A 144,179-nucleotide genomic window follows, 5' to 3' on the forward strand; every position below is an offset into this window, starting at 1 on the left:
TATCAACGGGAAAAAGGAAAAAACACCACCATTTAGCTTAGAAATAGTATTATTATTTATTGACAAAATATTAAAAAGAATGTCATCTAGGTGAGATTGGATTAGGTTAACAATATAATTGTAGTAAAGTTTGTTTCCTTTTCAAATGGTGCTTATAAAGTTAGCTGTGTTGTCGTCTGCAGCAGCTCGTCCTTTCGACACCAGTGCGAAGCAAGGAAACATGTGTCAGCCGTGCAGAACGTTGGTCGGCTTTAATTACTCATAGTTTTGCGCCCATAGAATAAGTAGCCTCTAAATCTAACTTAAAGTCGGGGACAATCGCCTTTAATAATAAATGGTTCAGAATTGCAATGTATTGTTACACACGAGCGATGATTGGAGGTTTTACTTCTCACATGACCTAATTGACCGATTCAAGTTTATAAAATTGTTGGGCCCACGGCAAGGTGTACATTTGGTGTATTTAAGTTTGGGTTTCAGTGATGATACGGGAGAAACTCCATTCAAATAACCTCTTTCTGACGGTCAGATAAGAGTCATTAGAAGGCGCGATTTCATTTTTGTTTTGCAACTGAAGCGTCGACAGTAATCTTCTCCATGGTAGTTTGACTTTGTCAATGTTAATATTCAACTGATTTTATTTTATAGTTAGATTATCTTATGTCAAGGTCGATAGCAATTCAATTATACCAGTAGGGAAGCTTACTCGTAGACTTGGTTCAAGTCGGTGAATTTCTAAAAAATCTTTTGTAATAGTTATTTTGACTTTGGCAGTCCATGTCAAGTTTCCTTGCGATTACTAAACGCGATACCTTTGAGTCTGCGGAGTAGTGAGCTAGTTTCTGCCGGATGTGATTCCGGGAGAAACTCCCCGTTCACCTACCCCGCTCATTGCGTTCACCCCACTCACGCGTTTCACATGAAAACAGAACATAAATCATCGCGTCCACCCCACTCAAACATTCACAAATCACAGACTTGAACCAAGTCTAGGAAAGCTCGCAATCTCTGCAGACGGTCGATCCATAAAACTTTAATGGTAGAACTTGTTTACGCGACCATCTATAAACCGGAACCGTTCATTTTGGTGTCAGGACAAAACTAAACCCTGTCTTCGATTTATGTTGAAGTGTTTAATTTATTTGTTTTGTTTCGAACTTAGATTAAATGAATATTTATGTCGTTTTTCTGAGAAAATAAGAAGGAATGTCGGTTTTACATTAGACGATTAGACAAGGAAACGTATGTTCAAAAATTATTTTGTGAAACGAATCAATTTAAACATTTACATCTCGCACCTCTACAGGAAATGTTAATTACCTACAACTTTAATGACGTGAGCACCAGCGATCTACCTTGCCTGTGATTATGTTTTCCGCCGATGATGCTAGATGTATTTGAGGGCGCACTATCGTGATGACGTTTTACTTCCTCATCTGAGTTGACTCCATTCGACAGTGCAGCGTTGAACGTATCGGGATTATCACATGCCAGATAATACTAAAATGATAAGAATTGCCACTGGAAAAGATTCTTCAAATTATCTTTCCTATCCCATGGATGGAACCATTCTCGTTATGACACACAAAACTTTGCAATGCGTTGATACCACCTGCCCAATCAGGTTGCACAGTTAGTCCCGGACCCACTGGTATCTCTCAGATTTGGTGTACCACTGATAGTTCCCTATCACAATATTATCTGCTCTCATAAACTATATATTGTGGGCGAACCCTTTCAACATTTACATCACATTATCACACATAAAACGGAAGGAACTTGCCTTCATTTTAATAGATACTTGTTTCCGAGCAGAATGGACATAAAGGGGAATTAATACTTCCTTTTAAGTTGCAATTGCTTTTCGTCATTTTTGATAAAAACTGCTAGTTTTCACACCAAAATTGCCAGAAATATCTCGATAAGTGTGGCTATGTGACAACACGCCAACCAGACTCTTTCGAAAATAATTTACGCCGATCAAGTAGAGGGATATTCTATCATATGAATGCTAACTTAGAGAAAGACTGGCATTCAAAAAAGTTATTAAAATCATGATAGGCAAAATTAAAATGACTCTTTAAAATGTAAGGTGTTTATTGCAAAACAAAATTGTCGGTTTCTTATAGAGTATTTAAAGAATATTATGTTATAAAATTTGAAATGCTGAACAAGGATAAAAAAGAAGACAGGAAATCAGATGATTTGCATACATGTGCATAAAGTAACATTTCCTTGTTCACTCATTTTGGGACTGCCTGTTTCACTAAAGGGTGTACTGAACCAATGTTTCAATCGAGTGGTAACAAATTAATGAACCTGAATGATTTTTTTCCAAACACGTGATTATCAGCAAAATACGCTGCGTTGTGTTCAACACCATCTTAAAGTTCAATAGATGTAATAGATAACAATACTTGTAAAATTTCAACTTGATCCAGTGCTCAGATCTGAGAAGAAATGTTTTACTCAAATAGCAAAAGTGATAAAATTCATTGATCAAAGTAGGGCTTATGGTCATTGTGTTTTATGGTTGTCATTTTGCGTCAAAATATAAATCACCCTTAGAAACCTGTCAATAACCTATGAAAAATTACATAGTACAATCAATAAGATTTTTGTGAAATTAACCAGTCCATGGTACTAAAAATCATTGAAATATAATTGAAAGTGATATATTTTGACTTTTATCACTAATACTGATAAAGTCTTATGCAAATTTCAGCGTCAATTGCACAAAACAGAAAGCGGTCAGACCTAGAAAGCTGTGAACTAAATTTCGCAAAAAAATTATGTTTTGACCAAAAGAATGACAAAATTGTCCTAAAAAATACACATGCCCATTTCATACGAATTTTCACCAATCAATATGTAATTAAAATTTTGTTAGAATGTGGACATTTGATAATCAGGTCATTCTAAAAAACTTTAAAAACTCAAAATTCAAATGCTTATGTGAACAAATATCACAAATATTGTCCCTACAAACTTGTGCACCAAATATCAGAGTTATCTTGCTATCTTTTATCAATTGAAAGTTTGACTTCTCGAAAAATCATAACAATATATTGTTTTCTTAATTCTACCTGACACAATTAGATTCCAATCAGCAGAACTTTTGATAATGAACACCAGGGATGAAAATAAAATACTTTAAAACACTTGGAATTAGCACCATGCCTTTATAGCATATTCAGATTTTCTTTGTAATCAGTAGTTTTTTAATTTAGCGAAAAAGGCATCCTAATCATTGTAAATATAGGGAAAGTCTGAATTATCGGCATCTTAAATTAGCCCATTCAGAGTATAGGAGGCCGGCTGAAATGTACTACTGTAACAGTAATTAAGTGCACAGGCACCCAGGATGATTGAGTTTCATCAATTTGATCAGTTTTTTGTCTTCTCTGATTAGTATTTGAGACGTTCATCCTGCCGTACTGTTTCTGTGTTCACAAGTATGTCATTTTCAGACACATATTAAATTTACTTGATTTTTCCATAATCAGTAGATATCACGGACTGAAATGCACAACACTGAACCCATGTTAACATTTTGACCATACACCAGATACATGGTAAGATGTTAATTAACACACATATACAGTTCACCATATCAAATGCCCATTAATATGATGCTAATGTACTAAAAATCCGTGCGTAATATGACCAATGATAAGAAAATCTTATAAAAAAATTAATTAAGCTTATTTCAACATAATCTGAAAAAACAGTAGCACTACCATTCCAAGGAACGTTCATGCCAAATTTCAAAGGTGGAGAGGAAGTGATTCTTGTAAAGAGATAATTTTTACAAAAAAATCAGTGACAAAGTCTTAAAATCTTAAAATTTTTACTATCTTCATGGCATCATGATTTGAATATATATGTATGAGAATGGTTCTAAGAAAATATTTTTCTTCTAAAACTTGAATACTGAAGAAAAATATTCAGACAAAACACAAACTTTAAGATATTCCTAAGAAAGAATTAAATTTACATAACCCTACCTCAGGTAGCTACGAATAAAAACTCAGGTTTGGCCAATACTTTCTGAGTTCTTAGTTTTTTACCACTTTTAACGTTTTTTACTTTATTTGCACATTTTGACACGAACAAAGTCACACCTCTACCTTAGGATGCATCTGCACACGAAGTACTGAGACTGCGGTTCTGAAGTATTTTATTTGGCCGGACACACATACATAAATACACACCACACATACATACATACACACATACATACATACATACATACATACATACATACATACATACATACATACATACATACATACATACATACATACATACATACATACATACATACACACACAACACACACACACACCACACCACACACACACACACACACATACATACATACATACATACATACATACATACATACATACATACATACATACATACATACATACATACATACATACATACATACATACATACATACATACATACATACATACATACATACATACATACATACATACATACATACATACATACATACAGGAGATAGAGATAGACATTTTTCTAGCCTACAAAACTTGTTTCCATAGCCATATATTCTTATGGCATTATGGAAGCTAAAACGATAGGTCAACGTGCAATCTGATTAAAATCAGATGTAGGGTATAGAGACATCTGTACTACGCTGTATTCTCTTGCTGTCGCCTCTCAACAGCAAGAGAATACCGCGTAAGTATAGACGTCGTCGTACTCTACATCTGATTTTAATCAAATTGGTCAACGTGTAGATACATTGAACTCGATACATTTTTGGCGCCCCATACAGTTTCCTTGGTTACTGATACGATAAGAAGTTTTGCCAACTTTGCGTTACTTCGCCCGAACAAACGGATTTCGCCATCTTGATGGAAGTACTTGAAGCTAGCCATATTACCTTGTGCGCTGACAACAGGTCAAATCTTTCGCAATTTTATATCTCGCATGTAAAGATAAGGAAGGTTTCTTCTCTAATAAATCACTCTTAAATTCCGTGACGTGATATATCGATTTTCACATACGACATCGTGGAGTGTTTTTCTAACTTTTAAGCTTTTAATTATGGTATAACCCCGTTGAGGTCAATTCGGGTTCCAAACTCAATCCATTGATTATCTGAATCAGCGTTATGCCGGTATGATGTGTCATGACTGTGACACTTAGCTGAGCTGAGCAGATATGAGCATAGTCAATGGGGATGATAGGAAGCAGAGATGAGTTGTCGTAATGACCAACTCTGACAAAACCAAAGCTTCGGCAATAATAATACGAACTTGGAGGTCATCTAATTCCCAGGCAGGCTTGTCAGGAAGTCAAATACCAATTTCCAAAACTAGTAAAAATGCTTCGAGCGATATATGAAAGTCTTATAAAGTTACATCTTAGGATTGCTGCATGGATCGATTGTAATTACAGAAAGGGAAAGAGGATATGCTATTACAACGCTGCCTGCGGTGAAAAAAATTAATCGCAGCAGATCCTACAGATCCTTTTCACAGTAAAAAGTACAGTCAGTCACCTTTATCTCAGCAATGACCAATCACTATTGTCCAATGGGAAACTACGCAACAATATGCGCCACCAAGACTGAATAACTGTAATCATGTTCAATACGTAAAGAAGTCACTCACGCACCCCTTTTCCGTATACATACATGTATGCATGCAATTTCGATGACAAAGTAAATTATATTTCAAAGGAAATCGATCGCAATCGATTTGGAGAACATGCGTTCGATGGTCAATCAAACTGTAGAAATCGATTCACTTTGCTGTTTTAACTGTAACTGACAATTTGAAAGGTTCCAAACTAAAGTATTCAGTCGCAAAAAAAGTAATTTTCATGGTTCACAAAAAATCCGTGTCGTTTCCTGGAAACACACAATGTGGAACAAAATCATGGACTAACACCAAGCAAATGTAGATAATCGTTATCAAAGCAAACCAGACAAGAAATAATATGAAGAAAAATCTATCCAGCACGAGAGAAATTTCGTGCCACTGTCGAACAACTTTCGGATCTTCCTCATAAATTTCTCTTGAAGGCATCTCACGTCGACTTCCTCCCAACCTGGTGCCAGTCATAGTTTTCAATTCCCGCCCACTATTGTTATTGCCAGTCGAGGCCGCACCTGAGTAGGTACCACTAGCACAGTAATCGGTAGACCTATGGCTGTCGAGAAGTTCTGTACAAAAATGAACTTCCGGATCGCTGTCAGTCATTGCACCTCGAATCGTCGACATTTCGTCCCGATTCTCCTCTTTCATGTTTCGTTGGTCTTTCGTTTTGCAGCAGTTGTTGACATACGAAACGTACATTTTTTTCATCTTATTCAGCCAACCAGGCACAGTTCTTCTGGAACCCATGTGATGGACATTAAGGGTTATGATCGTTGCGATAGAACTCAACACCATTACCATGATGTTTAGTGAAATATAAAGAGCTGAAACGGAAAAACGTTTATGTTGCTTGTTAAAATTGATGACTATGGGTATACAGCTGGTCACTGAGATTATTTCACCGAGTATGAATATTAAATCACCCAAGGTAATTGAAAAAAAACAAGGCGCCGTAAGGCTGTGAGCTGCATCGTACCATGAAACAAAATGAGGTGTGTATATGGTTGAGGTGTACTATTCTTCGACCTTGGTAATAAATCCTTGATATATAGAATGTCATGATTTGAAGTTTTCAATTGAAAGTTATTGATTGAAATTGAAAAATGCGCAGATTTGACTTGTCTACTGAACCGATTGAAATTACCATATTAACTATCAAGAAGAATAAAAGTCTTATTTACCAAAGTTGGGTAGATCTGCTGTCGGTGGTATTTCTTCGTTCACCAACTGGTAGAAAACGAACATCGTCAGCAGGGTTGTTATTGAGAGACCAATGCGTTCACCAGCTACTGGAGGAAGGAAAAACCCTGCAATCGCCATCACACAGATGCATACGCTCGGGATTACAAAGCACAATACATAGGGTTCGCTCCGACGGTGTAAGTGAACCATAAACAGTAAAGATGGATAAGGTACTCCTGGACAACATTCATAATAGTGTACGTAATACTTGACCGGGACAGACTCAACGTCCCAGACATCTTTAGTCTCCAAGTTTCTCAGAGCGGCGCCTGAATCGAGTTCAGCTTGTATATCAACGTCCCTGCCGTCCCACATCCACGGACCGACTTTGATCGGGCAGCATTGGCGATCGAAGGGGAAGTTTTTGACGTCCATTTTGCAGTTAGTGGTTATGATAGTTGGATAGTGCCATTTAATCAGCCCATCGTATCTCAACCGGACATGTGTGCTTGCTGGGTCAGTGGCTCTCTCGTCACCGACACTGTGGGAGGAAAACGACATGTTGACTATTATGAAAGATATGCTCATCTCTTATTACTGTTAACAATACCTGACGTCACTTCTAGCTCAAATTTTCTTCACTGGGGCTTTAATATTTACTATTCGGTCGTGAAAGAGCTAGCACTGTAGCCGAAGCTATTTATGTAGCTTTTAATTTACCTGGTTTGGCAAATGGTTTTGACTTCTCATGATGTAAAATCTTTCAATTACAGACACCGAACGACGGCAAAATCAAAATTTAATTTCAAATTTACATTTTTCACGAAAACCATCACCTTTACTATCTTCTATGCCAGTAAAAACAAGTGACCTTGCTTACCCATTGTAGATTTCCATCTCAGGTCGCCATACGTCATCGGCCGGTAGTACAATTTCTTCAATTCCATCAAACTCTTCAATGTTCCAGGTCAGACGCTCATCGAACCAACGCTATGAAATAGGGAGCAAAGATTAGTTACAGTCATAAAATGTCAATTTATCCAAAGCAGTAGTCTGAGCGATCAATGGAAAGCGCCATCATCATCATCTTAAATTGCGAAGACAACTCTAACAACAATATCTAGTAGATAACATGACGATGGTTATGATGGTAACAGCGACCATGATGATGATGGTGATGATGATGGCAGCGGCGGCGACGATGACAGGATGATGATGATGATCATCATCATCATCATCATCATCATCACTGGGATTGTGCATCATGCCTTGCAATCGTTTCGCCTTATTTTACCGACTTTCCACTTTTGTTCTTCGACATATGGGCAGACGTGAGACCCTGGGATCATGTTTATTGCTTCCATTCGTGCGGGAATAAGTCAGTTAATAAATAAAATCGCGTCGGCCGATATGTCAAATATCATACACGGGGCGATCCTAGTAATGTATCAGCATCCTAAACCCATATGGGCATATAAATATTTCAACGAGTTCGACACGAGTGGACACCACTCTGATTCCTACAAACAATTGGTCCCTGTGGTCTCATGACCCTTGACACGTTAGGTTAATTTTAGACTACTATTCCCAATAATTGTTCCGTCAATTCTTAAAGAGACAACAGCTTTTTACTTTTGATAATATCTTCAATGTTTTTCTAATCCCAAAAGTAAATTCAATCGGTTATTATTGGGCTTTTCAACATCATACATTGAGTGCAATATACAATGGTCTTGACGACGAATGAACTCTAGTCCGGACTGAAATCCACGTTGTAAAATAACAGTGGACAGTACAGAGGCCAAGCTGTGACGACAATTTGAGCAATTTTGTTCTTTCTTGAAAAGGTAATGGTTTATGGTTACCTTACGGCAAGTTTGAGCCTAAGTTTAAGTCTTTCATTTTCGAGGCGCGTACTACATTAATGAACAGCTATATACCACTTCCAAAGATCAGTATTGAAAATTTAGTTACATTTATGCCGCATCGCCAGAATATCCACTACATGTCCACGCTATCAAATACAAACGCACATAAGCAAGAATAATGATTCATGTGAGTCTTTTCATACCATACCTGTCGTAACCATATAGAGTAAGTCACCATCTGACTCTTCTCAGCCTGTAGGTAGATGAAATAAAGAGTTTAAGCTTAATCGCTAATGAAACTCTGTATGTTTGAATTAGACATGACAAAATATTATTGTTTTTCAAAATGTATTTGCAAATCAATAGAGGCGATGGTGATTTGATTATAAATATATATATAATATATATATATATATATATATATATATATATATATATATATATATGATCGCTACAGAGAGCACATATAGCTGAAACTCTGAGTAACGCCAAAGTCTTGTGTTCTATTTGTTATCATTTTTTACCGTGTTGTATGTATGTATATATTATATATATATATATATATATATATATATTATATATATATATATATATAACTTATCTCTATGCCAATTCAATCATATAGCTATTATGTGATAACCGGATGGCATATTGTATATATTATGTATATATATATATATATATATAATATATATATATATATATATATATATATATATATATATATATATATATATATATATATATATATATATATATATATATATATATATATATATATATATATATATATATATATATATATATTATATATATATATATATATATATATTATATATATATATATATATATATATATATATATATATATATATATATATATATATATATATGTATAGGATAAAGCCCATGGTTACGAGGGCTCTTCTGGTATATAAAGTCCAACCCAACGATAAAATGTCGAGGCCGCAGGCCGAGACATTTTATCGTAGGGTTGGACTTTATATACCAGAAGAGCCCGAGTACGAGGGTTTTATCTGACTTAAAAACTATCGCCCCTAACTGATATATTTTCGTTTTCAATGTGTTTACGTCAACCGTCCCTTTGTCAATGTAACATTTTTAGGATATGAATTAAAACTTTTATTTGTGAAATAGCCTTCCAATGTAATGGAACATCCTATAAATGCCCTAGGCACATTATATAATGCCCTTGGGCACAGCAGATTTTGTGTTGCAGCTGGTTTTCGCTGTGTTACCAAATTTGAATATTAATGTCTACAGAATATGACATGTTCACTTTGATTGGACAGAACTTTACTACGGCGCTGTCATTCGTTTCTGGAATTTGGTGACCAGGCTTTATGAGTAAATAAAACACCTGAATTGAGCACTCTGATTGGTCAATCAACAGTAGATAGTTTTTAAATATATATATATATATATATATATATATATATATATATATATATATATATATATATATATATATATATATATATATATATATATATATATATCACCGGAGAAAAACGAACAATGAAGTGTTTTCTATAAGAATTTACTAAGTTTGCAATGAAACAAGAAAACAGTTTCTGATGATAGGTTTGATTCACGGAGATAGGTAACTGCTGCTATTTGTAATTATCTTTATCTTTTGTTCCGTATCTGGTTCAATGTTTTACTCCCTCAACCCATTCATCAGAATCATCGCTATAGTTTGAATCCACCCCATCGTTTCCTGTGGTTGAGTTCGACCTTTACAGATGACAATGGGATGAAATGTCAAGCTTTTAAAATTGCCGTAGTATTAAGCTTGTTAACACTCTCTCTCCATACATTTGTTTTGATGTTGATGACTGGACGTAGATTGAAATATCAAAAATAGATAATGCACATTAAATATACATGTTTATTGAATGAACGTTTTGAAGTTTTGCCTTTGTGTCTGGGATAACTGCAACGTATTTGATGAATGTTGCCATTTGTGCTGATCATAACGAGACCAGGATATATTGTAAGACAATATAACATTTTCGTTTCAGTAAGTCAATATTTCTAGATTCAACGAACCGTAACAGAGCCGATCGCAAAATTGTGAAATCATAGTATTTAACGTAAGGCTTTATATCCTAAGCTTTCTCATCATAGTTGACAGATGTATGAATTGACTGCTTTCCTGCCGACATACAGACAAATACAATACAGATATATTCCTTCAGGAGTATTATTAGTTCAAATCTGTTTTATTTATTTATTTATTTATTTATTTATTTATTTATTTATTTATTAACAGGCTCTTGCCGAATAACAAGATGCGGAGCTCATTACCCAGTAATGAAGCTATGAGGAGTGCAGTTGTAAAAGTCCTGCGCTAAAAGGCACATCACCAAGCCTGATTCCTCGTACTCGTCATCATCCGATCGTAAATCCCGCACCCTATCTACAGCCACGATGCTTCCTTATAGCCACAAATAGGGTTTGCCAACTTAACGACATCAGATTTGATGACTGTATATTGAAATTACGTTATGAAATAATAGCTCTGAAGTCAATCTGATTACTACTGATCATCCATTCCTAAAGCCTGTCAGACGATCATTTATGTTGAAATCTATCCACCTTGAATAAAAATTGATTGTAATTTAAAAACACTAAGCTGACAGTATTCTACCTTTTCCCGGCGTTATACGCCACGCTGATTGACATAGATAAAACCGGCGACCGCGGTCTTAATTTGGACCAAGTACGAAAAACTTACTTTTCCAACTACTTTCGGCCGAAATCAACTCAATTCCGATTTATGCCTACCGAATAACTCAACTGCTCACAGACTGCAAAAATATTTGCTCTCGTGACGTCCTAAACCTATTAGTTTTCCAGCGATGCACGGTCAAGGGCCCAGTGGCCAGGCATATCTTGCACAAACGTATCTAACGAAAAGCGTTACATCCTTAACTTTGACAATTTGAATTTATGATATTTTGATCCCAATTCTCAGTTTGGTGACTTCATTGGTTTTGAATCATAATGGGACCTGTGCAACAAGTAATGGAATAAAATTGAAAGTGGCAGCTGAATGCTTTTTTATTTTATACTTGCGATATTTTCACTGAATACGTGGCAGTTGATTCTCTCAGTTATTTCAAGGTTGTTGTGTCTGTGTCTGCATTCAAACTTAGAAAGAATTTGAGAATTAAAAGCCCCAATGGTTGCAGCAAATTTGTAATAAACCGATCTCAAAATATCCCCCGTTTTCTCGAGTTTTCTTCGAATGAGACCCATTAAAGACTGAAAAAGTGTATAACACTGTCATAATTGTCGAAAGTGGCATAAAATTCAAACGCTTGAATATCATTTTAGATTCCCCGCCATTATAAAAAAACTAATCATGTGACAGAGACAATAAAGATTACAACAACAAAATGTTGGCCGTCGTGTGTTGTGCATTCAAGTAAATGGCATCATGCTTGTTTCTTTTATGATCTCGATGTGTATGTGCAGGAAATACTTCATTTTTTGAACGTTTGCCTTTTCCCGGGGCACCATTCATTTATTATTTTAAAAAAAGCGTAGGCATGGTCCGAATCAGCGAGCAGTGATATTTCTATACATGTCCTTCAGTTAGCAAATTTACACGAACCAACTTTGGTTTGAAAATAATAGTCATGAAAATAGTGCATAAAATTCGCAGCTGCTGGGGCTTGTATATGAACTCAATGACAGAAATATTAGTCGTGTATTTTTCATTTATTTGCTTGAATTGTATTTGTCATCGTTATTTCTTAGAAGAGCATGTTCCACGTAACGCGTGTAACTTGTGTTACTCATTCGCGATGTTACGCTACAAGTGCTAAGACTATATGAACTCCATTGGTAGAGAATTGCATTATTAAAGCCAATTTCTTAACTACACACGGAGTGCCCATAGTGTAATAACCAAAGGTCCCATGCTTCGTAGGGTTTAGATGATACAGTTTCTGTGGAAATAAAATTTTAGGCACGCTGTCATCGTCACGTCCCTCACAGTTTCAACAGTCGCCATCGGTAAAAGTGAACGACGAGAGAGCTCGCTCTGGCAACAATCATAACAGCATGCAAACTCCTTCAAAAGATTTAATGATTTTTTTACAAACAAACGAAGCTTTGCTGATAATGTAAATATATTTTCTACGAACAGAGTATTAGTTTTGGTAAAGCTAAAATAGTTTCAAAATATACTCAAAAGCGCATAAATCTACCTGATTTTAATTTGAAGACAAACTGAGTCGTCTCTTGTGGTATTCAGGTCAAACAGTGCAGTGACGTCATCAGCAAACTTTATTACACCATACTTTGGCACAAGAAAGTCATAATATTACTTTTCAAGTTTCGCCACTTACAATATAGTTCTATGGAAAATCCTAAGAAGATTGAAGGCCGAGTGAATACCTATGTTTGCAGAGTGATCTCGCTATCAGTTCAGCTGTTACCCCAACACTAGGTCGGAACCATTCGAAAGCGACGTTCGCTCTCTTAGTCTCTGATCGACACTAATTCATAACTCTGCGGCGATGGCAGGCATCATAATAAGGTCATGACCCGGACTGCTTTGGCAGCGCCAACGGACAAGTAGCTCTGTGCTGTGATACATGCAGCTGTGTACAATCATATCACATAGATAAACTCGGGAGGCAACGCTAAACTCATCGCCAGTGCAATAAAGAAATACCAAGTATTCTGGAAGCTTCCAAAGAAGGTTCTCAGCGGGAGCCTTGAATACATAAATTCGGAATGAGGTAGATCATTTTATAAAGCCGACAAAAGTGCCGTACTCGTTACTGTTTGTAAATTGGTAGTCAGTGCAATGCTGTCTGAGATAACTTTCGGGGCACGTTACCCCATATAAGGCTGTACACTGGAAAAAAGGAAGCCACAAAAACTATACCATGTAAAATTGAGTAGAAGGTGACCTTTTCGGCCAAACTCTTTGCTTATTTCGATTTTCCCGAAGGAATTGAAAACTATAAAAACTCAAAGAAATAAAATCAGGATGCTATCACGTCGATAATATCATATCGATTGAATAAATTAAATATGATACCGAAAAGCGAGATAATTCTGACCCCGCACGACTAAAAAACGCAAAGTTTGCGACAAAGTCACAAAAGGCACGTTTTTGAAAAGTATATATATGTTAAACAATATTTCATTGCGACATTCAATTCGTCAATTATTTATTAATAACGAGGACAAATTAGTCATGCTCACCACATCAATGACCTGGTTTAATGAGAACCCGAACGACACATTGACGACACTTTTTCGTCTCAGAACCGGAAGTACTTGAGTCTTGTATTCCTGGAAGAGGTGACTGTGAAGGAAGAATCTGTAGTCTACAGTGTCATTGGCAGCAGTGATATCCGAAGTGGAGTTTGCCAAGCTGCAATCTGTAACAAACCATTGGCCAAAATATGTAAAAATCAATCGAACCGACACACACAGTGTACTCGTCTCTTTAATCTTATAAAGTTCATATCTGACTGTTTCTGATAGTTCAGAACCCAAGTGGCGCCGTTTCTATGCTATCTTTCCTTTCACAGGATATTCCATTTAACTGTTCTCTCACAGTCCCCTTAATTGAAATATTTTTAATTGGCACAGTAAGCTTTGTCGGTAATGACTGTCCTGTCGATGTAAAAACCAGTTCACCAAATCAAATTCTAACTGCAATATAAAGTGTCATCCTTATCATTACACACCAGAGCTAAATAAACAAATATCTTTAAAAAGCTTGTAAATTGTTTTATATAACGATAAATCTTGCTGCAATTACTGTTGATTGAATACAAAATGGTCAATTTATCGTATTAATTCGCAAAACCTTTGCATAAATATGGTGCACAGCTTTTCACATGAAGCCTGACCCTGGTCGCCGTAATATATAGAGCGCATCCGAAAATATCATTTCTACACTTAAATTTACTCATACATTTCATTTCAACGTGCAGTAACATGCAAACTCACATGCATTACTGAGTAAAACATTGCCAACAGGATAGTGAAAATAGTGTGCAACATGTCTGTTGCTAAGTCTCCACTCAGGGCTTCTATTTCTTAAATTGATAACCCTGACAACATTGATTGCACGCTGAATACAAATGTGTTGTGGTAACCACAAGCGGGGGAGCTTATGTTACGAGCCACTAGGTCACTGTGGGTCACTGTTTATGTCGGTATTGCTATTTTTAGTCTAGCAGAAGCAAACTGCAGAGACGCATCGATGAGATCTGAGTTACTTTCGTAAATTGAAATTTGAGCGATGGAGAATAAGAAAGCCTTTGTAAGAATCAGAAACTTAAATTGACACTGATGACCTGCCTCCCCGTAATTTACAATGCTATGAGATTTACACGCCTGTTACGTTCCGATGAATGATTCCTATGTTCGACGAATTATTCCCTCCCCCCGTCAGAACCTCTCTATGCCAAAGGTAGACGGGCTCTGGTTCGCGGAGAGGCCTCTGACGCAGCGTCAAAAGTGCGTGGGATAGTTCGATGTGTAATGTCAGTAAAACATGGAATGAAATTTTCATGGCTTAAGTGAGATGATTTATATGAAGATGAAAAGAGAAAGTATTCGTGGAAAGACGAAGAAGTGTCATATACCCCCAGTTAATATGTAGGGATACTCAAAACATGGTTAAAGACAAAATAACTGAAATTTTTACGACAATTTCAATATTTCTGCTCTACAAAACAACTGTATTTTTTTGTGTTTCTGCATATGCATGCACGGCGAACATACATGCATGGCGAACATACATGCATGCATACATACATACATACATACATACATACATACATACATACATACATACATACATACATACATACATACAGTACATACATACATACATACATACATACATACATACATACATACATACATACATACATACCATACATACATACATACTACATACATACATACATACATACATACATACATACATACATACATACATACATACATACATACATACATACATACATACATATACGTACATAGAAATACATAGATACATAAGGTGTAGAATGAATAAACTATTTCTCTACCGTTTATAATATACAATTTTCCCAAGGTAAATTTCGCGTCTGTTGTCCAATTGTTTGCACTTGATTAGATACAATTGTCTTATTACACACCACCGACGCTTTTCGTCGATCTGGTATTGCAGTGTTAGCGATTTCATGAAGGCTTCTTACGTTTCAGTGCTTTAGGAGATAGACTGGACGATGTTTACTTTGCATGCACAATATCATCTGTAAATCTCAGCCACCCCGGCGATATTTGCTGTCTGCCTTCTCCACCTAACACGCTTCGTCGTCTCATTGCATATTAAACTTATAAATGAAAGTTTATTACTTCATTAAATAGAATGCAGTCATACTTGCACAAAATTCAGAAAAAAAATTTTACGGCCATTAAGGGAGCCGTCATTATTGACGGCCTTGGATCGGAAGCATGTAATGGGGTCACCACAAGGGGGTTGCTCAAAATTTGGAGAGAAAGAAGGGGGTTACTGAATTTTTTGTCAAAGTGAATCGAAATCCCTCTTCGATTGCACCATTTTACACATCAATTTCTCAAAATTTTCGATGCGACAGAGGAGGACACCCCCATTCCGCGCTCTCCCCTTGGGATACCAATTTTTCACACAAGAGAGAGTACAACCTCGTCTAAAACTTTCCCCCTAAGCCTCCCACGTGTTCTCCCTGCTGTTCTTTCAAATTCTGCCTTGACAGATATTTTAGTGAAAACCTTGTCATGATACCATCAAAATTAAACAATGCTATATGATTAGATACTGGTTATAGCGTGAGTTTTTATATCTACATTTTATTGTGACTTTGAATTAATTTTGTTGGTTTCATCATTTTCAACGGTCATGAGATAACCTATAATAATCTAGCAGGGTACACCATGATGTGAAAGGTCTTTTTCAAATTTCACGAATACTTGTCTCGATATTTCGATATCTCGATATCTCGGTCAGTCAAAATTTTTGTGTTAGAGAGGGGTTACTCGAATTCATCAGGGTTAGCAGGGGGATTACTCGAAATTTCAGAGTTTCTGATGAAATTCCTCCGACCCCCCCCCAGGCCGTAAATATCGACGGCTCCCTAAACAGAATTAATCCTTTTCTTTGCCAAGGGAGGCACAATTCTGGATATATCTCTCCGAAAGTAGATATTTGGTGTTTTGCTTGTCCGTTTATTTGTTCACTTCATTCAACGACTTTCGAGCGCAAGTCTCTCCCTAGAGTCCATTGAAAAACGAGACTTTGTTGTCAACTTGAAATAAGTGATTGTTCCCTGTAAGATCACACCAACAAATGTGGTGCGGTCACGCGGTTTGTTTTTGTTTTTGTTTTTGTTTTTATCTTTCGTTAGCTCACAAGGTCCAATAGTGCTACTGAGCTGGTGCTAAAATAACACAAACAGGAACGTTTGGCATGCAGTTCTGACAAACAGCTGGATGATGACGATAAGCTTCCGGTTCAAAACTTTATAGTGTATATATGTTTATCGTATTTTACTTTTTTTGCTAGGGAAATTGGGAAAACATGGCGACACGGCTAGTCTACATCAATGCATAGGGTGAGAAAACCCGTATTTTTGCCGTAAGGCCGAATTTAAAGACATACAGACTTATGGTGAAGATATTTTGGATATTTTGACGGGAACATAGAGCATAACGTCCCATTAAATGTGTGTTTACTGTTGCATTGAATCATTAGCTCTTTGTACGGTCTATTGCATGACCATTGATCTCGCGCTAGGGTCAATGGAGTAAAACATGAAACTACCATGTCGGGAAATTCGGAGAATTCTGTTTCTGAAGACTTGCCAATAGAAGACATCTTACGCTCTTGCAATGAATCAAACGACACACAAACAATAAATCATTTTGTTGTATGTTTTTTTTTTTCTTTTGTGGAAATGAAACTGTAGCGAAACAAGTTTTTGTTTTCCTGTCATTGACACATTGTTTAGACTCGGAATCAGCCAGCAACATGTTATTTAAAGCCCGAATTTCCCGTTCTGTATGGGCGCTACACCTCATCAACGAAATGACCCGAACGGATTCTGAAGTTTCACATCCATCAAACCAAAAGCAAAGTTGTCTACAAAACATTTGACATACAGTGCAATGCCAGATAAATAAAACACCACAATAGGAAACGAGCAGCATTGCATGCCCCATCGGACACCTAAAAGCATAGTTTATATGTCAACTTGAACACACACAGCTGTTTTCTTTTAAGCTTTGAGATCGTCGCTAAAATATTGTAGATTTATTAGGCGGAATAGATAGGCTAAACTTAAATTTGACGTTATGATATTGCATTCATTCCATCAGAATTTTTACACTGTGATTTCATGAAAACTTTAAAGTATATACATATTTAAAGCTATTTATTCACATTTGCTATTGCTCAAGCACATTATCTCTGACGACACGTGTGCACGATTATTAAAGCGGACAAACTCTTGAACGACCTTACTGCTTAGAAAGGTCAAGGGAAGTGAAAGTTTTGGCTCCTTCTTCTGTGTATCTCTCTCCTTCCCTTTAACTAAAGGTAGATGGTAGTACTCGTGGGAAATCAATGTCCTAGTTTTACAATCTGTCACCCTTACGAGAGGACATTGTGCTCCGGTCCGCGTCTGAGAGAAATAAATAATAGCTGGCTATCGAGCAGAAAATGCAATGAATAGGAAAAGATTGGCGACAGTGCAGCAGCTTACAGATGTGGCAGCTAACGCACAGTTAAGTCGTACAGAATCTACTAACGAAACTTACCGACCAGATCGGTGACCAAAATCTGAAAATGAAGAAGGGTCAGGCATAGCAATTTACTTCTTCGACTCCACTCTCCAAAAACATACATATTCCTCAGTGGGTCCAAACGTATCCCCGGCGATGTTACCAAAAACTCTGAGGACAACGAGTTTGAATTCTTCAGGCAGGAAGTCACATACTAACGAGTCACATCTGATAATAGTTGCGAGGCTGAAATGCGCTCCCGTGTTCAGGGAGCCCTTACACAGTCAGTGTGAAGATAAAACATTTTTCCACGAACCAAGTTGAAATATTAGGTGTATTTACCATCAATATGCAATGAGTTGGACTCCATGGTTTTGATGGTGCGGAGAAATTTCGTCTATATGTTATAAATTGTCTGATTGTAAATGTGCACTAAACTTTCAATTGTGTTAATAGTGCTTTAAAGCTATCCAAATAGCGCGAAAGTACAGTTCAGAACAGCTGCAACGAAATCGACGTTACTGTATAACCCAATTGTGCATAAATTGTACAGTCAGGTATAGCATGGGAAACACACAAAATGTAACCACATGCACACCTTTATGACACACTGTCTTGACCTTCATTGTTGTCCTCACCAGCGATTTTCCCACCACTTGGTTGAGAGGGCTCTATTTACAGGTCGCAGCACGTGTCACATACTGTCCATGTTTCCTGTCTTGATGTTAAAGAGAGACAGTCGTCAGAAATGCTCTCAGAGGTCGTAGTACCCATACGACCAATGTAAACACTGTATCAAAGGTACGGTGGTGATTGATGAAAGTTAAAAAATGTTGTCATCATTTACATTGTAAAATATTTGCAAATGTTGCAGATATGATGATGAGGTGAATCTAGATAGCGTGCACCAATACATTGTTTGTACACATTTCCGACGACGCTTTCCATTTGAAGGCAATTTCACAACTCTAAAGAATATATAGCGTCATTTCTAATTTCAAGCGAGGCTACAAACTATATTTATTGTGGCAGCCCTTACCGGAATCACAGTCAACTTATTGCTCGAGGGTACTCGATGCTTGACAGGGAGAAAGACACGTAGCTTTTTCTGGACACGGGAGCGGTTGAGCCCCTTCTACTGTAAAGAGTTCTGTAGCTCTTTCAGATGTCCAGACAATATACAACGTATACACTTCCGATCTTTCGACTCAGCACTGAGACTGCTTGTATTTATGGGATCTCGACGTCAAACCAGGCCTTTTGACTCAACTACGAGACTGCCTTTTTGTATCTCAACGTCAGACAATACACTGCGTAAATAGTTCAGACCTTTTGACGCAGCTGTCATGTTTCTATAATTTGCACCGGTTACTGTAAATCTTCATTCTAGTAATTCGCCAAATTTCAACATTTCGCCACTTGGGCTTGAATTCCCACGATTTACCGGAGGTGTAATTCTTCAAAATTGGCGGCAAATTTACATTTTCAAGTCTCTTCTGTTTAAATTCAATGGCAACGCCATTCCAGGCACCCGCATGTCTCGTGAATTCCTATGATTATGCATTAAATGTCTCACGCAAGGTTGGACAATAGAAAGACAATGTAGTCGAACTTTTATCAGAACTGTAGCTGTTAAGTATCGCTTTTCATATTTTCACAGCTTGGATTTAAAACAATGGTGTTGTGACATGTCTCATGTATACTATGTATTAGGCCTAATCATTGTGAAACAAGCGTTGGCAAGTTTTCTTGTCGACAAAGTATTGTAAATTTGGGAGTCGGACTTTGGGGGCCTTGGAGTGAGCATATCTCCAGGCTCTCGGAGCTAAGAGTTGCCCCAGGCAGCCATCAGGCTGACCTGGGGAAATAAAGTTTCGAGCGCAACGTTAATTCCTGTGTCGCCTGATCTATATATTTACTCCATCTACGCGTACTGTGGTCTGAAGTTCCCCTTTATCCGGACTCAGAACAGGATGGACACTTCTTTACAATTTGATACAGCACTGAGACTGCTCTTATGTATCTCAACCTAGACTGAATTGAGCATTGGGTCGCTGACCTCCAAATACGAGTAGCGCATGCCAAAAGATGAAACTAAATGGAGACGATACGTCTAGCGAATCCACAAACTCCTTAAAGCGGACGCTCTATTTCGACCATGGTGTAAAATTTCAAAAACGAAAGTTCGAAAAAATGTTACCTCTCTTTACAAAATAGTGATTAATAATTCCATTTATCGCGGAAGTTTAGAGTTCGGTCTCAAGCTGTGATTTTAAGTGTTACTTCTTACAGTATGGGTACAAAGTCTGTTACGTGATAATTTTGTTTTATCTGAAGTGAGTGTACTGGGAAAATATTGAATAATACGCTTCATCTTTTCCGAGTTTAAATCTACATAAAGAATTCTCCATATAATACATTTCCGTTATTTAAGTTAAACATAAGTAAATTTACGGTTGAAATTGCAAAATGCACGTGTTTCTCCTGGTGTAACCCGTATGTACAATTTATAGTCCTTAGCCGCTTCAAGTCGGGAGACGTAAGATCTCGATGCGCCCTCTACGTTTGATGTTTATATTCACTGCAGATATCCAGACTGAAACGTCTCCTTTTCCTGTGACGAACAAAAATGTGTCTTTATTGCTAATATGCGTGCTATGCCTACATTTATAGCCTTGTGGCACGGGGGAGACTGCAGCTTCGTATACGTTGTATCTTTATATTCATTTTAGATATAGCCAGACTCAAACATTTCCATTTCCCGCGACAAATAAAAAGAATCTTCATTACTCTTATACGTTTACAGGCCCCGACTTTTTCTCGCGACAAGAAAACAAAATATAAACAAGACAGATTGAAACTATTCAAACAAGTTTGGTTCTTTCATCAGCATGTTTTTTATTATTTTTATCTTTGGTCTCTTTGTGGCCGGTGTTATTTGATAATCTGCTATGAAATTACAACATAACTCAGCAACATAAGTCATCTGAACATTTCGACATTAATTTTTGCATCTTTATCAACTAACTAAGCCATAGGTTCATCATCATAACAATAACCAACATATCAGTGTCCGTAAAATCATAGAACCTAGACAGGGGACAATAGCTGTAACATTGTTTTTAGTCAAGTACATTTTTCTTCTAATCCTCCCTAGAGTTGGTTATTGGCCATGCTACTACCAGGCTTTGCGATCAATATGGAGTGTTATTAGCCTTGCTACTACCAGGCGTTGAGTGAAATATGCGATGTTACAGCACTACCCATAGTCAGTCTCTTTGTTCTCTTGTGTTATTATCTGTGCGATAGTATCAGTCTGTTCTGAATATTGTATCGTGCGTAGTCGATATTGCACCGGTGCGGTGCAATAGTTAGATATTGCACCACACCAGTCCAATATCTGAATATTGCACTGCACTGGTGCAATATCTGATTTTGCATAACCACACCAAACGAGTCCAACATTGAGAACATAAGCTTACAGGCGGTGATTTCGCGTCGTATGATGCAACTAGAGAAAAAAGAACGACAAATGACATCAGAAGACACTTTAATACACCAATATTCACCGTATTCAATTTATATTACACCTTTTTATCAAATTCAAAGATATATTTGCTCCCTTTGGAAGATCGGTTTACAGGTGAATGTAACTGAGACTGCGGTGGGATTCCTGTTAGTAATTTAGAGATTCGAACACTCTACTAGCCGGCCCGACGATTCTTCACCACACTACTGTTTGATTGTCTTATATTTTCCGGATATCTTCAGTTTTTTAGGTGAACTTTCTTGCAAAACTTGGCTCGTTTCAATCTGCTGCTGGATACTTGTTCACTGCAACGACAATATAGAACGCTCCTGCGATCAGATTAGTATTTTACCATAGTTTGATTATACACCCATGGACAATACAATACACGTACTGGTCGTGTCGTGCACATCATGGAAAATTAAAAACCAGTCTATTTTTTCATGAGAGTATGAAAGTATAAAATGAAGCCTGTGTGGCGACTGCAACGTCATGACCTGTAGTTGCAAATTTGAGCGTTATTACTAATCCAAACCATGCATTCGGTAGCACTATCAGCATTGTAATGTCCATGTACTTACACATTTTTCGCATGGTAGTAAAATTTAGTAAATGTTTTCATGATGTACCTTGATAAGAACAGATAATGGACATACTTATCAAACGGTGATTAACTGTACTCAATAATCCAACAACAATAATATATTGTACGATCTGACAGCAAAACTTCGATGTCGTATTTTTCAGCAATTCTTCAATTGTTCGTCCACATCATCGACAAATAAGCGAGTTTCTGCAGGGGCCCTTAAGCTGTGGTTTGTGTTAGTAGCCAGTTATTGCGGCACTATCACACACTCTGCTCACCGTTTTCATAAGTGCATTTCTTCCAACGGGTCTAGTGATACACCAAGCCCAATTGTAGATGGTAAACATCTTGAGGGCGATATTGAGGACTAAATAGATACGCCAGTGTTACTTTACTAAAAAATGTACTCGTAAAAGAGACATAGCATCGATTATTGTCGGCGCAATATATACTGAATACCTATTCAAATAAGCACTGGAGACGGCACACTAATTACTGCTCAATCTAAAGCTGAATACTTACCAAAGTCTGTTTTATGTATCATACAACAAAGGCACGCTACATCTGTCCTTGCAGTCTGTACTTTCAAACGCGGTAGTAACTTTACGCTGCACTTTTCTTGATGCCATGCCTCCACTGTTTGTTTTTGACACGTCTTTGGGATAATCTGGATAATATTTACCAACAGACTCGCAATATTTTTTGCAAATTTTGCCAGGGCGTAAATTTTCATATTCTTGCCCAACCCCCTCTTAAAGCGAATGAATGTCAAGCAGAGTCAATTGCATATAATCGCCAATGTATTTCTGCCTCCAAAATTTATTCTCGTGAGTTAAACTCAACACTTCGGCCTGTCTCTTCCCAGTACCAATTCCTTTTGCACAAAATCCAAAGTATCTTTTAGCTGTTTAAGGCTTGTGTCGTTCAGAAACTGATAGCCCTCACCCATGACAGACGAATGATTTTGCAAGCTCATCACTAATTTATACAAGGTCTCTCCTTTACAGTCATTTCCATCTTCTTTATTCGGAAACGAAGTGTGCAACGCAAAATTTAATTTATGTTTCCACATTTCCTTAAGGTTGTGATGTATTACTCTAATATTTAACGAATAGTCTGAGGCCAAATTATTTATCTCTTTTTGCTAAAATCTATTGGTGTTCACGGCCCAACTGTTTTTATTCACGGCGTTTTTTGGAATCCCTTCAAAATGCCATTTTCATTGTCTTTCTCGCTTCTAATGTACAAACGTGGAGGGTTCGTAGGTACGTACGTACGTACATACATACATACAAACATACCCCAAAGTAAGGAATACTCAAAACATGGTGGTTAAAGACAAAATAACTGAAATTTTGAACGACAGTTTCAATATTTCTGCTCTACAAAACAACTGGGCATGGCGAACATACATACATACATACATACAGACAGACAGACAGACAGACAGACAGACGTGCATGGATGCATGAAAGCTGTCAGACTAAGGTTGGACTACATAATGCATGAAAGCAGTGACTGTAATCATATAATTCGATAATTGTTCGAAAAAGTTTGTACTGGTTTTTGAATTTGATATTTGATTACTTAATTCTGTGGTGATTTAAAAAAATGATTTCCAGATCATTTAACACTCCTGGCTCTCTTTGATCGTGTAGCCATTTTATGAAGCCGCAAAGTTTGATAAATGACATTTAATAGATAGTCTTCTAAAGTTACATCTCAACGAAAATCTTAAAAGATTCTATATTTACGCTGTGAAGAAGTATAGTCAGTCACCCTATTCTATGATGACCAATTGGTATTTTTCACTGAGAAGCTACTCACAATATACGCCACAAAAATGATAGCTGTACTCACGTTCGATACGTAAAAGACCCAAAACATACCTCTTTTCCATGTACGCCCACATGCAATTTTGATGACGTAAATTATATTTTAAAGGAATATTTAAGTAATCGCAATTTGTTTACCCTGTCATCTTACTCAGAGCAGAACGCGATAAATGGTAAGAACCATTGAAACCAACCTGTATAAATCGCTTCATTATGCTGTTTAACAATTACTTTTAACATCGCAAAAAGTAGTTTCCATTGTTCACAAAACTTCATTTCCTGGAAACTCACAATATGGAACGAAGTCATGAAACAGAACTAAGCAGATGTAAACAATCGTTATCAAAGCAAACCAAACAAAAAATAATATAAAGAAAAATCTATCCAAAATCACGGAAATTTCATGCCACTGTCAAACAACTTTCGGATCTTCCTCATCCTGTTTCAAAGAATAAATCTCTCTGGAAGGCATCTTACGTTGACGTCCTTTGAACCTGTCGTCAGCCATAATTTTCGATTCCCGCTCACTATTGTTATCGCCAGTCGAGGCCGCGCATGCGTTGATACTACTAGCACAGCGATTGGTTGACGTAGGACTGTCGAGAGTTTCTTTATCAAAATTTACTTCCAAGTTGCCCTCAGTCATTTCACGTCGACCTTTCGAAATTTCGTCTCGACTCTTCTTTCCCATTATTCGTCGACCTTTTCTTTTTGCAGCAGTTCTTGACAAATGAAACGTAGAATTTTTTCAACTTGTTTAGCCATCCAGGTACAGATCTTCTTGAACCCATGTGATGGACATTTAGGGTTATGATCGTTGCGATAGAACTCAGCACCATGCACCATTACCATGATGTTTAGTGAAATATAAAGAGCTGAAACGGAAAAACGTTTTAATTGCATGTATCAAAACTGATGAGTATTGGCATATAGCTGGTCACTGAGATTATGTCAACGCCCATGCAAACTAAAATTAATGATGGTCGTCATGAGACACATTGTATCTCACCATGAAACAAAAAAGACGGGTAAGGTTGAGCTGTATCGTATCATGAAACAAAATGAGGCGTTTTTGGTTGAAGCGTACTATTCTCCGGCCTTCCTAATAAATCCTTGATAGAACAGAATATCATGATGGGAAGTTTCAACTGAAAGTTATTGATTAAAATTGAAAATAGATTTGTAAAATGTCCGGTTTTGTCTTCTAAATGGACTGAAATTACCATATTAGCTGATAAGAAGAATAAAGGTCTTATTTTACCAAAGTTGGGTAGATCTGCTGTCGGTGGTATTTCTTCGTTCACCAACTGGTAGAAAACGAACATCGTCAGCAGGGTTGTTATTGAGAGACCAATGCGTTCACCAGCTACTGGAGGAAGGAAAAACCCTGCAATCGCCATCACACAGATGCATACGCTCGGGATTACAAAACACAATACGTAGGGTTCGCTCCGACGGTGTAAGTGAACCATAAACAGTAAAGATGGATAAGGTACTCCTGGACAACATTCATAATAGTGTACGTAATACTTGACCGGGACAGACTCAACGTCCCAGACATCTTTGGTCTCCAAGTTTCTAAGAGCGGCGCCTGAATCGAGTTCAGCGTGTATATCAACGTCTCTGCCGTCCCACATCCACGGACCGACTTTGATCGGGCAGCATTGGCGATCGAAGGGGAAGTTTTTGACGTCCATTTTGCAGTTAGTGGTTATGATAGTTGGATAGTGCCATTTGATCAGGCCATCCCATCTCAACTGAACGTGTGTGCTTGTTGGATCAGTGGCTCTCTCTCGTCACCGACACTGGGGAAAAAAACGACATGCTAATTATGAAATTACCCTCACTCGTATTACAATACCTGACGCCACTCCCTGGTCAAATTTCCCTCCATAGAAGTTTAATAAGTTTCATGGAATCAATTGAGTTGAAGCAATATTAAAGGGGTTTGAAAGGGTTAGTACCGTAACCGAATCCATATGTTGGCTTATACGTTGTCTGATTTTGCAAATATTTTTGGCTGCTCGTGATGTAGTATCTTTAGACAACCCGGACAACGACATAAATCAAAATTTAAATTCAAATTGATATTTTCACGAAAACCATCACTTTCTTTCTTATCCTGTATGTCAGAAACCAAGCGACCTTGTTTACCCGTGGTAGATTGCCATCTCAGGTCGCCATACGTCATCGGCCGGTAGTACAATTTCTTCAATTCCATCAAACTCATCAACGTCCCAGGTCAGTCGCTCATCGAACCAACTCTTTGGAATTAGGAGCAAAGATTAGTTAAAGTAAATAAAGGTCCATAAAATTGCATCCAAACCTGTAGTCTTAGTATGCAATCGAAGGTCCATCATCATCATCATCATCATCATCATCATCATCATCATGTTTGAGTATCATGCTGTGCAATCGTTTCACCGATTTGCCGACTCTCTACTTTTGTTCTTCGACATGTGGGCAGCTGAGAGACCCCGATATTATATATGTTGTGTCCATTCATTCGGGAATAAGTGAGCTAATTAATAAAATCTCGAACACCAAGTTATCTAAGATCGCATACTCAACCCCAGAAGTGTATCAGCATCCTAAAACCATGGGCATACAAGTACTTCAACGACCTCGATTGGACCACTCTGATTCCTACAAACAATTGGTCCCTGTGGTCTAATGACCCTTGACAGTTTAATAACTTAATTTTAGATCTGTTTTTCCTGCTATTTTGTTCTATCAATTCAAAAAAGAGGCAACGTATTACTAAACACTTTTACATTTTGATAATGTTTTCATGTTTTTCCTGACCCCAAAACTATATTAAATTGTAGACTATTAGCCTTCTCAACATAATATATTGTGTACAATATACAATATTCTTCTTGACATTCAAATGAATTCTAATACGCACTGAAATTCAGTTTTAAAGTAACATCGGATATCAAAGAGGTCAAACTGTAATGACAATTTGAGCATTAGACGTTTTGAGATGTTTTTGAGATTAGGAAAAGCTGAACTTTCAAAACTAATCGACTTAACAAATTCGCCAAAAATCTTTATGCTTCATCTTTATATAAACACGTTACAAGATATGTACTGGATTACCAAATTCACCTTCCCTGGTCAATTCATGCTATGTTTATTCGGCCAATGAAACTTTGGTTGGTTTAGAGTGTGGTAGGCCGACCTGGCCAGGCAAAGCCAATTTCTTTCGATGTACAGCAGGAAGAGTTCTTGCTATTGCAAAGTTGGAATGTAAATATTCTATCACTGTAGAATGTGCCTCGGGGCAGATATTTTGACTCACAAGCTCTTGAAATACTTGTTTGCCACTTGTGAGGGCTCGTTTTGAAGCTCATAAATCCAGGAATAAATAAAGTTTCTACTGGTTGTTTTTTGAAAATTTTATTTTGTCTCTTACAGAGAACACGGTCATTTTGAACTTCAAACGTTGGTTAATGTTAAGTAATTTGTTTCTCCAGTACCAAAATTTTCGCGTTGACCATTATTTTTATTTCGATGAAATTCCAAAATCCAATTTCTGGCGAACACATCCATTTGTTACCACACTAGTCTAATCAAGTACATTAATATTAATAATCAAGAGTACATAAATACACAAATTTACCTATATTTGTATTGGAAAAAAATATTCATAGTTTCAACGTATAGTGGATGAACATTTTCAGTGAAATTCAAAAATCAGATTTCTTGTACACATAATATGCACCTTTAACCATCATATTCTAATCAAGTACAATTATGTTAATTATTCAACGTCTGAATATGCATAAGTATAGCAAGCTTTTCATTGGAAAAAAATTATTCACAACTTTATCATAGACTCCCATATATACTGGATGAACATTTTTGGTGAAATTCTAAAGTCAAATTTTGTGTCCACATACCAGTTGTAACAACCCTATTCCAATTAAAACACGATTGGTACATTTATGTCAATTATCAAATATCTATAAATGCATAGATTTCTCATAAACTACCATGTATAGTGCATCAACATTATCAACAGCTGATTATCAATTAAATCCAAATATCAAAATTTTGTACACACACGCTTGCACAAAAATATTGCGATCCACCTGTAATTTCTGTCCAATCCCTTTGAGGGGTAATTTCAAAATTACAGCAAGTCAGAAGGGGAAATTTGAACATTAACAACTTGTAAGTTTGTAAGGAGGGTCATTTGAAAAATCTGAGAATCTTTTTTTTCATTATATCGCCCCCCCCCCCCCGAGGTGTTTGTGTGTGCAGCTTTACTCAAGCAATGTGGGGGGGTACGGCGCGCCAAATGTTTCAAAAATATTTTTCGATTCAGTGCAAAAATAAACTGTCTTTCTCAATTGAAATAAAAATTCGGTCTCATTAGGAAGGAAATAAGTAAGAAAAGTATAATTAAAAAACAAAAGACAGAAATGTCATTTAATACTTCATTTTAACTTGAGAAAAAATCTTTTAAGCGTAATTAGGAAATAAACAATTTTCAACGATTTGAAAAAGTCATACATCCATACTTATCGACTACATACACGTATAATAGTATAATGATTTTACAAAAAAAATATGTTATACAGTGGTACGTCCACAAAATTCACAAGAAAATCACTAAAAATCACTACTACCACTCGGAAAAAATAGTACAAAAAATAAAAATGTGAACCACATACAGAAAATCATTATAAACGAATCAGACAAAAAAGGCCATGCATACATAAAATTATTTATGTACTTAAGAAAATTAAAAAGCACTACGTCTCATAATAAACGTATTATAGATAATCAAAAATATAATATGAACCACCAGCCGCTTTGACAGTAAAGAGAGAAAATCGGAGAAAAAATTCGGCAGTGATGGCTCTAGACAAAAGTGGATCTCATCTACAAAAAAAATAAAATAAAATAAAACGAAAAAAATAAAAAATGCCATGAACAGAGATACAAAAAAAACGCGTGGGCCTGTGGGGAAAAAAAAAACAAATGAGGACTCGCCACAGCAAAAAAAAAAGAAAAAAAAAAAAAGAAAAAAAAGAAAAAAAAAACGAGCACTCGCCACAGAAAAAAAAACAAGCCCGAAATTACAATTATTTTATTAAAAAAACTCATGGTTCACGTTTCCTTCGATCGATGAATCCCCAGCAGCCGGGAATCCGATCACCACATACTCCAATGTTTGACTAAATACTAATTGAGCATTTAAGTGATAATGTGACATCTTGAAACTAGCTTGGCTAGTTTGGCTGGGCCTGCTCTACTTGAAACCATACTTGATGAAATGAAGTGGGCAATATCACCTAAAGAACGTCCAAGTTAACAGTGAATAGTTCCAGAGAGTCAAGTTAACTGAGCAGTCCACAGGTCAGATCACGAGCGAGACGTACAACCCATGTAGCAACACTGCGAACATATCGATGCCTTAGGCGTGGTATGGCAGGGAGCCCACTGCAGGCCTTCCACCGAGCCGCACTGTCATCGCCGTTTGGCCTATATGATTTCTACACAGTTTTATACGTCTGTTCGATACACCGGGTTCAAATACCATGATAATATACCACCTCGTTATTTGGTAATTCCTCGTCTATCCTCAAAGATCACCCAAATTCGAATCATGATAAAATGAATAGTTTTGAAGAAATCTGCCGCGTGTTGAGAGAACGTCCATCGTTTTCCGTGTTCGACAAGACGAGCGACGCAACTGTACAAGCATGAAGCCTTACGACTACGAGTATATGGCGAGAGTGTCCGGCCTTCGCAACGCCAGATACTCTCACTATACTCGCAGGGCTAGACCGGCACATACACGACATGTCGATATCCATTGCAGAAATCTTTATATCCACACAGTCCAATATATGGAGCTACGATATTTGTGCAGTAGCCTATACATAGCTCTGGGTGGCAGGTCTGTGAGTTACCGGCGTTATACGGCCTGGCCGGCCGTGTATAACGCTGGTACCTCACACCCGGGACCTCACAGCGTTCTACATGTACTAGTGAAAACGTTGCCTCGAATTTAAACGGGGTGTTTCAGCCCGAGTATTTTTGCCTTTGCCACACTCCGTTTAGAGGCTAAACCCACGGGATACGTGTGTGGTTCGATACATAGCGGCCGCTGCTAGCTCTGCATGGATTGGCAGGGCTGTGTGTTACCGGCGTTATATACGGGAGGCCGTGTCACGCCGGTAACACACAGCCCTGCAATGCAGAACTGGGCCGCTGTGCGCTGCATGGTATGCAATTTTGCTATGCATACCCACACGGCGGCCGCTGTGTATCGAACCTCACGTAACCGTGGGCTAGCGGCTAGCCATTGTTTTGTTCGGGTTTGGGCACAGACTGTCTATGGTTTGGGAGAGGCGGCCCTACACTTTACAGCGAGGGGATCGCTGGTTGCCGGCGTGTAGGCCTACTGTACTAGCGACGGGACCGCCGGCCGCTGGCTTACCACCTCGAGTGTACATTGGAGCGAGGGGACCGCTGGCAGCCGACGAACCACCACGAGTGTTTTGTCCGCTTTTAACCAAAACTGGTAACTGTTTAATATAGAATGGGACGTGTCGGTAACTTGGGCGTCCATGAGATGATATTGAAGACTAGAAGCTGAGAGTTATTGCTGAAATACCCCAAATATCTTGTACAACATCCGAGTGTGATGATCCGAAACCCTCTGGCATTAAACTGTAACAATCAATTATTCAATTTTCATGTTGGGCTTTTTCTGCGGGGTGTCCCACTCTGTTTTCTTTTCTCGAACGGGCCTCATTTTTTTCTACTGAGTTTTTTTTTTTTTTTTTTTTTTTTTTACTTTTTTTTTTTTTTTTTTTTTTGTACCGTAAAAACCCGATCAATTCGACCAGAAAAAAATAATTACGATTTCAAAATCGTCGATTTATTAGGAAATTAAAACTGCCGAAATAATTTAGTGGTCGAATTAAATGGAACGACGAGGATGAAATTTACGCGAGACATGTTTGCCATGTTGAGACTGCTTCAAAGCATGGACTGTGGAATTTTTTGAGGTCGACAAATTAGGTAACAAAAAACCTCAAACGCACCTGGGTGTCACATCAAAATCAAAGTGGCCGCGATTACAGACGGAGCGATCTGTGACACTGCCACCGGCCGCTCGACGGACGACGCGTAAGTTGACATCGTGTGCCAGCCCTTGAAAATATATAGTAACTCCCTGACAGGCAGATGAGATAGTCTAATGGCGTTTGATGCATTGAAAGTTTGTAAAAATAATAAAAAATGACATCACCGATCATAAGAAACGTGGTGTTGAAGATAATAGTTTTTAGAGAAGACTATGATGACCATATTTCTGTAAGTATTGTCTAACTTTGGAAAACCAACATCTGAAGATTTACTTCAACCAACACTTTTATATTTATTCTACTCTTATTATAAGATAAGTCCACGGTCCCTCCACAAAAGGAGGGACCGTGATAAGTCGAATTTCTGGAAAGTAGGTGCACATTTTCGATGTCTGTGTATCGTCTATACCGAAGTCATATCCGAAACAGTATAATCAAATCGCGACAGCGTAAACCTCTCTCTCTCCCTCTCCGGTATTTCGATATTTTATATTGTCGACATTTATATATAAGTCTGAAGTTTCAGGTCACTGCTCAATGCAAGTAGTTGATGTCAATTTTCCGTATCGGGCATGGTCTCTATCGTCTCTCAAATCGTTAGTTTTTTCCTGTTATATTCGATATCAGACTCAAAACACAACGTGAACAATGCTGATAATATATTGCATATTTCGTATCGAAAACCGGTAAAGTTCGTAACTGGTGACATGTCACGGCCTGGAGAAAGTGTATCACCATCGATCGAATGTCCGTGACGCTTTTGCTGCCAAATTGACATAAGACATATTGCACAGGGAACTTCGCGGTATGGCAATTATATGAATTTTGCCGTGAAGAAAAATCTGTGACTTTAAACTGGCCGTACAACTAACAGTAAACATGGCGGAGCAATGATACCGACTTCAGAGACTTCGATTTTTTTTTCATTGCGACCGCTGGTGAGAGCGAGTCGTCCGGTGGAATTTTTTCCCACTGGCTATTTGGCTTTGAATTTTCAATTGCCCTCATGTGCTAAAAACAAGACGGGCGTTCGCTGTGAATCAATATCTTTTGAATATGAAAAAATCGGACATCTGAACCTCAACTCGCAGCTTGAAAGTTGTTCTCCGAATCAGGACAGGGACATCGGTGAGGCCGGATTTCACGTAGCTATTGAAACCGACGGCTCGTTCGTTGTAAGAAAGCATGCGATGTACGTCACATGCTCTCTTGGGCCTTGGAATTTCGCCGTATCGCCTCTACAGACTACACCGTCTATTACCTAACCATGCTAACAAACACACGATAGTTCAGTAACATATTAATCTACCGATCATCGACCGTCGAACACTTCAAAAACAATGGTCGTGGTCACGGATTCAAGGACGTTCACATGAAGACACGATCAATAAGTGGCGCGCAGAAATATTTTACTGGTTTTGAGAACTTCTAAAATAACTTGTAATCTGTATATCTTCGCACATCGAACCGATATTGTATACCTATCACCGTCGAAGTTTATGTCTTTCACTGTCGAGTTCTTTTTATCCAAAACACATATCCAGAAGAGTCCCACAGAGCAGTCAATGAAAGGATAATTGCTTCAAACAAATGAAATTGCACGAAAGAATGAAAATCAACAGCACATCCTGGACGTGATTTAAAACAATAGCGCTTGTGAATAGGACTATTCTATTTGAGTAACGGGGATGGAAAGCACAGAACTGTAAAAGTACTGGAAAAACGTGCCATTTTTCTCGCAATTTTAACAACTGTAACGACCCTTTATTCTTTACTAATACCTTTCCATAATTGAATTAAACTAGGTTTAGGGCTTATACACAAAGTGTTCACTGATGTACAGAACTTTAAAAAAGTACTCTGCTGGGAACGAGCAGGGGTTTACACGCTAATGGGCGCAGTAAAACAATGGGCACGTCCATAGGTTCAAGGACGTTCACGGCGTAAAATTGCTTAGACTTGTTTTAATATCTGGTCAGCATCGGTGTACTACTACCTGTGAATCGAAACGACAAGTGTAGGCCTATAGCTTTGAAATTTTATGGGAGAGAGACACCACGACTGAGACCGGCAGTAGCACAACAAACTATTCCGAATTGTGCGTCCGTGTTTAATACAGACATCTCTCGTAGGTGATTCTGGTTTCTCAATCGAATCAAAAGTCCAACATTTACAACATTGACATAAAATATGTCTGAAAACTTTTGTTTTATTCAACCAACTGATTCATCTCCTTTGATATTCCCTAAGCTACATGTAAACAGTCCGGAAAGACTGACATCGATGTCTCCCGGGCCCCCATGCATACAGTATGGCCGTACGTGTTCAAATATTTCAGTGTTATACATTTTCTTGTCCTTCTCTTTCTTTCTGAGCCAGTGTCATTATTGTGAACACGGCTAATAAATAAATAATATTTCTTCACCGTTTTGCAAAATATCTCGTCAACCGGGCGCATGGGCAACGTCTTTGTACGTTGGTCAAAACTAATGACACTGTAGGTCAGGATATCACATCGGTCAAAGTAAGATTGGAAGACGAAAATGCTTTCATCGATTGACAAAAATGAGAAGGAACGAGTCAGTAAATATCGAACCATAAAGGGGAGATCGAGACTGCCATCCCCATGATTAATCAACTGGAGAACAAAATATATATTCGATCGACAGACTTACACAGTACAACCAGAGAGACAGCACTTTATTCAGCTTTAAAATAAGTCACCGCCTTTCCTATAATAACACCCCGTTTGCGTTTCGATCTACTCTGCTCTGTCCCCAATCGGTATGGCCGTCCGGGTTTCGCCTGCCGTCGGCGTACTGACTGACACATGGTTATTTCTTCAGGGATCTTTTCATCGTTTGGCATAAAATAGAGCATCTCTTTTGGTGCACAAGGCAAATCAACGTTTAGAAGGAAAGTCACAGGAGGTTAGGATATTATATAGGTGAAATTAGAATGGAATATTGAAGATGAAAAGACTTATCGGTCGACAAAAATTGCCAGAAACCGAGAATTGAGACTGTCTATGATTTATTAATTGGGTACAAAAATATTCGATTGAGTCATTAAAACAGCCAGAAAGAGCAATTTCTTCAGCTTGAAAAAATAAGTCGTCGTCTTACTCTTTCCTTGACACTGTCCCCATTTGCGTTTGAAAATATTACTCTGTTCCCGGGCTCTGTTCCCAGTCGGTAAGAACGCACGGCGCGGCGGCGGCGGCCGTACTTACTGACATGTAACATCGATTTTTCCTCAGCAATTTTTTCAGCGTTCGCAAAAGATTTCGCAAACTCGTCTTTTTAGTGCACGGGGCAAATCTGTCTATGTGTTTTAGGAACAAGCAACATGTGGTTTAGAACATAATATCTGTCCAATTAGGAAGGGATATTGATTCACACACAGAAAGAGTCTGTAAATTTCAATCGACACGGGATGGTAAGAATTCGGAAAAGACAATAAGAAAGGGAGAAAGTTGGTAATTTATTCTTACTTTCTTCGATATTAAGGTGAGAAAATAGTGACAAAACCAGAGACTAGAGGGTTGGTACTTCACACACGCTGAAACTTCACGCAGATTTCGGAAGAGGGCGACTGAGATCCAGCTCACTATAAATCACTGAGGTTTCATACTCAGCGAAAATAATCATGTGACCCAATGAAAACCAATCTGAAAGCCGTTTACAAAGCCCTTTGTTGTTCTCATTTCTGCCTTTTTGTCTGACCCGTGGTTCATCGTATTCGTAACGGTGGTTTTCGATGTCTTGAAATATCGTTCATTCACCAACTGAAGGAAGTTTTTGAAGGGTATGTAATTCGGTCGAATTAATAGAGATCGAGAAAGTCCAAATTTTAGTCGGTGGTCGATTTGAAAGGGCCCAAATAAAATTATGTTTTGAAAAAAAATAGGGTGGTCGAATTAATAGGGTGGTCGAATTGATCGGGTTTTTACGGTAACCTCTTTTTTTTTTGTAACCTCGCTTTGGTTTTTTTCCCAAGCTGACCTCGTTTTGGTTTCTGTACAGCCTCAACGCCGGTGCGATCTAGGTCGACTTTTCAATTGTGATTCTCTTTCTTTTTTTAGTCAGATCTGATGGTGATTCATTTTGTGTTTTGGTAGTAGTGCAAGTACTATTTGTGGTTTTGTTTTTAATCATTTCAATATTTTGAGTGTGTGTGCTTCATTTTTTTTTCTTTTTCCCTTTTAATCAGCATTCATTGCACCTTTATATCAAATACATGTGTATGACTACGGCGCGCCAAATGTTTCAAAAATATTTATCGTCATAGAGTAAAAATAAACTGTCAAATTTTCTTTCTAAAAAAAAGTCTTAAACGTGTATGAATAATAAAGAAAAAAGTTCTTTCGTCCATATCATTGCATTAATTAATGTACCTTTTCATAAAAATAGATTCATTTGAAAATACGTGTCATTTATTTGAATGTGTCTGTGCAGATAAAGATGACGTGCAACCGTCTTTCTTGATTGAAATAAAAATTCGATGGAATTACGGAAGAAAATAAACGAGAAAAGTATTATTGCAAAAAAGGGCAGAATATTATGTAATGCTTAATTGTAAAATATTCTTTAAACCGTAATGAGAAGATAAACTTTTCAAAAATTTGGAAATACCACACTCCCATACTTATTGACGTACACGTGTATTTGAAATAACGGTGCAATGAATGCTGATTACAAGGGAAAAAAAGAAAAAAAATCAAGCACACACACAAAAAATATTGAAATGATTAAAAACAAAACCACAAATAGCACTTACACAACTACCAAAAAACAAAACGATCAACCATCAGGTCTGACTAAAAAAAGAAAGAGAATCACAACTGAAAAGTCGACCGAGATCGCGCCGGCGTTGAGGCTGTAAAGAAACCAAAACGAGGTCAGCTTGGAAAAAAAACCAAAGCGAGGTTACCAAAAAAAAAAAAAGAGGTTACCAAAAAAAAAAAAAAAAAAAAAAAAACCTCAGTAGAAAAAAAAAGAGGCCCGTTCGAGAAAAGAAAACAGAGTGGGACACCCCGCAGAAAAAGCCCAACATGAAAATTGAATAATTGTCAACGTCATGATTGTTACAGTTTAATGCCAGAGGGTTTTGGATTATCACACTCGGATGTTGGACAAGATATTTGGGGTATTTCAGCGATAACTCTCATCTTCTAGTCTTCAATATCATCTCATGGACGTCCAAGTTACCAACACGTCCCATTCTATATTAAACAGTTACCAGTTTTGGTTAAAAGTGGACAAAACACTGGTGGTGGTTCGTCAGCTGCCAGCGGTCCCCTCCCTCCAATGTACACTCGAGATGGTAAGCCAGCGGCCGGCGGTCCCGTCGCTAGTACAGTAGGCCAGCACGCAGGCAACCAGCGATCCCCTCACTGTAAAGTGTAGGGCCGCCTCTCCCAAACCATAGACAGTCTGTGCCCAAACCCCAACAAAACGATGGCTAGCCGCTAGCCCACGGTTACGTGTGGTTCGATACACAGCGGCCGCCGTGTGGGTATGCATTGTAAAATTGTATACCAAGCAGCGCGCAGCGGCCTAGTTCTGCATGGCAGGGATTTGTGTTACCGGCGTGACACGGCCTCCCGTATAACGCCAGGTAACACACAGCCCTGCCATGCAGAGCTAGCAGCGGCCGCTATATATCGAACCACACACGTATCCCGTGGGTTTAGCCTCTAAACGGAGTGTGGCAAAGGCAAAAATACTCGGGCTGAAACACTCCGTTTAAATTCGAGGCAACGTTTTCACTAGTACATGTAGAACGCGAACGCGCCCGACTTGACAAACACTGATCAAGCAGCCGCTATTTCTCTGTATACTGTAGCTCTGGGTGGCAGGAGTAGGCGCTACCGGCGTTACAAGGCCAGGCCGTATAACGCCGGTAACTCACAGCTCTGCCACCCAGAGCTATGTATAGGCTACTGCACAAATATTGTAGCTCCACATATTGGACTGTGTGGATATAAAGATTTCTGCAATGGGGATCGACATGTCGTGTATGTGCCGGTCTAGCCCTGCGAGTATAGTGAGTGTCTGGCGTTGCAAAGGCCGGACACTCTCGCCATACTCGTAGTCGTAAGGCTTGTACAGTTGCGTTGCTCGTCTTGTCGAACACGGAAAACGATGGACGTTCTCTCAACACGCGGCAGATTTCTTCAAAACTATTCATTTATCATGATTTGGGTGATCTTTGAGGATAGACGAGGAATTACCAAACAACGAGGTGGTTTATTATCATGGTATTTGAATGCAATGTATCGAACCACACGTATAAAACTGTGTAGAAATGTAGGCCAAACGGCGATGACAGCGCGGCTCGGTGGAAGGCCTGCTGTGGGCTCCCATGTCATACCGCGCCTAAGGCATCGATATGTTCGCAGTGTTGCTATGAAGGGTCATGGGTTGTACGTCTCGCTCGTGATCTGACCTGTGGACTGCCTGAAATTGGCTCAGTTAACTTGACTCTCTGGAACTATTCACTGTTAACTTGGACGTTCTTTAGGTGATATTGCCCACTTCATTTCATCAAGTATGGTTTCAAGTAGAGCAGGGCCCAGCCAAACAGAGCTAGGTTTCAAGATGTCACGTTTATACACTGAAATGCTCAATTAATATTTCGTCAAACATTGGAGTATGTGGTGATCGGATTCCCAGCTGTTGGGGATTCATCGATCGAAGGAAACGTGAACCATGATTTTCTTGAATAAAATAATTGTAATTTCGGGTTGTTGTTTTTTTTTTCTGTGGCGAGTGCTCGTTTTTTTCTTTTTTTTTTTTTCTTTTTTCTTTTTCTTTTTTCTTTTGCTGTCGCGAGTCCTCATTTGTTTTTTCTTTCCACAGGCCCACGCGTTTTTTTTGTATCTCTGTTCATGGCGTTTTTTATTTTTTTTGTTTTTATTTTATTTTATTTTATTTTATTTTTTGTAGATGAGATCCACTTTTGTCTAGAGCCATCACTGCCGAATTTTTTCTCCGATTTTCTCTCTTTACTGTCAAAGCGGCTGGTGATTCATATTATATTTTGATTATCTATAATACGTTTATTATGAGACGTAGTGCTTTTTAATTTTCTTAAGTACATAAATAATTTTATGTATGCATGACTTTTTTTGTCTGATTCTTTTATAATGATTTTCTGTATGTGGTTCACATTTTTATTTTTTGTACTATTTTTTCCGAGTGGTAGTAGTGATTTTTAGTGATTTTCTTGTGAATTTTGTGGACGTACCACTGTAAAACATATTTTTCTTTTTTTTTTTGTAAAATCAGCACTCATTGCACCTTTTACGCGAACTATTATACGTGTATGTATGTCAATAAGTATGGATGTTTGACTTTTTCAAATCGTTGAAAATTGTTTATTTCCTAATTACGCTTAAAAGATTTTTTCTCAAGTTAAAATGAAGTATTAAATGACATTTCTGTCTTTTGTTTTTTAATTATACTTTTCTTACTTATTTCCTTCCTAATGAGACCGAATTGACAGTTTATCTTTGCATTGAATCGATAAATATTTTTGAAACATTTGGCGCGCCGTAGTACGTGTACGTCAATAAGTATGGAAGTGTGGTATTTCCAAATTTTTGAAAAGTTTATCTTCTCATTACGGTTTAAAGAATATTTTACAATTAAGCATTACATAACATTCTGCCCTTTTTTGCAATAATACTTTTCTCGTTTATTTTCTTCCGTAATTCCATCGAATTTTTTTATTTCAATCAAGAAAGACGGTTGCACGTCATCTTTATCTGTACAGACACATTCAAATATTCAATGACACGTATTTTCAAATGAATGCTATTTTTATGAAAAGGTACATTAATAAAATGCAATGATATGGACGAAAGAACTTTTTTCTTTATTATTCATACACGTTTAAGACTTTTTTTAGAAAGAAACTTTGACAGTTTATTTTTACTCTATGACGATAAATATTTTTGAAACATTTGGCGCGCCGTAGTGGGGGTCATGAAATTTTTGTCATTTTAAAAGGGGGGTCATCAATTTTTTGGTGCACTGGGTAGGGGGTTCACCTATTTTGACTGATGCGCAGGAAGAATTTGCCTGCCCACCCCTGGCCATAACAACTGAACGCTCCCTTAGTCATGCTCACCACATCTATGACCTGGTTTAATGAGAACCCGAAGGACACATTCGCGACACTTGTTCGTCTTAGAACTGGAATAACTTGAGTCTTGTAGTTCTGGAAGATGTGGTCGTGAAGAAGTAACCAGTAGTCTACGGTTTCATTCGCTGTGGTAACAGTGGTGTCAGAAGTGTAGTTTGCCGAGCTGCAATCTGTAACAAACGATTTGCCAAAATACGTAAAAATCGACCGAACCAACACACACAGGAAATTCGTCCGTTAATCTTCAGAATCTTGGAAGTTCATCTCTGCAGACTGTTTCTGATCGTTCAGATCCAAAGTGACGCCGTTTCTATGTAATGCGCTCTTTCCTTTCAAGGGATGTTTCACTTAACTTTTTTTAATTAAACATTTTCAATGAGCATGGTAAACCTTGTCGGTTATGACTGACCTACTGACCTATGTGAAAGCACCTCGCAAATTCAAATTCTAACTGCGATTTGAACAGCGCCCTTATAATTATACACCAGAAATAAGTAAATATTATCTGATAATTAAAAGTGTTCAATAAAACAATAAACTTTGCTGCAATTACTGGTGATGGAATATTAAATGGTCAGTGTGTCATATTAATTTGCATTCTTTGAAAATTTGTGTAAATATGGTGTACAGCTTTTCACATGAAGTTTAAGACTGGCTGCCATGATAAGTCGAGTGCATCTGTTATTTCTTAAATTGATAAGCATGACAACATTAGCTGCACACTGAATACAAATGTGTTGTGGTGGCCACATGCGGAAGGAATTTAATGTTACGAGCCACTAGGTCACTGCGGTTCACTTTTTATATCGGCATTGCTATTTTTAGTCAAGCAGAGACAAACTTCTACAGAAACGTATCGATGAGAATCTGGTTTTAATTAATTTCGTAAATTGAAATTTGAAAGATGGAGAGTGAGAAAGCCTTTATAGGAGTCACTTTGTCCTGTCAAACATAAGTTCAAGCTTTTAACTTGGTCCGGTTATATGGTTTCAGTGTTATCAAGTTTTGCTCATCATTTTTTTCTTTTACGTCAGCACTAGTACGGTGACATTAAGACTTTCAACTCGGCCATATATTCAAGAGCGTGACAGTGCCTTTGCTATGAACGATTCCTAGCAACAGCTGCAGAATGAGCTTCTAACGAATGGGACACTTAAATTGATGAATGACCTGCCTTCACGTAATTTATACTGCTATGAGATTTACAAGCCTGTTCCGATTAATAATTCCTGTGTTCTCCGAAATACTGAGTGAAATTACAGGTCCCCATTCCCCTGGCCACAACCTCTCTTTGCCAAAGGGTAGATTTTAAGACAGGCTCTGCTTCACGGAGAAGCCTCTTGATAGTTTGATTAAAACTGTAAGTGAAACTTGGAATGAAATTTTCATGACTTAAATAACAGGATATGAAGGAATAATCGAAATCAGCGGTGTTTAAAGACAAAATAGGTGATTTTTTAATAATAGTTTCACTATTTATGTTCTACAAAACAAATTTATTTTTATTAACGTTTCTGTACATTCATGCATGCATGCCTGGCGTACATACATACATACATACATACATACATACATACATACATACATACATACATACATACATACATACATACATACAGATACATAAGTATGCATATGTATTAAAGCTACACACATAGAAGTACATACATACATAGAGTGTAGTCTATAACATATATACACAATTTCTCGGCTTCTCACGTTTCAGCTCTTTGAGAAGCTAGACGATGTTCGCCGCTTTGCGTGGACAATATCGAATGTAAACCTCTGTGACCTCAGCGATATTTGTTGTCTGCCTACTCTACCTAACACACCTCGCCATTTCATTGCCTATTAAACAGTTCATTAAAAGTTTATTACTTTGCCAAATGGTATGCAGTCGCAGTTACAAGTATTCAGGCAGGCATCTGGTGTTTTGTTTGTTTGTTTGTTTGTTTGTTTGTTTCATTAAACAACCTTCGAGCCTCAGTCTCTCCCTAGTACATTTTTTGTAAACTTGGAATATACGGCAGACAATATCAACGACTTCAAAAGATGTATTTACCTCACAGATCGTCTTCTTTCTAACTTTTTGGTTCCGACGAGGAAGCTGTGCCGATAATGTGACTAACTAAACTACCCCACAAGAGCAAATCAAACTCAGCAGACTTTTGCCTCAATTAATGACAAAAAAGCCGATTGTGTTATCGTTGCGGCAGGTGTCTTGAAATACGGGATTTTGTTGTCAGAAAGAATTATTTTGCCATGCAAGGTCGCACTAACTTTGATAACAGAAAGCAGACTGCTTTTCAATCGGATTATTTCGATTTACCTGCATTGTTGACTGTCTCTAGTATGTATGTATGTATATATATATATATATATATATATATATATATATATATATATATATATATATATATATATATATATATATATATATGTTCGTGGTCACGCAGTTTCATTTTTGTTTTATTCTTAGCGCCTAAGGTCCAATATTGAGCTGATGCTAAAATAACAAAAACAGGAACTTTTACATGTCGTTCTTACATCCAGCGAGATGACGATAAGCTCCCTATTTAAAACTGTACAGTATATACATGTGATTTCATTTTATTGTATTTTACTTTTTTTCCAAGCTAACGTAGGAAAAAGGGTGAAGCGGCTAGTTTACATCAATGCATCATGGCATAAGGGGTCAGAAAACCCGTAATTTTGCCCTAAATCCATATTCAAAGGCACTCTGACTTCAAGGAAAGTGAACGTCTCGGCTCCTTCTTCTGTGTATCTCTCTCCGTTCCTTCAAATAATGGTAGATGGTGGTAATCATCGGAGATGAATGTCCAAATTTTGCGATCTGTCACCCTGGGTGGACATTTTGCTGTGATGCGTGTCTGAGAGAAATAAATAATAGCTGGCTATCGAGCAGAATATGCAATGAATAGGAACAGATTGGCGACAGTGCAGCAGCTTACAGACGTGGCAGCTTACGCACAGTTAAGTCATACGGGATCTACTAACGAAACTTACCGACCAGATCGGAGGCCAAGATCTGAAAATGAAGAAGGGTCAGGCATAGCAATTTTCTTCTTCGACTCCATTCCCGAAAAATATACATAATCCTCTTTAAGTCAGTGGGGCCGAAAGCATCCGATGTAAACCATGAACTCCGAGGACTACAAGTTTTAAGTCTCCAGGCTTAAAGTCAGAAACTAACAAGTCACATCTGTCTGATAGAAGTTGCAAGGCTGAAATCTGCCCCCGTGTTCAGGGGAACCTTTTACAGTCAGTCTGAATATAAATGCTATTTCATGTTCACGAATAATACGTGTGATAATCAGCAATATGCAATGAGCTTGACACCATGGTAATGATAGTGCGGAGAAAATGTTATCTAAATGAAATCGACGATTACCCAAGTAGTGTGTGTGTCAGAAAAATATTTATTTGGTTACACTTAAAATGATCGCCATTGTGACACAGATACGCTGTATATCCAATGGTGATCATTTTAAGTGTAACCAAATAAATATACAGATACAGATACACTGTGATACAGATACAGAAACTGTTAATGAATTGTACACCAAGCCATGGCGTGAGGAACGCTTAAAAGTAACCACATGCACACTTTTATAACACTTTACATAAAATAATGCTGATCAATGTCGATTTCATTGTTGTCCTGACCAGCGATTTTCCCTGCTCTTGGATGAGAAGGCTGTATTTACAAGACGCAGCACGTGTCACGTACTGTTCATGTTTCCTTTCATGGTGTTGAACTTCGTTAATTTTACGACTCTGAAGAATATATATTGCAATTTTCTACTTGTTCAAGGATAAGGAAACGCTTTGTTTGAACACGGGAGTGGTTGTGTCCCACTTGAGAATTGGGCCACTGACCCCAACACTCGCTGAGCATACCGATGAAACAAAATGAAAACGATACGTTTAGTGTGTGTCATGCATGTTTTACCTCCTCTTACAAATCCGGCTTGAACAAGGAATGCGGACGCTCTCTCACGGAACTCTAGTTCGGCCATGGTGTACAATTTCAAAACCAAAATACGAAAAAATGTGACCCTTCTTCATACGGCCGAGATTGATATTTCCATTTATCGTGGAAGTATGGAGTTTTGTCCCGAATGTCACTTCTTACAGCAAATAAATAGTCTGTCAAGTTATAATTTTGTAAGCTCAGAAGTGAGTTTACCGGGAAATATTGCATGATTCTTCATCTTTTCGTAGTTTAACTCTACATGTAAAATGCTAAAAGTTTTTTTTTCTTCGAATGTTATTGAAATTCCATTGATCCGCTCAGGGTATAATATGGAATCATGTAAAGAGTTAATATCAGTGTGCTTTTTACATTGACTGAAATTCAACTCAGAATTTTTGGCGCACAGTATAAATTTATGCTGCGAAATGCAAAATATTAACAATGTAGAATTCTCTATTTTTTATATTTTTATCATAGGTATTGTGTTAATGTTAAATATACCTTTTTTTTCTCCTGTTGTAACCGTGCTTAGATTTTAAAATCGTGGTGTGGTGAGACCTAAGGTCTCGATGCGCCCTCTACGTTTGATCTTGTTATATTCATTGCATACAGAGCGACAAACCAAAATGTATCTTTCTTGCTAATATGCGTTTACAGGACCCATTTTTTCGCGACAAGAACACAATATATATTAGCAAGACATATAGAAAACTTAAAATGTTTATTTCTGTCATCAGTAAGTTTTTAGGTTTTTTACTGACCAAGGTTATCTGAATATTTTAACTTTAATTTTTACATCCATGCCTCCTAACTGAGTATATGTATAGCCAAGATTCATCGTCATAACAACAACCTACATTGTTCCTGCTGTAAATATTATACAACATTATAGAACATTGTTGTTACTCAAGTAAGGTTTATCCTGTTCCTTCCCTATAGTTATTAGCCTTGTCAGTAACAGGCATTGCGTGCAATATGCAATGTTTTGTTAGCCTTGCTATAATACGGGGCCTTGAGTACAATATGCAGTGTTATTAGTCTTGCAGACAATATTCGTCTAGGAGTTATGACCAATAATGTCATGTATTAAACTTAAGATAATATATAAATAGCCTAAGGGTAAATGATGAGCTGCTAACCAATTATTTGGTCAGGCTAATAAATCCCTACGTTTGCGACCGGTAGAAAACACACTAATTAAGGTGATTAGGGAAGGCAATTAACAGATATGGATTATTTTCTTTGAAATACTATACAAAGATAGCGAGGGTAAAGATAGTTACACACACGACACAGGCAAGGCTTGTATAATAAAACTAGCCTTCATGACATTTATAGATCATAAATCTCAGACGAACGTTGCTTGCAATACCCCGTCTTAATACCAGGCCTTACGTACAACATGCAGTGTTATTGTTGACACACCATTCTTATGAATTCTAGCCGATTTAAGTTCAGTTTTTTTTGGATGAAAGTCAAACTAAGCAATTTGATATGATTTTAGGAGTATAAGAATGAAACGTTTGTTGAGAAACAAAAAGTTAAAAAACACACAATAATCCTTCCCCGAATTGCAAGTTTCAAAATAAATCTGGTCATACACGGTGAAATTGTGGACATTGAATTAGACAGAATATGATTTAGACTATAATGTTTTCTGGTTTTTGGTTTTACTTATTGCTACTAGTTTACAGACGGTTTCTACAATATTATGGAAATGTGAGTAGTTCACTGTCTCTGGTTGATAGACTTGTTCATACGAGCAATATGCAGCACCATAGAGGAGGTAACCTCAGCAAGGCCTTCTACCGTGACTGTCAGATATTCACCCGAGCGCGCTGACAGAGGAGTCACAGATCCAAAATAACTCGGATCATTGCCTACAGGTGCAGCCAACGAAGTTGCCAGTGCAAAAAGGTGTTCGTAAGCAGTTTTTTAGGGGCCGGGCAAAGTGTACAATTTGTTAATCTGTGGACGGAAGAGAAAGTCAATTTTGACTGTGAGACGGGAAGCTATTCCAGTTTTTACCATGGGCGGGGAGAATATTCTTAGCAGAGTACCGGAAAATAGGTTGATAGAGGGGCGTGATTGATAGAATCAGGAAAGTGTTAGGGGTGGGAGCGGGTATGGGGAGCTTGCACTTGTTGGGAAACCATAGATACTATAGGGCAGTGGGCATGATACTTCAGTCGGGGGGACATGTTTTTCTCATATGCTGGCGGGAGGGCAGTTAAGGACAGCTTCACTTTCCTCTCCAAGTTAAAAAGTCAAGATCAAGAATTGGTCAAATCAATATTTCAGCTCAAGAATGATGTTTAGTAATTTGTTAAAAAGTTGATTGACTGAATTTACCAGTTGACTTCACACACACAAACCATCGCATTATTTGCATATTCACAGTCCAATGTTCTATCTCCGTAAGGCCAAAAAAATAAATTGTGTTGTTCCATGTTTGTGCTGTTCCGATAACATGGTTTTCAAAGAAAGGGTAGGTTGGTCGGCAGGTTTTTTACCAAAATATTTTTATTTTTAAATATGCACTTTTCAGCGGTTCAGGGCGATCAAACACTGGCCACAACTTTTGAAGAAAAACGTATCATGCATATAAAAGGAATAAAAACATAAAAGACATCCTCGTCAATTTTTTTCCTAAGGCCTAAATTAGTTTGTTTCCCCAGATACATTTTCAATGAAAAGCAGTTTGCTAAACAACGACAGTCAACGCGTGCGCAACCACAAAGCACCGTATCGTCCATTTCTACAGTGACAGTATATAAGGACGGTGTACATAAGATGGTGATCTACTTACACGTATCGACTTGTGACGTTGTATCAGTAACTGCATAATTCGGGCCGATACTCTCTCCCACCTCCCCGTACACCATAAGATACTGCGCGTGCTCAAACTTGCATAGGGAAGTCATAATATGTACTATAGCAAACATTCAGTTATGATAGAACTGATTAGAAATCACCGTGTGGACTTCTGTTAAACAGCGCAAGGTGACCCTACTTAAAAATCGACAGTATTTGACCTGTGACATTTGACCAAACCATTAATATATGCCAACTTTCATGAAAAAAGTAAACATTCTTTGTTTGAATTTCATCTCTACTTTTCAACGACAATCAGACAAGCAATCGCAGCTACTTCTGCACAAACTTCTTGCTTGTTGGATCGCTACTTGGCCAAATTTTCCGAGAACGCGTTTCTGCAGCTGAGAAAAATGGTCCACGTGGAACGATCAGTTGTTTATTTTCTCGTCTTCCTTTCTATCTGTCTCGTTGTCGGGGTTGGTCTTCTAGCCGCACTACTCCCACAGGATTGTTCCGTCTCACCGACTAGCGATCCAGTCGCGGGCAAACCGACGCCCACTCCGGAGAAAACGACAGCCGAGCCGGGCCCTGGACAAACAACCGCAGCTGCTACGAAAGCTGCGCCGACAACTCTCGCCCCGGACGAGTGCCAGCTAGATCCCACCACTCCTGTAAAACCGTGGCATGCGATTCGTTTACCTCAGAACGTGCGACCGACGCACTATGCTCTGACGCTCTGGCCGAACACGACCACCGACGATTTCCGAGGATGGGAAACTATCGACGTCAACGTAACGTCACCGACGAAGTACCTGATAATCCACTTTCGCCCGGATGAAATGACGATCAGTAATACTGAAGTCAAAGACGATAGTGACCAGGTGTTGGACATAGAAAGCGAATTCGGATATCCCTGTAATCAATTTTACATCGTTGAAATGAAGGATGAACTCAACGTTGGCATCTATCATTGGTACATGGAATTTACAGGGACCTTGGTTGGGCGTATAGTGGGACTGTACAAAAGTACATACGAGACAGCGACGGGAGAACGGAGGTAAGATTTAACCAACAAATATACACGCCCTAAAAGAATGCGAATTACCAATGTAGAATTACTTATTTGATTATTTTTAATTATCGCTGGTTGATTACTGTGAAACCGTTTTGATTACGAGGGAACGACAGAATATGCACACAGGAGACTGAATGTGCTAATACAATTGACGTCATTAATTGAAGTCAGCGGTGAATGTATTCGGCGAAACAATATCACAATATTGAAAAAAATGTCGAAAAATGCAATGATGACGCAAAATCCGGAGTTTCTACAAATTGCGTTGATGTATAGGCTGCATCTGTATTCTTACTGACGAGCTGACGTCTTGTGCGATTCCAATTTTAATATTTCATAACGCATAAAGACGGGAAAGACAATAAAACGAAAATGAAGAAAGCATCATTAAGTCACTCGAATATTAGAAAATGTCACCTTCAGATAAATTCTTCTCAAATATTTCTAATACTTTAAGGTTGCTTGTACAGGCTAAAAGCCACTCTATAACTTTTTGTAAATGATTAAAATTTATCAGCTAACGAATAGGTGAATGCTGTTGATAACATGTAGGTCATAAAATATCACTTACTCTCTTCCACCTGCCCCTAAAGTATATGACGCCATGTAAACTTACTTTGACTAATATTTAAGCTTTATCAGTTGTCATTTATATATTTTTTCACTATTTTTGTTCTACTTGTAAGATATATCTTAGCTCCTTTCTAATCACGATGAAATATTTGACGTGTGTTCAATTTTACCACAAAGCATGTGTATGTGTGATATCATAGACATTTCAACTATAGTCAGTGCTAGCAGGGATCAGACTTCATTTGTCAACAGATAAATTGTATGATGCTTGTAAGATTAACTTTTTGCGTTTCAACAAAGTTTTCGAGAAAAATAACAATGAAAATATAATCAAAAGGTAAACCTATAGCCCCTTTAACCATAGATCTTGATAAATCTGCATTGTAATATACGACAGGTGACTTTTCTAGATTAAAGTTGTCACATGATGTTTATCTATGAGTCATGGCGGCGAACATTTGAGATTTTTCAGTGACGTGTTTGTATTTACATATTGTCAAACCCTGTCACTTTTTCTGATACAATCAGTTCTTTGATACAAAGGGTACGCTTCTGTGTCAGACGTCTGGAAAACTCTCTCGGTTGATGATCTTATGAATTTGGTGCAATTATACGATTTTGTTATTTTCTGTATTAATCACACTCAGTATAATGTACAAAAATGTGATATTTTATGTAAGTTGGCATCCTCTTTATAATTATATGCAATCAAAGTTAGCTGGCACAGTAGTCCCGGCAGGTGCATGCCCCATCATGAATTGCTGCCATCTAAAACTCAACTCCGCATATCAGTTGACAATTACAACGGATGTCACTTGGCGACAGTACGCGGTAAAGCGTCGCCATGGACGATAGGGAAGATTTCGTGAAATTTTCAAAGCACCAAAGGCATGGGACGGTGACCAAAATCCGGTACTAAACGCGGTACTTTAAAGCTTGGAAAGAGGAAAGCGAATTGACCACAGCAAGTAACATTAGCGTTCCGTCCCAAAAGGACAACAAATTACATGAATTTAAATTTAGCATGCCTGCCGTGACGAAAAAAATGTCTGAATTGAGAATATATTCTCCGTAATGTTCATGTAATTAACTTTTTTAAACGACAATATCAATAAATAAAAAAAAATCATGAATAAATGGGTAGTTTCTTTTCTTATTCCAGTTGTCGAGCATCCCTTCATTATTCACTTCCTCAACTCATAAACTTAAGGTAGAATGCACCCCGGGGACAGATATTCGGACTCTCAAGTTTTACAAAAGCCTTTTGATCTACCATTTGCGAGGGCTCATTTTGAAGCTAATTACGAAAATTAAGTTTTCACCGGGTTATTTTCGTGAAAATCGGAAATTATATTTTTCTCATCGGAGTTAACACAGTTATGGCGACCATTTCGAATTTCAAGTGTTGGTAAATATCGGACAGTTTGTTTCTCTGCTACCAAATCTTGCATGGTGACCCATGATTTTTTTCTTGATTTCAAAAGGAATGGTTTATTGGTTCGAGCAAAATTAATGTACTTCAATTTCGATGCGCACATTGTTTTACATGACAAGAAGTTGTGAGTTGGCGTCCTTACTTAAAGCATGGACATATGTGGTATGACAAGCAAACACAGATTAAAAAATGGAAGGTGAATGATTACGTGTTGATTGACAGTATAGAAGCATAAAATGTCGTTGCAAACTTTATCTGATGTAGAAATAGTTAAACATTATAAATGGTTGCTCTACTGTGGCACGTGTTTACTCAGAAACCAGAACAGCCAATATCCCTAGATCGCGGTGAATGCTCAGTTAGGTGGCTCTTTTTAATTTTCAGTTTTTTGAGAACATGAGGATGAAAAAACCGTCCAAGTGTACCGTCGCCACTATCAAAATATATTGACTCGCATAAAAATTACTTTGTCTAGGTCACTCGCAACGAGTAAATTTCAACCTACCGACGCTCGCCGAGCATTTCCGAACTTTGACGAGCCCGAGTTCAAAGCAACATACACTACAACATTAATACATGACGAGCACCATCACGCTATGTCAAACATGGACCCTGAGGTAGGTTACACCCTCAAGTAAGATTCAAAAGTAAAGAAAGATACTAAAGAAAATGTATTTTGCCAATATATCAATAAACGGAGGTGCTAACTCGAAGTTTTGAAAGTCAATTCATCCCATAGCAAAAAGAATTATAGAGGCATGTATATATATATATATATATATATATATATATATATATATATATATATATATATATATATATATATAACTTGTATGTGGAATTCAACTGCCGACAGAAAATATCCTATTTTTCTCTTCAGTTTTCAAGTTAAGCACGGTCAAGTGTATGAGCATAAAATTACGAAAGCAAAAATGCAGGGAAATGATGTCAAGTAGTTTTATCGTAATTTTCGTTTGTGTGAATGTTTGGTCGCATGACTGGACGACTAAAAAGTGTGGAAATGGCAATGACAACTAAACTACGTGAGAAGAATCCTTAAATTGTTGTGCGTACATTAGCAACCTGAGCGACGACATAGTCGATCGTAAACTCCCCAAATGTTACAAAAACTGTATCTCAGTGTATGCACACTTGACTCTGTCAAACTTTGTAACGGATGAGGCAATTAGTTTCTACTGTCAATTTTACACGGACTGGATTCACAAGTTCTACTGGCTGGTTTAGTCTCTCCCATCATTATGCTCATGGAATTTATCTGCTGATCTCTATATAACTGAATTTTACCTGATATAGTCATAAAGTCAAATGACATAGAACATAATTCCAATGATTTCGGTCTTCAATGTTTTCAGGAAACGGTTGTACGTAGTGACGGTTACCGGGAGACGCGTTTTCCCCCAACGGTACCAATGAGTTCTTACCTAACTGCCTACATAGTCAGCGATTTCGTGAACGTCAATACTACGTACTACAGTGCCGTGCTCAACGTCTCAAAACCGGTAGGTGTGCAGAGAGATTTTTTCCTTTATAGCAGCCGCTGGGCTTAACCAAGTTGACGGCATGGGAAAAGAAAGTCAATGTTCCTTGTATCCACAAACTTACAAATCATTTTTTGGCATTCTTTCACCACAGTACCGCGTGTGGACGCACGCAGATCAACTGGACCAAACATCGTACGCCTTAGACGTCGGCAAAAGAATGCACGAATATTTCGAAAACGAATGGTTCGGAGTTGAATTCCCGATGCCTAAGTCAGGTACATAAAAGATTTTCCCGCAGTATGAAGTCTCTAGGCTGGAGCATTCATGGAAATGCTCTGGTGTGATCCGTGATAGATCTGGTCTGAAAGGTCTACCCGACCAACATTTTATCCAGTTTTCAAGTATAAACTCTCGATTTGTGTTGATGCATTTCATTAATGTTTGTTCTTTCGGATGGTTCAAATGTGTATAAATATTGTGAGTTCTACACAGGCAATGCGCTGAACACAGTAAACGATATTATGGTTGACAAGTGAACTACTCCAAACTAAAATTCGGTTGTCAACACGGTCAAAGGGACATAACCCACATACAGGCTACATGAACAAGTTGAACAATAGGGCATGCGACATAATTTTGGAAGTAAAATAGGAAATGCTATTTAAACAGAAAAAGGCATTTAAATTTGAGAGCGCATAAAGGAAGCCGGTGGAAGTCAACTGTACAGGCGTTTTATCTATATAGATTTACTGCCTTTGAATTGTTCTCAGACTCACAGACACATCTCGGCATAGTTGCACCTCTGTATGAAATAATATTAAAAATTGTCGCTTCCGGTGTCTTGCACAGGACCATGCTCTACATGCTCTCCAGCGACCTTTCACCTTTGACTTTTATCCACAGACGTCTTGGCTATTCCAGACTACCCCTCCGGGGCTACTGAACACTGGGGAGTCATGACCTTCAGGGAAACTAACCTACTGTACGAAGAGGGCGTCTCCTCAGAAGCTAACAAACAAAGTGTGGCGTCTGTCATTGCTCATGAGCTCGCTCATCTTGTGAGCCATTTATTCTTTAACAATAAGGAGATTTTAAGTAAAATATATGATTTCATATATATATATATATATATATATATATATATATATATATATATATATATATATATTATATATATATATTGTTCTCGAGTAATGACAAATGCTTTAAAAACATTTCTCGAGGTATGCGTTTTGGAAAACAACCTTGGTTTCGTTTTTATTGTATTGCTTTTGGTCCACGTGTAATAAGAGTGGTTGTCGTTACAGAGTACTTTCTATTTTGTTTAAGGTAGAATGCGTCTAGCGCACAGATATTCAGAATCTCAAACCTTTACAATACTTTTCCAATTGTGGAGGCTCGTTTTAAAGCTAAATAAAGTTTCAATGGCATTGGCTTGTTTTATTAAAATCTAAAATTTGAGTTTGCCCAAAGAGTTGACACAGGGATGGCGGGCCATTTTGAATTCCAAGTTTCTGTATATATCGGGTTATTTGTGTCTCTAGTTCCATCGGTGACCACTGACTTTTAATCTTGATTCCGTGAGAGAATTGTGAAAGTTTTCTTTCTGAAATTTGAGCAAAAGGTTTGAATCTTTAATTTTTGAGGCGCGTGTTTTTGTTCGTTTTTGTCATCGATATATATCGATTGCCTATTGATTCTCTTTGTTGATTCCTTACAGTAAACCTTTGCTTTGTCTATGAAGTATCTCAAGTTCATCCACCAAATATCCAAATCTCACATCTCAAATACCTTGATGTTTATACATTTATTTTGTGTATCACGCAGTGGTTTGGTAACCTAGCGACCTGTCTCTGGTGGGACGATCTTTGGCTTAATGAGGGGTTTGCCAGTTACCTAACAACATTCGGTGTCGATGTCGTTGAACCCGATTGGCTGATGGTAAGGTCAAGGATAACATTCGAAGGTCTTTGAAAAGTATTTGTTTCTTATGAAATATACTTGTGAAATTGGTTTCATCTGATTGAGATGGTATCTTATCACGTTTCTGTTGATGCAAATGAGCTAGAGGCCGATATTAATTTATGCACTTCATTTGTCAACTTATTTCGTATGTCACTTTTGTTATGTTGTTGAGTGATAACTCAGTAAACGCATATACTTTGTGTAGTGTACTTGGTACACTTTAGATTTGTTTGGCTTTGTTCAGTCTAACTTTGGTATATTGTAGTGTGGTGTACTGTAGTATGGTGCAGTGTAGTGCAGTGTAGTGTAGTGTAGTGTAGTGTAGTGTAGTGTAGTGTAGTGTAGTGTAGTGTAGTGTAGTGTAGTGTAGTGTAGTGTAGTGTAGTGTCGTGTCGTGTCGTGTAGTGTAGTGTAGTGTAGTGTAGTGTAATGTAGTGCATTGTGGTGTAGTGTAGTGTGGTGTGGTGTGATTGAGTTGAGCCAAGCTGTGCTGAGTCGAGTTGAGTCGAGCTGAGTATAAATTTAGTTAAGTTTAGCTTAGTTTAATATTGTTCATCAGAGATAAATAGTTCACATATTAAAATGTGAGAAAAGAACGAAACTAAAGCAGGTAGGTGTAACACTACAGCAAAAATAATGTAAAATCCATAAAAATCTCTTGCGAGACATTTATCTGTACCAGGTGAGACAACAAAATAGTTTATAATGGGGAAAAACGGATTACACCTGCGAAATTAACATAAACAGCGGATGAATGGTGGTATCTTAATTTTTTTCTCTTTTTTCAGTCTCGTTTTCTGAAAACAAATAATCAAAAGGATATTATTATTTCCCGTAGCATGACCAATTCCTATATTCCAGCGTGTTTAATGCAATGAACGTCGACCAAATCGTCAACTCCCATCCAATTGTTCAACCTCTGGAACACCCAGACCAGATCAACGAGATATTTGACACCATTACGTACAGTAAGGTATATCCTTGTCATGAATGGTTTCTTGGAATGTGTTTCAATGTGTTTCAATGATCGTCATCTAAACAGCGTTAATCATGTATTCATCATACATGAACAGACGTGTGGAGCCGACCCTATAGATGTAAGGACCGCCATACAGTGACTAGTAATAGAATAAATATGTCGTCTGTCATCCCTACGACACTCTACAAACCTCTTTGTCCTTCTGATCGTCGTTTTCTCCTTCTAACTTTCACGTATTGAATAAACAGTATTAAAAGTTTTTGAAAACACGTGGATATAAAACTATGATGTTTCTCGGCAGACCTCACTTCCAGACAATAGCCCTAGGGGTAGTTTGAATATAGGCATTGAACTTAACTAAATCCAACACTTATCTGATCGGAGACCTGCACATGTTGATTAATTTCAATCGATCAATTACAATCACTTCCCTTTTAGGGTTCATCTATTTTACGTATGTTGGAATCTCTCATGGGCGAAGAAGATTTTAGGGCTGGTATAAAGGTAATGAAATTGAAATTTAAGGAATATGTTTTCTTTCGTCCATTGTATTACTTTTTAATTTTTTATCCATGACCACAACGCACTAATTATGAAGATAGCCACAATTAAGCCTCAATCTGCATGGTATTTTGCAGAGTATACGAAAATAACTCTGAACAATGTGACGTGAAGTGAAATGAATTAATTTCACAAGAAATATGCAAATATAAAATATACATGAGCGAAAAGAAAGTAATCTCAGATCTGGTGAGCCTCACGGAAACGGTTCTCAGTGACCTTGTCGGATCTCTGCCCCGGATCACAAAAAGCATACAGTCAGGTAGTTATTCGTATGTAACTGTGTTAGATGGCAAGTATGTATGTACAGAGTGAAACTGTAAATGATATTTGCTGAGCAAAATGACATAGTAGGAGTGAAATCCCAGCCTCTCTTGCATACTTACAATAAGGACGTAAATGATAATAAATGCGATACATATGTCAATCGTCAAGAACGTAAACTTTGAGCGGTTTTATTTTGGTTTTGGTTTGTTTTGAACACTAGTACTTGAAAAACCGTCAAATGGCTTGGCTCGTCAAATCTCGTGAATGTTCCCTTATTGATCAAATGTCTAAGCTGATAATGACGAAGTAAGTTTTGAAATACACCAAGCTTTGAACCTCCGAGAAGTTGCCTCCGGAAATTTCTCTTCATAATATTTGACGATGCCTGTTACAAAGCTGTGGCGATATCGTCGCTGTTCTGTGCTCACCCGTGTTCGTATGACCACCGCGCCTGAGCTCGGGTAAGCTGCCTCTTGCATTCAGGTGTTAATCAAATAAATTCAACCTAAATAATGTTCTTTTTAGGCCTATATGTTGAAGTACAAGTTTGGATCCGTTACAACGCCAGACCTGTGGCAGGCTCTAAATGAGGTAAATGTCCATTGTACGAAATGCAAAATCCGCGATATATGGGGAGGGATATCTTACGAGGTTAATATTCTAGTGCGCAGCAATTCACTTAATTGAGGCTTCATTGAATTAAAAACAGTTTTAGCTATACACCGATCCACAGCTTACATGAAATAAAATAATGAATGAACACATGGGGTTAATATGCTATTATAGATTACCCATTTCCGTTTCATATGTCAATGTAATCTGCAAATGTAAGCTCATCTGCTTTTCTTTTTACGTTGTACACTTGTTTTTATGAGTAATTTGTAATATTGCAACATTCAGCTATAAAGAACCTAACACTTTTGAGAAATTTGAAAAATATGAAAATCCAATTATCCCAAATTAGTTCCAATCGTGTTTTTAACTCCCATAACGGCAGTGTCAAGAACTTGAAGTGTTATTCCATTTTTCAAGAGTGATAATTTAATAACTTTACATGTACCTCCATTTACAGCACACATATTTTGACGTTCCTCAAGTTATGGATACGTGGACTCTACAGATGGGCTATCCCGTCGTTAACATCGAGAAATTCACGAACCATCTCGGAGAAGCGAAAGTCCGACTAACACAGCAGCGTTTCTTGATTGACCCGGATGCAACGGACACAACTACCTCTCCGTTCAAGTAAACTTTCCATATATTATTTTACTCTGTGAGAGGTTTGACGCTTGTCATTTATCGAAATATTTCTGTTCGCCTTGTGATGATAAAAAGGACGTTGGCGAGATCACAGCCGTATGCTAAATGAGCGCACATCGCTGATTCTGTATGTAATTTATGATTAATTAACTTTTGCGATATTATGAGATGAATAATTATTTACAACTTCTCTTGCACCTTGTAGTTATGAGTGGTATATTAGATTTGACTATAGATCAGAAAATGGAACTTCCAACTCTGTGTGGCTTGACAGAGGATCCGGTAAATATGTCATGAAGCAGTTTATCTCCGTACCATTTATGCTGTATTTAATTTTATTGTATTTTATTTAATTAAGATAAATGACATTAGACATTCCAAAGTTTGACAAAGCATACTTGAGCGGAGAGGTATCCGTCCAATGATCGATTATAAAATTAAAGTTAACGCCATGTGGTCGCTTCTGTTTATGATAACAGTTTCAAGTTTCCCCCCTACTCAGTCCGGGTCAGCTCCAAAATTGGAGACTCATTATGATAATGTATTCCGGCATTCAGCAATCATCGACCAGATTACATCATTAATAAAGTACGGGTCACGCTGTGTCACAAATTACCCACCAAGTGTGATCGGCAGTTTTGGGCCGCTTATTAAGCCCCTGTCTTGTGAATTTCGACGAATTTCGACAGTCAACATAATCCACGTGTTCTGCAGAAGGTCATGTCCAACAAGGAGTCCGATTAGTGAACAAATATTCGAAATATTGACGATTCATTTCTACCCCAAGTTTATCGATTTCGCTCAAGTACCGAGAATCATTTTGTGGATGTTCGTCATCTCTATTAGAAATACTGTTATAAAGGTTATTTGTGTAGGTACGCGTTATAACATTTTGCAAGAAGAAGAGCAATGTCAGAGCTTTAGAACGATACCTGTTTTGTAGTTGTCAAACGCAGACTAAAAATGGTACGCGATTTTGAAAATGTGTTGACAGAGTGACCACACAACTGTTCCCCATACGGTAGAATTTGTATCGCTGCCATCTCCGACACCAATGGGGTATTCTGAACGATCTGTGTAGGTACACGATTTATATTTCGCAGGACTTCAAGCCAGAGTCTAGGAATCACAGCGATATATGGGTTTGGTTGTCTTAGCAGAATAAAACTGGCACGCGATTGAAAATTGTGTTTTGACAGAAGTGGCCACACAACTGTTCGACATTAGGGTGGACCATTTGATATCCCTGGGGGGGGGGCTTGGAAGATTTGGGGGAAAAAAAGATGCCAGGTGGAGTTGCTCGAAAAAAAAAATCTGGCTTTAAGTGGCTGATGGAAAAACAATTATGGACCATTGCGACTCGGAAAAAAAAATCTTGGCAATTGTTAGATGCACACTGCAGCATCAATAAAAATCAAGCAGTAGCTCTGGAGTTTTATAAAGCATAAACCATTTCAAGCTTGAGGAACAATAACTGAATATGAACAATTGTACAGTATACATGACCTTCTGATTAGAGGAAGTATGCTGAAATTGAAATTGCTCACCAGTGTTTTTCCAGAAATGTGTAAATCTGAATGTATGGATTTTGTCAAAATACCACAAGAAGAGAGACAGCCTGCAAACATTTTACTATTATCGTTTGCGTATAGAAAACTCATAACAATGAAAAAATGCGTAGAGACTCAATCCAATTATTACGCATTGGATCGACTCTCTACACATTTTTTCATTGTTATGAGTTTTCTATATACGCATGTTTCATTCGTAAATTCGAACACTGTTATAGTGAATTATCTTACCAATGTTTTTCTTAACAAAAGCGAATGTGTTTTGATTAGAATTGAATGAGTTTGATGGTTTTGGGGAAACTACTATGTGGTAATGAAGAATGGGAAATGGGCAATGAAATGAGCAGACAGCAGGTGATTTAAGATTAAATGTTACATCTTCACTGCAAATAAAACCATAAGTGTGTCATAAATAATACAAACAAAACAAAATCATGTTTGTTTGTTTTGTTGTATGTGAGCCACGTCTAAGACACACAACAAAAGTACTGTTTCAGTCTGTAAATGTCACCTCAGATGCCACCAGAGAAAACCATTTCCACTCCAAAATTTCATTTTTCGCCTTGCGAGAGGGGGGACACCCCCCTCTCGCACTCTCCCCCCCTCGTTCGCTACGCTCACTCGTCACTAAGTCACTTCGCTCCCTCGCAGTACACCCGTCTACTTTCTTAAATTGCCCGCCTACCTTCAATGTAAGGACAACACTGACAAGTAAATGCCATAAATGTACATGATTTTACAAATATGTTTTTGTAAAGTGAATCAAAAATGTACATGTGTTTACATATCTTTATTTACTTTCTTGAATATAGTCTGTGTGCGATAGAACAGCATCTTGTTGCTGGGTGTGAAAAACCAAGCAAACAAACATTGCACCGAAATTTGGTAAAAAAAAATATATCTCGAAGAAGGAAAGTGAAAAAAAAAGTTGCCAGCATATGCCCTGTAGAAAAAAAATAATTCATGGTGAAGCACGTGGGAAAAAAAATAATGGCTCTCCACCAATCTTCCAAGCCCCCCCCCCCAGGATATCAAATGGTCCACCCCTAATGACAGAATACGGCGCGGAGTTCGACACAGTATGGCGTACGTAACGAAGGACGCATGTGGAGGTTTGCCAGGAAATACAATTTTTACTGATGGCGCGCTGGCCGCTGATTGGCTAATGAGAGGGGTAAAATATTATGGTATAGCGCTCCCATTTTGGAGCTGACCCGGACTGCTACTTGCTATATTGGAGCACCAGTGATGTGTCCCTTGTACCGTCACAATGAACTTCAGATCTGTAGAAATGTCTGTTACTTAGGTTGTTGGAGAACAATGCATGTGTGGACGGATTAATGGGCCACTGACCCTTGTCTCTGTACACCCTTGCATCCATATCAGTGTTAAAAATGTGTAATACTATGCATGCTATTACCCTTTCGTTACAGCTGTGTTTGACTGGCCTGATGATAGTTCGTCTTGGATCAAAGCCAATACTGACCACACTGGTCTCTATCGGGTGAATTATGACGAAGAAACCTGGATTAACTTGTCCAATCAGCTCAAAACTAACCATTCGGTAACGTCATCGCTACATTTCAATGTTTTCATTTGAAATCATGTACCTGTTTAATATGACACAAAAAATAACGCAACTGTTCCAGAATTCTAATATTTATGGTAGAAGTAAATCACTGACGGTGGGGGCGCTGTCTCTCCCGGTAAAATCACATTTACATCGTGATATTCATCAGGCCGATTAATTGTGTTTATTTGCCATAGCAATACGATGTACTATGTACAGAATGACAAGAGTGGTATAATATTTGAAAAATATATATAAAACATAAGGCCAAAGTCCCTGAAGCTACTATAGACATGGATACAAAATTAAGTATTTCTGACTGTATGAAATTATCTCACTAAGGTCATCCTAGGGACTGTATACCAAATATTAAAGCTGTCTGACCAGCGGTTTTGAAAAAACAAGCGACTCAACAGTCGACAGAGCTCTGCTGTGTTATGTGACACATGTATTCATAAAGAAGGTGGATATCTTTGATTGCTTATTTCAGGATGGCCTGACCAAAAATGGAAAAAAAAATTCCGTAGAAATACAGATTTGCATATTTCATCACAATTTTAACAAATCTAAGTTGGGTTATCCCTAGGGACCTGTATACCAAATAACAAAGCTGTCTGACCAGTGGTTATGAAGAAGAAGATTTTTTATCAAAAACGCCTTTTGGGCGCTAATTTGAATATTTTCAACAATATCAAAAAATTAATAAAATGGTTTCTCAAAATCATATATTTTATCCACAACAAATATCAAATCAGTAAGTACTGCGGTTCTCAAGATATTTGAGTGGACGGACGCCTCACAAACGGACATACATACATACATACATACATACATACATACTGACAGTGCACGCTGGACAGATACCCATCCCAATAGCTTCTTAGACACTATATTAGTCTATAGTAGCTAATAAACGAGAGTTAATTACATTCTAATTAAAGTAAACAAGACTTGCTTAAATCAAGATTTACGTCATGAAAAAACAGCATATCTGTCAGGTTATAAAGAATCTTAAGCTGCTTATCTTTATAAGTATTTTCATCCTATTAACCAAGCACATTTTAACTTTCAAATTAACATTGTAAGTAAGTTCTGTTGAATAAGTTGAGACTGTACGTACTCAGAGAAAGCACACTGAAGAGACAAATGTTTGAAACTTAAGAAGTTCAAGGTCATCAAAAGCATTATAAGGAATCATGTAACACTTTCATTGCACTGTTTACACAGATTGCATTATTGCTATAAATAGTACATGAGGAATCTTACAGCCCAGCTTTACCATAAAAACCCTATCACTTTGACCACTCTTTTAATTGACCACTCTATTTTTTTCCTCAAAAAGTAATTTATTTTATCCTTACCAAGTCAACCATAAATGGAAATTAGAACTTTCTCAATCTCTATTTATTTGACCACCCTATACAGAGCAAAATATATGACGGTTCAGAATATGTCAAAGTTGGGATTCAGGAAAGTTGCCTTCACATGTTTTAATCCTCCAAGATGGTAAGCATTTCACTATGAACTGTCAAAAAAAGTTGAACTTTCTGATAATTCTACACTAAAATTATTTTGGCTTTGATGATTTCCTAATTAATTCAATTATTTAAAATCATATTAATTATTTTTTTCTGGGTGAATTGATAGGGTTTATACAGTACAAGAATTACATACAATGTTAGTCAAATTTTGACCAAAAATGACAAAAAAATTCCTTAAAAATACACATTTGCATATTTCATCACAATTTGAACAAATCTAAGTTGGGTTATCCCTAGGGACCTGTCTACCAAATAACAAAGCTGTCTGACCAGCAGTTATGAAGAAGAAGATTTTTTACCAAAAACGCCTTTTTTGGCATTAATTTGCCTATTTTCAACAATATCAAAAAATTAAAAAAAAAAGTTTCTCAAAATCATATTTTTCGTCTACACAACAAATATCAAATCAGTAAGTACTGTGGTTCTCAAGATATTTGAGTGGACGGACGCCTCACAAACGGACATACATACATACATACATACATACATACATACATACATACATACATACATACATACATACATACATACAGACTGACGGACGACGGACGGATACCCATCCCAATAGCTTCTATAGACTATAGTCTATAGTAGCTAAAATGTAATAGTGACATTGCTGCAGAAAAGGTATTGCTATATAATAATTGGAATGTGATCTATGGCTGGAAAACATGAAAAGCTTATTAAAGTGAAGCTTGCATCATCTGTTTCCCATTTAACTGTACAGAATGTAACCAAACGTAAAATACAGAGGGCTTTTACAATAAGTAAACAAAATAAACTTGTTAATTAACGCTCGGTAAAATGCACAGTGTTTACTGACAAAAACAGATTAATGTGGAGAACTGAGGCGAAAAATGAGCTATCAGAAAGAACAATAAAACACGTAGCAAGGAGAAAAAGAAAAAAATGTAGCAAGGTAAATTTGTTGGATCACTGATTGGTTATCAAGTAGTCTTTTAATTTCGCTTTGAAGCCGTTTCTGTTCGGTATGTTACGGATATCATGTGTTATCTCATTCCATATTTTGCCACCGTGATGGTCAAAGGAAAATTTGCCCAAGGTGTATTTCCTTCTAGGGATTTGAACATCCCTATTTGTAATATTCTTGTTTGGTAATGGTGTTGTGGGAAAGAAAAATACTCATCAAAATCTGTTGTGAAAGAGATCGTGAATAAATGTACAGAGTTGGTATTTAAACTGGCTGTAAATGTCAAGAATACCGAGAGATTGAAAAAGTGGCCTACTATGAGTAAAAGAATCCTTAAAACAAATGATGCGAACAAGTTTCTTTTGTACCTTATAAACTGAATCAAGAGATGACAGCGATAAGTACTGCCCATATTTCCAAACAATATGAAATATGTGGGAGAATAAGAGCATTGTAAAGAAGCAACAGAGTGGATTTGGGGAGATAATGCCTTAGTTTGGAAATAATACCAATCTTGGGAACAATTTCATCATATTATTATATTCATGTGTTTTACGTTCCTACACAGGTATTTTCAGCAGCGAACAGGGCTGGTTTGTTGAACGATGCATTCAATCTTGCAAGGTAAGATATCTCATCCTTTGGTTTTGAAAAAATTATGACTTCAAGCGATATCTGATCTCTGATCGATTCTCACTTATATGAATGTGGAAGCCAGAGCCGCAGCAAGACATCTATCAGACTGACACGTTCTGGTTTCAAAAGTGTGGTTTAATTAATCGCGGATGAACGTCTAAATTTGATGGGGAAATGGCTATAAAATAGTTTTATTAATGTCATATTCTTTCGATACACAGGGCAGGTTATGTAAACTACAGTATTGCATTGGATCTCAGTAAATACTTGGCGAACGAGGATGCATATGTACCATGGACCACCACTGCAAGCCTGTTCTCGGATTTAGACACATTTCTGTATCACAGACCTGCATACGGATTGTTGACGGTTTGTCGAATTCTGCCTTTCCTACTTTAAACGTTTAGAAAAAGAGCGGAAATGCTGAACACTTAAAATTATATACAGATTCCATTCACTCAGAGGGAACTTTACATTCTTGCTACATGGTGTAATAGCAGAGATTTGAAGATTTGAAGCTTACTGATGTGATCTCAGGGGTCAGTGAAAAAAAACCGTGAATTTTTACCTAAAATAACGTGCACCTCAAAGACAGATACTCGGTATCTCGATCTTTTACACAACTTCATTGGTCGACCACTTGTTGGAGCTCATTTTGTAAATAAAAATTTTTGGTATATTGGGGGTGTTCGTTGCGAAAATCGGAACTTTAATTTTCCAGGCGGCCCATACATATTGATAAGCTTATTATTGAGTTTTTCTCAGTTTTCTCTGTCACTGTCAGCCCCTCTCCTTTTCTTCATGCTCTGACTTATCGTAGTAAATAAAAATAAATGACTATACAGCCTAACCTAATAGCCTCTTGACTCTTTATTCATTTTACACTCCATTACAAGGACGTATATCTCTCATACACACATGCTGTAATTGATTAGTCAACACAACTAATTATGCTAATCCGTGGACTTATCAGAGGTTGGTCAACATCGGAAAGATAGTGATGTTAATGAAAAAGGGTAATCATTCCTATCTTTCGCGATGTTGACCAACCCGTAAAATCCCTGATAAGTCCACGGATTAGCATAATTAGTTGTGTTGATAATTAATTACAGCATGTGTGTATGAGAGATATACGTCCTTGTAATGGAGTGTAAAATAAATAAAGAGTCACAGAGGCTAGGTTATGTTATATAAACCATTTATTTTATTTATTCCGATCATTCAGAGCATGAAGAAAGAAGAGAAAATGATAGATAAAACACTGAAAAACTCAGTAGTACTTATTGGGTCGCCTGTGTCGGAACTTTAATTTTCCCCGCGGCCAATTTGAATTTCAAGTCTCGATGAATGTTGAGCATTTTGTTTCTTTAGTATTTTGTTTATTTTTTCCTGATTTTTATTCCTGAATTTGTTAGGAAATGGTTTAAAGTTCTCTTACGGAAACTTTGAGCAAGAGTCCGAGTCTTTCAATTTAGAGGCGCGTAATGCCTTAATTAACTACAAAGTGATAACATCAGTAACGAGAGTGGAGTGAGCCACGTTTTCACATGGCTCCCGGTTTTTGACGTCGAAACCAGGGATATTTGCTGACTAGAGACCTGTAAGGTAGTCAGAAAGACATGGTTTGGTAATAGTCTACTGACTGCATGTGTTTCCAATGCCGAAACGTTCCAGAAGAAAAAAATTCTCCAAAAGTGTGAGCAGTTCTAGTGACAGTGGTGGTGTGACTCCGAAACGTGTCAAGATGGCTGCAACAGGTGTGAGTAAAACCAGTCCTTCACATTGTTCTGTTTCTGAGAGTCCTGGTAGTCTACAGCAGTCTCCTTGTTCAGAAAATATGGAAATGTCTCTACAAGATGTATTTACCAGACTAATGGACAAACTGGATTCAGTTTCTACAGAACTTAGTACCGAAATACGGGATTTGAAAAAGAGCCTGTCGTATTTGGACGACACTGTTACCGCACACGACGTAAAAATTTTGGCCCTAGAAAATGAGGTGAGCAAAGATAAAGAAGAAATTCAACAACTCAAAGAAAGACAGAGAGATTCTGAACAATATCATAGAAGATACTCGTTGGAAATTCATGGATTATACACGGAAAATAAAACTTTTGATGAAATTAGTGCAGCGGTTTGTAAAATAAGCCTAGCAGCTGGTGTCTCCATATCAGTCAACGATATAGACAATTGCCACCCTCTGCCGCGTTCCAGTCAAGATTTGCCCATGTATGTGTTCAAAGTCAAGTCAAGCCATCTTGCAGCTACGTTTTACGCAGCTAGAACTAAACTACGTCATGTCAAAAACACTGACATTGGAATCTCGCTACGGTCGAAACAAGTCTACGTAAACGAGAGTTTAACTAAGGAAAATGCTGGAATTTTCAGAGATCTCGGAAGATGAGAAAGGAGAGGAAATGGTTCAGTGTATGGACAAAGTTCGGCACGACCTTCGTGAAAACTGCTAAAAACGGCAGAGCAGTAAAATTTAATGAACTCAATGTGTAAGGAATCATTGAAAATGAGTATCAGACTATTTCCTTATATCAGTTTTTAGTCATTGGCTACAGTAATTTGAGAATGACGCATGTCAAGAGCTTGTTCAGCTAATATCTTGCTTTCTTCTTTGCTTGCGTCCTGTTTTCTGTGTTTCTGTGCCCTAGTCTTTTGTTTTTTTTATTTTTTCCCCTTGGTTTTTCTTGTTTGCTGCGGGTTTTTTTTTGGTTTTTTTGGCTGTTCGTTTTTCTTGCTTGTTTTTCTCATGTTTGGTTTAAATTTCTTTATTGTCACTAGCATTGTATCAAGAAATAGAAGTTATTTTTCTAGTTCATGCCAATTACAATCACAGTTTAATTGTGATGATCGCAAACAAACTTTAACACATGTAACTTATGAGTCATAATTTGAGTATTATTTCTTTAAATGTACGTGGTTTGCGTGACACGTCCAAAAGAAAAGACGTGATGAACTGGTTACGTAAAAAAGACGCCTCCATTTTTTGTTTGCAAGAAACCCACTGCTGTTCAGAAAACGATTTTACCAGGTGGCGCCTAGAATGGGGTGCACCTGTTTACTTTAGTGCAGGTGACAGTAATAGCAGAGGTGTGATGGTACTGCTCAAAAATAATTTTGAGTTTCAAGTTCATTTTGAAGAGAGTGATCAAAACGGGCGTTATATTCTTCTTGACTTAACAGCTGAAGGATTTCGTTTTACTTTAGTTTGTTTGTATGGTCCCAATGAGGATGACCCTACATTTTTTGTAAATATCAAAGAGAAGATCGACATGATAGGTAACGATTCGGTTATTGTGGTTGGGGATTGGAATGTTGTCAGAGATTTCGATAGTGATACTGCTGGGCGTACAAAAGATTCCCATCGCGATTCGCGCCGTGAAATTGATCTTCTTTGTGATGAGTACAACTTGACCGATATCTGGCGAATGACACACGAGACCACCTGTCAATTTACATGGCGCAGGCGTAACCCTACTTTTATCCAAAGTAGGTTAGATTATTTTCTTATTTCTCCAGATTTTGTTCAAATGACATCTTTAGCCTCTATTCGTGTCGAGTATCGAAGCGAACGCTCTATGATAAGTTTGTCATTGTGTTTAAATTAAAATCAACGTGGTAAGGATCTGAAAGTTTAATATTTCGTTCCTTCGTGAGGATACTTACGCTGAGTTGGTCAACAATACTATTCGTGAAACAGTCAATGAGTACAGAGTAGTAGATCACAATGAAGGCAGTTTTGATTTAGTATTTCCGATGAGTTGCTGCTTGATATGATTAAAATGAAAATTCGCGGTGCCACTATCCGTATGCAGCCAGGAAAAAGGCTGAGCAGATTCAAGCTGAGAAAAAGTTGCAAGCAGAGATTGAGGTTTTAGAAAAGCAGGTTAATTTTTCATCCTTGGTGGCACCGTTAGATGAGCTACATGCAAAAAAGGAGCAGTTAATTGAGCTTCGTAGTAGGCAGGTCGAAGGCAGTCGAGTTAGGGCACGGGCTAGATGGTCAACTGAGGGTGAAAAACCTACCAAGTACTTTTGTTCTTTAGAAAAGAGAAATTTTATTAACAAAACCATTGGTAAGCTTACTTTAGAAGACGGTAGTACTGTAACAGATGTCCATGCTATAAGTAATGCGCAATCCGCGTTCTATAAAAGTCTCTATTCTATGCCTGGGTATTTGGATAATAGTGTCGAAGGTTTGAATAATTTCATGACGTATCATGGGAACACACTTCCAAAGTTGAGTAAGGAGGATGGGGACAGTTTGGAAGGGCCTCTAACTATGCAAGAATGCGAGTATGTTTTACGCTCCATTGCCAATAACAAGTCTCCCGGTACGGATGGTTTTCCCGCTGAATTTTACAAGTTTTTCTGGCAAGATATCGGCGAATATGTCGTTCGTGCACTAAACTCTGCTTACCATACAGGTCAGATGTCCATTTCGCAAAGGAGGGGAATTATTACATGCATTCCGAAACCTAATAAAAATAGGTTCCTTCTGAAAAATTGGCGCCCCATCACCTTACTCAATACTGATTACAAAATAGCCTCGGGTGTTATGGCGAATCGCATGAAGAAAGTTTTGCCTACCATTATTCATTCTGATCAGAAAGGATTTTTAAAGGGGAGATTCATTGGGGAAAATACTAGGTTGATTTACGATGTGTTGCTGACTTCGCAATTGGATAACATTCCTGGTTTGCTTGTTTTGTTAGACTTTGAGAAAGCATTTGATACTCTTTCATGGAAATTTATAGATAATGTGCTTAACTATTTTAAGTTTGGGCCGACTTTTCGTAAATGGGTCAACGTTTTCTATTCAAATACCACCAGTTGTGTAATTAATAATGGTAACTTTTCGGATTTTTTTTCTCTGGAAAGAGGCGTCCGCCAAGGTGATCCGCTATCTCCTTATTTATTCATCACGTGTGTAGAAATTCTAGCTCATGAAATTAGAGCAAACACGAACATAAAGGGTATCAAGCTGAGAGATGAAGTTTTTCTTCTTGGGCAGTACGCAGACGATACATTTTCATTTTTGGATGGGACTGAAAATTCATTGAGAAATTTGTTAAATGTTTTACGTGACTTTTCAGAGTTATCTGGTCTTCGCATCAACTACGAGAAAACAAAACTGGTCTGGATAGGTTCTAAACGCCACTCCAAGGATATTTTGTTACCTGACATGAATTTGCTTTGGGTTGATGAACCCTTTACTGCACTTGGTATCGTTTTCAGTGTTGATTTAGACAAACTTGAGAATCTTAATTTCATACAAAGGATGCAGGAAGTGAAAGTTCTTTTAGATAATTGGGCATGGCGTCCATTGTCGTTATGTGGTAAAATTACTGTAATCAAGACTCTAGCTCTTTCAAAATTTATTCATATTTTTTCGTCTTTACCTCCTTTATCTGATAGTAATTTAACTATTTTGTCGAGAGTGTTTTACAATTTTATTTGGAATTCAAAACAAGATAAAGTAAATAGATTACGCCTCTGTTGTGATTACGAACACGGTGGCTTACGAATGACGCATCTCCCTTCTTTTATACAAGCAGTTCATGTGTCATGGGTTCACAGGTTGATGTTAAATCAGGATTCACAGTGGGCTAAGTTGTTTACTATTTGGGGTGGTATCAGTCTCACTTACCTTTCTCACTTTTCGGCTGACCAAACTATAGATTTTGCAAAGAAAAGATTTTCGAGACATAATTTCTGGTATTCAGTTTTGCTAAGTTGGTCCAAAATACAGTGTAAGAAACTCAAGAATTATGTATCCCCAAAGTGTATTTGGTTTAACCCGGATGTGAAGGTGAATAATGACACGGTCTTTTATTCAAGTTGGTATCAGAACGGAGTCAAGTATTTGTCAGATCTTTTAGATGAGACTGGCTCTTTTTTGACATTTCAAAGTTTTTGCGATAAATATAGTTTTACTCCGAACTTTTTAAAATACATGGGATTAATAAATGCAGTTCCAAGACGTTGGTTAAGGCATTTCCGTCAGTCACGTTTTAATTATGTAAATGATACACTTCCCAATATTTTTTTGTCAAGGGGATCATGTAAAAACAGTTATGCGATGCTATTTGAGATATTTTCAATGGAACACTTGAAACCAATGAAATGCAAACAGAAATGGGAACGCCAATTTGGGCACTTTGATTCTAATATATTTTTTTCTTTACCATTTACTATTACAAGTGACTGTACTTTACGCAATTTTCAATATAGAATTATCTGTAGAATTCTGACCACTAACAAATTTTTGAAAATAAGAGGAAAGGTCGATTCAGACAAATGTTCATTCTGTGGTAATTTTGAGGAAAGCATTCTACATCTTTTTTTTGAGTGTGAATATGTTCTAGATCTATGGAAACATGTAGAGATTAGATTACAGAATAAGTGCAACATAACGATTGAGATTTCTCCTTTTGATGCTTTATTAGGTATTAGAAAAGATTCTGATCTGTACTTGTCCAAGAAAACTTGGAAATCAATGAATTATTTCTTATTGCTGGTCAAGAAGTTTTTGTTTAATTGCCGCTGTAAAAAAGTGAAGCCAAGTATGAATGGACTGATATCTTTTCTGAATATTGTACAAAACGCAGACGCTTATCAGGCAAGAGTGATGGGAAATGACATCCATCTGAAATACTGGAGTGATTTCACGCATTTTCTTGATTTAATTTAGTATTATATATTCAGTTATGTAAAGGTTTTGAGTAAGTGACAATAAAGGAAAAAAAAAGAAAAAAAAGAAAAATAAAAAAAAAAAAAAAAAAAAAAAAAAAAACATCAGTAACGAAGTATTATGCATCTATTCAATCTAAGACAGATAGATTAACTGCGTCAGTGTTTTCCATTATGAATGGATGGATCATACAATATGTCTATGTCTATGGGTATTTCTAGTTTAAAAATTAACATTTGTTTTGACGTCAAGCTTTTAGAGAATCTTAGGTTTACTTCATCGTTGAGATATATCAGTTCTTATTACTTGGTTTTTTTTTCTGATGAAACAGAGATTGTGTCTCTTGACAAAATATATATTATTGTGAAGACAATATGGTTAAGAGGTGACAACGATATTTTAAATTTCACAGCATTGTTGGATGAAGTCCTGGTATGATCGTGGCTTTGTTCCCTTGAACAATAAACTTTACCAATCTGTAACTATACTCCACATCTAGTTGTGGGAAAAACACATATCTGACTTAGCGACTTTAACTGGTCCAGTCACGCTGTGCTTTGTAAAGCCCTCAGTGCAAGATGCGAGACGGATTAGAATCCATTTATGCAGATTATATTAATGAAATTGTTTCAGCATTAAAATGTTATGCTAAAATGATTCCTCAGCAATTGAAATATTTGTGTATCTCGCATATTGCAGTGGATATTGTAAAGGATGGATCCAGAAAACCATTAATAGCCGTTTCTTTCCCAGTATAAAGATTGGTGTAATTGCAATCATATCTAAAATAATACCATATCTTTATTTTTTGTGCAGAAATATGTAAATACCCAAGTGGAGAACATATATGCCGATCTTGGTTTCAGAGATGAGGGCGGTCATCTTGAAAAGTAAGTGCGTTAAACATCTGTGTTCGATCGCTGTTTCCTATTACGGTAGAACGCACCTCGGGGACAGACATTCGGACTCTCAAACTTTTACAATTCTTTCCTGATATACCACATGTGGGGGTTCATTTTAAAGCTCTTGGTGAAAGAAAATTTTTTACCGGCTTAGTTTTTCGAAATTCGAAAATTTTTATTTTTCTCCATAGAGTTAACACAGGGATGGCGGCCATTTTGAATTTCTAATATCGGGAAATCTTGGGTAATTTGTTTCTCTAGTACAAAAATTTGCACGGTGACCCCCAATTTTTATTCTTGATTTTGAAAGAGAATGATTGAAAGAATCCTTGAGGAAAGTTAGAGCAAAAGTTTAAGTCTTTCACTTTCGAGGTGCATACTACCTTAAAGGGGCAGTCGTATGAACTGCGCGTGTGCGACTTTCTGGTTTACAAACAATGTATTTCATATACGATATCTAGATGCATCAAGTCAATATGCGGCAACATTTAAATTTTACGATATTAATTGTCATCAAACGTGTTTTAACTTTTATCAATCGCCAACGTACCCTAGATAGAGTGTTTACATCGGTCGTAGGGGTCCCTGGCAGCCTCGTAGCAGAGTTCCGACGACCGACTGCCTCCCTTTCATTTTCTGTCGATGTGAGTGAGACAACTGTATCCTAGAATTCTTTCAAATTTCATTGTGTTGTTGACTTCATTAGGTTTTGAATTACGCGCTAAAAGTTAAAGGTTTTTTCCTCTCAAATGCACGATATTTCATAAGAGGATGCATGACTAATGGCAGCACAAATTAGACTTCGATTTAACTCACGTGTACGAGTCAGGTAGTAATTGCAAAAGTGACGTTGAAGATCGTACTAATATCTTTGACTTTACATCGTCAATGTTCATGTTATCTCCAACTTAAAGAGGCACTCCCATTTGGTAACATTTTTAAAACACATTTTTTTTATGCCAACGGTCGATATTTGACGTGGCGACTGCGCGCGGATCGCGAGATATCGATAAAAACATGTCATTTCCCGAGCGTATTTTTCACATCCCGAAGTTTTACGATCGTTTCTGATTATGACGCGAAATCCACCGAAGGTTTGTTGTTGTGCTGATTGACGATATTCTAGGGAGTCTATAATAAGTTCGAACGACGCAATTTTACCTCCCACTGCGAAGACTTTATATACAGCATTATGCCTTTACCACAGGTCAGTTTTTGAAAACTTCTTCTTAGCTTTGTCGTTGTCATTATTCTAATTCAGTTGTATTATATTTTTAACCAATACCACATAAACATAAGTTTTTACGTGTTAAATATTAGCCGCCTCCGATGACTACATTTTGTCGTCTGCCCCACAGTACGTGTGGTTCGCCGCGCGCGTGGTATGCGTCTATGCATACCACGCGGTGGCCGCTATGTATCAACCGCACGTAACTGGGCTAGTCACCTATGCGAATTCTGGTGGAATCAGCAAAAATTGTTTTTCGTTTTATCACCAAGTCAGTAAGACTCAGCTTTCTCCCACGGGGCATGACCGATCACCGAGGCAAGTGGTACTGTGGCGTACAGCAGTGTCAGTGTAGACTCGTACTCCATAGCTTAGTTGACAATGGCCCCAGTGCCGAACGTTCGATGTTCGGAAGCTGAATTTAGGTGGGCCATCGGAATTCGAACTTTTACTTTTTTGAAGACATATTTTTATCGATATCTCGCGATCCGCGCGCAGTCGCCACGTCAAATATCGACCGTTGGCATTTAAAAAAATGTGTTTTAAAAATGTTACCAAATGGGAGTGCCACTTTAATAGGAGGTATCTGTCATAGCTGATCTGCACTACAACTCAATCGAATTGAAGGAGCGGTTTCCGTTACTTTCTTGTAAAATTTGAAGGAAACCATCATTTTTGAAGACGACAGCTCATACCATACCCTTTCTTAAATTTACCCGGATTTATGTCAGCTTCACACTTTTCCGTCTCTGTGCTCCCTGTAAGATTAGATAACTGAGAAGATGAACTGTTGACATGTGATATTGGTTCAACTACCCAAGGGACTTGGCCATTTATTTCCCTGTGTTCTATTTTGCAGGTACCTCCGTGGAGTTATCATAACGCTGGCGTGTGACAACCACAACAGTGACTGCCTGAAAGATGCTTCAAATTACTTCACTGATTGGAAAAGTGGAATAGAGTGAGTCCAAGTTCACGACTTAACAATAGAAAGCGCAATTCAATTACAGCAAACCGTAATTTCTACAACAAAAAAAACTACAGTAGTCTTGTCAGACGATGTAAGACATTCGTTGATACCGCTTCTTCGAATGAACAGCCTAACACCGTCCGGCTAAAGCCATGACGCGTTCTGTGAAGAATTCCTGTGTTTCTAGGAGTATTCCTTTTACTAGTGCATTTGTCGGTATATATCAAGGTCATTAGCCTGAAGGCGACCATTTCTGAGTTTCTTGAAATGGATATTCTTCCGTGAATATTTCGACCGTCATATATTAAAATATATTGACACTTAGGTAGCATATCCATTCGCCTCGAAACTGAAATACTTAAACTTTATTTGGATAACTTTCCTTAAGGAAGCTTTCAACCATCCTCTTATCAAATCAAGAATAAAAATCGGGGGTCCCCGTGCAAATTGTACTAGAGCAACAAATTACTTAATAGTGGCCGATATTTCAAATTCAAAATGGCTGCCATCCCTGTGTTGACTCTATAGGGAAAAATAAAATTTTGATTTTGACGAAACTAGGACGGTTAAAACTTTTCTTATTCCCAAAACTTTCAATTGAGAGCCCACAAGCGATATATCAGAAAAAATGTTCGAAAAATTTGAGAGTCAGAATAGCTGTCGTCGAGGCGCATTCTACCTGAAATCAAACAATCCGTTCGACTAAATGTTGTGTGACAACGGGCTGGTCAGGAAACTGTTGCAAGAATAATTGAACAGTGTTTGCAAAATTACTGAAATTTCCGATTAGGACATGAACAGAAACGTAAAAAAAGAATTTCCGTCGCAATTTATCTTGATGCAAAGCGAAAGAATAAAATCAAGGATATTAGCTAATAGTCAAGTTTATGCTTTCAACTTGCAGCATCCCAGGCGATTTCCGTAGTTCTGTCTACAAATATGGCATCAGTGCTGGCAGCAAAGACGACTGGGAACTGATGTTTGAGAAATACATGAACGAACAACAGGCCAGTGAAAGATCTCGTCTGATGTACGGCTTGGCACAGACACGTCACGTCTGGCTCATTTCAAGGTAATATTCGGTAATGATATTCCAATACATGATTGTTTTGCTATGTATTATTGTATATCTTAGTGGCGTGACTTTGCCTCAAAAGTGCATCATCCATAGAAATATACAATGCCATAAAGATCATGATGTTTGCATGGAAATGAAGATAAAATGAGTTTATATGCCGATGGGTACATGTATAAACAAAAATGCCAGAGCAGATTTCTTCTGGCTTGATGCTGTGACATTTTAGTTGTAAGTCCAAAATCACGTTTTTTAATACCTTTAGGATAGAAGAGCGTGCGTGATTTGTCAAACTGAGACATCGTCAGAGAGAGGGAATGATTTCCGAAGAACTTTTCATAAACACTCTATGTCTTCGCGTGAATTAAAAGGGACACTCTCGCTTTTCTTTGGTATTTATGTGCCAAGTTACTCGAAATAGCTTCTAAAACACACGCATCAAGATATGATATAGGAAATTTGAGCTCATTAGCATACAAATACAATATACGCCTAAAATTACGTCATCGATTATTTAAATCTGTTCTGCCAGGAGTGAGGCCCAGTGTGATTGAGGGTATGTCTCCGACAATTACAATATAACTCGAAATTCAAATACGAATTTCAAAAGACCACGATTTTGTCTCTTTAATCATATTGTTGAGTAATTGAAAACAAATGGCACTGTTTTTTTATTGTTCGTAATCTTATCGATACTGATATTGATTTGAAAGTAATGAATTTGTTACATAGATCTTGAATTGAATTTTACTTTTTATCGTTGTGAGAACAAAATTATGATTACTGATTATCGGTTTGTTTATTTATTTACTCCAGGCATTTGGATTATTGTTGGGATGAGTCTATCGTGAAATCACAAGACTTCTTCACCGTGATCAACTACATGGCCGACAACCCCGCAGCAACAGCTATCGTTTGGGATTGGGTGCGAAATAACTGGCAAGGAATGGTCGACAAGTAAGCAACAGCACGGCATAGAACTATTGGCGTACATCGAGATGAGTCTGTGCCTCACTGTCAATTATGTAGTCCAGACGACAATATTTCTTATTTCTGCCCTGCCCCAATAATTATCATGACATTCGAATGTGCACAACACCTGTCTCATTTCTGACTCAGGGTCTGCCGACTGTAACGTCTGTTTAATGTGTTTCAATTATTTCAAATATATGGGCCAGTGGCTAGAGCAGTGGACTCACGATCACAGGATGGTGAGTTCGAGCCCCGGCATGGCTATGGTGTTGTGTCCTTGAGCAAGGCACTTTATTCCTCATTGCTTCTCCCCACCCAGGAGTGATGGGTACCTGGTAGGACAGTGGTTGTAATGTGTGCGATTAGCTCTGCTGCGCTTATTGGCTGCACATGTGAGCTGTTGTTTGCTCCCCAGGGAGTTGAGTGGTATCATATTAGGTCCAGTGACCAGGGGTAATATAATAATTGTAAAGCGCCTTGAGCACATGTACTTGTGGATATGTGCGCTATATAAGAACCCAATATTATTATTATTTATTATTATTATTAGCAGTATAGGTAATCGGCGTGGTATAAAATAAGGTGATTAATCTGATTAAAATCAGATTTAGAGATGGCAACATATTTCCACTTTTGCGTGTCCTTTGCTGCTCTCATTAGCTGTAGTTAGGCGACTATCAGCTGACGAGAACGGCAAAGAACGCGCAGTGGTAGACACGCCGCAATCTCTACATTAGATTTCAATCTGATTTAGTATACGATATCCCTTGTCTGAAGTTTTTACTTTGAATGACTTTCGATTAAGGCTTCTCTCTCAGCATTATCAACATATAGGTTAGCATCTCAGTGTTATAATTTAAGTCTGTTGCCACTGATTAAAAGTAAACAACATGTTTCTTGCGTTCCGTAAACCGTGATAGTGATCCTGATCACTATGGCTGCGCGTAGGAGTCCAAATCTACTGAGAAGCGCGCTTAGCTGGTCCGATGACGGCCACAAGATCAACAGACAGATCATCGGTGTTTTACAAGGAAGACACATGGTGTAAACATAAATACTCATTTATTTCATAGGTTTGGTTTGAATCACCGAATATTTGGGCGTCTCATTCCCGGTATCACTGACACCTTCACAACGGAGCTGCAATTAGAGGAGGTATTCCATATTTTCTGTCTCAGTAAAGAATGTTCCTCGGGTACAGATATACTCGGACCCTATAACTTAAATTAACAACGTGTTTAATCTACCTCTTGTGGGGCTTTTTTTGAAGCTGATGGAGTACAATAAAATCTGGCTTCGTTTTGTGAAAATCGAAAATTCAATTTTTCCCCGTAGCATAACCCAGGAATATAATAGCGGCCATTTGAATTATACATTAAATATCGGCAAATATATTGTGTAATTTCTCTGTCCGGTACCGAAATTTGCAGAGTGACCCCTGATTTTTATTCTTGATTTCGGGAGAGGATGGTTGTATGTTTCCTACAGAAAGTTTCAGCAAAAGTTTAGAACTTTCAATTTCTAGGCGTATACTACCTTAAACGTTTTCTTCCCCAGAAATTTAAATTCACCGACGGTTTTACGATGAAATCTACATTTCATTTCAATTTACAACTTTAATCAAATATACAATAAACCAACCAACTTATATTAGTCAACTGACACGTAAATAAATCATCGATAATTGTTTAATTTTAATTTATTAACCTTAAATTGAAAACGGCGGGAGATACAGTGACCAGTCGACATAGAAAATTTAACGTGATTGAGCTTAATTTTCAACCTTTTGTTAAAGATTTGTCATTAATCTGGCATTTATCATTACATTTATAATGTCTGATATCGATTACTTGTAATTACACATTACAAAACACAATTACAAACACAAATTAACAAAAAACAACAAAACACAAAACACAATATTTACAAAACAACAATTTATTAAGATATTTACCAAAAGCTGCGAGATTATTATTGCTTGTTATGCATGCAGTTCAAATATCGGCGCTTAATCAGGGACGTTCAAGGTTGTAACCTCCACAAATGTAATAATCTCCACAAATGTAATATCAACCACAATTGTAATAAAATCAACCACAAATGTAATAAAATAGTCAACCATTAATGTAACAACCCGCAACCACAAATGTAATAAACAAATTAACCATAAATGTAATAAAACTCAACCATAATGTAATAAACTTGAACTTGCATATGTGATCATTTGACTATCGATGCCCTGAGTAAATAATAAGTTAATAAGACTTGTGTAATGTTATTGCATACTTTCTGAAACTTGGTTTCCTTTCCGAAACACAGAATAGAATACTTTGAGAACGCTAGCAGAAAACGGCGAGGTACTGATCAAATCGTTAGATAATGGAAGTGGACCAGCAGTTCTAGACACTGATAATTACATAATAAGGAAGCGTCAAAATAACACGTCAACCAGTGATACCACACAAAGTTTATGACAGATGACTCAGAACAAATATCAGAGAAATATAAAACCTTATAACTGAAACTTACGACACAAAACATGTAGTAAAAAACAATACGAACACTACCTTGAACACAGTAGAACAAAATTAGACATCCTGGCATCCCTAGTGAAGGAATAAACTTCAAGTGGGACAACATAGGAATAAAGACAATCTATCGATTATTCCACACAATTTATCCACTGAAGACGAATTTGAGGAGATTGATTAAGAAAGTACGGCAATTTCGAAAAACGGCGTTAAAGGATCGTAGTGTTATATAGTCTTCCCCACTCTGGAGTAGAGACTGCACTGACACTCAGATTACATCTGTGTTTAGCAATGGCCAGTCAGTTCTGTACACAAAACAGGGAAACGTAAAATACACTTTCTAAACACGCTAAACGCAAACAATTAAGAAATGAATAATGTGTGGAGTTGCTTTCCTTATTACATCGATCAATGTTTAAGGGCTAATTCCTCAATTGCAACGACAAAATAGATTTATTACATTTATGGTTGACAAGTATTACATTTATGGGTGATTTTTTTATTACATTTATGGTTAACATTTATTACATTTGTGGTTGGTGTCTTTATTACATTTATGGTTGATTTTTGTTACATTTATGGGCGATATTACATTTATGGGTGCATTTTATTACAATTGTGGTTGATGTTACATTTGTGGAGATAATTACATTTGTGGAGGTTACAAAGGTCACGTTATTCATGCTGTGTAAATTACATACTGGCTATTACATCTCTTATTAACTTATTAAATCTGTACAAAGATATGCAGATTGAAATTTCGAAGCATTTTATGACGAGGATGGGTCAGTATCAATCTTAACACGTATCTGGGCAGATATTTTGTCATTTAAACTTTCATGACGTATACCCGCTCCACTGGCCACATAAAAAATCACTCGTCCAACACCGTTACTGCTTTTCGTTGTATTTCCTTCATATTCCTGATATTCACGCATTTTTTCAACGTGTTCTGCTAAATCCCCATAATCTGTAGAGTTTGATTCAGTTTGCAAATTTACATCTTTTGATCTTTTTGTAAAGAACTGTTTCTCGTTCTACTCCCAAATCATGCCGAAATGGCTCGTTTTCAATTCATCAGGCCAAACCCGGAATTCGAATCGACCACGGTACAAACAAAGCCATGTGCGCAAACGCGCATAGACGTACGTGTATTTCCATACGCGTTGGTACACATGTGGGCTTGTTTGTACCGGCATCACGTGATTATTTGGGCGTACTGAGTCTGTAGAACGCATCGCGTCCTTTTTATTCCGGAGTAGAACCATTCCTCAACGCAACCCTGTGTATGAGTAACGTCTGACGTTATTGTGAACAACTGAATTTGAGCCCGAGAGGCGGGAAAGTGCCATCAAGAGTATGTGTGTTCTGATGATAAGTGAACGACGTAATACGCCATTTGAATGAAATTTTGATAAAACGTTAAGTCGAAACCAAAGAAGTTGCAAGTAAATATGAATGATACGGCAGGTCCAAATATAATAATGTTGCATGTGCCGGGTATCAGTAACAATGATTTCTAATTTAACATTTTCCAGATGAAACATTTCTTTGAGCAGTATCCCAATGCTGGCACCGGGGCCCTAGGACGACAGCAGGCCCTGGAACGTGTACAGGGCAACATCAACTGGCTGAGAAGATACGACAACGAAATTACAAGATGGCTTCAAGCAAACGTTCAATAAAGGGTGAAAACGTAAACATTACCAGAAAGGGTTTTGGGGATTTTATGTTACGATGCGGTGAAAAACAATTAACAACAGATAGAACAATATTCACTTATATATTGACGGTGTTGCTAGGAAACAAAAACATAACGGTGATAATGGGGACAGCAGTACCTTAAATAAGACGGGACGAATACGTTGTAGGATTGTGGTCCGATATAATACGTCGATTTGATAACAACATGCATAGTTCCACTCGAACTGGTTTTATCTGAATCTGACCATGTCTATTGCCATAATTTACATCAATTAATGCAAGTTTTCTATCTTTGAAAAGTTGATTTTGTCCGTTTAGTTTCAGTAATTCTCTATGATTAAAGAGATTAACATGTTACGCTTAACTTTGTCAGCCTGGTCTCTACGTTTTAGTACGGCGAAGTGGCTTAGAGTTTTGCTGTCTGAAGGGCGATTATTTAGGTCTCTGCTTGGATTCATGGAGATTGCTTGATTACAAACTGCAAACATTGGATATAACAGATGTGGGTCGTAACTGTCACTTGTAATTGTCATAATATTTGAACTGGGAAGATTTTTCATTCGGCTAATCGGTGTGATGACATCGTTAGATGACAAAGACTGTCGGAGGGTAGGACACCATCACTTTATGTTTACATGTACATAATTTATAGTGACAAACGAGGAAGCTATTTTCACAATAGTGTCTCGTGGACAGTCCGCCGCTAGCCCCCTGAAGGGATTGAAAAGGCATTGCCTTGTCATACTCAATTAGCAAAACCTAAAATATTTATGTTAAAGAACTGCGTCGTGTAAGGCTCCCCCTAATCTCCTTGCTAATTATCTCGTTCAACTCATGACATACACGTAATCGCATAGGCGCTTGGCACATTTCCCGGATAATAATCGTATTTAATATATGGAATGCCTATACGACCTGACTATTCAATAAAAGAATCCAGTATATGTTGACAAGCATAACCGAGCGGCTATGGCTGCCGGGCTCGGGCCCGGCGAACGCACTGCTTCATCATATTTAATGTGTAGAATGTCTATAAGACTTGATTATTCAACAAAGATATTATTGTACATGTCGGCTAGCTTAACCGAGGGCTATAGCTGCAAACCCCTCACTTCTGTGCAGCAGCGGACTACGCCTGTTCATCGGCCCCTAGCCCAGCAGATACAGCCAACATGTATAGTAATATCACTTACCTTTATTCTTTATTGAATAATCAAGTCATATAGACGTTCACACATTAATTAAATATGACTACGCAACGCGTTCGCGGGCCCGAGCCAGGCAGCCATAGCCATTCGGTATAATGCTAGTCAGCATGTAGGCCTTATGCCTACATTAATATCATGTACCTTGAATCTTTTATTGAATAATCAAGTTGTATGGACATTCTACATATTAAATACGATTATTATTCCCAGCAATGTGCCAAGCGCCTTGCGTAATCGCAGTTGATTTGACTAGTTAGGGATGCGCCAAGACGTCATTCTGGGACGATGAAATTGAGGTGTGGAAAAAAGATAAAAAACTTCTTAGCCGCGCTGCGTTGGAAAATGACTGTGAATAAAGAGAAAGTAAAGCAAATAAGTAAAGCAGAGGTGGAGGTGACTGACAGTGTTTACATCAGGGGGAGTCTGTAGGTTCTGCCTGACCCGAAAATTTATGTCAAAGTCTAGAAGCTCAGCCCCTCTGAAGACCTGATTGTGCATCCCTTACTGGAGGTGCAACATTCGGGACTTTACACTACTGATACAGGTCTGTCGGGCTAACTCAAGAGTTATGACCCCCCTAACAGTCTATACCATGAGCAACACCCACTTTGTGTACATAGTTTTAGGAAAATTGCTTTATCAGTGATTTGTAAACCGTGATATTTTTTCCCTTTCGGTTACATTCTCGTTATGACACATTAACCCTTCTGTTGCAAAGAAATCATTTTGTGGCGTGACCAATTTGCTGTAATGACTTGGCGGATGACGATGTCATGGAGTGTGGGTTTGCTTACTCTTCGGTGCTTACTGGTGCACAAACATTCACTTATCACTCAAGTCAAAGTAATGAAGATTTAGGGTTTGTTTATTCTTGTATTTCGACCGTAAAAAATACGGTCCTTTCGAATGACCCGCACGCTATCAAATCAGTTCAGGCCCCCTAGTCTGGTCGTTTTGAACACGTAACGGCATCAGAAAAGTTGACTTGTGGTCAGTCTCGTTGCGTTTGTTTACTAGTAAGGTGTGTATAACTTATAATGTCATATGGCGGGATCTTCTTGATCCCAGTGCTGCTACTGGCAAGGTCAAACGTTATCTCGGATATTAGCTTCGCTCAGTCAGTTTACTCTGATTCTGTGTTCTGATGTGTGCATATTATTTGTAAACTTCTGCCTCAATGTATTGTAGGATTAAATGTGAAAAAAGTAGAGCTCTGTCTGTCTGTCTGTCTGTCTGTCTCTCTCTCTCTCTCTCTCTCTCTCTCTCTCTCTCTCTCTCTCTCTCTCTCTCTCTCTCTCTCTCTCTCTTTCTCTCTCGTTTCTACAGTCAATATATCGACTTTAATATGATGCTCGCCTCGAGTAACTAGGGATGAAAATAGAGAGATATTACAACCATTTCATTCATTCGACCTTCAAAATAACCCGCTAGGATTATAATGTTCTGTTATATTTCTGTCCGAAGTGTTGGTAATTGAATCTTCGCGATTATGCACAGCCCTGTTTTAAGGGAAGAACCATTTGATTTCTGGGGGCTGGAGGATTTTTGGAAAAAAGTTGTCAGCGGGTGAAGAAGAAGAAAAAATTGATCAAGTAATGTCTTGAAATCATATGGTTTTCCCTGATATGGTGCTCTGTGTGTGTGTGTGTGTGTGCTCGCACTAACGGGCGAATGTTATGTTGGCGTGGAACCCACGCCTTGGTCATTACAGTCTGCCTTATTAACCAGGTATGTTCATGTCTGGTACAGTCACATCATATTGCAATGCAAATCCCCAGCATCTGTGTGATTGTTATATTTTCGAGGAAACATTTTTTTCTGGCCTCTGAAAAGCGTCTTGAAATTTACTGGCAAACTATTGGCCAAGATTGCACAACGTATTTTTCGCGATATGCAATATGTATTGATATGCTAAACAAGAGACATTTCAACACGGTTTCGAGCGTAGACCAAGCAACTCAGTATTTCGCAAACAGAACAAATGTAACGGTCCCAACAGTCTTCCATCGAATATTAGTGTTAATATGTAACTTAAATTCAGAAGAACGAAAACAAAGACAATAAATGCCATGGCAACGAACAACACCCTCTTGCAACTTTATACACAAGACGAAACTATACTCAGTTGAATCTAGGGAAATAAGCCACGGTTTACAGTGACCGATATATTACTGTCGCATGTCTATGGTGTCTATTAATTTCTGTGACAGACTATCAAATTCCGATGTCTTGTTTTTCTTACTAGATCGTAACGCCCGCAATTCGCTATGCCTATTATTACTGCAGACGTTCAACAAATTTATTTCGATGCAATTTTTGGGGATCCGGTTTAATTTCTTCAGACTGTCGATATTTTGTGCTGGTATTGCCATACGTTTTAGCTGAAACCAATCTAATGCATGGGATTTATGCATTGCTGTATCGGTATCACTGTGACACATGATATCCTTATCTTTTATGCTGCTGAGCATGAAGAGAAGTCTTACGATTTTCAAATAAGATAAAGGGCCCAGTGACATTTGCTGTGTAATCGTGTACTAGGCGTAGCAACTGTTGGTTTCATCATATTAAACTTATGAAGAACCCTAGCCTGGCCTGGTGCTGACAAGAGCGCTCACAAAACATGGTGTATGTTAAAAAGTCGACATTGTATTTTGTTATTTTCCTTGTTATCGGCAGTGTGGTCGCAATTGGCTTGCTTGCTGGCCTCCTCCCGCAGCGTTGCTCTGCTGGCCCGGTTGACCAGCCGTCGATCGGCAAACCGACACCGACTGCCAAGGAACCGACCTCCCAGCCAGAGCCGGGACGAACGACCGATTCGGACGCAGCAACCACGAAAGCTGCGCCGACAACTGTCGCCCCGGACGAGTGCCAGCTAGATCCGACCACTCCTGCAAAACCGTGGCATGCGATTCGTTTACCACAGAACGTGCGACCGACGCACTATGCTCTGACACTCTGGCCGAACACGACGACCGACGATTTCCGAGGATGGGAAACCGTCGACGTCAACGTAACGTCACCGACGAAGTACCTGATAATCCACTTTCGCCCGGATGAAATGACGATCAGCAACACTCAAGTTACGGACGACAACGACCAAATGTTGGACATAGAAAGCGAATTCGGATATCCCTGTAATCAATTTTATATCGTTGAAATGAAGAATGAACTCAGTGTTGGCATCTATCATTGGTACATGGAATTTACAGGGACCTTGGTTGGGCGTATAGTCGGACTGTACAAAAGTACATACAGGACAGCAACGGGAGAGGAGAGGTAAGAATACGCAAACCCCATGATTTGATCTCTTCTCTCGAAAAAAGGATATCTCTGGTACCATTCTAGGCTTCAGTATTTTGATTTTTCGACGTCGTCTACTCTGTATGAGTTATAGTCTGCAACCTTGAAATTTACTGTCCTATAATACATTCAATCGGTCTGCGAGTACAGTTCCTGGTTCGTGCTACTATGTTTACGACAAACAATACCCAGTCCACCTTTATGTTTGCCAGCATATAAATCGGCACTCTCCGAACGCTGCTATTCCTCCTATCCCGTTACCCAAGACGCTTCAGATTGCCTCCGTCTTGTAAAAAGGATACGTGGAAAAAGATCTTTTTACTTGCATAATTAGCATAGTGTAAGACATAGGCTTTCGACTCAAAGCAGGCGAACCGCCAGCCATCACCGATGCGATAGAACAGAAAAGATTATGCGATAGAAGAGAATACTGTATTGAATCAGTGACGGCTGGCGGTTCGACTGCATTGAGTCGAAAGCATGTGGTTTAAGACCTGATTTCATCACACGGTCACGCGCATTTTCACGGCAATTTCACAGTTGCCCTAAAGGTTGTAAATTGTACAACATGCTGGGTACCTATCAGTAAAATATCGTTTGCACTTTATTTCACCTCACTCTAGACTGATTGAAACACTAAATATGATTTTAGTCCATTCAACCTGTTGCATGATTAACAAAGGGTTTGAATTTAGGGTCCGCACTCACAAAAGATTTCGTACGCTTTAATCGCCGTGCAAATATTCTGTCACATATATGTAGATTTAAATGACAAAATTACTGGTAAATACTCTGTATCAGTCGTATTTCTATCTTTCTTGAATTCTGTTGCGCAGGCGGTTTGCGAATCATTTTTACTTGGTTTAAGTTTTCTCCTGATATGCTGATTAGCGCTTCTGTCAGAAATTTTTTCCCGCCTTCAAACATGCCAGCCGACTAGATCTGAAGAGCGAACTTTATCATTAGACAATCTTGAACATTCTTTATCGGCACCTTCTGTCGACAAACATTGTAAAAACGGTAGTCTGACATTTTTATAGCAGAAGTTCGCGCCAAAGAGGAGACAGCATTCTCGTACAGGAATTTATTTCAGAATGTCCTTCAAATTTAAGTAATCATAATGTTATCAATTTAGACGGTTATATTGTCCGCAATTACCGGGTAACTCTAATTTGCTAGAACATATTTAACATAATCGGAAAAACGGCGAAAAAATCAATAACTATTAAAGGGAATTTATTTGGAGTATACCATGATAAAATACGAGTATAGATTACCACAGAACGTCAATAATTAACTGAAGATCGAAAATGTAATTCCTAAACTTTTACCTCCAATTTATGAAATTTCATTTCGAGATATTGAAACAAAAGTATGTTTGTTAGTATCTTCCGACCCTTCGTCAATAAGCGGTGTTGGATAGTAATGCAGTCTAAGAGTTTGTATGTTGTGAAAACGTAGACCTTTATACTGAATGATTGATAAGTCATTATATAACAATAAATCATACGTTTCAGGGGTAATATGATGAGGAGGTTCGTTTTTTTTTTGATATCGGTTAAAGCGTAATATAACAAACAAAGAGAGCCTTGTCTCCTATATCATGGTAAACATACTATTACTTATATCGTATGCAAAGTACCGCCTCTTTGAGATCAGCCTGGAACAATTTTCCTCAACATCATACATTGTTGTTGATTCTCGTATACACAGATGGAACAAATTGCCTAAGACATCAACAGCTAAGCGTCGATTAGGTGAAAGCGTGAATTTTGTTAATCTGTAGCTTGCAGCGCCTTTGGGACCATACATGTACTTTCGCACGTTCCCTTCCTGTAGTTTGAAATTGTATGATGGGACAGCTTATGACGACACATATTGTACCTCATTATTTATGCGCATATCTAGTTTTGAGCGAGCCAATAGAGCTGGAGGTCTGATTTTTGGTATATAGGGATAACTTAGCAATACAATTTTTTTGACAAAATGTCACATGACCTCAGTGACCTTTGACCTTAAATATACATATTTGTCCATAACTCAGTAACCACAAGTGCTACACCCTTCATATATGGTATGATAGGACACCTTATGACGCCACATATTGTTCCTCATTAATTATGCACATATCTAATTTTGAGCGAGTCAATTGAGCTAGAGGTCTGATTTTTGGTATATAGCGATAACTTAGCAACACAATTCTTTTGACAAAATGTCACATGACCTCGATGAACTTTAACCTCAAGTATATAACTCAGTAACCACAAGTGCTACACCCTTCATATATGGTATGATGGGAGACCTTATGATGCTTCATACTGTACCTCATTAATTGTGCATATATCTAATTCTGAGCAAACCCATAGAGCTGGATGTCTGATTTTTGGTATATAGGGATAACTATATTTTTTGACCAATGTCATGTGACCTCGATGACCGTTGACCTGAAATATACGTTTATGTCGATAAATACGTAACCACAAGTGCTATGTCCTTTATATTTAGTAGGGTGGGAGACCTTATGACAACACACGCTTTACCTCATTAATTATGCACACATCTAATTCTGGGCAAGGGAATAGAGCTAGAGGTCTGATTGTTGGCATATAGGGATTAATTAGCAATACAATTTTTTTCAAAATGTCACGTGACCTTATGACCATTTGACCTTGATTATACATATATATGCATAACTCAGTAACCACAAGTTCTATACCCTCCAATTCTGATAGGATATTAGACCTTAAGATGTCACATCTTGTACCTCATTAGTATGCGCATATGTATTTCTTGCCCCATCTGTATTGCAGAATTTTTAATCATACATAGACCCATTTTTTGAACAGGACTCTATCCTCTCTGAGGACTGGTCATCAAAGTACCCATGAATAAGTGGGGACTGTGTCATCATCGATGACTTGTTTATTCAAAGTATCGCGCATGCGTGTCCTTTTAAACTTTCAACGCTAGGTTTGATTCATAATATTGAGTCGATCCTTGCTGTAAAGAAAACGCGGCCGACAATTTGAAACTGATACCTTGCGTTCACCTTCTTAATGGCACCATGAATTCAAATCTTTCGACAAGTTGGCTGGGATTTATTCTTCCAGTTATCCGCCGACAGACATCTATTCCTCTGGAGAGAACACAAACTGAAAGCAGGAAATAAACTACCACGATTTATGCTGTCTCAAGTATTGACATTCGCACACAATGTATAATTTAAAGTAGAAGTAAAATACGCGCTGTAAACTTTCTCGACAGAATCATGCTTATACTCACTGTCATGCGGAGCACTGACGTTTCCACAGTATCTTACTGAGAACGAGATTCATATCCTTGTATGTCAACAGTATCGATCGTTTGCCATTCGTTTAAACGTAGTGCCAAGTTTTCAAACAAATTTTGAACGGCTGCTACAGCCGCTGTGTACTAAATTTTAAATTCATGAACACTGTAGACAAGTCCGACTGATTTATCATAAACGTATTATTGGGTCCAGTTGTCTGATACAGCTAGTCTTATAGACTTTAATACAATTTAGTATAAGTTGTAGAAACAAATTGTTGCAGTAATGTTAACCACATGTCCCTCCACGTTTTGTAAGGGGCTGCGACACGGTGTTAGATGCTGTTTATCTCCTTCAAGTACAACATATATGGCTTAGACCTTGCCCTTGAAGAGCAGTGCAGCTAATATCGTTATTCAGACTTCAGTACAATGGCCAATGTGTAGAGTATGACGCACGTCAATTTGTATGGCGATACGATCAAACATGGCTGCTAGGCTACTGTGTCCACGTCTACAATGCGCCCGTTTAATATCAATACATTTTCCAACCGATTTAATTCAAAGTTGGCACAAGGGCAGCCTACTATAAGTTACATAGCATGTCAATACCTAGCTCTGCATGGCAGGGCTGTGTGTTACCGGCGTTATACGGCTTCCCTCCGTATAACGCCGGTAACACACAGCCTGCCACGCAGAGCTAGTCAATACCACCGATAGTATCTATTGTGTGTGTTTGGCGGTCATTTGTAAAGGTCCCCGACCCCATTATGTTTAAATCTCGCACAAAAACGTTTCCTATCATAGGCGCTTGGCACATTGCTGGGATAATAATCGTATTTAATATGTAGAATGTCTATATTGAACTTGATTATTCAATAAAGAATCACCGTACGCGATATTAGTGTATGCCTAGGCTATAGGCCTACATGTAGACTGGCGAATGGCTATGGCTGCCTGGCTCAGGCCCGGTGAACGCACTGCATAATCACCAATGTGTAGAATGTTTACATGACTTGATTATTTATTAAAGGATATCGGTACGTGATATCAATGTACATGTCGGAGCGGCTGTAGAGCTCTGCAGGGCTTGGGCCCGGCTTTGGCCCGTTGTCCACTGCTGCACAGACAAGAACTCAAGGTGAGAAAGTAATTCACAGCCCGATGTCATAAATCAGCGAAATTCACGGACTCTGAGCGTTTCCGGTAATAAAAACTAGTCAACGGTCAGACGGTTGCATAAACAATCGATCGACTGGCCTCTTTTGCCTAAAATCATACCTTACCCTATGGTACTAGCGAGAAATCGTCCTGAAATTGGCTGGGTACACCAATAAGCTGCATTCAATGTACACGTCCAGTGAGAGAAGAGCAATGACGTCATCTGCCAAGGGTTGTATGCACAGGCGCATACATTGCATGCAGCTTATTCAAAATGGCCGGCGCTGGGTTGGTGTGCCCAGCCGATTTCAGGACGATTTCTCGCCAGTAGCATAGGGTAAGGTATGATTTTAGGCAAAAGAGGCCAGTCGATCGATTGTTTATGCAACCGTCTGACCGTTGACCAGTTTTTATCACCGGAAACGCTCAGAGTTCGTGAATTTCGCTGATTTATGAAATCGGGCTGTGAATTACTTTCTCACCTTGACTTCCTGTCTGTGCAGCAGTGGACAACGGGCCAAAGCCGGGCCCAAGCCCTGCAGAGCTCTACAGCCGACATGTACATTGATATCACGTACCGTTATTCTTTAATAAATAATCAAGTCATGTAAACATTCTACACATTGATGATTATGCAATGCGTTCGCCGGGCCCGAGCCAGGCAGCCATAGGTACAATGCCAGTCAACATGTAGGCCTATAGGCCTACACTAATATCACGTACGGTGATTCTTTTACTGAATAATCAAGTCGTATATAGACATTCTACATATTAAATACGATTATTATCCCAGCAATGTGCCAAGCGCCTGTGTCTTCTATTCACGAAAAGGAGACGGCAAAACAGATGTCAAACGGTCCACACAGGCCGAAGCACAGAAGCAACTAGCAAAGATTTTGAGATTTTGAAAATCTGTCTGGCGTCTTCTTACTGTTACATCAGATTACTGTCTGTCGCAAAATATTGAGAAACAACATTTGAGTCATGGCTGTTTTACTTAAGTGGGCAAACTTGCTTGAGATTGCCACGCCCTTAAAAATTATAACAAACAGTGCATTTCAAAATTAACCCGATACAACAGTAGATGTGTATATTTTGAGTAATTAATGTAACTCTTCTGTGATTAACGCCGACGATTAGGAACTTGTCCGAGCCACAGTTACATGTAAATCATTACTGAATATTCCCAGCGGACATAGTAATTACGTCACCACTTCCACAATTATCTATCCTGTCTGTAAATTGGACTAACACGTCTGATGGTGACCATTCGTTCATGATGTTTCCATTTGCCAAACATCGTAAATGACTCAAGCCAATTTGTCCATGAAAAGCTTATTTTCAAACCGTCATATTGGACTGTCTGTGTCGCAAGATGGCTCTCGTGTAATTGGCCAGCTGCAATAGCAAATTGTGTGAGAGGCAGCTGTCTCGAAATTCCAACAGATTTCTGATGTTCCATACACAGTACGGTCCGACGACCGAGGTCTGATGTGTATTGGCGAATGCCATTTCAAATCAATGTTTGTGTGGATGAGTTTAACGTAGTTTAAGACCTCTACCCCCCCCCCCCTCCCCGGATGCCGGTGTGAGACAGGAACGCTGTTTTTATTTTGACCTCACGAAAAGTTATGAATCAGGGAAGAACCATTGCTGAGGGGGGGATCAAAGTGGGAAAACAATCTCACTTACGTAAATTTATGAGGTAGGATGTAAAGAGTACCATGAAGTTAAATGCAATTTTCTCCGTCCACTGTATAAGTATAAAGAATGCGGAAATTTTAGCAGTTAAAATTTTCCTGGTCATAAAGTTCAACCACCCCTGGATTGGCCATGCTCATGGTGGCGTTAGAGGTGGACTCGGAATTATGAATGGATGATTAGGTTATTGTGACTGTACTTCAGGGCTCCTCATTGACTTGTATGTCTGTATTTTTTCATCAGGAGATACTTGAATAAACAATGAGCTGCTCCCCTGTAAAGGTACTTCGAAATCTTGCACATCACATGCTCGACTAACACGCCATACGGAGATGACTAACTTAAAATCGGGAATAAAACCAACGCAGGGATTCACAAGGCCCTCCGGCCAAAGAAACAAACCGAGACACATTCAATGTGTGTAGAAATCTTTCTCTTTTAGTGTTTGCAACGAGTCTACAAATTTCTCGCGCTGGCTTATGAGTTGCTGACTGTAAACAGAGCCTAACAGATGTTTGGAAATATCACCGTTACAGGTGGTGCTGTCGTTTTCAATGAAGTAACAGTCGCGCATGCGTGGTAAGTCATTAATAGGGGCCCACACCCATTAGCTGGCCTGCCTGCAGAGAAGAGTTGTGAATTAAATAATCCACGGTTGTTTATAAAAACTTCCGATAGAACACTGATGTTTTTCTTTGGAATTTACATGATAAGTTATAAGTTATAAGTTATAAGTAAGACATATTACTGCCACGTCTCTTCCTTACGGTCTCCGTTAGTACCTGTCTGGGAGCAATAATGCTTTTAGTGACTGAAGCTGACACACCAAGTTGTAGGCACCACTTTAGATCTTTGCTACTAAAAAGTAACGGCGACTACTCAAAGTATACTCTTCGATCTCTTACTGTTCTGCCCTAGAAAGTGTACATCATCAGTAGTTTCCAAATCAACATATTCAATATAATGAATGAATGCATGGATTTCGCATACAACTTTAATTAAATGCAGATACGTCGGAAAATATTAACGGACAGGAAATTGTTAAAACATGAAGAGTTGACACTCAATGCAAGACAATCGGTTACTTCAAAATTGGGAATGTAAACAGGCTCAGTGAATCACAGGAAGCTATGTCTGCTGGCAATCGCCAAGGGAGTAATTATAGAAACGCAGTTGTCGTCTTTGAGGAGGTTACTATCGGTCAAGTTGATTAGGTCAATGTTAAACATCTGAAATCATGGGGAATGGATGATGAAGGCGTTACAATACATTCACATTTTCGGATTTTTTTTTCAATTATTTCCTGCTAAAAATTGAAGTGGGTTCATCATTGTCTCACTAGTTTGACTCAGTACCGTATTTTGCATATCTGGGTTTTGTGACTATTTGATTTCATCAGGTTTTTTATCAATCTGATTAAAATCAGATGTAGAGTTCTACACGTCTATACTTACACGGTTTCTCTTGCTGACAGCAAGAGAATACCGCGTAGGTATAGACGTCGCCATACTTTACATCTGACTTTAATCAGATTTTTTTATAGGTCTTGTAGGATGCCGGATCGGATAGAGACAAAGGAGATTGTTACTTCTTATTCGAAGTCTTAGATTTCACAAGCGTTGGTCTCAGTATGAACCGCCATCTGGGATTTGAATCAATAGCGACTCTTTGCTCTTAACGTACCTCCGAAAGTGATATATCAATTTAAAATGATATACCAAGTTGAAAGGTCACCTCTGATGTGCTGACTCATGAACTACATTACGCAACTTTGAAATATAAATATACTCAATTCATGCAATTGACTATAACTAATGATGTATTTCTCTCGTTTTTGTTCCTTTGATGAAATGCATGTTCTTATTGTACTCACAGAATCATGCCGAAAACAATATTTAACTCATCAATATGTGGAATAAGTGAAACATATAAATGTTATCATTAGAAACTGCATATTGATGGGGACTAAAATCCAACCCGTCAATAAATTTGTATATTGTGCATATGTAGAGGAAAGGCTAATTTGCATTTCAACGTCGTTTAGGTATAAGAGTATCAACATCAATTTGTTTTTCAGAACAAGAAGAATGACATTTTCATAAGTTAGAAATGTTGTCCTGTTAACATCGGAACGCGTTCAATATTGCTTATACTGCATACATCTTTCGCCAAGAGCAAGTCGACATTATTAATCACTAAGAATCTCAAATGTGATGTTTAAGATTTAATAATAACTTGAAAGTGACGCGTAACAAAGTAATATTTCCCTACGGAGATAAATTATCGTTTCCAGACTGTCATTTCTACTGAGACATACACAGTATCAGAAAATGGCCAACGCGGAGACGAGTGATGTTTGAGTATCAAAGTTTACTTGCCAATCATATCGCTTTTCTAGTTGTACAGACGCATAATGCTGATCGACAGAAACCTGCCGAACCGTCGTCGTCGAACGCTGACAAACAGCTCCGAGTTTACTCGCCAATTTTGTTTCATAAGTAGACAAATGCAAGCTTAACGTTCGTGCCTTAGACTTCGTTTATTGTTCATGCCAACTTGTCGCAGACAAAGCATATTCAGAGATCAATATTGGCAACTTAGCCAGAAACATTGCACGCTATTAACCGAACGAACGCCTCCTTGAATTCCCCAACGAAGTTGTATACGGCACTTTCTAAACAATGAACGTTTTCTTCTTACCATGAATGTACTTTTGAATGTTTGTGGAATTCCATGCAATAAATAACAGTACTTGTATTCTGTGACCCTGATGAACCAGGACGTACAAAACGCTAGCGATATCAGAACAATCTGTTTTAGAGCCAAAACAACTACTGTTTAAATATTAGCGATACCACTTAGATTACAGGACAATAAAACGGCGACGCTTTCCTTTCACAAATTTGCGGCTTGGTCGAATAAAAGGAGAAAATTTAGGTCAATTAGGGTTTGAGCATCCTATAAATGAGTGATGGATGGTTCTTAGGGTCACCATGTGTAGACTTGTCATGACTGATCACGTGTACATCGCAACAACAAGTATTGCAAGATGGCTGCAAGATAACGAAGGAAAATGACTTAGATTAGCACCAAGGTCTTATAAACATCGAAACTGAAGAAATCGAAAGAATATCACCCGCATTTTCAATTTGTCAGGTGGAGTCATCACAAAACTTATTACATCCACGTACGCCTTTCTCCTGTTTGTAGCTCCATGGCCAGAGCAAGGCAAATTCAAGTGAGAGCTGGCATAATGATTTGAGGGAATCAGTCCACTCAAAGAAAATGTACAGCTTTGAATTTCCTATTCATATCAGGTTCGCGACCTATTGAAACACCATAGAAAAAAGCTTTGCGAATGGTATGCTTATCCGAAATGGATTGTAAAAGCCAAAAGAAAGTTGTAAACAGTCGAAACTAGAAATGTTAAAAGTCAAAATTTGGCACATTAAGAATTGAAAACCTAAACTTTCGCTCACTTGAACTTGAACATGTGTTTATTATGCAAATTGTTTACATGATATTATCTTAGGAAAAACACAGTGATTGGTATTGCGTTGATTCACTCATTCATTAAATTGTGTCTTTTACACATGTTTGGACTCTCGGTTGACACCTCATGTATGCTTCACCTTTGCAGGTCACTGTCGACAAGTAAATTCCAACCTACCGACTCCCGCCGAGCATTCCCGAACTTTGACGAACCGGAATTCAAAGCCAGATACACAACAACTTTGATCCATGACAAAGACCGCCACGCCATGTCTAACATGGACCCAGAGGTTAGGACATGGCTATTAATTGCATCTAAGTCCCATTCGTTTGAATTTGAGATTTGATGTATTTTAGTTGACATAGCACAGTATATTACACTTTTACATGTAAGCCTTGTATTTGTTGTTTTATCAGATCTGATGTTACTGTTTTGATGCCCTGTTGTCTACACTTTGTCGATAATTTTTCCAAATTATTTACATGCATATTTCGTTTATCTATCTATCTATCTATCTATCTATCTATCTATCTATCTATCTATCTATCTATCTATCTATCTATCGATCGATCTATCTATCTATCTATCTATCTATCTATCTATCTATCTGTCTGTCTGTCTGCCTGTCTATCTATCTATCTATCTATCTATCTATCTATCTATCTATCTATCTATCTATCTATCTATCGATCGATCTATCTGTGAATCTATTTTCTTAATCATTTTGGTTTTTCATTTATTGTTACGTCACTATCATTACAATTACTTTCTTTTCGAGTGACATTTCGCCTGTCCATTTCACTCAAGGAAACGGTTGTCCGTGACGACGGTTACCTGGAGACACGTTTTCCCATCACAGTACCAATGAGTTCTTACCTCACTGCCTACATCGTCAGCGACTTCGTGAACACGAACACAACGTATTACAGTGAAGTGCTTAACGTCACAAAACCGGTAGGTATGATATATAGAGTCATCTTTTACCAGCACCCGATGTTGTTCATACGAAGACGTTGAGGGCGTCTTGATATACAGATTGAGCAAATCCATGCCTAAAGTTGCTATCTTTGACGTAGATTGAAAGCTACTGTCGTGTGCGGTTGAATTTGAAAAGTCCCGGATCTCCTGCACACAACTGGATCTCTCTGTCTATATATGACATTTTCCCCATCTTAAGCTATTTTTTAATCAGGCCGAATCTTTATGTAAGGGAACCAGGATCTACTAGCTCCATTATACCAAAAAAGTATCGTAAAAGTTTCAGAGTCCGAATATCTGTCCCTTAGGCGCTTTCTACCTTAAGGAAATTTTCTGCATTGGGCAGATGACAATGTTTTTATTCTTGATTGAAAACTGATTTGTCAACCATGTCATCCATGGTATATATGCAGGGTGATTTTATTCGCTTTCTTCCACAGTACAGAGTTTGGACTCACAAGGACCAATTGGATCAGACACTCTATGCTCTTGATAAAGGCAAAATTATGCACGAGTATTTTGAAAACGAGTGGTTTGGGGTGGAATTTCCTCTTCCGAAATCAGGTAGGACTTACGATATAGGTAATATTCCCTTGCGTGTAGCATAGAACGGCAGCATATCTTGCCGCCTTCGATTTCCAATGCCTTTCTATGATTGTTGCTATTCGTGTAAGGCTATGTGCACTTTTTATGAGGAATGTCGGGTTATTACATTACATATTTCAACAGACCGATTGATCGATTAGTAGACTGAGGTGAACTGATTGATAAAACCGTTTATTGATCCGCCGATTATTTATAGTAAGTTTGACTTGCTTGAACTGATCCCTGTTAGTGATATTGAAGACTTAAAGTGATACTATTTACATGTGTTTGCTGATGTTCACTTTGCGGACTCAGCAAAAATATAACGCCCCCATAACAGCATAGTAATGCTGACCCATAGACAAACGTTGTTGGCACGTTAATTTCCCATATTTGAATACAGGCCAAATGTAAATATTTTATTGACCGAGTGACTGGAAGGACCAATCGCTCAACTCTTTTAAGTTCCGCCTAACCTGGTGAACATCCTGACCGTTATATATTTGACTCAATTTCTGACAGCTAACTTACCTCCAAAGGCAAAGGAGTAGTCAGACGACAATCGGAACCAGTTACTGCGACAGACTTCGACATCATGAATTAGACAGACTTGGAAATATGAACATGACGCTTATCGAGTGCAACCGTAGACCCTCGAGGGTCTGTAGTGCAACCGACCGACATAGGGAAATCGTTATCTTACTCGAGTTGACTCATTAATTATCTGCCTGCCAATTAAACAGATGTTGTGGCAGTTCCCGACTATCCGTCAGGGGCCACGGAACACTGGGGGATCATGACATTCCGGGAAACCAATCTTCTGTATGAAGAGGGCGTCTCCTCAGAAGCTAACAAACAGCGTGTAGCAGTCGTCATCGCCCATGAACTTGCACATCTGGTCAGTAAATATTATTGTAAGGTCCTATTTTGCGTGTGTTTGATATACATCCATAAGATACTCGATTTGGTAGGAAAATAGTCCACTTTTGATCGCCTTCATAGTATCCACTTTTTTCTACAGTTGGACGTCAGGCTATTACTATTGCCGAGAGTTATGTCTAAAACCGTGATTAAGTCCTGTTTTCATAAATTTTTACAGTCAAATGTCCCTTCGTGGATAAAATCAACTGGTTTTAGGACTGAAAATTCAATGAAAATATATGCGGCTGCTGAGAGAGTCAGACAGACAGATAGACTGATATACAGACATACATACAGACAGAACTACGGAGAGAGGGGCAGAGACAAAAAGTGACAGAGAGAAGAGGGAACGAGGATTGTGCTTGAGTAATCAGATACTTGACAGTGTAAATTTGACCTGCTATTCACCAGTTCACGCTTTTCAACTTAAAACAGTGGTTTGGTAACCTAGCAACATGTCTTTGGTGGAACGATCTCTGGCTGAATGAGGGTTTCGCCAGCTACCTCGAGTACCATGGCGTTAATGTGGTGCATCCTGATTGGCTGATGGTGAGTGACGTGCACAATTTTCGAATGAACAGAGAGAACTTGTCTGAGATCGTATGTTCATGATGATCAGTTCAGTAGGCCGAGTACTAAAGTGTATTACAGACATAGCTATGTCATCTTCTGCTCAGATGTACGCAAGCATAGACTTAGTGCAAGCATCAAAGTCTGTGATATATGTAGATTCATAACTGACACCCTCTATAGTTATGTTCGTTTTATTTGCAACTGCATATTTATGTCAGTCATTATTATAAAAAATTCTATCATAATCGTAAAAGGCCAACCACTTCTTTCCGTCTCACTAAAATTATTTCATTAATTAACTAACTGAATTCGACATTTCCTGTGAGTGTACGTGAGAAAGTACATCATATAGTGACGTCAGGTTGACACAAACTTTGAAACTGTTGAACAGGTTGTAAGTCAAATTTAACATGAAGAACCCGATAAAAGCTATCAGTAGTTGAGGTTGTACGCATGAAGGCAAGTCTAGAATTTTCATCGTAGGGGAGATGCAGCGCCTGTGTTCAAAATTATGTTTTGAAAACGTCTTCATTTTTGCAGCATGACCAATTCCTGACGTCAGACCTCTTCTATGCCATGACGCAAGACCAGATCGTCAGCTCTCATCCAATCATTCAACCCTTGGAACATCCTGACCAGATTAATGAAATATTTGACTCCATAACGTACAGCAAGGTATGTCAGTCACCTGACCTTCATCCAGTCAATCTTTGTCACTGAGAGTTGGAGTTATTTTTCTTCAGCACATGTATTTTCTAAATCACAGAGGTTGTTTCATTTTTACTGGAAAATGTCACCAATACGGTTCCTTACTAGCTTACAAATGTACTTGGTTGTGAGACCGCAATGTAAGAACGGCTATGAAGTATATATCTGTATTTAACCAATAAACCACCTCAAGCGACGAGTGTGTACGACGAGTTTTTGATCGGTTCACAACATACATGCACGAGCGATAACGATTGCATATGTAGAATATACTACTCAAACTTAAGCCGAATGGTATACCCGTTGCTTTGGTGGTTTATACATGTGATTGTACTCCATTGTAACAGTATTTTGAAAGTCTAGCGCGAAACGTTAAAAAGGGATTTTTCACTGACTGAGAGCTCGCGTGTGATATGACTGTGCTATGTCGCGATGCACCATGATTGTTCTTTTCACATCTTGACCAAACAGATCGCTGCATTTTCGCCTTCATCATACTGATATAATATAATTTTTCATATATATCTGGGTGAATGTCAGCCTCATTCTCTGTTTCCCTATGATTTATATCTATATGTCTGTGTGCTTGTATATTTGTACCACACGGTGTTCTTGAAAGAGTTTCCAAATGCGTGCTTGTACAGGATCTCAGGCGTCTTTTTCCCATACTCTATCACAGGGCTCGTCCATTATACGCATGTTAGAATCTCTCATGGGTGAAGAAGATTTCAGAGCAGGAATCAAAGTGAGTCTATTTTTGTAGCGGCAAAGCGACATCTTCCGCACTGTTTAGTGCCAACTTTTAACGTTAATATTATGATTTCTGTTGCGTAATTTCAGTCGTAAGAATTATCTATTATTAAATTTAACTGTATTCGTAGTGTTTTTTTAAATATTTAATGATATTTCCGATTTATGCTTTAACCCATTATCCGTTTATACAACAAGAATGTTTTTATTCCAGACGCCATTTTACACTTGTAAATTGAATAAAAAGAAAATATACAATCATTTAACCCCATGTACATAATCTTGCAAGGACACGAAAAGAGACACGCTGTTATTTGTAATGATTGATTTATAAAAGTGTGGTAACAGGTTATATGAAAACGATTGGAAACAAAATGTTTAATGTAAGTTTCAAGTCATTATGTCAACAGGTGGTTAAACAATTCGACAGACTGTATAATATGCAAATCACGGTGATGCTCATTAATCGAGTCGATGTTGTCTGCACCGTGACCTTTATCGAAATCCTTTAGGTCAGATCTTTCTTCCTACAAAACTTTATTCACGCAGGAATTCATGCTGAAGTACAAGTTTGGTTCCGTCACAACGCCTGATCTATGGCATGTTCTCAACGAGGTATGGTATAGTTTCCATTTTGCTCGTTAAAACAGCTTTAATCAAATCATATTATCTTTAAACAATTTAGGTACAACTGTGCAGGAAAGATGACAAAAATAATTACCATAAGTTGCACGGAATATTTGTGATATTTTTGCCGAAGATAATTATTTACCCGTAATAAATTGAGGAGACTATTTTGACTTCAGTCACTGCTTAAAGGGACAAAGTCGGCCATTTTTCATGAACTTTGTTTAATACGAGATACTATTTATATTGTTTGACATGTTGAAAGATACTGAATGAATGGGTGACCATGCATATATTCGACCCGGTTTTAGACACGATACATGAAACCATCGCGAAAATTAATTAAGTCATGACCATTAATTCATTTTTGCGATGGTTTTATTTAATTTGCCTAAAACAGGGTCGAATATATGCATGGTCATCCATTCATTCAGTATCTTTCAACATATCACACAATATAAGTAGTATCTCGTGTCAAACAAAATTCATAAACAATGGCCGACTTTGTCCAACACTTGCACTCATTAAAATCAAACATGCCGAACGAACTTCTGAACGACAGACCGTTTTTACTTGCAGCACACTTACTTCAACGTCCCTAAAGTCATGGACACATGGACCCTACAGATGGGCTACCCCGTCGTTTCCATGGAGAAATTCCATGACCACACTGGAGAGGAGAAAGTGCGACTGAAGCAGAAACGATTCTTGATAGACCCGGATGTAACGGACACCACGACATCTCCATACAAGTATAACTTTGAATGCATTGCTGCAGTCATTCTACAGTAGACTTCATGCAATGAAAATAGTTTTTGTTGCTCGTTATTCAAGATCGTACATTTGACCTGGTGAAACCAATTTAGGGACAGACCATTAGTTCTATGGAGGGTGTCAAAATGGAAAAATGTCTGTAGAGAAAGACTTTTTATGTAACACGATTTGAAATAATTTGGGATTATTGGATCTTCATATTTTTCAAATTTCTCAAAAGTGTTCTGTGCCCTACAGCTGAATGTTGCAATATTACAAATTACTCATAAAAACAAGTGTTTAACTTAAAAATAAAAGCAGATGAGTTTACATCTCCAGATAAAACCGACATCAATTCACCATCCAAGTATTCCAAATTGGTTCCAATCGTGTTATATATTATTTTTGACAGTCAACACATGCTTGTATACAAACGTATTCCAAATATTTATATGAAGGGTCGGCCAATGAAAAGATGTCTGCATTTGGGGGAAAGTCGAATTCCTACTGTGCAATATCTGGAGGATTAATTTATCGCTACTTTGGACTGCGAAAATAAATTGTAAATAAGCATCCTGAGCACTCCTCCTGAGATCTAACGGTCAACGCCTAAGCTATTCCTGGCCTGACTTTTTGTTAATACGCCCATGTTGAATCACCTATTAATTACGGTCGTAGGCCAGAAAGGATTGACGCATGTCAAGTTAATCACATCAATTGAGAAGTAGTACATCGCGTAAATCCCTGGTGACGATGAGAAGGTTGGCCAATATTTTAATTATTTGCTTTTCGGATTCATTCCTGTAGTCAAATACCAGCGGCCATCAACAATCTTAAATATCATGTCACATATTTGACAAATTCGACGCAACCACTTTTCATTTTGCGCTCAAGGCTTTATTCACCGTATCATACTCAGCCACTCTAAAATTTACTTCAAACCATGATTACTTTTAGATTATTCTACCGTTACTGTAGCTATTGTAAATTTATTTTCTCATCTTAAAGTTCAGGTAATGAGCATTTTCTGTCTGCTTCACAGCTACGAATGGTACGTAAAGTTTGACTATGTGTCTGAAAATGGCAAGGAAGACTTCATATGGCTAGACCGGGGAGATGGTACGTGTATATTTACAATATTAGTGTTTATGCTTTTATATCAAGAGTAAGACTAGGCTCCCTCGGCTGTAATGTTGATGTATGATTTCATAATATTTCCTACCCTGTTTGTGAAATACAGCCTTGTTCCAGTCCAAAAACCAACCGCATCATGTATATGTGGATGTAACGTCCAGTGTTAATGTTGACAACTGAATTTCAGTCTTGACTAGATTCATATGTCAACAATATCATTACATATTTTAAACAACACTTTGTGTATTAATAGCTACAGTTTTATAAACAAAAAATTATAATGAAAATATTTGCAAAAAAAAATAAGAGCTGTTTAGTGTTCTAAAATGAAAACATGAATCTGTCAGTACACAAATGTCTCATAATATTTGCATATCTTTGTGCGCATCGCTAAACGGCGACTATGTCATACTGACGATATCGGAATCACTGTTGTGAACTTGAACGAAAGTCTATGCATTGACCGTGACAGCGAAACATGTATTGTTTGCACTTCTCGTACTCAACTGTGTTTTTCTGCTTCCCTTTAATGTCAGCTGTATTTGATTGGCCTGAAGACGGGTCTTCTTGGATCAAAGCCAATGTCGACCACACTGGAGTCTACCGTGTGAATTACGATGAAGAAACATGGATCAAGCTAGCCAATCAATTGAAAACTGATCAGTCGGTATTAACACCTTGTTTATTTCTATCTATTCGGTGACTCACTGTAATGGACATGTTTTCTTTATCGCCGCATTATTCACAGTACATGACGGTCATCCACTTATTTTTTCTCTTTTTTCGTTTTTTTACCTCCCATTTGCCATACATATATGGCAATTGGGAGGTTATATGGTTGGAAAAAGTCTGTATGTGAGATGTCTGTCTGTCTGTCTGTCTGTATGTATGTATGTATGTATGTATGTATGTATGTATGTATGTATGTATGTATGTATGGATGGATGGATGGATGGATGGATGGATGGATGGATGGATGGATGGATGGATGTCCGTCCAACGCAAAAACTCCGAAACTGCTGCACGTATTAAGCTGATTTTTGGTGTAGTGATGCCATATATGGTGTAGATGTGCCGTTGTTAAAATGAACTTTTTAGTCTCATAGATATGCAAATGAGGTAGAAAAAATGGCAAAAATGGTCAAAAATCAATAACTCAGGAACTACTCATCTGATCATTGTCATATTTGGGTTTTAGGTACCTTAGGCCCAACTCATTTAAACATACAGATTTGATGTCAATATTGATGCTATCTATTTTTCTATTTTCTTTCTTTTTTGCCATTTTAGTAAAAAATCTTTTCTCTTAAACCAATGGTCGGATCGCTTTAAAATTTGGCGTGCAGGTGCCTTGTGATAACTCAAAATAGAATGCATCAAAATAATGGCAAAATTTGCATATTTGTATTTTTGGGCATTTTTGCCATTTTTGGTTAAAAAAATCTTTGAAAATGTGTATGGCATTTCTTTCTAATTGGGTGTGCAGGTTCCTATGATTGACCTGAAGATGACTCTGTGAACTCAATCTGGAATTTGCAAATTTTGTGGTACTTTTGTCATGCTTTCAAATTTGGTACACAGGTGAAATGTAGTAGGTCATTCATTCAAAGTCAAGTACTGCCTGTGTGAATGAGCAGATTATGATTGTGCTGTTCCAGGCTGAGGTGCTATTTATATGAATGATGCAATATTAGATGGTAATTGATGTTTTAACTGAATTTGACTAATACATTGTATGTAACTCTTGTACTGTATAAACCCTATCAATTCACCCAGAAAAAAATAATTAATATGATTTTAAATGATTAGATAAATTAGGAAATCAACAAAGCCAAAATAATTTTAATGTCTAATTATCAGAAAGTTCAACTATTTTGAAAGTTCATAGTGAAATGCTTACCATCTTGGAGGATTAAAACATGTAAAGGCAACTTTCCTGAATCCCAAGTTTGACATATTCTGAACCGTCATATATCGTGTTCTGTATGTTATCTAAAAGAAATTGCTCATAATAGTTTGTCATGATAGGTTGGTCAAATAAATAGAGAAGTTCCAATTTCCATTTATGGTTGACTTGGTAAGGATAAAATAAAATTACTTTTTGAGGAGAAAAATAGAGTGGTCAATTAAAAGAGTGGTAAAGTGATAGGGTTTTTATGGTAAAGCTGGGCTGTAAGATTCCTCATGTGCTATTTATAGCAGTTATAAGATCAGTGTAAACAATGCAATGAAAGTGTTACATGATTCCTTATAATGCTTTGATGACCTTGAACTTTTTAAGTTGCAAACATTTGTCTCTTCTGTGTGCTTTCTCTGAGTACCTACAGGCTCAACTTATTCAACAGAACTTACTTGCAATGTTAATTTGAAAGTTAAAATGTGCTTGGTTAATGGGATGAAAATACTGATAAAGATAACCAGCTGAAGATTCTTTATAACCTGACAGATATGCTGTTTTTTATGACATAAATCTTGATAAGCAAGTCTTGTTTTAGAATGTAATTAATCTCGTTTATATTGTTATAAGCAGCAGTATCAAGTTGAACAAGCTGATATTGACAAGTTGGTCGGCTGTTGGAGGTTGAAAGCTGTAAAAATAAATGTATGCATGTCTGTCTGTCTGTATGTATGTATGTATGTATGTATGTATGTATGTATGTATGTATGTATGTATGTATGTATGTATGTATGTATGTATGTATGTATGTATGTATGTATGTATGTATGTATGTATGTATGTATGTATGTATGTATGTTAGTTAGCATGTGCGGATGTATGTCCATCCACAATGAAAACTCCTAAATCGCAGCAGCTACCAGCTTAGTTTTTGGTGGACAGGTGCACCCAGGGGTGAAGATGTGAATTTGTTGAAATAAACATGTCAAAGTCCAAAATATGCACATGAAGGGGAAAAAAGAAAAAATCCTGCAAATTGCTAAAACCCGCAACCACTGGTCAGATTTGGTTGGAACTTGGTATGCAGGCTCTTTATAGTGACTTAAGTTACATTTCTTCAAATTGTGGTGAAATTTTGAAAGTTGTATTTTTCGGGCGATTTTCCTGTTTTTTGTCAAAAAATCTTATTTTCTGAAAGCGCTCATCCAATTGCCTCAAAAACTTGTATGTATGATCCTAGGTTTGGCCTTTGTCAGATTTGTTCAAATTGTGGTGAAATTTTCATATTTGTATTTTTGGGGTAATTTTTCCCATTTTTTGTCAAAAAATCATTTTCTCCCAAAGTATTTGTTGGATTGCTGTAAAACATGATAGTCTTGATCCTAGGGTTGTTTTCTGTCAGATGTGTAAAAGTCATTATGAGATGGAACATTTCATATTGCCGGGTTATAAGATTAATTGGGACTTGCAATGGAATTTTCTTAGTCAACCTGTAAGAGTGCAATGTCATGTGTGTACTAGTACGTAGTATCTCTGTAAAATGGGAGGACAGTGTCATTGACACTATTTTACGTGGGTTGGTTGGTTTGGTTTTCGACTAAAAGTGGTATCACACCTAAAGGCGAATATTAGTTTGTTTTTAAAGGCGGTATTGTAGCTTTAGTGATCAATTGTGTGTTTGCCTGGTTGTTTGTTTGTTTGTATAGTCAGTCGATTCTTTGTAAGTTCAAGAGCCATTTACTTCAAAGACGGTGAGTGACATCTTAAAAAGTTGAAGCTTCCATGACGACGAGCAGACATAACCATGTCTTTATTATCAACATCATATCGCTTGTTAGTTTAATTAAACTGTTTGTCTATTGTCAATGCAGGTATTTTCAGCCGGGAACAGAGCGGGTCTGCTCAACGACGCGTTCAACCTTGCAAGGTAACACTTTAAACAACACATCTACATTGTAAAACAAATTATATCCCTATATTTTGTGAAAGGTACTTTCAGAAAAAATTCAGGATTGTTCAATCCCAATCCATGCACCACGTAAATGTGAGTCAATTTCCAATTTGCTTTTGCCAAAAATTCCAATGCATGTAGAAGGAAATTACTTTTGAAATAGTGAAGGAAAATCGAGCGCGGCAAGATTAGAGTTTCTCATTGTTTTATTTCTCTACAGAGCTGGTTACGTCAACTATAGTATTTCATTGGATCTCAGTAAATACCTGGAAAACGAAAACGCTTACATTCCATGGAGAACTATTTCCAGCTTATTTTCCGACCTCGGCACCTTCCTTTACCACACACCAGCATTTGGACTGTGGACGGTTAGTAGCATAATTTGCAACATTCAGCGTTGGGGGCGCAGTTTCTGAGACTACTTCACCTCAGGGAATGGGTTCGTTCAGTCAATCCTTAGCGAGATGCTGCAACCATAATTTCTTTGGAAGTTTAAGGGATGTGACGATAAACGATTTTTAACGTGTCATTCTTATGCAGTTAATAGTTTTGTTTTTTGTTTTTTTTTGCTTTTTGTTTGCTTTTCAATATTTTAAAGGTTAGATAGCTAATGATCCGATCCCATACATTACAAACGTTCTAATGATGAATTTTAAGTTTACAACTCTCCAGTAAACGGTACGCCTCTGTCGCAATGTGGTATGACGTCACTCAATCGCCATCGTGAATACATTTTCATGGTAATAAAAAAGTTTGAAAATATGATGAATTTTAGTACATGAAAGATGATCGGCGTATTCTTTCAATTCGTTTTGATTACAGCAATACGTTAAAAAACAAGTGACGAATATGTATGATCGACTTGGCTTTTTAGATGAAGGAGAGCATCTTGAAAAGTGAGTATTGTCTGTGATTTATCAGCTACAGTTGTTGAATGATTACTTGAAAAAATGATCTAGCGTTGTGAAAGATAGACCCAAACTTTCACTGAATGCCATAGTCCTTTTGATTACCAATCTGAAAACTTCCTTCATTTTGTTACTTTTGTATCCTGAAATACACAGTATTCGGCTTGTCTAGAACAGGTAAATGTGTAGTCTTTATTGTTTTTTGTGTAGAATATTTAATCCATACCAAGACAGATATTTGGCATTCTACCTATTTTCAGGACTAGTAGATTAAAGCTCCATAAGCTGTATCTTTTGGCTACTTTTTCAGAACTTTTGTTTTGTGGTTTCCCTACACTTTCTGCATTGAATCCCTAAACTGTAATTCAATGCCAAGTATTTAGCATATCAACACAACCTATATGAGTATAATCTCCATTGTTATTGTTGAAAATTGTATTCAAGTCCGGACTAGAATTCATTTGTAAACAATAAACAATGATCACTACACACATACAAGCTGTGTTGACAAAAAGAATACTCGAAATTTCAGCATGACAAACGGATTAGGGTCAGACACGGTAGTTGATATACAGAAGCAGAATACTGAAAACTTGCCACAAATTACAGCTTATGTCCCTTTAACTGATAAACAGTAAAATTACTGGGGTATTTCGACACAGTTGCTTTTTGGAGTAGATCAAGAAACATCATGTTATACACGGCACAAAAATTGGACGGGTCGTCAAACGTTCACTTAGTTTTCAAATCAGATAATAGATGTTGCCTTGAAACACAAAATGTTTAAGATTCATGGAATGTCTGTCATGACTTTGAACTTGATCCCTTGTATCCCATGATGCACCAGGTACCTGCGTGGTGACATCATCACAATGGCTTGTGATAACGGAAACAAGGACTGTTTGAACGACGCGTTGAAGTACTTCCAAGATTGGAAAGACGACAAAGAGTAAGTAAAATTAAACCAAATGTACTAATTTTTGATTATCAGTTATGTTTTTCGTTTTCACCCGCTGTGGTTATAGTGAGCATCAAAGGTTAAAGGTCAACACGACACAAAGGATTTACTAGTCGTGAGAAGATGCGCAACTTAGACTAAACTGAATGCACTGAAACTGAAAGCTGAATGTAGAACAATTGAACAGAGTTGGAAGGCGACAATATTGTGGTGAAGCCATGGTCTCCTTAAAATGCTGCATCCTATCAGAAACCGGTATGAAATATTTAATTACACTCCGAACTCGGTTTATAAATTCCAGGTACGTATCATTTTAAATGTCTGAATAAGACTGGAGGCAGGTGTTCTGAGCCTAGGCACAAGCAAGGTATAAAATGTGTCCATGATGGATGGGAAAATATGCGGGGACACGTGAAATCATGTTCAGAAAACATATCTTTGAAATTTCCACCAATCACAGAATTCAATCAACATCATACTGAGAGGATCTTCAAAACTTTGAATATGAAGTTCAGAGAAAATACATGAAGCTCAGTTATGTTGTCGTCATGAGGACATCAATTCGACGGGCCTCATTTCATCTATGGTGAGAGAGACGAGTTTTAGTGCACATGTCTCTACTCTCAGGGAATGTGCAACGCATAGTTTATTGTAAATGAAAGTGCGCCGCCAACGGTTAGAAAGTCCCTTTCTGTTCAGAGATTCATTCAGCCATATGATGTTGCAGTTTGCCAATGTGTTTAAAATTTGTATTCACATTTAATCTTTTTCTTTTTCTTTATGCAGCATACCAAGTGATTTCCGTAGTCCTGTCTATAAATATGGCATCAGTGCTGGCAGCAAAGACGACTGGGAACTGATGTTTGAGAAATACATGAACGAACAACAGGCCAGTGAAAGATCTCGTCTGATGTACGGCTTGGCGCAGACACGTCACGTCTGGCTCATTTCAAGGTACTTGAACCTGGCCATGGGCATAAGTTCATATTTCTCTACAAAGTGATGCCACAATATCGAGAGAATGACTGATTTGATGCTATAGCACTGTCTTTCAATTATGACTCAATCCTTAGATCCAACATGGCTGCCCTTTTTCTTTTATTTACATCAACCAAGTAAATAGTACTAAGCCTTCTGCCATGTTTATATTTTGTTCTGCGTATAATTAGTATATCCGAGTGGGTGACACCAATGATAAGTCTTAGAAGAAATATTAGCGAGACTTATTTCAGTTCTATTGCATGTGTAATTTTATCTATTGAATACGATCGCTCGTGTTACGACCAGTTTTATTTTATTCTCAATGATAGGTATTTGGATTATGTATGGGATGAGAATGTCGTTAAGAACCAGGACTTCTTTACCGTTATCAACTACATCGCCAACAACCCAGTAGCAACCACCATCGTTTGGGATTGGGTGCGAACTAATTGGCAGAGAATGGTCGACAAGTAAGAGCTATTTTTCAACAACTTTGGCGTTGTTTGTTTGTTTGTTTGCTTTTTGTTGTCGCCTAGAGGTGTCATTTTACTGCCAAATGTTGACCGATTGCATCGTATGAAGAGCGCCTTCACAGAGTTTCAACAAATGGCTACAGTCGCGGTGGCTGATTCGGGGATATCAACTGGTGTTGGTTTTCAATCTTGGAAAAAGGTACAGTCCTCCACGAAGTTAAATTACTGACGTCACAGCCGATATATCAATATGTTATGGTGCTCACAGTTTCATTGGCTAGTAGCAACACGGTACCCTCTAGGCTTTTCATGTCACTATCACATGCCTTTATGCTGCCATTGCTAAAGATTGTAAGAATGGAGAACACCATGTGTTAACTCTAAGCATTATCAATTATCATTATTGGGGTAGGTATGTACCCCAAGAATTATGATAGGTAGCCCATGACAGTTACTATCGTTTAGATGATAAAAGCTTGTGTCTCCAAGGTTTTATCCCTGGTCAGTGCCTTAGAAAGGGTGTACACACATGCCGCGACTGTAAATTCCCTTTTGCCTGAAGTAGACTTTTGTAGGACATGTTGATAAAATGTAAACTCTTGAACCCTGATTTTGCCCCCAGCACGCTTTGACAAGTCATTTTCAACAAAACATAGTTTTAACACACCAGATCGAAATTCTCTTTCTGTGTTTAAAAAACTGTTAGTTGCAAGAAGTTGTTAATTTAAATGGAAAATCTTTGAAGTTTTGTAGCTAACGAATTTCAGCGTCATTGTTAAACGATCGAACAACGTTATAGTAGCTAAAATCGTAATTTCTCGTCATTGTTTTTACAGATTTGGTCTCAACCATCGCTTATTTGGACGTCTTATTCCGGGTATTACTGATACCTTCACCACTGAGCTTCAATTAAAAGAGGTATGAATGTTTGAATTTATTCCTCACAATATGATTGGAAGAGAATCCAATGGTTGAAAGCCTTTTATGATCAAAATAACGTGAACTAACCTGTTATCCTTTTTACCTACTCGAAATTGCATTTGACTGAGTGTTGCAGATTTCTTCGATTCACAATTATTTCAGAATACAGTAGCTCGTGGCCGCCATTATTGTAAGCTTTTTATTTAGATTGGCGCACGAGAAATTGTGCACTTTACAATCAAAGGCCTTCGGTCCATATGCAAAGTGGTTATAATATATATATATATATATATATATATATACTTATATCAAAGGCCTTCGGTCCATATGCAAAGTGGTTAGATTATATATATATATATATATATATATATATATATATATATATATATATATATATATATATATATAATATACGAACGTAAAAAACACATCTTAAGGTTGTCGTATTACAGGCTCCATTCTTAGATGAAATTTTTTAAATACAAAATGACACACTTGAAATATCAGCTTTGTATCTGTCGAGGACAAAAGATAGGTAAAACGTGTAAAAATTAGGTTTATGAATTGCATCCTGAAGGAAGAACTGATTTCCTAGGTTATAAACTGCGAAATTATCGTGAGTACCCAGCGTACAAACTACATCTTTGATACAGTAGCTTAACAAATCGATTTCCTATTATTGCGGTGTGGCATACCATGGTAAAGTATACAGAAGTCACGTTTCATCACAGCTTTAGGACCTGCCACAGACGATTACAAAAAGAAGAAACAAGAAGACTTTCGAAAATGTACCAACTACACAACTTGACAATCTCTGCATGGGCATTCTCGACAAAAATATAGGGCCACTAGAGGGTTTAGCGTTGTTCGCTACTCATTCTTAAGATATTTACCGACCCTTTTTTAGGGTCTATGGTTTTAACAAACACTATTTTCGCTTCCAGATGAAGGACTTCTTCGAGCTGTATCCGAATGCAGGTACCGGGGCACGTGGACGTGAACAGGCCCTGGAACGTGTACAGGGTAACATCAACTGGCTGAGAAGATACGAAGAAGAAATAACACGATGGCTTACAAATGACAGCGGTGCTTAACCCGCCGGGCCCAGCGGCAGCACACCAATCTTTCTTGATTTTGAAAAGTATTTGTAATTCACTCACTAGCTCATTCCACACCACCAATTCTAATATAACAAAGAAGACTTTACAGGCGCACTCCATTACTGTCAGGGGGCGCACTCCGACTCCAATACAGTTAGTATTATATGATAGTTAAAATATCCGTTGTTTGTAATGTTTGATGTTTTTTCTGTATTGTATTTGTAATGTCGGCAAACTACAGATTGTATTATTGTTCTACTCCCCAAATCGTATCGAAATGCCTGGCGCTCCGCTTTTTGATGCAGCGTGATTATGCCTTGATGTCAACTGAATTAAGGTCCGAACTGGAATCCGTCTGTCAACAATAGTACTGCACACAATGCATTGTTGGCAAGGCTGATGCTTTGTGCATGTTTTACGCACTTTTAGGGAGCAGAATAAGATTAAGAGAAAATATACTGCAAATAGCGGATCATATTCTAGAACAAGTAACTATTGATGTCTTTGTTTCAAATTTTACTTCATGCCAAAATCAACTCAGGTTCGAGGAATAAAATAAACCAACTACTCTAATTTCAGCGACTATTTATCACTATAAGAATGCCGTTCAAGTCACGTGCGACAATGATATCTAAAATAGCTTCGCCGGGGTATGAGGAGTCACACCCCCTGGACAGTGACCCCTCTGTCATTTTCTACTCAGCAGTGAGGGCTAGGATTTAGATGTGAAGTTAGTGTAGGTGTCAATTGGGAAAATATCTAGGGGTAGCTATCCTAGAACCCTACCAGAGACTTGATTTTCTGACAGAATTTTTTTTACTTTTTAATATTAATCCGTGAAGGAACTTCTTGCATCTCAACAAGAATAAAAATGCTTAAGGTTGAATGCGTGTCGGGGACAGATATTTTGACTCAAACTTTTACTATACCTTTTTGGTCTACCACTTGTTGGGGCTCAATTTGAAGCTTTTGAAGTAAAAAAATGTTCATTGTCTTTTTTTATGAAAATCTAATATTTTCATGAAATTTTAATATTCAACTTTTACCCATAGAATTAACACAGGGATGGCGACCATTTTGAATTTCAAATATCCGTATATTTATGGCAATTGGTTTCCATAGTTCCAAAATTTGCAAGGTGACCCAATTTTTATTCTTCATTTCAAAAGAGAATGGTCGAAAACTTCCTTGAGTAAAGTTTGAGCAAAAACTTACGATCGTAAAGTTATTATTAAAGTTTATGATTGTTCTCGTGTATTATCGAAATTCAATAAAGAGAATTCTACAAGAAGAAATGTCTCCGTTGTGAAGAATGTAAGGGAGCAGACATGAAAATGGTAAAAGACAGTTTGTTGCTTTGTGAGATAAAGTCCCGCAATATATTTCACAAAGATAGAATAAAATGTAATAGGTCATTCACAGATATCCATCGTCCTGGTGGTAGTCTCGTCAGCCGAAGAAAATTAGCGCGAATGCTTCAAGTTGGAAGGGTTACGCTTGTCAAAATTACAATTGTAGAATGGTGCTATCATTTACCTCTAATCTTTATTGTCCATAGTCAGAATGAGTGTCCAACCCTGACAACTGGAGTCCCATACTAGCAACGATACCCAGAACTTGGATTCTGTACTAAATCCGATAAAGTGTAAAAAATTGTTGTAAAGCAGTTAAAAACTTTTGCTCTCTCATTAGAGGCGGAATTTTACAGTGATATTGCATGTATGACGGGTCGGCTCAGTATGTACTTTCTGAATCGTGTCTTACGTTGGCGAGAACGTGGAATACTTAACTCGTAAACAAATACCGCTTCGATAGATTTCTTATTGACTTATAATGATTTTCATAACGAGTTTAACTTCCAGCACAAGATATCACATACAACACTTGTCACAGAGATCAGCCTGAAGACATTTTCTGTCAGGCAAAGTGAATGCGTGACGCTTGTCAAAATTTCCAGATTATCTTTGTCATTCTGACCGTTGCTGAGGTAGTTTGTGTTTCGGAGACACTTAAACCTTTACAACACTTTTCTTTGTCTGTTCGCTGTTTGTATAAACACATGCTGAAGTCTGTGGGCCACTACGGCGCGCCAAATGTTTCAAAAATATTTATCGTCATAGAGTAAAAATAAACTGTCAAATTTTCTTTCTAAATAAAGTCTTAAACGTGTATGAATGATAAAGAAAAAATTTCTTTCGTCCATATCATTGTATTTTATTAATGTACTTTTTCTCAAAAATAACATTCATTTGAAAATATGTGTCATTAAATATTTGAATGTGTCTGTACAGATAAAGATGACGTGCAACCGTCGTTCTCGACTGAAATAAAAATTCGATGGAATTACGGAAGAAAATAAACGAGAACAGTATTATTGCAAAAAAAGGGAGAATGTTATGTAATACTAATTGTAAAATACCCTTTAAACCGTAATGAGAAGATAAACTGTTTGCAAAAATTTGAAAATACCACAATCCCATACTTATTGACGTACATACACGTGCATTTGATATAAAGGTGCAATAATGCTGATTATAAGGGAAAAAAGCAAAAAAAAAAATCAAGCACACATATCTTGAAATGCTTAAAAACAAACCCAAAAATAGTACTTTCACTACTACAAAAAAACAAAGCGAACCACCATCAGGTCTGACTAAAAAAAGAAAGATAATCACAACTGAAAAGTCGACCAAGATCGCGCGGGCGTTGAGGCTGAAAAGAAACCAAAACGAGGTTACAAAAAAAAAAAAAAAAAAAAACGAAAACGAGGTTACCAAAAAAAAAAAAAAAAAAACAGTAGAAAAAAAAAGGCCCGTTCGAGAAAAGAAAACAGAGTGGGACACCCCGCAGAAAAAGCCCAACATGTAAATTAAATAATTCTCAATCTGATTGTTAGAGTTTAGTGCCAGAGGGTTTTGGATCATCACACTCGGATGTTGGACAAGATATTTTGGGTATTTCAGCGATAACTTTCAGCTTCTAGGGGTCATCGCCACAGTCCCATTGACCCGAGCGCGTTCGATACACGCCACAAGTACCGCTGCGATATCACAGCTAACCTCAATGTACCCCCTTGAGGTGGTAAGCCGGCGGTCCCGTCGCTAGTACAGTACACACCGCGCCGGCGACCAGCGATCCCTTCGCTGTACAGTGTAGGGCCGCCTCTCCCAAACCATAGACAGTCTGTGCCAAAACCATGGAGTCCTACCCTAACAAAACGATGGCTAGCCGCTAGCCCACGGTGACGTATGTGATTCGATACACCACACGTAACCGTGAGTTTCGCCTCTAAACGGAGTGTGGCAAAGGAAAAAATACTCGGGCTAAAACACTTCGTTTAGATTCGAGGCTACGTTTTCAGTAGTACATGTAAAACACGAACGCACCCGACTTGACAAACATTGATCAAGCAGCCGCTATTTCTCTATATAATGATTAATGTAGCTCTGGGTGGCAGGGCTGTGAGTTATCGGCGTTACACGGCCAGACCGTATAACGCCGGTAACTCACCGTCCTGGCACCCAGAGCTATGTGTAGGCTACTGCACAAATATCGTAGCTCCATATATTGGACTGTGTGGAAATAAAGCTTTCTGCAATGGGGATCGACATGTCGTGTATGTGCCGGTCTAGCCCTGCGAGTATAATGAGAATGTCTGGCGTTGCGAAGGCCGGACGCTCTCGCCATACTCGTTAGGGAGCGTTCAGTTATTATGGCCGGGGGTGGGCCGGCAAATTCTTCCTGCGCATCAGTCAAAATAAGTGAACCCCCCCTACCCATTGTACCAAAAACTTGATGACCCCCCTTTCAAGATGACAAAAATTTCATGACCCCCCCCCCATTGCTTGAGTAAAGATATGGAGCAATAGAATCCCCCCAAAAAGAGCTTAGATTTTTTCAAATGACCTTCCTTACAAACTCAAAAGGTGTTAAAGCTCAGATTTCCACTTCTGACATGCTATAATTTTGAAATTACCCTTTAAAGGGGTTGGACAGAAAGTACTGGAGGATCGCAATTTTTTTGCAAGCGTGTGTGTACAAAATTTTGATATTTGGATTTAATTAAAAATCAGCTGTTGATAATGTTGATTCACCATACATGGTATACATATATTTTCTCATACATGTATGAGAAATCTATGTAATACTTATTCAATGCAAAACTATATCTGTGCATTTATAGATATTTGATAATTTACATAAATGTACTTAAATGAAATATGGTTGTTACAACTGGCATGTGGACAAAAAGTTTGACCTTAGAATTTCACCAAAAATGTTCATCCACTATACATGGGAGTCTATGAGGAAAGTATGAATATTTTTTTCCAATACAAAAATAGGTAAACCCATGTATTCATGTACTCTCGATTATTGATATCAATGTACTTGATTAGATTAGGGTGGTAACAAATGGATGTGTTCGCCAAAAATTGGATTTTGGAATTATACCAAAATGTAGATTCACTGTACATAGGAGTCTATGAGGAAAATGAATAATTTTTTTCCAATACAAAACTATCAAAATCTGTGTATTTATAGACATTTGATAATTCATTTTAAAGTACTTAGTTAGCCTAGGATGGTTAAAGGTTGATATGTGTGCAAGAAATCGGATTTTGGAATTTCACCGAAATGTTGATTCACTATACATTGGAGTCTATGAGAAAACTAAGAATAATTTTTTACAATGCTAGACTAAATTAATTTGTGCTTTTATAGGTGTTTGATAATTGATACAAATGTACTTGATTTAAATTGGGTATTTAAAAGTTCAGATGTGGACAACAATTATGATATTGTAATTTCACCTAAAAGTATAATTTCACTTTTCATGGTACTAGTAGTCTACAGGTAACTGTTAAATAATTTCCCTGACAAAACTTGCTATGTCTCTAATATGTAAGTAATAGGAATTGTTCATGGCCCTCAGTGCAGTGAGCTTGATTTACAATAAGACAAGCCTCAGAGTTGTCAAGTCAAGATGTTCATGTGACAGATAATTATACTTTTGTTCAGATTTACAGGTGAATAACTTCAGAGAATGAAATCATACAACGAATCATTTTTATCTCCCAGAAAATTTCTGAACACTGAAACTGCTTTTTGACGGGACGGATACTTATGAAAATTAAGTGGCCCCCCTCTGAGCTGTTTGAAAAATACATGACCCCCCTTTGCAGTTTTCAAATTTGAGGTGACCCCCCCCCCCTGGATTTTGCCGGCCCACCCCCGGCCATAATAACGGAACGCTCCCTTAGGCTTGTGCCGGTCCTGAGAGATCGCGGTTGCATCATAGTGCGTGTTTATAGTTGCGTCGCTCGTCTTGTCGAACACGGAAAACGATGGACGTTCTCTTAACACGCGGCAGATTTCTTCAAAACTATTCATTTCTAATGATTTGGCTGATCTTTGAGGATAGACGAGTAATTACCAAACAACGAGGTGGTTTATTATCATGGTATTTGAATTCATTGCATCGTAGAAATCTACGGTTACATGTGGTTCGATACATAGCGGCCGCCGCGTGGTATGCATACCACGCGGTGGCCGCCGGCCGCTATGTATCGAACCACACGTACCGTGTAGAAATCATATAACGGCGATGACAGAGCGGCTCAGTGGAAGGCCTCCAGTGAGCCCCCCTGCCGTACCGCACCTAAGGCATCGATATGTTCGCAGTGTTGCTATGAAGGGACATGGGTTGTACGTCTCGCTCGTGATCTGAACTGTGGACTGTCTCAAATTGGCTCAGTTAACTTGACTCTCTGGAACTATTCACTGTTAACCTGGACGTTCTTTAGGTGATATTGCACTTCACTTCATCAAGTACGGTTTCAAGTAGCTCTGTTTGGCTGGGCCCAGCCAAACAGAGCTAGGATTCAAGATGTCAAAGTTATCACTGAAATGCTCAATTAATATTTCGTCAAACATTTGAGTATGTGGTGATCGGATTCCCGGCTGTTGGGGATTCATCGATCGAAGGAAACGTGAACCATGAGTTTTTTGAATAAATTAATTGTAATTTCGCGCGTATGGGTTTTTTTGTGTGTGTGTGGCTAGTGCTCGTTTTTTTCGTGTTTTTTTTCGTTTTTTTCCCTTTTTTTTCCTTTTTTTCTTTTTTTTTTTTTGCTGTGGCGAGTGCTCATTTGTTTTTTCTTTCCACAGGCCCACGCGGTTTTTTTTGTATTTGCTGTGTCCATGGCATTTTTTATTTTTTTATTTTTATTTTTTTTATTTTTTATTTTTTATTTTTGTAGATGATGTCCACTTTTGTCTAGAGCCATCACTGCCGAATTTTTTCTGTGATTTTCTCTCTTTACTGTTAAAGCGGCTGGTGGTTCATATTATATTTTAGATTATCTACAATCCTTTTTTTATGAGACGTACTGCTTTTTAATTTTCTTAAGTACACAAATAATTTTATGTATGCATGGCTTTTTTGTCTGATTCTTTTATAATGATTTTCTGTATGTGGTTCACATTTTAATTTTTAGTAATATTTTTTCCGAGTGGTATTAGTGGTTTTTTAGTGATTTTCCTGTGATTTTTGTGTACGTACCACTGTAAATATCTTATACTTTTTTGTAAAATCAGCACTAATTGCACCTTTTACGCGAACCATTATACGTGCATGTATGTCGATAGGTATGGATGTATGACTTTTTCAAATCGTTGAAAATTGTTTATTTCCTAATTACGCTTTAAAGAATATTCTCAAGTTAAAATGAAGTATTAAATGACATTTCTGTCTTTTGGTTTTTAATTATACTTTTCTTACTTATTTCCTTCCGTAATGACACCTAATTTTTATTTCAATCGAGAAAGACAGTTTATTTTTGCACTGAATCGATAAATATTTTTGAAACATTTGGCGCGCCGTAGGGCCACTCTCTTGCTTTACTCAGCGCGAGCTTCCATTTTGAATTTCAAATGAAGGTATCGATTTGTTTCTCTATTCCCGTCTAAGTTTGGAAGAACGGTCTTGCCAGTTTAAACTGACACAAGATTTGTAAAATAAATTCAATATGGACCAGTCCTCGAATAACGATTCGAGTACAACAGGAAGCATTACATTGAACATTAGATCACCAATTGTGTTCTACTTTTAAAATCTGTTTATGGTCTGTCTTCATTAGCCATCGCCCTCTACCGGTCGGAAACGGACACAACTATCAGCTGGTGAATCGCTAATGTTTGTTCCAGGATAGTCACATTGAGGCATGTCATATGTTCTTGTTTGAAGTATCTTGTACACTATTATGCCCACCTATGCCACTCTGGTCAGGAAGATATCATTAGTAATATGCCCTGGCTTACTGGTCGCTTGGCTTTTCTTAGGCCTACGCGATAGTTACTGGCTGGCTTTCGCGTTCACCCCACGATCTGCGCGACAGTCTGTCTAAGTACATTGCTGTAATTCAACGCGACAATCTGCGGGAGTATGTTCCTTGATTTTTTAAGGTCTGTTTTGACTACCATATGCCTGCTGACTCAGGGCAAGTCTCGGTAGGTCCGTTAACCTTCCAAACAGGATCTTCTGAAAGTTTTCTCAAGTGACCATAACGTTGAACTTTTCATTGCACGATGTGATATGTCATATTTCCGACTATAGCCAGCACTGGTTTTTGACAGGATACCAGTTCATATGAAGTAATCACAATACATATACCGTGCAATAAAATTTTAAAAAATGCATCACATGTTGGAATTTTCTAAACAAGTGATCAGAGACTAACAATTACAAGACAAAATGTATACTTCCCCGGTTACTTTATACACTCACATATATGAATTATGGGTTTCGCTCATTCAGGTTTTGTCTGAATCATCAAGGTTAAAATTTGATTTAATGAAAAGCAAAATGAAATATCTTATTCTATGGGTACGTCTGGCTCTGACTAAAGTACACATACGCGTGAAAAGTTATTTCAGATTATATTTTAAGTCGAAATTTCGAAGGAAGCTTTTCGAAAGAACAGTCTCAGGCAAAAAGCCGTCAGGGGGCCTTTTTAATGATCGATATTCAATTGTAAAGTGGAATATTCTAGGAAAATGGGTTGAACTAACAGTAACGGTTACGCTCCTTTCAGCAGAATTCTCGACATTTACAAGACCTGGTAATCCATTGGAGATGTCGTTCAAATTTTCAAAAACAACACAGCCGCTGACATAAATTTATGAGCTATTTTAACTTGTCGATATGGGCATTGGGAAAACGTAGCATGCCTGAGATGGGGAACATTCGAGCATTGGTAGATCGCTCTCCGTGAGAATCTCGACTTCATTTCTCGTTAACTCAAATTGCACAGCTGTCGTCATTAGGCGTGACTTGTAAATACCGAAGTCTGTAGGACAGCCTATAATCAAGAAGTACATCAAATTAGAAAATCAACTATGGGCGCTTGAGTAGAATTTTAATGGTTTTAACGACTGCACGTAATCCATGTGTATCCTGTTTACAATGCTAGGACACTTAGTCAGTAGTGGCCACTGTACTATAGTATCCATCACTTGGTCCATCGAACTAAATTAATCTCGTTTCAAAAACTGCATCCTCAAAGACGCCTGGAACTTAATTGATTGAGTCGGAATATAGTAACCTACAAGACACATGGAAATGGCTAGCGTGCCAAGTGTAAAGTTGCCATCATTTTGAGACCAAACTTGCTGTACTTGACTTCTTTTCCCAGATCAATAATTCTTTCTATAATGGTTGTATTTTGCCAACTATAAAACAGAATCGATTATCAAGGCTAAGGACATAATGCCATCTCCATTGTCATCGACTGCAAAATGTTCCTAAAAATTTAATTGTGCGTGACGAGTGTTCTGGAGGCGGGCTCATTTAGTTCTGTAGATGTAATAGTGCCGTAAATTGCCCATTAACATGATGGTGATGAGTATCTTTACTTAGATACTAGGCTTTCTATGAGAAGACGAGCACTAATAATGAGCTCGGAATACTGATTCTGCTTTAGATGTCAGTTACAGTTGTAAAAAACTTTGGTACGTGTGCTAATGTGACCTTTGACCTCGATCAGACTGCGACGATGAGGCGAATGACTGCACGAACATTCAAATCATCAACCTATCTTCAAGTATTTACGTGGCGTAATTTGGTAAAGTATATGGTAAAATGCCAAATGATTCAGAATTCTTACCTGCCATGGCCCAAAATTACAAGCCTCGGGGAAATATGGACATTGAAAATAAGTAAGCTTGTGAACATTTTAATTTTAATAGAATGCAAATAGGGTTGTTTTCGGCTTCCATGGTTACCAATATCTGAATCAAGAAATCAGCCGTCGGGGAGGTAAGCCTATAGTCAGTGAGTACGTGCTATTAACATTAGTCGTCTAATGGTTACATCATCGTTGTAAACAAGGCACGTATATTTAGCTTAACGTCGGCACGTACTGTCCTTGTAATGGTACTGATTTCGGTGTTGTCGCCGTTTGTTGCGTTTCTCCTGCAATACCTATGTAGCGAATCTGGTCATGAAATTCTATTTAAGTTATTTTGTGGCCCTATCCCTCTCTAGAGAAAAAGCAAGATACAGTTTTCCAATCAGAACGACTTTTGATACACCTAATCCGCACGGAGAACAAAACTCATGAAGCGTACATTGTAACAATAAGCTATTTTTGGTGTATTCATCGTTTTTACCTTGGAATCGTAAGCAATCCATGCCGAGACACAGAGAAAGAGACACAGACACAAGTGTACAATTCGTATGTATGTATGTATGTATGTATGTATGTATGTATGTATGTATGTATGTATGTATGTATGTATGTATGTATGTATGTATGTACGTACGTACGTACGTATGTATGTATGTATGTATGTATGTATGTATGTATGTATGTATGATACTTAATACACCCATCCATACGTGTAGTGTAAATGTAGCTTGAAACACCGAGTAACTGTTTTGATAACATGTGCCACCGTCACCACAGACATTTCAATTGACATAGTCCTCAAGCATGTGCAAATCGTCGCAAAAAAATATTAAATTCCGTAAGATTTGAGCATTGACAAGCTGTGTGATCTCATCAGTACCAGTGCATGGCGTCACCGTCTAGCACGATGAAAGCACCGACCGTGGCGACTGAAACATGCGGCGTCCAATGGCATAAGTAGCGCTCATAAGTGGACACGTAATGGTTTAACGACATCCCGCTATCATGATAAAATGATGATAAAATACCGATTAGAAGCTAATTCTGATATTTGTTTCATAAAGACTAACGCATGCGACAATTCAAATATTCAAGTCTCTGAGAATTCCATATTGGATTTATCATTATACTCATCTGATTCACTGTTGGATTCGTCAGAGCGGTTTATTCTGAAGTCAATATGACGCAACGGCCAGCTGAGAGATGATGCGATGACGTGACCGGGCGAGTTTTTTGTAGAGGGCGGAACTTGGAAAGGCTGTTGTCCTTTCCCAAGCAGAATGCACGGTAGACTTAGTCTGCTTTTAACCGTTGTCTAACTGGCCAACTGGCCGCTTGGTTCTTATCTCAGTAAAGACCGTTAACCGACTTGGCTGTTCTGTGCTCTTCTGTTTGCGAAGTTGCTTTTATTCATTTTATCAGCTTTCATTTAGGGGTACGAGTACGATAACTGGCCCAAAAAAATCACTTCAACGTGATTCATCGACTATTGTCAAATGTGTTCACGCTACGCGTGCTTCAAATCTCCGGCTAATTTTTCTGAAATTAGTCATTCACTTCGTTTGAGAGAAGCATAACTAAACTTACAGACTTCAGGAGTGTCTCTTACTGTTGGGATACATTGTATCAGCGAGGAATCGTTTTGTTTTTGTTTGTTTGTTCCTTTTAGGGTGCTGTGCAGCTTTTAACTCTTGTGGTTTAATGAGAGAAAACATTTTCCACGCTGACATAGAATTCCGACGTAATATGACTAGCATTGACAAGGCCATTCAAAGCGAGAATTTTTGGAAGTGTGCGGCCTCATTTTTTTTGAAATGCCAAGCTCGAATGGAAGTGACCCAAAACACCACCAGCCAAGCAACAAAAACAGAAACGCGCAATGTATGATTCAATAACGGTCCCTCTCTCTATAGAGGGAACGTGATTCAATTATCATGAAATTGTTGTATGTTTCACTTCTATACCCTCGTTATGTTTCCCCTTTTTACCCTTAATGAACGATCGATTGATTAAATCTCATCTACCGGTCGTAAAAAATGAACTATGACTCAATCTTGATAGCAATCTTTCGCCAGCGTCTGACTTTTAGCCCCGTGGTGTTTAGGTCGACTCGGCTCCTACATTATACTGACTGATAGAGAGGACGAATATACCTAACAGTATATACTAGTCCCAACTGATAGAGAGGGCAAGATGCAAATCACGTGATGACAAACCGCATCCAACGATTCCAGGGCTGTGCGCGTCGTCTGCTTGAGATGTAACAATGATGCTTCCTTTCACCGCATCAAATACATGTGGAGATGAACGATGGTTCATGTCCCTTATCGGAGACCTCTCTTCTTTGCAGTGATTGTCTGTCGAGAAGTCCATTTTTCTATCCGCATCTTCGTAGACACACTGTTTGATCTATTTCTGTCCTGCCCCCAACTCCCAAAAAATTGACTTACTTGTGAAAGACCATCATCCTCACTACTTCGTTCTGGCATCTGTCCAAATCTATTATTACTTATTCATTTCGTGACTGTCTCTTGTGGTCACCGCGCAATCTTAACCTAGTGAGTCAGTTTGCTATTGCATGAAATTAACCATTCAAGCCTTTAAGAGGGTAGTAGCTATGTTGGCCTTGAAACCCATTTTTGAGAAAAAATGAATTGTGATACGGAATGCGTTTTGTACTTTCTGAGTGTGGTCGTACAGCGAAAAATCAACGATCTGAAAACAAAACAGCGCCCTCTAGTATTGCCACGAGAAAAGGAGCTAGTTAAGTGTCTTTAGCTACTATTTTATCATTTTTCTCGTCTTGTTTAGTTTCCGACGTCCTGGAATCACACTTTTACAACATTTCACTATACCCCCTCTTACCGGCGCCTCTATAAAATTCTAAAGCATCGACCAAATATGCTTATCTTATTTCCACTATCCTCACTCAGTTACCCGGGTACCAGACCAACATGTTTTGTACTCAGTAAAACAAATGTTACTCGAATTACTAACACTCAGTGTTTTGATCACTAATTTGTAAAATGCGTGTTTTTGATGGAGTGATATCGTTGCCGAGAGAACTATCACATTGGCGCCATATGCTGCACCTTTTGGTCGAGGTTTCCTTGTGCGATCTGGCGCTCACTCAAAATTTCATCTGGGTGCTGACTGAGGCATGAGGTATAGTCCAGTGGTAGCTCCATGCATGGCACAGCGATCGATAAAGGAGAAGCAAATGATTACATGTAAATTCTGAGTTTAATACAATGAATATTGAAGCAGTAAGATTCGAAGCATACAAGACAACAGTGACTGTATGAAAGAAAAATCATTAACTGTCTAAATGTATGATTCTGGACGCATATTTTCAAACCATGCATATTGATAAGTAGGTCTAATGCATAACTCCATATGGTGTGATTTGAATACTTTTGTCGTGTCCTTAAAATGCGACTAAAATTGCTCTGATAATCGCGCCTGAAACGTCTACGGTAAAACTTCTTTCGTTTTTGCCAATCCATAGTGACTAAATAAGAAGTGGTGAAAAGGAAACGCAATTACTTCGTTTTTGTGATGATACTCCCTTCCCCACCCATGGCAAGATTAACGACGACGGCCAACACTGGACAATTTTAAGAATGAACATAATCCTAGGGGGTCCAGTTAACCCCCCTAAAAAACTGTGGAAGGTCCCCTAAGAAAACCCCTATTATTTCCAATGTGAAGAAAATAGGGTCATTGTTTTCGTGGTGCACACGACACTACTTGTTGCCATTGTTTTATAATATATTGCAGTATTGTCTTATTTCTCATTGCGATTTTTAACAGATAACGGAAGTTCTGATCTCGAAAAAAAACACACACACGCTTACAAATAAATAAATACGTCTCGCAAACGAATTAATTTATGGTCGATGCCTGGCCTATACCCACACCTTATTTATTATAAGGTAATCGTGTCAATCCATTATGAAATTATTCAAGGAATACTGTACTTATACTTTCAAGTAACCTGCTATGCTCCCCGGGGTACTGTAAGTTCTTAACTAGCGAAGGTCACCAGACTATTAATGCTTAATTGTAATAAAGCACTTACCAATGGAATGTTGAACAAACTGAATTCTCTTGCAATTTGGACAAAAATAGTTGATCAATACTTCGTTAAGGTTGGGAGTGGACAAGCCTTACAAATGTCAAGTGGGCAAAATGGAACCTTTCCTTCAAAGGTTTTTATCGGACTGCTGATCTCTCTTGCTGTGTTTCTAATTACTTCAACCAATGTTAAAGCCCTAATAATATATTTTCTGTAAATTCACTGTTGATATTCCTAAACTTTCATGTATCTTTACAAATGTCTGACAGATTTCACTTACGTTTCGTGTATAAATTGCGCTGTAAAAACAAACTTGCTAGAAAGAGTATGACTTATGCGCACTTCGGTCTTTTTTAGACCCGTACAACGTAAAATTAAAATTATTTGGTATGACAGCCACAAGAAGATCTTCCCGTCTATATAGGGTCGATGACACAAATTTCTTCCAAAAATGCTGTTTCAGAGCGAATTGCCCCAACGATGGCTAGCATCTTTTCAGTAAGCCTTTCCCTGTACGAGACTCTAACAGATTGGTTCTTTCGGTGTTTTCAGAAGTCAAGCAACTTTGAACTGAAAGATTTTGGTATACTTGGGAAGTTTAAATTGCACGATGTTAACCAAATTTTATAGCACGATCGATGTTTATGAGTTACCAAACTGAACGCTAGAGGGCAGTCTATGTCGGTTGGTCCTTGACGTTACAATATGGGAAACTGTGAAATAACCCTTACTGTGACCTTTGACATGAATTGTATTCAAAAGCGTATCTTGAAGTGAATCGATGTTTACGTGTTCTTTACTTTATATACATACATACATATGTATTTTTTTGGTTTCTAATCCCGTCACATGGGGCTCATTATTTAGAAGAACTGTTTCAATTCATTACATATTGATGTAAATTTGAGAGAGTGAAGTCCGTTCCATTCTAGTGTTCTCGCTTCTCTTTTTGTAGTCAAAAATCTCAAAAGACTTAAATTTTCCAACCAGACGTACTTATTAATGGAACCACCATCAAGCTGTACATAATATGCAAAGCCAGAATTCAAAAGTTTGTCATTTTTGTGGGCTTTCGATGAAGTTGTCAGTAAACTCGCATCTTCACTGATGTGGCAGGTCGACGCGGCCGACACAGCGAGAACTCAACACCTGTGCAGAAGCTGCTATTTTTATCCTCACTTCGATGTATGCTGGCAATTATTTATGTTAAAAAATCTGAAAAATCCGACCCAAGTCACACGCCTACTGCCACGCGCCAATTCAGTATGTGTGACATTTGAACAAAAAATCTATAAACCGAAGGTCTCTGGTTTATAATTAATCCCACCTCAAGTTAACCACTTTGATGCCTGTTTGTTTAACAAATTCCGCCATTGAAAAAAATGTATTCCGATTGTCGGGTATGGACCTGCTTGTCGCAGATCTTTTTCGTTGAAATCCAAAATAAACTTTACCTCGACTTTAGCTTGCGTTGTTTTTTGTCGAAGAAGGGACAACGTGTGAAAATTTTAACAGTCAGGGTAACGTTTACTAAAAACCCTACTTTTATTCCGCTACCATTTTGACTCAAGTAGCTTGCATCGTGCAAGGGTCGAGATAGTCGGAGGGTGTTTTTATTGGTAGAAATCAGGTTGCTTTTTCAGCTACAGTTACAGTAACGATGACGCTAAAAAATGAGTGATACGTAAACATCGCTAGACTTCAGTCGAAATGATACTAATCAATTATATATATTCAATACATCGTGATGTCGAAAGCTCACGGGCTATTTTTCAGGAAAAGCTAAGCAAGGCAAGGTGTTTTTATTTCCATAGTATGGGCCAACAACAGTTATAAATTTGCTAATCCACTCGAGTTGTCTGCGTACCCGATGAAATATCACACCTTTGATAAGCCGAGCGCGGGCAACTGTCAGTCTCCCCAGCGAACCGTGGCTTTACAACCGAGATTAGAATCGAGAAGTCCTCGGCATCGTGAACACTTTATTCTCAATGACAATAATAACGAGCAACAAAGATGGTACAAATCCAACTTAATCCCGTACAACAGGAAACCTACTTGAGACCTGAGCCCCCGAAACGCTAGCTAATCAAACGATTTGTGTAACTTTGTGCTTTAACGTCATTTATTGATCCAAAATGTGACTTCAAAATATGGCTTGAGCTACTGAACCGAGGTTAAGAAACAGTTTACTCTGAGTGATTATGAGAAAACGAATAAGACTGTTTATTTTGTGTTTACAACTGATTTCAGTTTGGATAGAAGCAGATCTAATCGGCGTTTTATCGACCACAGGTGATCTTGCTCCGTTGGGGCAACATCTTAGCGTGATTCGGGAGTCAAACTGTTAGAATCCTACAGGTGGTGTGCGACTCCGACGACCGGTAACTATATACGGGTAAGACTATTTGTCCAAGTTCACAGTTGATTTATGGCCTCCACTTCCTAGGGGGATCAGAAACAAGTGTAACGACAAGAATATAAGGCCAATACGTGTTAAAACACGATAAGGAGATCTAGTTAGAAACACTGTGGACCCTGAACTACTACTTGACAACTGAAACATATCAAATACAAGCAAGTACGCGGGATCATTCGAATGTCGTTACTAAAACGCCGGAAGCTGCAAATTTATTTTGAGAAACGAATATTCGGGGTTTTCATGGTCCAGTAGCTGTAATTAAAGAACAAACAGCTATAACTTTTCATGATTTTTTCCACTATATTTGTTTTCAATGTCAACTACAGTTTCTTGTTTTGCTCTCAAAAGATTGTTGAGATACACAGTATTCAGCTTGTCAACTCAGCCCTGTATTGTCACTGTTGATAAGTGAATTTCAGGTCCGGACTAGAATTTGATTGTAAACAAAACAAAGTAACAAAGTAAAAAATCATAAAAGTTACAGCTACTGATTTTGCTGTAGCGTACAATTGTCTCACTTCGCTGTACAAGAGACTTGTCGCTAATGGAGTAGATGTGAGTTGTATATTATTCGACACAGGAACTTGGAGTTGGTCAATATTAAATCATATTTTATTACTTCAATAGACGGCAACGCCAGTTCATAAGAATATCCATGCCGGGAAAGTATTTTCGAACCTGCTAAAAGAAGGCTAGTCAAATTTCTCATTCATAACTATCGCTGACGATGATTTTTGTATTAATTTTGTCCATAGTTGTTGTTGTTGAACACCAAATTTGAAAGTCGCCTGCTGCTTCGTTCATAAACTAATGCAGTTGAGTACGCAATAATTTACGAAGTCAAAAAGCCTTAGAGTTTAACTTCTTAGTGGGGAACGAAAACACGTCCCGGCAAAACACGTCCTGCCAAAATGACCGAACGTATGTAGTGTCGCTCCATAAATTGAGCGCCAGTTACATAGTATGATGTTCATTGTAGACTCTGTTCCACTTGAATAGGCCACGTCGGCCTCTGTTTTTGTTTTCGTATAAATTCCAACTTTCTATCATTTGTGCAAATGGAGCCATGGTTAAGTTTCAAGAGTAAAGCAACCATACATTATCGCTTTTTAAGAATCTTCTTAAGTTTTTTAAAGCCGGTCATCGTGGTGGAATACATTATTTTTTCGAAATTTCCTGGTATAGTTGAGCGTGTAAGAGCAGACGCGAACACTTGAAGTCAGACTTCTACTCTGAAAGCATAAATGTTGAAAATTGTCCAAGTGTAGCATATTGTTAGAGTAGTCAAGCACTGATTTTGCGTTATAATGTTTGCATGCAATCAAATTTGAATAGCAGAAACCTCTTCTCGATACATCTAGACTGCCATTTTGAATTTGAAAAATTAAAACCTATCGACTGTGAAATCGATTGGCTTTTTTCATCAAACCATCAGTTTTGTTATACTTACGTGACGTTTTCTCGACTAACACACCACTAAAAATAACGAACTTCTGTTTGAGAAACCTATCTTCACAAATTTAGTTCGTTTTACGCTCTCAACTGACAAACTCTTTCCCGCCATTTTAGTTGCGGACGACTATTTTAGTTTCGATCTAATGGCTGCCAGCAGCACGACTGCACACTCTGAACAGAGTCTACCAAACCGTTCCAAATCTCCGACTGAATTCAACTGTCTGTACCTGGGCAGAGTATAATTCACCCGGATTTGACGATTCTGTTGTACGGCAACAAGTGATTGAAGAAAATCCCCTATATCTCGACAAGTGTCCAACCATATGGCTTCTGCAAATAAAAAGAAAGATAGCGCCATTTACAAAACGGTTGTGATTGAGTCTAATAGTCCACACTTCAGCTCCCCTGATACCTGCCAATGCGGACTTGACTTGATGGCTATAAAATATGAATAAATAAAAACAAATCACTGGACGCTAATAAGCCTTCGGGCGGTGTAAGTTAGCACTGAAAATCGTAGACGTAAGTGTAGTGCAGTGCAGTTTCAGACAAGATGGCGTTACAATTCGTTCGTTACCGCCATCCTAATAGACAGTCTCACTGTTTTTTTCTTGGTGTCAATTAGGTGTCCTTGTATCTTGTTTAATCTACTTAAGTCCGCTGTCTGTGGCAACGCGCTCCTTCGATTTGTCCTACCGTCTGACCAATTCTCTTCAAGTTGACAAAAACGTTGGATTTCAAGTCAGAAATCATTCTATCAAGCGCGCGAAAACCCCTCACGCAGAACATTTTTAAAAACTGACATAGTCAAACAACTATGTCAAACAAAGCTACTGTAAGAGTTCACGATACTTTGACTGTTGAAGTTGATACACGTGTGAAATTTTGAAAATTCAAGAATTGTATCATCTGTGCAATTATAAGGACATACGTTATTGTAATTTCCTCAAACCTCGAGTGTGAAACGGCATCGAACTTGATAAACACACGGCACAGTAAACCCGCAAAAGTCACTAGTACCAAAATGCGGTAAAGTTACTGTGATCACCGGTGCATTCAGAGATATGACGTGGTCGTCGAAACACTGTACCCGACCTCAACTTGTCAGCTCATGGGTTTTGAGTGCGTTGTACAGATGACCCAAGGAATCGGCGACGATGTCACCTATGAACACCGCGGGTCTTTCAACATAGCCGGTAAAAATGATTCATCGATTTTCTGGTTATCACTCAAAAAAGAACAACGCCACGCCATGATTCGGTCTGATATCAGGATGAGGCACGAGATAACAATTATGTATCAATTCTGATTGGTTCAGTAAAGAAGTAAATGTATCAACCATGACAATCTCACAGAAGCAGTAAGATTTTGCGAGAAAAGGTTTAGTTTCTACATATTTAGTTACTCGAAAACATAACGGGTATAACGGGTATTGTAAATCCACATCACTTATCGTCCGCGGTTGAATTAAACCGTATAACCTCCCTCACTCCAGCCCCTCGTAAGCTAAAGTCGTCACCCATTCTTTCTCAAACATAATGATGTAAAGAAACCGTTTTAAACATATTTAATGATGAAAAAGAGTGCAAAACGATCGACAGGATGTTTTGAAATGTAACACTGAGTGTCGTTCGTTGATGTGTTGAATAAAGTGGCTATTTGACTTATAACAGTGATTCATATACTGTATCACTTCATACAATATTTAGACAATTTTGGGACCAATCCTGACCGGTGTAGCATGCTAGCAGGGTACGCTTACCCATTCCGGACACCTGGTACCACCACTAACTATCAGTGGTTCAGGATGGTCCTACTTAAATTTGTAAATCTCAAATGTCCTATGGACCTGGTAATATATCACCTTGAATGAAAATGATTATTGGACCAGTTTAATGTCATATTAAACAGTTCTGAAGAACAAATACCTTGCAGAAAGTGTCGTTTGCTTCTTGGTTTTGGATTCTCCATAAACGCAAATTTTTCGACCCGCAACAGTAATGGCGAATTTAGAAGAGCATTTTGCGCGCATCGATGGTGTCAGAACATTAAGTGCCTGTAGGCATGGGTATTTTTCCATTTCAGGAAAAACGCGGAAACAATAACGATAGCCAGATAAGCAATTCTGTCAGTCAAATGGCTAATCCTGAAAAGACCTATTTGTTTCATTTTTTGAGTGTGTTTGCACTCTATTCTTCAATCACGAAATTAATTGACCATCAGACGACATATTGCTTTGGATTTATCATATTCTGCGACACTTGACGACCTTTCGGAGATTTTGGGGGATAATTCTGAATAACAAGCTACAGGTGTGTCCCGGTAACCTTTCTACAAAGAGGCGAAAACATGAAAATAACGTCCTGAAGGGGGCTTTGACTAAGCTTTATAATCAACTCGAATTAAACCCAACATTTTCAATTAAATTTTAAATCCATTGATAACTTTAATTTTGATCGCAATTTGAAATATTCGTTAAATTATGCGGAGGGGTCGTTTTTTCCATGGCGACGGCGAGAGTAATGAGGCCGCCCATTGAGTTGAGTTTTGACGGTGTCTGACGCTGATATCTGGATAATGCCAAATGCCAGCGTTGTGGCAATAGGGGCATGACACGAGTCTGGGTTGTTCGGCGACAATGCTATCGCCTCCCTGCACCTGTGAAAAGCCCTGTAACTACGCCAAATAAATCACACCGGGGGCTGACAATGTATTGTAACTTCAAGTCGAAGGGCAGTTTGCCCTGACGTTAGTTGCATGCGAAGCGCCGCGCAACACAGGTGGAAACACTCAAGAGTCGCTCCAGCCGATAACGAGATTGTGATTTAGCTGTCTTGTGTCAAAAGTTCCGTTTCTGGTCGCGGAGGATTAAAACTCACTCAGCGCCGAATGTAAATTGCGATGTCCCCGGCATTGTGGGGAAATCGGGCCACATATGGTTGAAAGCCTGGACAAACAAGTGGCTCAGGAAGTCAGCAACACATGTTTTCGTTGCAGGAGTGTGTGCAGCATCCCCTTGTAAAACAAAAAAGCTTCATAGTATCGCAAGAATTTCAATAATCTACCTTGCTCATAGTGTTCTGTGACTTTCATATTTCTGGAGCTTTCTTCATCTCGTGTCATCACACAGATCCAATCGGTTTTCGATGATGTGATAAAAATCGTTTGTTTCTTGTTTCTATCATTTTTGTACAATTATTTATATCTGTGTGACACTCTGACTGGGTCTGTCCGTGTCTAAATGTCTTGTTGTATTTGTCTATTGATGTCTTTTCTGTCTTTCGATTTATACTTTCTCCCTCGCAAGCCCCTTGGTCACTAAGCCCACTTTACACATATAGGAAGATTTGGAATATGCTCAAAAACGAATTCCTTTTTTTACTACTCAGTAATTTCCCCTTAATGTACATCCAGCGTTTGATCATTCTATTTGCTTATCGTTAATCTTCGCGGTGGAATTAATAAACTTGACAGAAACATCGTGTATACGGAGTTCATAGAGGTATCGTCATTCCGCCGCTGTGAATGGCCATTGTTTTGTCCGTAATCCGCGGAGCATTGTCGGACGCCGCTCTCTGGTCTTTGGTAAAAAGCACCCGTTAATCCGGGGACTTAGCTTTACAAGGAGTCGGAGCGTCAATCGCGTGAGGTACGTCAGTGTCCAAGGGAGAAGAAAGGGGTCGTGCAGTGCGTGTTGTCACTTAAAAACATACCGCTTCGCCTAACATTCTTCTTTATCTAACTTCGACTGGCTGGACTTAATCAAAAAAGATTTGCATCGGCGAGCGAAGTGCCACGCGTTGGCCAGAACAGTCACGCCGCACTGCCTCGCTAAAACAAATAAAGTACCTGTTGTAATTCCAAATGTCAAATTATGGAGGAATTTGAGGATAAAACGCGGATATTGACGTGTTCTGGATACCATGGTATTTTGATAATTGCTTGGGCTTTTAGTGCAGGCATGAAATTGGCTAGACCTGCTGAAATGGATTTCTCCCGCCTAATTGAATTAAATGCGTTTGAGTAAATTGTTTGAAAATATTTTATGCAGGGGATAAACAACCTGTCACATTTCGATAACGGACAATCTCGGCACAGCTTTCTCTGTCACGAGAATTGAACGAACAGACGCTCAGAATTCTGAATGAGAGAAGGGCGCTGGAGACACTTTAAACGTTTCAACGAGTGGCCGTTTCCATGACGATGAAGACATGAAGTGACACACCTGCGAAAGGACCGTGTCTTGAGCTTCCTAACACCGAGTAAATTAATTGAATCCAGTCAATAGCTTCCAATCGAGGCACCGCCAAACCAATAGTTGGTCAACAAGGGTAATTTATTTAAACACTGTTTACAATAGCCTTGGACAGCTTTAACCAGCAGTGTAAGCAGTCCCGAATCCCCCAATATCCCTCTTGTTTATGTTTCTAAGCCAGAGAAAAAAGGTTTATAACTAGATAGCTACAAAGACTAGCGATTATTGTATTCGCGGGTCTGCCTTCCACACGGCGCAATTTTCGTGCCATCATCAGAACACGCAACACCCACAGCAACCCTTATCTCTCGGAGATAATCCCAGTTACTCACACCTATCGCTATTTATATTTCGCTCAATGACAAAACGACAGACCACCGCGGCAGTGAGGTGTAAACGACGGCGACGCAACACCTTTCGCACAGAACTAATGAGTTTACAATTTCATGTCCAAATACTGAAGAATTTAAACCTGTTTAGCGAATGTTGAGTTTGGCTCTAATTTTCGGACACTCTTTCAAGCGATCGCGTATTTTGACTTGTTTACCGGGAGGCAATAAATCACTGTCTGTCGAGCCCAAAAACAAACAGAAGCTTATGTGCACTTGTTGCCTTCAATCTGGCCCCGTGATCGTATCCTGCGTTAAAATATTGCGTTTTATGTACCTCCAATAAAACCGACAGCTTCCACAAAAACAAACTTGTCGAAAAGTAACGACAGCCCAGCCGACCTCCAGACTTACATTAACCCTTTGCGTAATTGAAAATATTTCCTTAGTCCACCATATATAAGTACAGCATATTAAAGTGAGGCACGCTTTCGTGATTGAACTGAAGGAAACAATAAATAGCTTCGCTATTTCACGGCCAGTCATGAAGAGCGCCCTCTTCCTTCATTTCGAGAGATGGCTTCACATCTGGTGACCGTGGACATGATATGAGCCCAGACGAAGAATGTAAACAAAATATTGTTTGCAGAGATAGTAACGATTTGATTCTACCATCCCAATAGACAGACACTCTGATATATTTAATGTAAGAATCTACTCAATCCAGACCAATGGCAAGAGATTAGAAAGAACTTGACTCGAAGAGAGACCTCGGTCAACCGATGCCATTACATGAAGCGAATAGTAAATATCGTTCAGATATGGACAAATTAAAAATTTGCGACAGTAAATAGAGACGATAACAACGTCGGTATAGACGCTATCATTGTTTACTAAATGCCGCACATGTAAGATGTAAAACAGTTAATTTATGTTTCCTACAATCCAAAGCAACATGAATGACATAATCAAGCAACTACGGCGGATTGATGATAAAAGTAAGTATTGGCTAAACCTTCATAAAATTGCAGTAGCGAGTTCTCGTTCAGATCTCCTTCGGTGAGAGACAAATGATATAAGAGATAGTTAGGTGTTTCAAAATGGCACTACAGCTAATTAGCATCTACTTGTGTTTGGTAGCAGTTTACCAACAATTACGTAACAGTGTGGATTCTTTAGTTGGTACACGGAGTCCGCGGGACTTTTTTCGTTCGAACTGAAAGTCGAGTGATATGATAGATTGCGTCGATGTCGTGCGCAGATTGAAACCAAGGGTTTGATTACTGTTTAGCATCATGCTGTTCGGCTTCGGGTTGCAAATGCTTTCATTAATACGACACTGGTGGGTTTTTTTTACTTTCAAAACGTCAGAGTGACTCGGGCCGGTAAAGGAGATAATCTTGTCAATTCTTTGAAACTAAAACTAAGCCATGCCCCGGGGCATGGCGTATTGTGAATGGACCCGTTTTCAACAAGTTTGACAGCGTACATTGAACAGTCCTAATGTTTATTTTATGGTGGCCCAGTGAAGTGTCCAGCCCCTCAGCCACAGCAATGTTTTGATGTAGTGTTTGGGTTGTGAAGTAAGTGTACTTTGCGATCACACGTGGCAAACTATGCATGGAAAGAACATTTTCAAGAAAATATGTAGGTTTCTTGTTTCTCTGTACGTTTCTAAAATATGTAGGTTTCTTTCTTCGCTTCTCTGAACGCTTTTAAATTTTGATAATTATTGTTTTCTGCCCGTCCTATCACCAGGGCTAAGATATGGAGATAAAATACTTAACAAACTTTTAAATTTATTAGTTTGCACATCTCGACCGGTACGGTACTCGCGGCAACGTATTGACGTAAAAACAAACTGTTAAACAACAACTGTATCACAAGACCAAATACACCGAAAAAAACACAGAGAGAAAACCAGAAAAAGAAAAAATAGACGTCGATTACAAAAATAATTGCCATTTTAGTAACTTAACATTGCATTTTTTTTCATACTATGCATGCTCCTTTAAAATGGCATTGTATTTGGAAGCCATGTTATTGACTTGTATCACCCTGACAGTCTTAATGAGAAATCGCTGTTGAAAATAAAACGTAAACATCGTTTGGGTGACTATAAATTTCTATTTTGGTAAGGTTTTTCGTTTCGAGTTTTGTACTGAAAAATTTCTTGCGAAAGTTCGTTGCCAAACGAAGGCTTTTTCTCGAAACTTCGTTCCTACACCAGAGACGCAGCATTTGTTGTTTGTCACACGGTGGCACTAACACACTTAAAATGCGGCATCGCTGCACCGCCGTTACCCGGGTGGTCTCTCCCCCAACGCCCTCCTAAACGGATAGATCGCGGAATTAGCATTTGTACTGATTCAATACAGTGTGTCAAGGAGCAAGCAAAAAGCCGTTTACCGGACGACGATCGATTTCAGCAATAACAAATTAATGTACTTTTTCACCAATTGGCTATCTAGGGAAGATTGATTTGCAAACTATGGCCAAATCAAAAGAGGTCGGTAAAACAGTATAGTTGTAATCTAATCTCAGATTAGACTTTGAGAAGGGAAAAGATGTAAGGGGGTCACCGGCTTGGTGACCTTTGGAAGCATGTACATTGCAAAGCAACCCATATCCGAAATGATTTACGTTTATCTGCAATCTTTATGTAATAATTTAAAACGCAGCCCTGCGCTTTGAGTAGCGTCCATTGTATGCCGACTGTCACGACTTCGACATTGGTTACCTAGGGAACTACCGAAAAGTTAAGCTTTTTCAGTCAACAACGAGGGATTTCCCAATTCTTCGACAATATTTTCGGTCATCATTCGGTTAATTTAGAGTTGGATAAGCCCACGTTTCGTCGCATATAATTTATTACGTGGATGATTTTTCGTAACTATCAACGCAAAACAAAATGGAGGATGGTTACTAACTCGGTTTCTAGGATGACGTCATCTCCCGAGGAATGGTCGCCTGAAAATTAACAAAATATCAATAGCTATGCAGTATGCTTTGAACATTTAAATACAAAAAATTATTTCGGCGAAATCGCGCTCGATTGCAAAACACACAAGTGTTCGGCGAGATGACAAGGGAGGCTGAGGTGAGAAATGACCCTAACGCTAAAGTGAACGAATTCTCTTACAATAAGTACTTTAAGAGGTTAATCAGTGTTTGAAAAAAAATATTGTGGTGTAACGTTTTGTAATTCTATGGAGTGTTTGTGGAGAAATAACACAGCGATTGTACAGCCACGGTGAAAATCCGATGCACAAATGATACGGTCATGGGAATTACAGGAAAGCTTGAAATCTGTGTACATTACACCATTATTACACCAATCAACATTTGCCTGTCAAGTGTGAGGATACATGATGTACGAGTGTTCTAAATTTATCTATGGTGTGAAATAGACACATCCGTCCTTTTCTCATCTCAAGTGCCGTCTGCCACCCAACGTGGGAAAACTGCCTGAGTCAATGGTTCATAAATACTGAGAAACTTGAACTTCAAGTTCGAGGGTCAAGTGCTGTCAAAACATTGGTAGGCGCTTCTTGTTTTAGCGACTTCGATTAGTGCGTCATAATCAATTCCGAGCTGAAAACGAAGGCAAAAGTTTCTAAATTTAGTGGTGCGGCCTCAGCTTTTTTCCGTCGATGGGTTGCTGGTTTACGATGGTGGGTCATGATGATAAAAAATCGATGACGTAATGGTCTTGATGGCGAGGGAGTGAAAGGAGAAATCCTTTGCTAAGACTTCTGACTCCTACAACACATAAAAACATAATAGACTGGTGATCTTGGGAAAACTATTTAATCCCACTCACAATGGAGGAAAACAAACTACGGATTAATAAATTGTAAGCACTTGGGTCCTGATGGAATCTTACTTTAATCCCTACGCACAATGGACGCGAGCTGCCTTCACCGGCGTTGCCCACTTGTTGCGCCTATCATCTCGCCCTTCACTTCAGTAAATAGTAGATTAGTGGTCTTTTGAAGCCTGGCTTTGCAAAACGTATATCATGAAAAATTTAGTACTTCTTTGTCCGGTCTAAGAAGTGGCATGAGTTAATACGTTTATTGTCTAAGAGACACAGTTGCGCCAAGTCGCCTTCTAGTATGTTAATTGCAGTAGATGCATTTTCCCTTCCATTGAAAATAAACTCATGTATTTTTATCTTTTTGATAAAATATAAACAACTGAATGACTTACAATGTGTTTTAACCCTCTATCGTTCCGAAATGTCTTCTTAGTTCGTTGACGAAAACCTCGTACAGGGAAAATGTTTATAGGCTTTTCGGGAGAGGAAGGAAATTGAATCCTTGAGAGAAAAATGGTTTTTATGGCTTCATTCGGTCTACATGCTGTTCCTTACATAACTATTGTTAAAGCTGTATTTACTTTGAGCTTACAGTAATTAGCTACAACTTGTTTGCGGGTTAATTGAACCGCATAGGGCCAGAGTCGTAAGGGGTTAGGTTGTTTTCTTCGGGAATTCGAAATTACCGTGGCTTGTTCAGAAAAAAACAACGACTGGCTCTGCAATTAATCTAAACCATGTTGCATAATTAATCTCGAAACAATGAACTTTTAATTAGGTGAGCCGCTTATTGCCTGCATTGTGGCGAAACCCCTCTCAGCTAACACCATAAAATTTCACACACCAATAAAACTGATACTGAAATAGCACATCAAGAAAGCGGGTTTATTTGAAGTCTTTCGCTTGCAAAGTTCAAGGTGTTGAAATTTCACAGCTCTTTTCTATGGACACTTGGCAACTTGGACAGTTGAAGGGTATCTGATGGTCTTATGTTCCGCTGTCTCACAATCACAAAGTATTTTTATGTAAAAGTTCAAGGAACTTATGCGTGGTAGTTTCGGAAATTGCTAGATGCCCAAAAAATCTCATGATCGCATTCAAAAGATATTCTCTAGTAGCCCAGGTCAATTTAAACTAGTTCATCATCTAAATATCCAAGTTTTGGTGAAGAATATCAAAATTTCGTTGAAAGACCTTACAATGGTCTCTTTGACCTGGACGGGCTTTTTTAATTATTTCGTAAATTCACTATTGAATTCAAGTAGTTTCCCCAATATGTTTCTATGGAACTAATTTATCGAGTTCATATGCATGCAATCCGACTACTGTACTGTACAAACTGATCCAAATATCGCAGTGCTCTTACAGAAACTTCTCTGATTTTGGAAAGTAAGTTTTTGTAAGCGCACTGCGATATTTGGATCAATTTGTGATGTAGAATTAATACATCCTCGGTACCAAAGGCGGTCTTCAGTACTTGTAAACCACATTCCTATTCTTTTGGGTGTTTTGTCTTTTAGTTTAAAGAAAAGTTGTCTATCTGCTGGTGATTCTCCGTCAGGTGATCAGGAGATGAAGGGAGGGGAAAATCACACCTGGACTTTTCAAAATGGAGGCGACAGGAAGAAATTGTTGACCGATAAACACCAGAGTGGTCAACTACGTGCCAAGAACTACTCCTGGGGGTCACTGGAGGGGTCGAGCATTCCTGGGGAGTCGCAATGTTCCAAAATCCAAACAATGGCGCATTTATGTTGTGTGTACCAAATAGACCTGTCTTCGCCACCAAATGTGAGTTCTGCTAATCCCCCAGCACACTGTACGCGCGGTCAGTATTGATCACCACACTTATCACTCTACACGTTCGGCTCTTTTCTCATCACCTTTCCACTCGGGGGCTGTCATTTATAATATTTCAGATAGCCGGGCCCCTTTCATGCGATTATCTCGTAAACGCAAGATCCTGGGTCGGTAGGAAGAACGTATACATCCCAGAGACTCCGCTGATTGGACTCTTTTCCGAAGACAGAAACGATCAAGTAAATTATTGCGCTGGTGTACATAAGGTCGTCCGCGGTAGCATAAAACATGGGTTCCGTTGTTGGTGATAGTAATATGCGGTATATTAGAAAATACTGGTTATTTTAGGAAACTTTAGAACTGCATGGAAGCTTTCTGGAAGCATTGTAGAACGAACGAAATCGAAAAACATCCACCAGTTTGACACATCTTTTTAAAGTATTCCTGTTCACATAGATCTAGGTGTCATCTGCTTATCGTTTAATTAACGAAGTTTATTTTCTCTAAACGAACCTTTTAACTTTTGGGGCCCCTATAACTTTAATGATGACCTGTTAATCGCGAACGTTTTACTTGGTGTTAAAATTGTGTCAGACAAATTGCTTTCCGGAGGAAATTGTCGTCACATTCCACTGCAATTTACCCGAATTTGTTTCTACTGTAGGGTTTAAGAGGTAAACACCGTTTATACCAGCAGGTTTTGAAACGAATTCCTCGTAATTACTGCGAAGATGAATTTGAGTTGTCACTTGAAAATAGCAAAATGAACGAAGGATTGTGCTTGTGCGCTCAGAAGAAAGCTTTTAGACACAGGAAGTGGAATATTTCACAAAATCTATCGAAGTGGTCACAAGCTCTGTGAAATAGAAACTATTCGATGGCCATTATGGTATCTTTCATTCTTTGTTTGCTTGATACAATAACACTCTCTGTCTCTATTGAGTTTTGTTCTAAGGCTGCATTGTTAGACGGTGAAAACACCGCCTAATTGAATCAAATAGCGTGTATAGGCTTTGGTGAATGGCGACCATGGCCTGCCAACGTCAAAGAACAGGGCTCACAATATGGCTCCATTCAGTGGCAGTCAAGTAGTGTGTTTCAAGTGGCTCTTAATTACGGTTGAAAAACAGGATATGAGAGCAGATTCAATATATCTCATCAAAACAGAAGAGAAAAGACATGTTTTAAAACGGGAATAGAGATGAGTTAAAACTGTCCACGATGTATGATTACACTATTCTGAAACTTGGAAGTTACATGTTGGAACCGAAGATACATCAGACCCTGTATATCACCCGTTGCATATCATGCGCGTTAAACAGAATCGTATCAGTACATAAATTTATTTGTTTATCAATTTGTGTCATTTTAAATTCTGGTCAGCGTTCTCTATCCTTGAGAGACTCGACGTGATATCTCATGCGAACACTGCCCTCGTTTGCTTTGGTTCATTTCCAATGTCGTCACATTTTGGGAATTCTTATGACGTAACATTTCCACTCAAGAAATAAATGGCCATCAGGGTTCAATGGGGCTTAAATATTGAGAAATAAGGCGTACAGAACAACCCTTTCGAAGACTTTAGAAGGGACCATAGCATCTTTTATTTGTGAGTGCATGGTTTCTGTCATGCGTGAACTAATGGCTTACAATGTTTCGATGTTGTTGACCTCTGGTTTTTAAACGACCCTTCCGTTTTTCAGTGCTTTTAGCGGTAAATAAATACGGTCATATTCGTGAGAAACTCAGTGACAAATTCGATGCAATTGACGAGCATGGAGAACCCTGGAGCTGTAAATATTGATGATTCGTTGCAAGTTGGAAAATAACATGAGACAATACATTGACAAGAAGTGTTGTGGGATATCTTAGTGAATAAGGCAACTAAAACTGCATTCTCACTTGACATCATGACAAACTGTAAACATTGGAACCACTTTACAGGTTTTTAATGTGTTATAACACCCTCTATGATATTTTTAGAAAAAAGGGGGTTCAGGTGGATTGCTTGCTGAAAATTTTGTCCCCTCAGAGGTCACCATTTTTCCTCCAACTCAACACCCAGTCTAAATGATCAACGATCAGAACCACTTTTTGTTTGCTCAACAATAACGCGTTCTATAATTACAGTGGGCTCCCTCTATAACCTATATTAACCTTCAAAATAATTTCTGTCATGAAGGCAAAGTTGATAGAGGCGCGTATTATGAAAGATGCGCTATCCATCATAGGGATTCCACCGTCCCATCTGTCACCCAGTAAAGCTTTTGACAAGAATTGAGGGGTTCCCCGTGAAAGTGACTTTTTAAGAGGAAAGTAGCAGAACCTTTTGATATTGTCATCATTTTCGTTCTATAAAACAAACACATTTCCATATTTTCTTTATATAATAGGTTGAAATACCCAGTACTACTGTTGTAAACACAGTATCGCTATGGTATGTAATGTTATTGTTGACAAATGAATTCTAAGTCCGGAATGAAACTGTGAATCGACAATCAACGACAACATTTGACATCATACACATATGGTGTTGAAAAACAGAAAACTGCGTTTCGACACGATTCTAAGAGTTAAGCAGAAAGAATAAAAATACTAGAATATACAGCAAAGATCACCTGCTAGCTAATGGAGTTTTAACAGTCGAATTTTTTGTACACGTTTATGGTAAACTGTGGTGACTGGGGCAATTGACGTTTAGGTCCAATGTTGAGCTAGTGTAACATCTGGGTGTGCTTTACACAACTATTTGCGAGTCAGGCATCAGTTTATCTGCATTCTGTTTTTGAACAAGTTTGCTCGTCTGTTTGTCGAAGTTATACAGCGTTCAAATTTAAAGTATACGATAACCTATGTCATCGCATAGAGATAGTGTTATCGTCGTTTTTGTCCAGGTCTAAACGAACCTGAAGGTTGCCTTCCAGAATTGACCGTCAGTAGAGATTGAACTTATGATATAAAAACTTTTTCTGACCAGTAAACTGAACAGAGGTAAATTTCACCGCTATATAACATGTTTTATCTTCTGTTGAGACTAAAACAGTTCTTCTCTAACAGTCGCAATGTTTTCCCTACCTGCTGAAAGTGTCCTCGAATCCTTGCAATTCAACAACAAACGATTGAGTGGATTAAAAACCCCTTCAAAGTAATTTTTCTCTGAATGAAATGTCAATGTCACGAAAAAAAATCCGATTGGCATTAAGCTATCTTTCTGAGCGAAACGTAAGCGCTCAGAAGTTGGCAGATGTTTCGGGAAATTAAAACATTTTGTGCGTTTCATTTCAATAAACTTTGGGCGAGAATGGTTTCTAATGAGGTAATTAACATTGGACATTGTGTGCAAAATCTAACCAGGGCATAATTGACTTAACTAAAGCAAACTCAGTTAACCCAGTCTGACTTGTTTTCGCTTTGAGGCATTCGGTTCCGACTGCCCGCAGCTTTGATCATGTTGGGCAGAAGCAGAGCGGCGTATCGACTTGATCACATCGGCTTTAGTGTTCATGGGAGAGATGAACGCTAGGAAAGAATATTCCATCGATTGGCTGGTTCTACAATCATGCATCCGCGAAACCAAGAAATCTTTACTTCGAATAAAGAAATAAAAAATGACTTGATGTTCATAAGCTCCCGGTTCTTGTAACCTGGAAAACCAGACTATACAATAACCACATCGTGTTATTGGTGCAAGGTTTAATTCCAGCGCTATTTTTAACACCATAATCCGGGGAATTACTACCCAAGCGGTGAAGTTTTTGACCCGATGAGCTAATAGTTGTGGAGCTAGGATATTGTATACTGGATGGTTGTTTGAAAAAAACAGTTGCTGCAAATGCTCTTTTTTGGTTAATTCAACCGTGGTGGGTTTTTTTCAGTGATCTTTGAGACTTTTGCTGTGCTCAAGTACTGAATCAACACAAACTGAATGAATTTGCCAACCGGATATAATCGTTTGACAGCTTTATTGTTGTTTCTTCTACCTGTCGTTTTCAAATGTCGAGATGTTTCTATTTCGACCCTTCGCTTGTATGAATAAGAGTTTGAGTGTGGACGGGCAATTGAACAAAACTCATGCGAAAAAGCACTCCAAGAGTCGCTTGGCGTTTCCATATTCTCTTGTCGCATTCCATCAGTGTCAGTGTCAGGGGTCATGTTGGCATCATGATTGGCAGAGTTGGGGTCAACAAGTCAAAATGCCGCCGTCGATGGAGTTCAATATGTGTCAAAGGCTCAGCAAGTTGTGTATTTGGACATTTGGAGGCGAGAAGTACTTCCGATCAATGGCCCAACTGCACCTAAAACAAACTAATACGTTCAGAACAAGTTTACCTTTGGCGGGCAATCTGTCGCGTGTTTGTAAACCTTTCTACAACCTTGGGGGTTGTTTTGGTCCACAGACGGTGTTTTACACGGCGAAAGCTGTGACAATGACATTGACATTCGGCGTTGAGTACACACATTGCATCACTGAGACTTGGAATGACCGAAAATACTAAATTTTCGTGTGTTTTTAGGGTAGCAAAGAAAATATGTCATTGTTTCAAGGTTGTGGTCGGTTTGATAACAGCGCACCTGGGATCAAGTAGACAACATAACATGCACCAGCATATGACACCTGACACTGATAACTTCGCATATTTATCAAGTAATGCGTCAAGCGAAGGTTTTCAAGAAAAAGCGAGTTAACCCGTTTGTTTTAAAGCATCGATTTATCAGGTTTTTTACACTGTTGCTATTCTCATTCGCCCAGAATGACATGTAAGCGGAAACACATGTTTAAGGCAGGAAAAAAATTGTGCAAACTTATACATGTTGTTAGGACTACCTTGACAGAAATCTGAAACCTTTTGAAAACGCACAAAAAACACACGTTACTTTATAGAGCCTGGGAGACCCTGGGTTATTAGTGTTTATATTTTGTATTTAAATTTCTAAAATGTTCACAGTGTTTTCACTTATGACATATTTTCACATGTCAATTTAATTAGAAGACGCACTTAAGATTTTTTGTGTAGAATTTTACATTTACTGAAAGCTACGTGATTTTACTAACACTCCGTCGACAGACAGAGTTGAAAAACATTAATTGTAAAAGATCATGGTGGCTTACTTAATTTGATTTGGAGAATACTCCAACTTTCAAACTTTATGGTACTTGGCAAAAATGGAGAAATAAAAAGCATGCTGTCAGTGAGACAATCCGGGATACGGCAAATACATAAATTGTCAGCTTTTTGCGTGTGAAGTAAAGTACAAAGCGCAACGATCTTTGCAATGGGGTTTTAGAGAGACCCAACAGGTCAGTGTGTGTGTATGTGTACATACCGTATGGTTTTAACTGCCACGTCGACAGTATCCGTTGATTCATATCCACATGCTCAACTTCTTCCCTGATTCATTTTCAAATTAAGACAAGAAGACGATTAATTCTATCAGTTTGTTTTCTGTCTACAAGCCTAAAGATCCAGACTTCCAGGGAAAATTCACTTTTGCGGGACAACCTCTGTATTTATCTTACTTCAGGTCATATTTACACTATTTAAACATGTCGTTTGAAATGATCAAAATATTGTTTACAAAAGTGTGATTTTGAAAGGAACACCTTGAACTTCTCTAGTCCTCCAGTCGGGGAAACAGGCGTAAAATGATCAACTTAGAAAGACCGGTGCCAATTTCGTCCCTCGGTATTCAATTATTCAGTATTGCAAGTTTGGGAAGAGATGCATTTCCCCTTGTGAAACAAAATGGGGTGATTCTGACTGTGAGGGGCGGTTGGGCAGGCTGAAAGGTAATGTCGATATTGTGTACAAATATCCGTATCTGTTATCAAGTGCTCAGGGTTTCTAGACGTCAAGTAAATTTGTGTGATTGTGGGTTTCTTTAAGACCAATGTAAACTTGCGTGATTGGTACTTTGGGCAAAGCTGGGCATTTTTCTGAGCATTTTCAAGGGACAATGATGAATGCAAATTAGTCGTTGCGCCATTTTCTCTCCGTGGCAACAGGTACATCCATCGTACAACAGTTTGAAGACTTGCCTAGACAGACACCCGTGTACCATAACACATACATCTTGACGATACAAATAATCAAAACTGCCAAATGTGTTGCCGGGGTATATTTTAGCAAGTGTTTCCGTGCACCTGAGCATACAAAAAACTACTCTAGGCCCCTTCTTGGGTGGGTTGAAATTCTTCTGCAGTTAGATTGGATATTTTACAGGTGGCAAACGGAAAACCACCGAATTGCATTCATTCTTGCTTAGTAAGAACGACTTTAGTCATTAGAAAACCAGCTTCAAGTACATATTTTACGACGCGTACGAAAAGCACGCTAAACCTGCGTTTTGCATATTTTCGTTGGTCATTCAACAACCCAGTTATTACATATCAGTTCGCTCACTCAAAGGAAAATAAATATAATTTTTCCGAAAAAGTGAGGGTACATACTAAAATTTTGCGTGACGGAGAAAAGTGGTTGGCTTACCCCAGAAGAATGTCATCCGTAGCTGTTCCTTTCGGCAATTCTGTGTCTGGTGTGACATGGTCCTGTGCTTACAGGCAACACCTGTTGGACACTAGGGATTTGAAATGCAACAACGGGAAGCCATTTTGTCCCAAACTTTACCGACAAGCGAGGTCAATCCGAAGGCCAGGGAGATTGTAAAAGGACTTGGGCACAGTGTTTAACTTCAGGATTGTAATTAACGAGAATTGGGAAAAAGGTGTCAGACGCATTTAAACAAACCGTCTGGTGACCGGCTTAAGTTTGATGCAGAGCGCACTGACAGCTATGTCCTCGCACCCGTTTTCCCGTGGTCCGCCATTTTGAATTTCAGCGGACACTTTCCAACACAGCACAGTTTTTCAAACATTTTCTCGATTAATGCTGCAAAACTGCCCAGTTTCTGAATGAGTTTTAGTGGTTATTTCTGTCGTTTTAATGTTGCTTACGGCGAAACCGTTAAAAACCGGACTCATAGCCGTTAATTTATTCGGCGTGAATGGGCCTCTCTGAACGGTGGAGGATTTTGTTTTGTGATAGCCAAAGGTGTGAGACGGTACGACTACATAATTGCTCTTCCCCGGGAATAAATGTTTTTCTACCGTACAACCAAGGCCAAACTAGACACTTGATTGCTTATTTTTTTCCGAAACAAAATTGACCTTTATTGTGAGCACACGCAAATTTCTTGATTTTTAATTGCGGTCAAGTCGAAACCTGTAGATCAATGTCTGTTCCGTATTCAAACGAGCTTGATTTGCATTGAAACAAGACAATGACATTGAACTTGGGAAATCTATTTGTAAAAAAATCTGTATCTTTAGTTGTTGCAGCTTTTTACTTAGTTTTTTTTTATTTTTTTACTTGATCTTATACAAATTGAGAATTAATGTTGCCCCTGTGTAGAGCGAGCGGTACATTCCAATTTTCTGTTTTAGGAAAGACCTGTACAGATTATGTGCAGTTCTACCGTTTCATATTTAGTAATCCCGGATTGAACCGAGATTCCCTATATTTCTGACAGTTACTTTGGGTACTTTCCGAATTTTTGGAGCGTCGAATGGCAATTTTCGTCCAGGAACACAATGTTAGACTGAACTATCTCATGACCAATCATTCTGTGTAAACTGTAAGCAAAAAACAACAAGTACACCTGTTGCGCGCCACACCCAAGAAAAACTTACGAATTTTCTAGTTAGTCTCTGATTTGGCAAACAAATATCAGAGTTCAGACACATTCACGGGGAAATTAACTTTTAATGCACTTTATTTTCTTCGTTTGAGTCTTACTTTGAACACGTTTCGACGCGAGAGTCTATCTAACGATCATTTATAAACAATCGCCGTGTTGACTATGAACTACACACGCACCTGGCGCACAGCGTCCATCACCTTCATTCCTCGGTAGTTTTGACGTTGCCCTGATGTTGTCACCATTGCCCTTCTTGTCGTAGTCATCGTAACCTGTGCGTAACTT

At 38.2% G+C, this 144,179-nt stretch overlaps 3 protein-coding genes across 4 annotated transcripts; 2 read left to right on the forward strand and 1 right to left on the reverse strand.

Moving 5' to 3' along the window:
* Positions 1-2,067: 2,067 nt before the first annotated feature.
* Positions 2,068-42,908, reverse strand: LOC139122547 (neuronal acetylcholine receptor subunit alpha-9-like). 2 transcript variants are annotated; one of them, XM_070688034.1, is made up of 6 exons: positions 42,740-42,908; positions 39,698-39,882; positions 8,901-8,945; positions 7,705-7,814; positions 6,824-7,365; positions 2,068-6,466 (listed from the first exon to the last, which is right to left on the reverse strand). In XM_070688034.1, the coding sequence occupies exons 1-6, from the start codon at positions 42,825-42,827 to the stop codon at positions 5,871-5,873; spliced, it is 1,566 nt and encodes a 521-aa protein (XP_070544135.1). In that variant the 5' UTR covers positions 42,828-42,908; the 3' UTR covers positions 2,068-5,870. The 2 variants fall into 2 exon arrangements, with proteins under 2 accessions (XP_070544135.1, XP_070544136.1); XM_070688035.1 differs by lacking the exons at positions 39,698-39,882; positions 42,740-42,908 and adding exons at positions 13,943-14,121; positions 18,539-19,215.
* A 3,915-nt stretch (positions 42,909-46,823) lies between these two features.
* On the forward strand, positions 46,824-78,837 carry LOC139122548 (glutamyl aminopeptidase-like). The gene is made up of 20 exons (XM_070688036.1): positions 46,824-47,583; positions 50,085-50,226; positions 50,983-51,129; positions 51,263-51,386; positions 52,015-52,169; positions 52,939-53,052; positions 53,915-54,049; positions 54,494-54,559; positions 55,409-55,474; positions 55,956-56,128; positions 56,349-56,425; positions 59,148-59,278; positions 62,325-62,380; positions 62,614-62,761; positions 69,915-69,988; positions 72,088-72,189; positions 73,103-73,270; positions 74,090-74,230; positions 75,319-75,400; positions 78,315-78,837. Exons 1-20 carry the CDS (start codon positions 46,937-46,939, stop codon positions 78,459-78,461), a joined length of 2,895 nt encoding a protein of 964 aa, XP_070544137.1. The 5' UTR covers positions 46,824-46,936; the 3' UTR covers positions 78,462-78,837.
* A 3,358-nt stretch (positions 78,838-82,195) lies between these two features.
* Positions 82,196-110,147, forward strand: LOC139122549 (glutamyl aminopeptidase-like). The gene is made up of 20 exons (XM_070688037.1): positions 82,196-82,967; positions 92,782-92,923; positions 93,442-93,588; positions 94,053-94,176; positions 94,941-95,095; positions 95,554-95,667; positions 96,232-96,366; positions 97,079-97,144; positions 97,699-97,764; positions 98,356-98,528; positions 99,572-99,648; positions 100,200-100,330; positions 103,432-103,487; positions 103,732-103,879; positions 104,334-104,407; positions 105,267-105,368; positions 106,164-106,331; positions 106,688-106,828; positions 107,668-107,749; positions 108,697-110,147. The coding sequence occupies exons 1-20, from the start codon at positions 82,312-82,314 to the stop codon at positions 108,844-108,846; spliced, it is 2,907 nt and encodes a 968-aa protein (XP_070544138.1). The 5' UTR covers positions 82,196-82,311; the 3' UTR covers positions 108,847-110,147.
* The last annotated feature ends 34,032 nt before the right edge of the window (positions 110,148-144,179 follow it).

Source organism: Ptychodera flava, chromosome 22 (assembly GCF_041260155.1).
Source record: "Ptychodera flava strain L36383 chromosome 22, AS_Pfla_20210202, whole genome shotgun sequence".
Taxonomy (NCBI): domain Eukaryota; kingdom Metazoa; phylum Hemichordata; class Enteropneusta; family Ptychoderidae; genus Ptychodera; species Ptychodera flava.

What these genes read in the sequence shown, in the direction of transcription:
- LOC139122547 (XM_070688034.1), bottom strand. Translation starts at nt 42,827, where the DNA reads ATGTATATTTTTCGGGAATGGAGTCGAAGAAGAAAATTGCTATGCCTG. An exon ending in CTTGGCCTCCGATCTGGTCG is followed by an intron (nt 39,883 to 42,739) that starts GTAAGTTTCGTT and finishes CGTTTGTTACAG; the next exon opens with ATTGCAGCTCGGCAAACTAC. An exon ending in ACTCTATATGGTTACGACAG is followed by an intron (nt 7,815 to 8,900) that starts GTATGGTATGAA and finishes CCTATTTCATAG; the next exon opens with CGTTGGTTCGATGAGCGTCT.
- LOC139122548 (XM_070688036.1), top strand. Translation starts at nt 46,937, where the DNA reads ATGGTCCACGTGGAACGATCAGTTGTTTATTTTCTCGTCTTCCTTTCT. An exon ending in TGTCAAACATGGACCCTGAG is followed by an intron (nt 50,227 to 50,982) that starts GTAGGTTACACC and finishes CAATGTTTTCAG; the next exon opens with GAAACGGTTGTACGTAGTGA. An exon ending in CTGCATACGGATTGTTGACG is followed by an intron (nt 62,762 to 69,914) that starts GTTTGTCGAATT and finishes TTTTTTGTGCAG; the next exon opens with AAATATGTAAATACCCAAGT.
- LOC139122549 (XM_070688037.1), top strand. Translation starts at nt 82,312, where the DNA reads ATGGTGTATGTTAAAAAGTCGACATTGTATTTTGTTATTTTCCTTGTT. An exon ending in TGCTTAACGTCACAAAACCG is followed by an intron (nt 93,589 to 94,052) that starts GTAGGTATGATA and finishes TTTCTTCCACAG; the next exon opens with TACAGAGTTTGGACTCACAA. An exon ending in TGCATCCTGATTGGCTGATG is followed by an intron (nt 95,668 to 96,231) that starts GTGAGTGACGTG and finishes TCATTTTTGCAG; the next exon opens with CATGACCAATTCCTGACGTC.